The sequence below is a fragment of the Passer domesticus genome, chromosome 9, assembly GCF_036417665.1.
Source record: "Passer domesticus isolate bPasDom1 chromosome 9, bPasDom1.hap1, whole genome shotgun sequence".
NCBI lineage: Eukaryota > Metazoa > Chordata > Aves > Passeriformes > Passeridae > Passer > Passer domesticus.
This window is the reverse complement of record NC_087482.1, coordinates 36,159,875-36,304,053: the sequence shown is the minus strand read 5'-3', so window position 1 is coordinate 36,304,053 and position 144,179 is coordinate 36,159,875. Positions and strand designations below refer to the sequence as shown.

The following is a 144,179-nucleotide window of genomic DNA, read 5'->3' as shown; positions in this document are numbered from 1 at the left end:
TGAAGCAGGCTGACCTTGGGAAAAGAGAAAAATGAACAAAGATATCAGTATGGAATGACATTTTCAAAGAAACCTGTGTGATTTAGGTAGTGTCCTCACTGACTATGTCTAGTTGAGGTTTTAGGTTTTAGGTTCCTAAACCCCTTTAGTACTGCTGATACATTCCCTCATGACTAAAAACAGATCTTGTTTACTGAAGGAGGTGCAGTTAAAATAATCATTATCATCAACTAAATACCATTAGTGAATACATACTGCCACAAAGTCAAACTCAGGTTTGTTACTGCAATTTTAAGCATAGAGAAGTAATTGCATATGTCTGAACATGACAGGGCTGGTCAAATCCAACTCAAACAGCTTCTATTTCATGGAAACCCTGGCTGAAAAGGTACATAAATATTCTTAGTCCGGCTCTTGTTCATGACACTCTGTGTTTTCACTATTCTAGGAAGCCTGAGATGCTATTTTTATTTAGACTAAAAATAATAAAGGCTTTTCTCCAATCCTCTGGGTGCCCTATTTGAATTACGTCTGCATTAGAAAATTCCAGCACTGCTAAAATCAGACAGCCACTGACCCATAATGTCTAGGAGGGCTATCAAGGAAGCATGGTGTCTGCCTCCACCAGAAACTATATCCAGAGGTGTCTTGTGCAAGAAGTTTAGTCCTGGAGAGGCACCAAATCATCTGAGTGTGGTGTGGAGAAAGCCCATTCCAAGTCTCTGAGCCTCTGCAAAGAAAACCAAGCCAGCTGGCTTCTCTCTTTCCTAAAGAAATCTTCCAAAAAAGCACCTCATCCCAGTGTCCACAAACAGAAGGGAACGGGGATTTGCAGCTGGAGCTTTTATTACTGCCACAATCAATCCAGGAGAAGCAGCCCAAGGAGGCCTGCAGGCTGCAGGCCAAACCCCTCAGATCAAAGGTTTTCAGGGAGTGCCTTGGGCTCTTCTTGCAGATTGGCCATGGAAGGATGATTCATGAGCTTGTGTGTCATGGGCTTCCAGGAGCTCAAAGTGTGAGTCCCAGCTCTCAGTGCAGCCTGTGCCCCACTTTGAGCCCCCCTGGAGGAGGCTCCAGCATCCAACAGAGTGTGGCTGCCGGAGCTGCTGCTGCTCTGCACTGCCCAGGGCATGGCCAGAGCTCCTCCCAGAGCACCTGGCTTGTTGTGGTGGCACTGCTGGCAGTGTTGGACAGTCTGGCTGCTACCAAATCTATACATTGATGGCAGCTAAGTCAGGTATTTTTAAAGAAAATGCTGTATTTTCAGCTGGTTGTAGTGAGACAGGCTCTACAATAATCCACACAAACACCCATGAGCCTGACCTGCTCTGAAGTCTGCCATCAGTGAGAGGAGAAGAGAAAAAGCTACTTCATTTCTACAGATGTTCTCAGCAATAGAGTGATTTCAGCAAAGCCAGAGAGAATTCCAATTCCTCTCTCAGCTGAGGAAGACAGCACAGTCAGATGCCTTGCCCAAACTCTCTTTCCAATGAACAGTGCAACCAGTGTCATTGGAAAAAAAAAAAAAAAAAGAAGGAAAAAAGTGAAGTGAGTAGAGTGTTGGTTTTTTTTTTTTGGCTGGTATTTTGTGGTTACAGCTACAGCTAAAAGCAGCAGTAGCAGGTTACAGCAGAAACTGAATATGCTACTGTGCAGAGGTTCAGTTCAGTGAACTGGGCAGATATAAATGGGCTTTTAAACTTCAGAAATTATTTTAAACAAAACATGATTATCTCTTTCAATGAGGGCATGTGCAGAAAGCACCAGCTGGACACAGTACAAGGTAGCTTAGGCATATCTTGCAGTGTTTAAAACCTGAAGCAATGAGAACTGCACTGAAGCTTGCTCTATTTCCATTTGGCATCCTGTAGTTAATGGAGTGAAGGAGCTTGAACAAAGTGCCTCAGTCAGCCTCTCTGTGGCTTATGCCCTGAGATGCCCCTGGCTAACCATTCCATCCTGCAGTCCTCCAGAGGGCTCTCCCAAATGCAGGATGGGGGACTACAGCCACCCCCAACCTCCTGGTTTGATCAAAGCAAGACAAGGAATACCTAATAATTAGTAAGGGATTAAAAGCTCACTGCTCAAATTGCAGAGGTGGCAGAGAGGCACATGCTCTGAATGAACTATGAATCCACACTGTACTGCAACATGGATCTCATCCAGGCTTGCATGGAGTGTGCAGGCTGAGGCTCCCTGTGCAGAGCTCCTCGGTGCACCACGAGGCTGGGGAGAGCCAGGGGCTGCTGCTGTGCCTCAGCCTGCTGCTGAAGGGGGGCCAGATCCCTCTGGGCTGAAAGCACCAGGCTCATGTCACGTTTTAATGATGTCCACAGACCATGTGGAAAAGCTTCATGCTGCCCAGCAAAGCAGCTGAAACTGAGCTGTAAGATAATCAGCGAGAGGGAATCATGGTTAAACATTATCTAGAAATAGGGCTGGCCCAGACTATAAACTCTGGCTCTGTGCTAGGAAAAGATTAGGAATTAGGGGAAAAAATGTGGTAAAGGTCTGATGTTCTGACAGTTACCATCCACACTGCAGTGCAGTATATATATATGCACTATATATATATATGCACTATATATGTATATATATACTGCTGTCCTGTACTTTTTGTCCCCAGTTCTCTTCCCAGTCATCTGTGTGTGTGTCTCTGAGAGTCTGTCAGGCAGCTGTGTGGTGTTTCACTGCCTGCTGGGTTAAACCACGACCACTGTCTTCTATTCTGCTCCTGTAGCTGTACTTTCTCTGGTCTTTGGTTTGTAGCCAGCCAAACTATTCCTGCAGAGCCCAGCAGAGGCTCATGGTATTAAACCAGCCAAGCATGCAGTCAAGGGAAATGCTAACTTTCCAGAGTCTCCTCTCAGGGTGTCCAGAGCTGGACAAAGTGGGCATGACTCCATGGATCTCGTGAGCCCCTGTCTGGGCACACAGGAATTTATAGCTAAGTGCTTGCTACAGCTTCAGCTGAAGAAAAGATATATTTAACCAATTGTTTTCCAATGAAATCTTTGTTGAGCAATGCAGAAGATGAGCAAGGAAAGCCATTCTCAGCTGAAGTCTCTCAAATGTATTCTTCAGTCAGTCAGGACTGCAGAGGGAAACTTAATCCTAGATCCCATGCTTTGTGACCACTGTTAGGAGTAGCAGTGAATGACACAAAGCAAAATCTCCTCCTTTTTATTGCAGTGCCACAAACACCTGCCCTGGGTTCGAAGAAGTCTGATCTATGGCTGCATGTTGCTGTTTGTGAGTGTGGCAATGAAACTTAGAGAATTGCTGTGAGAAGATGATAAAGGAAAAGGTATCAATCAACAGCAGCATGGAACCTCTTCATGTCCTTCCTTAATATGTTAAATAATGATTGAATAAAGTAAAAAATCTGTAACAGCTGAATGAAATATTAGACTGCACAGAAACACATGGCATTGCTCAAAATATCAGCTTTTCCTGCATGGAGAATTAGTGCTAGCTCTATATGGACTTAGCCATCACAACTTTCCATCCACTCCAGCTTTTGAAACAATTAATCTCATGGAAGCCAGAGCAGGAAATCCTGCTGGGGAACCAAATGCCTTTGGTGAGTGATCCAACAGCAATGAAAACAAATGCACCTGACTTTCTGGGCTGTGCTCAGAGAAAGTCCCTGTTAGTTACAGTGGCAGATGTGACTGTTTCTGTTTTCTTGGAGCAAGTCTTTCTTGCCAACTTAAAATCATATTAAGTGATATTAAGTAATTATCATATTAACTAAGTGGGGGCAGGAGGGGGAGGAATCTTTTCTTAACTAGCTTCAGCTATCTGGTTTTCTCCTTGTCCAAAAAACCTCTCCAACCCACCTGCCCATAAGAATATTGGCTGTAAAATCAATCACCTATCAAAGAAACCAGAAGAAACTCACATAACACAAGCATTTCCCAGATGTTCAGTGTCCATACCCTCTCCAGACACAGAAAGTGCAGAGAGGTTTTATCAAGTGAGAAATGTTCACAATGTCCAGACTCATACAACCAGCTAAAACCAGCCTATTTGCTGACCTCAGGGAGGGCAAAAATGTACATCTGAGCACTGGGAGAGATTTGTGAGGAGTGAGGGGAAGGAGGCCTGAAACCCCAAGTGTATTTGATTGAAAGAGGGGGCAGCAGAAAGCTACTCAGCTTGGATGGTGGGATTGAGGACAGGAGCAGGGAAAGCAAGATTTCCAGGAGACAGACTGCAACAGGAGGCAGTGAAATGGGCTGTGATTTTACCATTTGTTCATAGAGGCTCTCAGGACAACTCTTGCCTAACACCACAAATCCCAATCAAGAAATGACAAGCTTAGAATACAACAAATGTGGGTGGTAGAATTTCTTTGATAGAAGGGATGAAAACCTCCACCATAACCAAATTAGTGAGAGCAACATCCACTATTTAATTTCTTTAACCTTGGCCAAAGAACAGCTGAACCATTTTTGCTGATATTTAAAGCAAATTAATCAGTATGAAGCAGACATTCTCTGCTTAGGAAGTTTCAGCCCAAATAGTTGCAATTTGGCAAAACTATGAGCAGCTGAAATGAATTATTGTTGCTGGAAGTGCTGGTCCATTTTAGCAATAGGTGGTGTACCTGCATCACCCATATGCACAAAATTCAGTGTTGCAAAGACAGAAATGAAGGCTGACACTGTTAATCACTAACACTTGAAACTTTGTAAGGAAATCAGGGAAATCAGCTTTTTCCTTGGAGTTAAGAGGTGATAATTTCACCCTCTCTTGCAGAGAAAACATTGGTTGCTGAATTTAAATTTTCACAGGTCAAAAAAAAATTTAAAAAGCCCTCCAGGTGGTTTCTAGTCCATGTAGTTAACTGAGCCTGTGAATTTGGACACCCCCTCAGATAGAGATCTTATTTTCCAAAGCCTTTTGGAAAGCTTAATAAAGATGAAATGAGAGGCATTTTATGATCCATTCTGACACAGAGGCCAGGAATGGGAACAACAGGGGACACTGCTGGACCCAGGGCCATAGGTGCTGTGTCTTCTCCACAGTAGAAGCCCAGGGGTGAAAATGGGGGCACAGTTTATATAAGATATGGACCAAGCTGTGTAGGAGAGTGAGGATGAAGAGGGAGGTGATGGTAAGAGGAGCAGAAGCAGCACACAGTGGGTGCACCAGTTGCATAAGAAAAGATCAGTATAATGACAGAATGCTGGGTCTTGAATATAAATCCTTCAACCAGGTCCTAGGGGAATATTTTTGCTATTAGCTGAGCAAGACAGGTGAATTGTCACAGTAAGTTCAAACACAAAGAACCCCAAAGACTCACTAGGATGAATGTTTGCTGGGCAACACCCTTTAGGATCAGAATTGTACTAAAGCACATAAAAAAATGTGCAAAAGAGCACCAGTGTGTCATTAAATCGTCCTCAAAAGCCACACCCAAAGACAAGCCCTGTTCCCAGTTTACCACCCTGCATGTGTCCTGTGTAAAAGCAATGGGAAGCAGCTGGGGAATGCAGAGCTGAGTTCTGTAGAACTTCCCAAAGCTGGCACAGGCAGAAGGAAAGTCCACAGGCCCAGGGTGTCAGCAGTTTCCCTCCCACATTTCTGCTCTGGAAAGGGGATGCTCAATGATTCACAGCAAGCTGCAGCACTGTTTGTGTGGTGCCACTATAGAAATACTTGGCCCAGAAGAGGCTGTGTTGCCAGACAAGTGGATGCCATGGGGAACATGACACTTTCATAGCTCTTTGTGGCAAAAAGCAGGCAGCCAAGAAGACAATGAATCTTGAATCTTTGTAGGAGCCCTATAATAGTTTTTGTGGGCTGATGGGGTGAGAACATGGAGCTCTATTGCCCTACCAACCACGGGTTCCTTTCCATTTAACTCACTCTTTAACCAGTTACACCTTCACTACAATTTAAAACCATCTGTTGCATGTTTGGCTCTTTAACAAGGACTTCTAATCCATACTGCCCTCTTCTAAACTTTACAGTCATATCTCCAGACCAACTGACCATGGACAAAGCAGAAAGTGATCACAGCCATTACCAGAAAAGCATGGAACAGACTTCCCCTGGACACATGTTCCCACAATCTTTGTATCAAGATGAAGTGACTTGCCTATGATGGAAGAACAAGTCAATAGCAGAGCAAAACAGAATGGAGGTAACTCAATTCATAGTATTTTAATCCAAAAAATTAATCCCTCCTAATGCACGTCTTAAGGAGTTTCTGTGAGGGACATCCAGGTTTGTTACACACCATCCTCCCTGTCCTGCCTCTGTGCAGGCTGGTGGTACAGCAAGCTCAGTGCTGAAGGTGTCTGAGGAAGAGCAGGTATCATTTGTTGAGAGAGTTAAGTGTTGTCAGGTGATACTTGCCTGTCCTGCACTGCTGGGGCACCAGTGGGCAGCTGCTGCAGGAGGTCAAAAGGTTTCAAACATGTGTACAAAAGCAGCCCATGTTGTGACAGAGGATCCTCCCAAAATGGAACCCAAAGGGAGATCCCCATGGCACAAGCTGGAATGCTGCCATCAAAAGGAAAGGGCTCTTGGCTTGCACTGAACACCCACACCGTGTGAGTATCAGGGACCTTGAGGGGTTTTCTGGCTGTTTTGCTGACCTTTCACTATTAATCCAATGTTTTCTTTGTTCAAGTTCTTTTACTTCCACAGTCAGAGTATAAGTTCACTTTCAGTTCACTTCCATGGTAAGGGGTAAACCTGTCACTTTGCTCCAGCTTGCCCCAGGAATTGTTATATTATCAGCCCAGCAGCTGTGCCCCTGGCACACGGAGCTGCCAGGGCTGCTCACATCCACAAAGGCCCCACTGCTGGGGGAGCAGCCCCTGCACGTGGCTCTGATTCTCTCGGAATCCACCCTTGAACCCTGGGGGCTCCCCCTGCCACCCCTCCACGGGGCTGTGCAGACAAACCCCTCTTCATTGCATTCAGGGCAGGGAATACAGAAATAAAAGCTGCAGTACAGAGGAGCACAGAGGCCTGGCTGTGCATGGAGAGCATCTACTGGAGAGGAGCCAAGTGGCTACTGGGCTTTTGAAGTAAAAACAACAACCAGTTTTCATAAAGAATTACAAATCAAGACTGGAAGAAATTTGAATGAAATGAAATTCCAAAAAGAAGCAGCACAGCTCAGCAAAGCCTCCAGTCCTTGGGAGGGAGAGGGCTTCTCCCCATCAGTGCTGCTCTGCCAGGAGCCTATCCCAGCCTCATGAGCAACCATCAGTGTCCTGGTGCCCTGTGCCAGGCTCAATGCCAGCCAGCTCAGAGGAGCCACATCCAGGGATGTGCAGCTGAAACCAGCCAGCAGTAAAAATCATCCATGGGGATTGTTCCCTGGGGCTCATCAGTCCCTGGGTTACAGAGCCTGTGACTATCAGCCCCGCTGGGCAGGCCGGCCTGGCTCTTGCAGGGAGCTTCCCCTCAGCTTTTGACCTGGCCGAGCATTCACACAACAAAAACAATTTTGGTATTTATTTCCCAATGCTCTCTTGGGTATTTGAAAGTGTCCACTGTGCCTGTTTGGGTAATCTCCTTGCTGGTGCTGCTGCAGAGGAAAGGCTGGCTCCCCTGGCAGTGGCCAACATGGTATCCAGATCCTCTTCCAGCTTGGGCAACCCTCAGGGGCAGCCCATGGATTTCTCAGCAATATCTGTTACTCACCAGGCCTTACACAGAAACTGGTGGCTCTTGGCTCATTCTGATTCCCATCCCCTGTGCATGTCATGGACATGAAGGGGTTTTCTTGCTCTTCTGCTGTCCTGCAAAAGAGCCTGGAGAGGGTGAGGAGTCCTCCTGCAGCACAATACAAGGATGGAAAGGGCTGCAAGCCTGCCTGGAGCAGCCAAGCAGGCTGCTCTTGTTGTCCCTGGTTGTTTTCAGAAGACAGCAGGTTTTGCTGTGAAGCAAAAGAAGAGAAAGAGGCACACAGAAGTCAGGTGTCTGACTGAACTTACACAGGTACACAGGCACGTAAGGGTAACACTGATCTCCACGTCTCTGAGGGAATGGAAAACATTCAGCCTTCTACTAAATTCTCTTTACTTGCAGATTTGTTTTATTTATTGAGGGTCTCTCACAGTTCAGGAGTATAAAGAAGAGTTTATTTAATTTACTGTCAAGTGCCACACTATGGTATGAAGTGTTTCATGCACAGGCAGGATTAAAAGGTTTCGCTGAACTGAAAAGCAGAGTTGCATTTGATCACCTTCAAAAAGGCCAAAAAATAAGAGAATGGGAGGAAAATAATTTTCCATAGGTTGAAAGGAGATGGAAGTTAATGATCCCTCAAGGTTAACTTACAGCCTCCTATTCGTTCTGGGTGTTAATGTTAAGTCAGCTTCACTCCTGCCAATTTATCTCCTGCAAGACACCTTTAACAACTAATCCAATGTTTTCTTTGTTCCTTTCAAGTTCTTTTACTTTCACAGTCAGAGTATAAGTTCACTTTCAGTTCACTTCCATGGTAAGGGGTAAACCTGTCACTTTGCTCCAGCTTGCCCCAGGAATTGTTATATTATCAGTGCAGCCAAACACCAGCTGGGGATATAGCCTGGGTTGTTATCATTTCAGCAGGTTCTCCCTTGTGCACATGCACAATTCAGTCCAAACAAGCTCTCACAGGGATTTAGTTCCCCACTGCAGCACACGGGCCAGCCTCTCTGGATGGGATTTGGGCATCCCAAATGCAATGTAGCTCAGAAACTGGCAGGATTTCAGCAGATAAGGCATTTCTCCCAGGGGGCTACACCTTCACCAGGAGAGCTGGAGCATTTTGAAGAGGTGCGCTGAGCTTTCTCCCCATCCTGGGAACACTCCAAGCCCAAAAGGCACCTTTTCTCCAGGGTGCCCTCTGCAGCAGGGGCCAAGGTGGTTGCAGATCAAGGCCAGGCTGTTCAGCCTGGGTGTTTATACCCAAACCTGCTCAGGATGCTGCAGAAGGACAGAGGGAATAATGCCACTCCCAGTGCAAAGGCAGCCTCTCTCTGCAGAGAGGTTTTGCTGCTGTTCCAAGGCAGCCAAGGGCAGAGAGTGCTGTGCAGTGCCCAGCCCAGGAGCAGCAGGAGCCTGTCCCAGGGAGTGCCTTGTGCCTGTGGAGGGGCTGAGCCCAGCAGCTGTGCCCCTGGCACACGGAGCTGCCAGGGCTGCTCACATCCACAAAGGCCCCACTGCTGGGGGAGCAGCCCCTGCACGTGGCTCTGATTCTCTCTGAATTCACCCTTGAACCCTGGGGGCTCCCCCTGCCACCCCTCCACGGGGCTGTGCAGACAAACCCCTCTTCATTGCATTCAGGGCAGGGAATACAGAAATAAAAGCTGCAGTACAGAGGAGCACAGAGGCCTGGCTGTGCATGGAGAGCATCTGCTGGAGAGGAGCCAAGTGGCTACTGGGCTTTTGAAGTAAAAACAACAACCAGTTTTCATGAAGAATTATAAATCAAGACTGGAAGAAATTTGAATGAAATAAAATTCCAAAGAGAAGCAGCATAGCTCAGCAAAGCCCCCAGTCCTTGGGAGGGAGAGGGCTTCTCCCCATCAGTGCTGCTCTGCCAGGAGCCTCTCTCATCTTCCCCTTGGCTTTTTGACCTGTCTGAGCATTCATACAACCTAAATATTTATAGTATTTATTTCCCAGTGCTCTCTTGGATCTCTGGAAATGTGCAGTGTCTCTTGTTTGGGTCATCTCCTCAGTGCTGCTTCTGGCTTTCCTCGGCAGAGATCAATATGGTATCCAGGTCCTCCCTTCCAGCTTGAGCAATCCTGGTGGGCAGCCTATGGATTTCTCAAGTCTATCCCTTGCACTTTCTGACAGAATTTTTGTTTTCAACTTTTTTCCCATCTCTGGACATGTTAGCAGAAGTCACTGCCAGAGCAGGCTATTGTACAGCCTTTGGACTGTCAGTGTCCCTGTAAGACCATCAGACCCTTTTGTTCTGAGCCCTGTAAGAGGAGGAATAATGGCACAGCCTTGACATAAAGGTGCTTTTTCTTTTGGGTTTTTTTTTTTTTTTTTTTTTTTTTTTTCATCTTGCGAACACCAAATCTTCTGGACCAGACAGGCCTTGCTCAGGGCAGTGTTCCTAGAAGCAAGACTGGTTTATCTTTAACCTCCAGCTGCACCCTGAGCAGGAGCAGGCTGTGGGTGCAGATGGACAGAAATTCCTCTGGCTCAGTTTTTTGCTGGCCAGATGCAGGTGGCTCCTGGCCAGGCGCCGTGGGGCTGCAGGAGCGACGCCCTGATCCTGGCACAGGGAGCAGAGCCCCCTACACTCAAACCCAGGGGTGGCACTGACTCCCCACTGTCCATCCCAGACTCTCTGGGCAGGGCAGGGCAGGGTGCCAACATCTGGCTGGGGTTTGTCTGCTTGGCACAGCTGCTTCTGACACAGGCAGGAGCCTCATGCCCGCCTGGGGATGCAGAGCTATGCATTTTTATACTTCTTTTTTTTCCTTTTAAGTTGAATCTCTTGCAATTTTACTTGCAAACCCTTGGTGACCAAGTGAATTGTGATTTACAGTGAGTTACTTGCAACACCATCCGATCAGGGGAAAACCCCTCCAAAAAAAGAAATCAGCAGAATTTGTGGCATCTCTTGTAGCATCTGCCACATGACCCCAGCTGGGGAGGAGGTGGCTCACTCCTTTATCACCCTGCCTGGATGCCAGGGAAGAACAGGGCAGCTGAGAAACTCCAAACACTCTGTGAAGCAGGGTTTCATTAAAATAAAATACACCCAGCACATTGCATTGTATTGATTTGTAATTCTCACCAGTGGTTGCTTTCACAAATTGCAGATGCTCACTCTTGTTGCTTGCAAAGAGAGCAGTCAAAATTTTTGTCTTGCTTAACAGTCTCTGCATCAAAGACCTCATGAGACGCTTGGACACTTTAAAAGGATCAGCAATTATTTGTGGTGCTGGCTTTGAATTTAGTTTCCTTGCATATTCATGCCAGTGATATTTTAACATGCACATAACAGGAGGAAGCAAAGACTGACAGTAGGGGATCCAGCTGAAGCGAAGCAGATGTCTTTTAAATTCAGAACACATACAGCACAGAAACACTGAGTGATCGAACACAAACTAGAAACGAAACCAGAAAAAACAGATTTTTTACTTAAAACTGAGCACTGCAGAAAGAACAAAGAGCCTGAGTGGTGCAAAACAAACTTATATTAAAAAACTCTTCACTCTGAACACTCTACTGCATTGCCAAGGAGCACAGGTTAGGAATTTCAATAAACTTAGTTTTATGTTGACTGTGTCCCTTTAATTATTACTTTTTGGCACAGCATGTAGGACACCTCCAGGCCAAAACACAAGTGATGTTGAAAGTGCAACTGTTCCTTCCCTTTGGGAATGAAAGTTTTCTGATTATTATATAAAAATATTTGGATGTATTTTTTAGGGATTCACCCTATTAGCAGCTATATTATTAGCAGTGAGTCAGAGAACGTTTTGCTGATGTTTTAAAACATGTAACTTAAGGTCAGAACTTAACTACACCAAGCAAGCAGGCCTGGTGTGAAACAGCCTTATTCTCTCCAGTGGGATTGCTCTAATGAGCAAGGGCTGGCAGCATGTGATCTTAGACTGTGAACTCTACAGAGCAACTTCGTTTTAATTGCAAGGCACTGGGCACATCCAGGCAGGAGCAAAACGAAAGGATAAAAGAGCAAGTGTAGAGAAAGAGCAGGTAATTATAAAATGAAAAAAGAACCAAGGGTGGAGGGTTTCTCTTTTTGCTGGTTAATCTGGGAAACTTATTCAACTGTGGCAACAACCAGTGGTCATTAGAGGAGCACTGTGACACCAGGCAGTAAAAAAAGCTCAAATCTAGGCTTTTCCAACAATCACAGGCCTGAAGACCAACATTCAGCTTCCCTCTTCTAAAAGCAGACCTGAAATGTAACCCACATGCCTGAGGCTATCTTTGGTGCAGAAGCCCTTCTGGATAAACCGATGTGATGAGCCCTTGGCAGTGGAGCAGGGTTACTTACAGCTCTGATTTGGCTTTTGCACAGCACAGGGAGGCCATGGGGAGACGCTGGCAGGCTGGGGAGGCTCAGCTGCTTTGTTTCGCTGATACTCACTTAAGATTTTATGAAATTTTGATCCATACAGTTTAGACAACTGCCTCCCCTCCCAACTTTAATTTCACTTGAGTTTCAGGGAAAGTTAAAATAAAAAGAAAAAATAAAACCCAGCTTAAAAGACAGCTTCTGTTTTGGGCATGTGCCCACTGGCTTAAGTCACACTAGAGGGTTGGCTTCCCCCAGTATGAAGAACATTCCAAAAGACTTTTCCCAAAAACCTTGTGTTTCCCTGGGCCCTTGCACAGCCACAGGCTGGCTGCGAGGCAGAACCACACAGCATTCACTGTTTTGCCTTTTGCCTGGGTATGTTTCTATTAAATCTTTCCTGCCAGAACCACAAAGGACGAGGTGAAGAGGAAAAAAACGCCAAGGCTGTCAGTGAAACCCTTCCCAAATAAGGTGACATAAGCCTTGCATACAGAAGATTAAGCTTAATTTCTGAAAGGGGACAGCAGAAAGGCTGGTAGACTTCAAAATGAGCTACAACAGCTGTGTTTTGGTTGGCCAACAACAGCTCCTGCATTGGCTGGTCTGGCTCGGCTCTGTGAACAAGTCAGATTATTAAAATACAGCGTTCAGCAATCCCATCCTTGGAGCACTTGACAGCGCTGCCTTCTCCTTTGTGTGTCGCTGCTTTGACTGAACGTGGTAACAAAGCAAAGTGGAGTAATAATGTGAGGTGCCCATGACAACAGAGTCAGTGATAATCCTATGGTGCTGTCCTTAGTTCAAAGCAAAAGATACAATTTACTGGCTAAAAGCGCTGTCTTTTTGTTTCAAAAGTACCTTTTGGGTAGGGAAATGCATGTCTTTGTCTGGCTTAACTGCTGGGCTTAATTGGCCTTATTTTAGAGCATAATAGATAAATCAGCAAGACATGGCAGAATTCAGAATAAATCAAGCTAAAAAGCTTTTCATAACTCACCACAGAAGGAGAGAAACTGCCCATTTTCTACAGTAATAAGCTATGCTACCAACCTGAACAGCAGTTTAAAATAATTAACAATACCAAAAAAGAAAGGGTGTGTATATGAGTGGTTCTGCAGAGCCACTCCACCCAGTACAATGGAAAAAAATTAACTGGGTAGACCTGCATTCCTGTGCCAGTTCAGAATGACTGCACTTTATATTTCTGTGCCTGGAGATATACATTTCTTGCACGTGATCACAAGCATTGAGGCAAAAGGAGAGCTTGAAAAGCAAAGCAGGACAAAAAAAGCACACTCAAGAAAAGAAATGGAAACAATTTCTACAACGAGATAAAAAACTCACGGTGAATTTTCAAGAGTGCTTGTTTCCTTCTTCACAGTAATTATGTCATTTATAAGGCAATGTTTCCTGTATGATATTTAGAATTATTGTGGGAGGATGTCATAACACCTATGTTTATTAGATAACTTTGGCGACCTTGCTGTGGGAGACAATAGGAGAAAAGAATGAGTGATAAATTGTCTAAGAAAGATCGAGTGCTCTGTTTGAATGCAAAGGGCACCACAGACTTAATGGAGATGGGAAACAACCGTGCAGTGCCCTTTCTCCTGCAGATGTAAAATGTCTGGTATTCAGCTTTAACCTGGTATTTAGGACATCTCTCATGTTGACAATAATCAGGGAAAAAAGGATGCAAGCCCTGCCAGTTCTGGCTGGGAAGGAAGGAGACCGAAGGAGAAGTGGATGTGCAGAAAGGCTGGGGGGTCTGGAACAGGAGAAGACTGAAGGAAGCATCCTTCAGTGACAAAAAAAGCCTGTGCCATGAACGAAAAAAGCCCAGAGAGCAGCTAAGTGTGCTTTTTACAGAGGAAGAGCTTCAGGATGGTTCTACTCTGAGGCCTGGACACTTGAGGTTGATCAATAACTCTGCTGTTGATGCAGCCTGGGGACCTCAGAGCTCTGTGCCACCACTTTGGGACAGGGCTGGACAGCAGGTCAGACAGAAAGGTGGGCTGGGCTCTGACATAGCTTCAAACAATGTTTGTTATGAGAGCTGTGTTGGTCTGGATCTGGTCACCATCACCTCTTTGTTGATAAGTTTGTTTCCTCAGGAGAGTCCAAGAATGAAAGCCAGCACCATTCACTCCACCTTTGTGACAAATATATTGGACTAACACTTTAAAAAAAGAAAAAAAGATGGAAGTATAGTTTTTGTTTGGAAAAATAAAAGTCATTGCATCAGTTGTACACAGAGAAATATTCAAAGTATTCAGGTTTTGTCTCTGGAGTCAAAACAGCTTGATTTCCTCTCCTTCAATAGGATGTCGCTTTGGTATTTGACATATTTTGTTTTTTGAAATTCCAATTTTATTGTTGTTAGTGAAATAGATTTCAAGGATCCTCCCAGAGTTCACTCATGAATAAATGTTGATTTATTAATATCCTAAAATCCATCATCTTGGCTGTTTAATCTTACTTGAGGTGACGCTACTGCAGGTTTGTGTGGGTGTCCCTCCAGGTGTGTTCTCAACCAGCACCTCTGTGGAGAACTGAAGATATTACTGCTGTCAGCTCTGCCAGCAGATCTCAAACATCAGCATCACTGATCACTTGGCAGAAGCAGAATCTGCTTGGCAAACCTCAGGGAGGAGGAGGAGGGGAGTTACATCTAAGCACCACAAGGAATTGAGGTGCCAATCTCATCTGATGCCAGGAGCCTGGGCATTTTCATCTCTTGCTCCACTCTGCTCTTTCTTGTCCCTGTTGTGTCAGACTCAAGCAGAGGGAGCTTGGTGAGAAGAGCACAGACCCCAGGCACTCCTGTCCTCTGGCAGCTGAGCAGGTCAGACAGTGGGAGCAGGGGGCAGGATGCATCAGAGCACTTGGGCTGCTCGGGAGCATAAAAGCTGCACACAACTGTGTCTTTTATGTGCAATTGCTCTTCTCAGCCATGTCCAGTTTATGGAGCTGGGAAGCTTTTTCCTTGTTTTAAAAGTAAGCTTTATGGATCAGCAGCAAAATGGTAAGGTGAGTCTTCACTGTAAAGTTTTTATTTACAATGATGGAGCACAGAAAGAAAAACTTGGGGTTTAGCTCTTCAGAGTTTGGAGTGACTGCAGTTAGAAATATCGCCCTTTGACTTGTAGAAAGAGCACATTTGATCGGGGAATTGCTCAGACAAAGAAAATCAATATGGACTGGTATAATTTGTTTTTGACAAAAAGTTGTTCTACTCTTGACTGCTAAAGGCTTTACATCATTTAGTAACAGACATTTTTCAAATAGATGGCACTGAAGACTCTAAAACCCACACAGAGCTCTTCTCTTGGCTGCTGGTTGAAGTTTTAGGCTCAAGTAGGACGTAAAGCAGCTGAGAAGATGAGGCAGAGCTCTGCAGAGGAAAGGCTGAGTATGGCCACTGTTGACATTAGCTCCTAGTTGGGAAAAGCTTTAAGCTCCACATGAAGGTCCGTGCATACTCTTCTGTCCGGGTGGGTTTCTCCATAGCAGCACCGTGTCCTGTCCCAGAGAGCAGCACACAGCAAAAGAGAATAGTGCCAGGCTCTGCTCTGCAGCAGCATTTTAAAGCTGAAGGGAACCAGCAAAACCATCCAGCTTTGTCCTTTCAGGGATAAGAAACTGCTCTTTTCAAATTCTGAATTTGTTCTGCACTGCTGCTAAGCTGGGAGTTCTGCCTTTTTTTAAATTTTGTCATCTGATGAAATCTATATCTAGAGGAAAATAGCAAATTCATCTCACAAGATGAGGGCAAATGTAAACAGACATCTAAGTAAGCTCTGCCTTAATGCACAATTTGATTATTTCCTTTTCTCCATCTGCTGTCTGCATGGAGCTACTCTGGCATTTCCATTGTGCCCAATTAACACTTTCTGCTGGAGTAATGCCTTCTGTCTTATCACCATGTTGTCCCCATCATCTGAGCTGCAGAGCAAGGGTGGCATCGCAGTAGTGCAGCCACATAACCACTGGCTCTTTCACTGGGGATCTTTGAAACTGCAGGAGTCATTTGGTTTCTGATGTTTCAATTTTCAGATGGAGAATTGCACATGTGGATCTGGAGTCTTTGGGAACAACACTTCTGTAATAAAAAAAAAAAAAACAAAACAGGTGGTGGCAGATGAGTTCTTAAAAATTCTTTTGTTAAAATTAAACTCTTCCCCTTGGCCTAAAAAAATACCATTTCTCTGTTTGTAGTGTACATCTGATATTTTGCTTTTTGGTTAAATATCTCTGCTTTCTTAGAGAGACTGCTGTTGTTACTCAATTTCATAAATGTGGCACACTGAGGTAGGGAGGGACTTGTTCACTTCTCTGTTCCCTCAGACTCTATTTAGGACCTGCAAAAATTGACCTATAAGTGAGTCTTATAGTGCAGCTGCTTTATATGTGCTGTGCCACCTCATCTGTAAATAATGTTTTTCATTAAAACAAGTCTGTTAATGTCCATCAGTTCAGTCACTTTCACGGCCTTGGCAAGTCAATGTCCTCCTTGATAACAACTTTCCTGTTTGTTTTCAGCTGCTTTCTCATGTACTCCTCTAAGTGACCCCAAACAGTGCAACATGGGAATGATCATCACTCAAACAAGCACACCAAGTTTCCTTTTGGGTAAGAAAGCCTGAGCAGCATCCTTTTTAGAAGAAACCTTACCTTGGTGGATGGATAGGACGCACTGTACTTGCACCAAAATTGTCTTCCCAAGTCACTTCCTTCACCACCCACCCCAGGGCACATTTCCCTGGGAGATTCCCCACAGCCCGGAGGTGATTCCATATGCAGCAGCCCACCCTCACCTTCTGACCTTACCCTGCACAATATTCAAGCAGCGTTGAGCAACCAACTGTGTCAGGGATGCCAGAGCTGGGAGCTGTGCAGAGTTACAGGGGAAACTGGAGATACAGCAGGGATGAGGGATTAGTTACAAAATTAAGATGGAAAGGAGTGATTTGGAAACTTTACTCCTTCCCATAAGTACTGATTCAGTGAAGCGTTCTTATTCTGCGCTGCAGTCATAGCCAGCAGCATATACAGAATAAGGATTGAAATATTTTGAAGTGCTGTCACAGTGTGAATGATTTTCTTTAGAGCATAAAATCAGACTGCAAAGTTATTTTCTCTCTGCAGCAACACAAGAAGAATATGAATGTCATCATCTCTGGCCCTGGGCACACAGGAATGCAGAACTGGCCTTAAACAGATGCTCTTTTTCGTTTTGAGTCCTTCTAAGAAATGTAAAATCCAAAACAAATTCTGAATCTGGCTAGATGTCTCATAAGAGGAACAGGATTTCTGCATAGCTGAAACAGCATGACTTTGATTATTTGAAAACGCATGATTTAATCATTTCATTATGCATACCTCTTCTCAGCAGGCACCACAGCCTAAAACAGACAGGGACAAGCATTAGATAAAACAACATGCTTTGCAGCTGAAGAGATTGGAATCAAAGAGCTTAATCTTGCAAGGTACTGGTATCCTCAGTGCCTTTGGACTTGGCTGCAGACAGCAGGAGTGCTGCACACAGCTGAATTGAGCCCTGGCAGAGTCCCCTGCTCAGAAGAAACATCCTGGAGCATGACTTTGATGTCTCCTTTCCCCAGTGCAATCTGCCTGTGTCCCACACTCCTCCCCTCACTGCTCACCCCGGGGTGAGGAGGTGCTTTCAGCATCCCAACACCCACCACCAGCTCAGGCTGCTCTGACCGCCCCCAGCTCCCTGCTCTGCACCCATGCAGGTCTGTCCTGCCTGGGAAATCATCACGGGAGAGACCTGGATCCCAAATCTGTCTCTGGAGGACCGTTTTGCACCATATAGTCACTGTGCTCAGTGTCCTTGTTGCACGTCACAGGGAGCTGCTCACTCAGAGTGCTCACACCACACTCCAGGTAGCTGATAAGTCCATCACGTGGGGCCAGAGTGCAGAGAGCCTATTTTCCCCACTCAGAATACCTGGTGTGCCCCTCACTACAGTGCCAGATCCTTTTTCTCTAAGAGAGTGGAAACAACAGGGCCAATGCTCTGCCCGATCCCAAAGGAAGGGCATTTCACACTGCCCTTCCCTGCCTCCCCAAACACCAAAGAGGAAAGACATGGATCGCACAAAATAAAGTTTCTGCACAAAAGCAGGTTTTAGCTCTTTAGAGCATCCCAGACAGAGAGCCACAACTGCTGAAAAAATCAAGCACAAGTCCCTGGGGCCTCCTAAATGGCATGGGATGGGACCAGAGGCCATTCCCCACGGCTGGGGCTGGCTGAGGTTCCCTGAGGGGCAGAACAAGTTGATTACGACTGGGGAAATCATAATCAACCATTAGGATTTCCACCCATCCATTATCACTGTCTGGGTCAGTGGGGGCTGCTGCCTTCAACAGGGGCTGGGCCAAGGGGTCATGGTGGGCAGAGGGAGCAGTGCTGGCCTCCCCCAGGCCCACACCTGGTCCCGGGGCTCTGACAACTGGCTTTGGGGTCCCCATCAGGGGATGGGACCATGCATGAGTAGGTGGGCTGAGCAGGGTGAGAGCAGGAGCCATCACCAAGTGCTGCCTCCCTGCCACACTCATCATTGCACCTTGGGCCTGCTGCCTCTGCTCCTCTCTGCTCCCCAGGGAATGGCGCTCTGAGGGGCTTGGGACGAGCCTTGTAAGCTCAGGAAGGCCAGCCAAACCTGCTGGAATCTCTGCAGAGGACACCAGGGGCGTCCCCACCCAGCAGTCCGTGCTGATGTGTCTCAGCCAAGGTGCAGAACCCCACCAGGGAGAGCAGGGCTGCAGGCTGGGCAGGGCAGGGAGCCCACGGCCCTGTCCCCGCTAGAAAGGAGGCTGGGAACACCAACCACTGTCCTCACTCCTAAACTGGATTCACCCAGTGACCCAAGGAGGCAAAGCTCAGTCCCAGGTCCTAGAATGTGGTCTCATGGCCAATTAAATGCTGTTCAAAGGGCAGCAGAGCATCAGGGAGCGCTTTGATCTCAGAGATGCCAGCCAGATGTGTAATATCTGCTCAGGTGTTTGCCAGGTATCAGTTTACAGTCCATGCACATCAGACAGACAGGTTTCTTCCTGGCTTTGCTAACAGAAGCAGCAGTTCTCAGAAATCACAGAGAACAGAAATAATCCCTACCTTTTTAAACATCAAAAACTGTAAAGCTTCACAGCTGCACAGCTCTGAAATTGAATGGAATGACTTGACTTGCCAAAACCAGAGATCAGAGTTCTAGGTCTTTCATGCCCCAGCTGAAAGCTTCAATAGCACTCAAAGGAGGGCACAGAGCTGCCTTTCAAATACCAGTTGTGACTTTAGAAGCATAATTTGGTCTCACCCTTCAAACACAGTAACCTCAGTTCAAAATGGATGTGGGAATGAAAAAACTGATTTTCAACATGAGCATTTTATTATTTGAAGAACAGGTTTTCATTTTTTTTTTCCTGAATTTATAGATAAATTAGCCAAGGAATCTAAATTTTGAATAGGTTTTGAATTTAAAGTAAAAATATTTGAATCCATGTTTACATAGGAGGGCAGCAATGTGTTTTCTCTGCAAGCAGTGCAACAATTCAAAAGCAATACTGATGGAAGCACAGACTTGATCCCACAGGGATCCAGAGAAAAAGACTTGTGGGATGAAGCATTCAATTCCCAGAAATTACTTTTCCCACTGATCCATAAGAATTCCAGGTCTGTTGACTTCTCCTCATGCTGTAGGACCTCATTGCTCAGCCTGAATATCTTTCTGCTTAGCTACAAATCCCTTGCCTTCATATATTGTCCTAGCACCTGAAATACCAGCACAGCTCAGTGTAAATAATGTATTTATCCTCCTAATGCCCCTTTGAGTTCTGGCACTGCTGCTACGTACATTTTGTAGCAGGGAATACCAAGGCAAAGGGAATCTAAATATCTGGTCACCAGCAGGGGTTTTGACTCATTGGTCACTGCATTATTCACTTAGGTTATTATAGAGAAAAAAATGTTATTAACAAATGAACAACCAATTCCAGCATTAAAACCAGAACTATTTTCCTTGCAAACACACAGAAGGGGATCAGCCATTGTTTTACTCACCACAATATCTCTTTTGATATTCTAAGGGAGGCATGAGGAGAAGAGTCATCATCATCTGGGGAAAACACCTGTGGGGGCTCGGGCAGACAAACACTAAGTTTATACATATACACGTGTACATATTTATATAAACCATACCTATATGGTTTATCATACTTTATATTTGCAAATCTTCTATGCATATATAAACTTATATTTAGATATGTAATTGGCAGAAAGATGTAAAAATGTAACATTCATAACTGCTGTAAAATTAATTATCTTCAAACAAAACGTCCTGAAACCCCTGAAAACCTATTCTCTCTGACAAATCCTTTCTCTTTTTTCTCTGTTTAGCACATCCCAAAGCTGCAAAACCCAGAACCACTTTCTGTCATGGCAGAGAAAAGAAAATAAGTCAGTAAAAGATTTAAAGTCAATGAGACATTTTAAAGCTACCTTTGCTAATGCTACCATCACTTTCTTGGTGAACATTGGTGTGCGTGCTCCACCTAAAGCTCACCTAAAAAGCAGTGCTGATAATGCAAAACTCAGGCCCTGCTTAAAATGCTGAGTGGGGCATCTACAGAAGGGCATGAGCTGGTTATGCTGACACTGAACAAGAAGAAGCATCCCAGAGCTCTGAGCTGTGAGCTTCTTGAACCAAAGGTTTGTATCAATTCTGCTGATGCCTGGACCTTGTGCTCATAATGCCCCAGGTGTGAAGCTGCATCTGAGGTTCCCTGCACCTTTGCAGTGTTTGAAGAGTAGGATCCAAATTTTGCATCTTTAGACCTTTTGTGGACAGTGAAAGGTTTAAAAATAAACAAAAAGAAACCCCCTAAACCTGCTGCATATTTTACATTCTCAAGCTTTGAATCCATACAAACGTTAGGAACAAGTCAGACAACAGATGCATCAGGAAATTAGCTCATCTCTTCCAAGAACACACATTAAAATGAAGAAAGAGATGAAGATGAGGGGACCTGATACCCTTCAGGACCTGCTGTTGGAAGCTTTGCCTCTAGGTGACAAAGGGGGAGATGGTTAATCCAAGGCAGACCGAGGAAGATAACATTTCTGTACTTGTACAATTCTGTACAACATTAGTCCAGACAGGAGTCTATTAACAGTGTCTGATGGAAGCAATTGTATTATTTATTAAACTGACAAGATCAATTGGCTGCTTTGTACCCATAAAAAGAGAACTATTGTACTTTCATGTCCTTTTAAACACAGAGAATAAAGCACTCCCCAGGGTGCTTTCATGGGCTGCCTTCGATTAAGAGTTCTGAGAACATCTGATATTGTCAGAGATGGCTCTCCAGATCCCAACTGGATTCACAGTCCTCACAAAGAAGGAAGATGGTAGCAATTATAATTATCAGTGCACTGAGAAGGAAGGACCTTACCTGACTTAGAGAAGTGTTTTTACTCAGTCTTCCCAAAGATTAGGTTCTCAAAGCTGAGGGAGACTGACCTGCTTTGATAGCACCTGCAGCAAAGTCAGGACTAGTGCCATGGCACAGATAACTGTACATGGGAGGTTCATTCTCTTCTTCACCAGAAAAATGAGAGGAGTGAAGGAAGATACAGTTTCTACGGCATGAATAATTTTTAATAGGACGTAATTATGGCAAGCAAAAGTGTTGTGTAAGTTATCAGCAGGTTATGAGCTGTGCAATATATTTATATTAACACCATGTAGCACTATTGGCTTGGGAAAGAGTGTCTGGAATGCTGCCTGGTGGCAAAGGACCTGGGGATGTTTGTTGACAGCAGCTGAACATGAGCCCCGGTGTGTCCAGGTGGCCAAGAAGGCCAGTGGCATCCTGGCTGTGTCAGCAATAGTGTGGCCAGCAGGACCAGGGCAGGGATTGTGCCCCTGTACTGGGCACTGTTGAGGCCACAGCTCCAATGCTGGGTTCAGTTTTGGGCCCCTCCCTACACAAAGACATTGGGGTGCTGGAGTGTGTCCAGAGAAGGGCAGGGGAGCTGGGGAAGGGCTGGAGCACAAGTACCTTGGGACTAGCTGGGGGTGTTCAGCCTGGAGAAAAGGAGGCTCAGAGGGGATGTTGTGGCTCCTACAAGTCCCTGGGAGGAGGTTGTAGCCAGGTGGGGGTCAAGTCCTTCCTCTGGGGAAGAGCCCAAGTCCATTGTTATTTAGGACATTGTACTAACAGCACGTGTTAACACACACTTTTACCTGCAGAGTGGTTTGAGGAGCACATACAGAGGATGCAACTCTATAAACTACAAGATAAATACTTTCAGTCCATCCAGAGTGGATAAATATGCTTGATAAATTAATAGCAATGCAGTCTCAGAGCAGCTGTTTCTGGGCAGTTATGGAATTTTCCAAACATGTGAATGCACCTTTTACTATGTGCTCCTAAACAGGGATGTGCACTGACTGCTCCAAAGCTGGAAGCAGCTTCGGGAAGGAAAAAACTCTTTGTGAGTATCAATGCAGTGTTGATCTGAGTTTAATTGAATCACAATTATGTGCTTATCAACCTAGAACTAAAAACTCCTGCATGCTGCCAAGTACTGCTGTGACTCCTGTATGTGATGAAGCTCAGGCTGAGTTTCTCACAGCTTGTCCAGAGACTGGAGATGTCTCTGCTCACAATTACAGCAGAATAAACTCCTAACAACCCTGCTAGAGAACTTCTGTGGGTTTGGTCTAAATTTACCTTCATGTAAATGAACAAGTTTTGCCTTATATTCAAACCCAGCTTCTATATTGGATTTTGCCTGGTCCTTGCTGCGAACATAGAAAATACATCTATTTTAAGCTGTACAGTCAGTGTTCTCAGTTAATTACTGCCCCAAAGAGTTTCAGAAACAGTGGCAAATAGAGTTACGTCATAGTTCCCTTAGTTCAATTCCCTACTCTTACATTTTTTCCTGTTCCCTACCTCTGCCACCTGGATTTGACAACATTTTCAGCAGTGCTAAGAGACCTCATGGCCAACCAGCTTCAGTTTTGAGAGTGGTATTAAAAATTCTCACTTTCTACTATTTCACTTATGCAATTTTAATCGGCAGTCTGTTGCTACTTTATCTCTTCTGAACCTCACAAGCCTCAAGATTGGTGTTCAGCCTCGGTCCTGTCACCATCACCAGCAGGAAGCAGCAAAGCCCGTGCCCCACCTCCCGGCTGCTGGGCAGCACTGCGGGGATCCAGCTGCCAGAGCCCCTGCAAAAATCGGGATCTCAGCTACAGAGTCCCAGATGCCCTGACTTTGCACAGTACTGACATTTCTTGGGTGAGGAAGTACAAAGTGGCTGAAGAGAATATATGTTTATGCAACTAAATATAAAAAATACATAATATATTTATTTATATAATCTATAACATACAAATAAAATAGTATGTACATAAAATATAGAAATCAATATAAATAATAACAATAATATAAGCAAAATGTAATAATTATATTATACAATTATTATATTATATATTATATCTATGATATATTTATGTTATCGTTAATATAATTATATCATATTATTAAATATAATTATCAAGAATTAGTATAAATAATATTAATATAAGATATTAAAATATATATGTACATGCACACACTGAGATATATATCTATATCTGTATCTATATCTATATATATAGAGATATATATAGATATATATACACATATATACACAACAGCATCTTCTGCAAAGGTCAGTATTGCAGGAATTTTTTTTCTTGTTCCAAAATTTAACAAACCTGCAGCACTATTTATTTCTTCATTTTATTTGTAAGCTGGTTTTCAAGGTACCTCAGCCCTCAAAATGATGCTGTCATCAGAAAGTGTCACAAGTGGAGATGAATCTCAAATTCTCCTGGTGTGGGGTACCTGCTCCTCTCAGCACGAGGTGACATTGGGAAAGAGCTCAGTACAGAAACTGGCAGAGAGTGGAAGGAGATGGCAAAGAACCACCCATGGAAAGGAAAGGAAGGAAGGATAAGGTATTCATGGTAGGGAAGGAGGACAAGGAACACGAGTGATGTAACACACAAGCAAATATTCAGGCTTGCCCATCACACAACACCAGCCAGTGCCCATCTTCCCAGGTCTAAAACTTTCCTAGATTTTAGGACCTTTAGTGTAGACAGGCTCATAGCGAGTTAATTGCAAAAGTTTTCTTGTTCACATTTAAAACATCTAACAAGAGATGATTCATTAATTTTCTCCCAAATTGCAATGAGAAAATGAATCCTTAACTCTACTAATTTGTGTGTAAATTTGACAAAGACAGCTGACCTTGCCTGCAGGAACAGCTAAATGTGCTCACAAGAGAGCCTTGGTGCCTCAAACCATCCTGTGATCCCAGCCTGTACTCACAGAAAAATAAACATATTTCAAGGAAACAATTGTGTGAGCACACAGCATAATTTATCCTGCTATGGGTCATTAGAGTCCCAGCACAGTGACTAATGTGTCATTCCCTGTAAGTTATACTGAGTGAGTAACAATTGTGGAAAGTACCTGTTCTAGGATAGAATAGTCCGTCTGGATCACAGGAACTTTCTTCTTATCCAAGCATTTCTCAGGAATTTCCTATTTTCTGTAATCTCTCAGTATGGATAATTTCCGGATGTCTGTAGAACTTGTTTTTAACATTAAAAAACCAAGCCCACAACACACAAAAACTCCCAAAACATACACAAACACCATTTTTTTCAAGAGCTATAAAATCAAAGCTCTCAAAGTCCTTTCCAGTGTGACTTCATTCCGAGAGACACTTCCTAGGAAGGGAGCAGCTTAAGATGAGTTTCTGTTTCATCATCATTCAGGAGTTTTCTTCAGCAATAACATTCTTTCATTGTCCAGCTGTGGCCTGAGGGCATCAGGGGCTTTTTCACATCCTACACAAGAGCAAACAGAGAGCACTGCTGTAGAAAACACCTTCAGCCACAGCAGTGAGTGCCTGGTGTCTGCCATTTGTGTTTTTCTGGAATCTGGTTTAGCAAACTTCCCTGAAATAATCTTCTAAGCCATAATTAAAAGACAAGTGTAAGTATTTATTGTATAATGAAGTGACATAGTGAGCACAGCAACATCTGGCTTAACATCCAGGAATACAGCTCTAGAGTACACATTTACAGAATCATATCTGACTTACTCACTGTTATAAAAGAGGCCAAGCAAAATCTGAGAGGTTTTTACATCCTGTGGGGTCTCAATAATCCAAATCTGTGCTGATTTTTATGTCTGCTCATTGCAAAGTCTTCAGTCAAGTACTTTGATGTCAGCAGTAAAATGCTTCCCCTTCCTCAAGGATCTCTAAACCACTGACTGAGCCATTCAGTAACCTGAGGAAGTTTACATGGGAAAGAGGAGAAATAGACAAGCAGAGCACTTAACCCTGGTAAAGCCAAATCAGTTGCAGGAAAATGAAGGGAATTCAACCCCCCCAAAGAGAAACCACTGCAGTTACAGTTCATTTTGCTTCTGAATTCATAGGCCAAAGTAAACATATTTACACTAATAATGTGGACAGGGATATCACTTTAAATCCCAATTTCTATTTTTTTATGAACTCTGTGCCTTTTCCAAATGGAATTTTCTGTCTGCCAAAAGTGCTTTAAAAACCCCCAAAAATCTGTTTTGGCTCTTTCTTCACTTCTAATTTCTTGTTCTTTCCTCAATGTATTCTGAAGGAGTCTCTAACAGGGGATTAATTTTCAGTGTCAGTACGCTAAAGAAAAAAACCATATAAGACAAGCCACCAGCAGAAAGAAAAGCCTGCTTTACACTTGTTTCCTAAACCAACAGCCTGTGACATGCCAGGGCCAGCAAGCATTGATTATAAACAAAAAGGTGCCATCTCAGATTCCCAAAGTGAACCTGGCTTTCAGAATCCTCTGACAGTGTGATACTTCATACCAACAGCTCCTTTGTGTAGGGAGAGCAGAACAAGCAAACTAAACAAAACCACAGAAAAGCCTTGGAGGCAGCGACAGCATAATCCCATTTATTCATAGCTCAGCTGAAGTGCTGCCTGTAAAACCCTCTGCAGTGATTTATTTTGCTCTCATTTCAATATTGCCAAGAACCCTGCCTTCCTGCCGCAAATCTGCCTCCCTTTGCCCGCAGAATAACCCAAACAAACACAGGAACGTTTACACTAATAAATCCTGCGTTGGATTTAGGTGCCTGTGTTAAACTTGGTGTATATTTCCAAGCTCCCTCCTGCAAACACAGAGCTCATTCTGCCAGTAGATGTCACCCGGAGCAGGGAAATGTCTGTGGCAGTCCTGGAGAATCCCGGTTATTCCACCTGGGTGCGAAAAGTCTCCCCGCTCCCACCTAGGGTTTGGGAAGGAACCCCAGGAGGAGGTGGCCAAAGCACGCAGGGTCCATCAGCATTTCTGCCTTCTGCCCCAGTGGCACAGGGCTGGGGGGACACGGTGACACAGGGTGACACTCAGTGACACGCAGTGACACTCAGTGACACATGGTGGCAGTGACACACAGTGACACAGGGTGACACTCAGTGACACTCATGGTGGCAGTGACACAGGGGGACACTCAGTGACACAGGGTGACAGTGACACACAGTGACGCTTAGTGACACATGGCGGCAGTGACACACAGTGACACATGGTGACACTCAGTGACACTCATGGTGGCAGTGACACAGGGGGACACTCAGTGACACTCAGTGACACACAGTGACACACAGTGACACTCAGTGACACACATGGTGGCAGTGACACACGGTGACACAGGGTGACACTCAGTGACACACAGTGACACACAGTGACACTCAGTGACACTCATGGTGGCAGTGACTCACGGTGACACTCAGTGACACTCATGGTGGCAGTGACACACAGGGCACTCTGTGCAGCCATCTCGATGGTTTCATGCAAACCTGTTCCTCAGGCTGCGGCTCCAAGCTGAGCCTGCCAGGGAAGAGCGCAGGGAGATTCCAAAGGAAGGAGTTCCCTGCAGCCCTTGGGTGATTATTCAAATTGCCTGTCACAATCACTCCTTTGGATAAGGAAGGGTAATCCCCGAGCTGATTTCCCTGTGAGCTGAGCCCAGGATCACCATGGTGGTGGTTTCTGACAAGGCACTGATCTGGCTGTGCAGTGGCAATATGGAGTTTCAGGATGATTAAAAATCAACATTCCTACAAGAATGGTGGCTATAAAACAATTTCTAAATGCCTCTGAAACCCACCCCCACCTGCACCCAGAAAGATGAGAATCCAGCCCACACACCTTCACCTCTGTGGTGCACATACCAAAAACCAGTTAATGGCAGCAGAAATCCCACTGGAAAAATATATTTGCTCCACCAGTGAATAAAATGCAAATATGAAGTTCAGGTGAAATATAAATGCTACACAAGAAAGATCATCAGCTGTACCAAATAGTCTAATGAATATGTTATGTTATGCCTCTACATCAGAACAAGGAAAAAAAATCAAACTAAAAATGCAAAGGTAAATCTCCAGGCTTTCAAGCTCCCTACCTAGAAGGAGAGATGCATATTTCATCTTGAGTACTGCTTTCACCCAAAGCATCCTTCTGAAAAAGTATTCTGAGTCATTTACTTTGCTATATCTTGGTTATTTGTATTTGGTACTATGTAAGGTTTTCCTCCTGTAATTCTTGGAGGCAAAAACAAACAGAGGCCATGATAAGTAAGTGAAACCTCAAAGATATAATTGATCAAAGGTATTTGCTTCCACAAAAATGTCTCTTTAATATCTTCATCAAAATTTAAGCTTCAATTAACAACTTCAAATATGGATTCCTTTTTAAAAATGGAAGAGCTACAATAAATACAGAAACAAGCAGAGAACTTTCACAAAAACACCAACAAATTTAGTTCTGTGTGTTTAGTGAGTGGAACGTAGAAGGAGCAGAGTACCAGGGAAATAGCTGGAAGGAGAATGGGGGAGAAATAGGTAAGTGCTAGTGTGTCTAGTCTTTGTAACAAAATTCTTTTCAGAAACCCAGCCTGTATCACATAAAGAAGCCCCCTATTCAAAAGCCAGTTTGTTTGCACAGTCTAATTTGATGGAAAAATTTTGTGTGCCTTTTTATTATGAAAGGTTTGCTTTTTTCAATGGGCAGCAATCTCTGCTTTGGTAGCAACGCCTGACTAAAGCAGGATGGGAAATCTTCCAGGTTTTGGCTAGAAAAATAGCAGTTTTGCAGGACTTGTGCCCTGGCTCTGGATTTCACAAAAGGTTCCTTTCTTCCTTCCTTTCACTCCCAACAATGCACCTCCAGAGATCTGCCACAAAGGGTTGTTCTGAAGTATATTTAGCACATGGTGGCAGGCTTGGCTGCTGGGATCAGTTCTTCTTCACTCTGAACTGATTCTTACATTTCTGAATGCAGCAGCTCATTCAGAATTCAATTCCTCGTTTTTCACAGCAGTGCAAGTTCAACTAAATTTTTTACAGGTTCAAAAATCAATCAGGCAAACCCAAGACAGAAAAATCCATGAGGTGTCCCAGTTAAAGCTCAAGTAGCAGCAATTCTACAGTGATGCTGTGAAGATGTACTGGAGGGCTGCCATGGGATGTTTTCCTGGTCTTTTAATTTCCTTTATACTGGGCTCTGTAGACCTCTGGTCTGGCTCATTATGGCTGCTCATACTTCACATTCTCATCAAGAAACTTTCCAGGTGGGAATCGATGGCAGTGACCCCAGGAACAGCAGCTTTTTCTCCCTTCCGGTGTTTAAAGATGGATTTTCAAAGATGGATGAATGTGGTAAGGATATAAAAAGAACAATATTTTATGAACATAATAAAACTGGACATCATTAAGTTTAAAACCTCATTTATCTATATATGAATATGCTTGCAGAGTTCCAAATCAAGGTTCCCCACTAGGAACCCTATCCCATTCCTGCTTAGTTTTTCCTCCAAATGATGCTGTTATTTTCTTTTTTCAGCAGCTCATTCAATGCAGAGGTCACAGGAGTGTGATTTATTCTGGGTTCTCTGCACTAAATAGCCCAGTGCTATTGTGTATGGACAGCGAGCACTTCAGAGAAGTAAAACCTTTTTTTTTTTTTTTTCCTAAATAAAACATATATATATATATATATATGTATATATATATAAGAATTAGAAGACCTTCTTTCCAGCACAGGTTTGGATGTAAATTATAAGCCCTACTTTTTTGCCTTTTACACAGAATTGACCATGCATATTTATACTTTTTGGGGGGCACTTATTCCAATTCACAGGACAGTGTGAAATGGCCAAAATTAATGGATTCAAAAATCCAAAAAGCAAACATTTTGGATCTTGTTGAAATTGAGGTTGTCCAAATTTCCTTCAAGCAGTACATTTTGTTCCAGATCTGCTTTCTGATGGAAAAGTGGAGCTTATTTTGCAGGTGATGGAAATAGAAAAAAAAATAGCTGAAGAAAAGGGAAGATCCATGAGGTTAAGCATTTTTTTTACACATTCCCCCTTTCTAGCAGTTACCAATATCCAATAAACATCTGTACATACCCGTGAGAAACTTAGAGCATTAACTGCACAGCAAGATATAAAGATCATTTTTAAAAGCTTCTAAGATACCTTCAAAAGCAGTGAGGAGGCAGCACTGGAGTGTTATCAAGAAGGCTCTCAGACAGCAAATTCTGCTAAATATCCTGGAGCTTTATTGAACAGCTTGCACTGGAAGATAAAGGAATCAAGACCATCTATGAAACAATCTTAAAACTGATTTAGTAATTGCCTGTGAATACAACTCAGCCCAGGCTAGATGAGGCTCAGGGGACCTGAGACCCATCAGCTCCCCAAAACAGGCCATGAGCAGAGCTTTAAGTGATGCAGACCCTGCGTGGGGATTCCTCTCTGGGGAATAATTTTTTGCCACGTTGCCACAAGAAGAATCCATCACCTGCTAATTTTGTTCCATTTGTGAGGCACTGAGCAACTTCAGCAGGCAAAAATGAAATTAACGTTAGAAAAGCAAAGCCCATCTCAGTTGAGATGAGGCAGGATTTCACCATGGGGACCTAAACACGTGCACAGCCAGCTGAGCCTACTGACAAACACCAGTGAGGGCATCCTGAGCCAGCACAAGCCTGTCTGAAACATCACAGCCTGGGCTCTGACTCTCTGGAAACACTGAACTTGAGCTGATTTCTTACCATTTCCAGCAGAAGGTGTGGTCATCTTAACACTTAGAATCCTGTATCAACACCTCCCAGACTGCTGCTTTCTGGGCCAAAGCCAGAAGTGTACAAATGGACTTTTTACCTCCTTACTCAGTGGCCTTGTCCCAGAAAGGCTCCAGTTTCCCCATTTGCTATTGCAGATATTTCTGAATTCTTCTGTTTCTTTTGATCTGCTCCTCTCTGGGTTTCCATTGCCAAGTATTTTCTCTTCATCTCTATGTTCAAAGCCCAGAGCTGCAAATGCAGAAATTAATCACTTTGAGGTTTCTCTGTGTGGATGAGCACAGCCTGTGAGGACAAGCAGTCTGTGGTTCATTTCAGCACCATGGGCAGGCTAATCTGCTGAGCTGTGAGCAGGGAAACTGGGAGCCAGCCCTCCACAAAGTGCCTGGAGCACCTGCCAGAGGCACAGAGCATTCCCTGGTGCCAGGGGTGCATCTCCAGCTGCAGCACAGTCCCAAACCTGTGACCAAGGGGCAGGAAAAAAGAATGCACTGCACAGAAATCTAACCAGCACATTCACAGATCTCACTGCTTTGACTGCCTGGCAGAGCTGACAGAATCCAGCTGATGTGGAGCCTTACTCCCAGCCTCCTGACAGACATTTTTAGAACTGTGCTTGCTGATTAGGGACAAAAAATGTTGTGAGTCCAAAATCACCTGCCGTTTGCATGGGCTGAACACCTTCTGGTGAGGTCATGAAGCAAGAGGCTTGAAGGACAAACTGGCATCTACATGGCACAGTCCAACCCTAGTAACAGCACCCCAAAGTACTAGATCTGCAGAAAAAAAAAAAGCAGAAAATAAAACTTTTCTCAATTCTGTGAATGTCTTATAATGAATTTTATCAAATATCATTTTTAAGTAGATTTTAACACTCTTAAAGTCAAGATTCTCACCTTCTTGTCTACCAGCTGCACTGCTGTGAATCTGCCAGCACAGCCAGGCCAGGGAGGCAAGGGACACACATCATTGTTTTGGGAGTATTCCCCAAATCCCCAAATCTGTGACGTAGCATTACTCCTCTAAAAACCCACAATACGCTTGAGATTGGATAAAGATTGAACAAACCAGCATGTTAGAACGTATTTTGGAGGTAAGAGAGGAAGGGAAATGAGCATTGTTTAAGGAGTTGCCTTCCATCCCCTTTCCAGATAAAGCTGGAACGCTGACTGGCCCAGCCCACGTAATTGTGTCTAAACCACGACCTGCACACTCCCTTCACACATTTCTCAGGAAAACACAAAACAAACAGAAACCCCAACCTTCCAAAACAGAAAGGGAAACCTGGGGTTTTACCAAACACTAAACACCAGAACATTGTTATGATTTCAACTGAATTATTCATCAGAATATTCATTCACTTTTAAATGCAAGAGAACCAACCAAGAAGACCTCAGCAAAGGTCAAATATTTGCTGATACACCTTATATGTAACACAGCTCTGACCATGGAAAATTGAATCTAATCAGTGATATTGGTTAAACTACATGTGGGTGGATTTTAGGTGGGATGTAAGCAACTACAGAAATCAGATTAAGCCTGGGAGAAATTGCAGCATGTGATTATCATGTAATAATTACTCAACATTTTGACAGAGCTCAGGACTGGGCTCAGCCCAGCCCTTGACAACGAGAAGGCAGCATAAACATCAGGGTATGAAACTCCATCACTTCTGTTAGTCTGCCAGCATTTCCTCTGTGGGAAGTCCATGAGCTTCTGATGAAAGCCCAGGGCTGCAAATCCAAGAGAACCCCTGGGGTTCAGAGACAAGGTCCAGACCCCTGGAGAAGTCAGCTGCAGTAGAAATCTGTGAGGGTAACCTTTTGGAATTGGGTCACCACCAACTGTCCGTGTGCGTGGAGCTCTTAGAGAAACCCATCTGGTCCTGGCATCCATCTGATCTGCTCTTCATGCTGTTACCACAGCAACTGACACTTAAACGAAAAATCTTTGAGCAAGCTGGATCTATAGACAGCCCCACCAAATCACAAGGCAGCAAAAGTGGATGTTTGAGGCGGGTCTGGGAGGCATTTAGCTGTGTATTCACCAAAAGGGGTTTCAGCCTTGTTTTCTGTTTGTGCTTTATCATTTGACAGAATAAGCGTCAGCACACCAATTTTTCTTTATCAACAAGTCCTCTGTAGGTCAGTCACAGCAGTGATATCTTTCCATTTGGCCTGCTTTGCAGTCTAAATAGATCTAAAATATTTTGATTTCTTCATTGTTTCCATGTCACACACAAATGGAACATTTTTTTTTGCTGTAAACACAACTGTCGAGAGAAGTAATAATAGCCATGTGCTTTTTCAGAATTAAAAGATGCCTTACAAAAGTATAAATTCTAACTAGATCTTCCGAATAGCATTTATATTTATCATGTTGGATTTGACCCAAATTTCTTTACTACTTTAGGGACATGGACCTGACATTCAAGTTCTTTGCAGGATATTTTAGTGTTTGGCAATACAGATGTTAAAACTCATTTTCAGGGAGGGAAAGTCTGTGTTTGTAGTAGAGGATATTACATGGATTGAACTAACCAGTCTTAATATTCTGCCAGCTAACTCTGAAATATGCTTTATTTCTGTCTCTGGCATAACAGAAATCTGAGAACTGAACTTAAGCTCTGAGTCTTCTCAGCAGGACAAACGAGGGAAGGTTTTGCCCTGCTCCATGAGCCAGATTTAGGCTCCAAAAGCAACGCCCACACAGGTGACATTGACACAGAGCACGAAGGGAAGTGGGAGCTGGTGACTGAGGACAGGGGAGGTGACACTGGGACTGGCACTGCCTCACACAACCCACACCCTGAGCCTTTCAAACCAGCGCTGAACATTGCCAGTGGAAGGCGAACAGAGGAAAGTAACACCATTCAAATTCTTTTTCTTTGAATGCATCTTTGAAATTTCTTCTCTTATTACTCAAAGTCTACAAGTGAGTGGAACTATTTTACATGTAAAACGTTCTGGTTTAGAGGTATTATGTCTTTCAAAGACCAGGAGGGAGGAAAGAAAGAGGCAAGGAAAGAAACTGAAGGACACCACTGAGAGGAGTGACAAGCATCTAAGATCCCTGAACCTGAAATGAAGAAGCATATTTCCATAAAGCTTCACTATTACACATGTTGCTCCCTAATTTCTTTCAATTAAAAGAAATGAAAAAAACTTCCTTGCACAAAAACCCTCTCAAATGCTGTTTTGCCACTGCAACATTTTTCTAAAAAAAATCCCAAATTACTTGCATATTAATAACCCATGAGTCAAATCTCTTTCAGCTGGCTATTTAAAATTGTCAACAAAATTCATGTTATGCAGAGTTCTTGTTGGGGAAAATAATTGTCTGAATGTTTCCAACCTTTCTCTCACCTGGCCCTTTCCTGCTCTGTCATTGGTATCAAATTTGAAAAGAGGAAGAAAGTCAGAGCAGCCACCATGATTTACTCAATCAGGAGCAGAACAGCGACCCATAAAAATTTCTGGCACAAACCTTCCTGTGAACACATTTGCATGTTTATTAGTTAAACTTTGCCGTCTGCGACCACTCTTGTGAAAAAACAACAAACCATTAGTACAAGAAATGGTAGAAAACACATTTTTAAAGGCCAAAAAATCTAAAGTAAACTGAACATTTATTGCTGGAAATGTTTGAGAATTGCCCTGTCCTTCAGAAAGTCTAAAGAGTCCCAAGGTACAAATTCCATCAAAAAACAAGTCTGAGTCTGTCTTCTGAATTTGGACTAAATTTTGAAAATCCCAATTTGCAAATATAATATAGATTTTCCCTGTCAAGTGTGGAAATATTCCAAGTAGGAGAAACAACCCAGCAGAAAGATATGGTGTACAGAATATTGAAATAAGCACAAATTCTTAAATAAAGTTGAGACATTTCATGATTTTGGATGAAACAACCCTAGGAAGACAAACTTTTTACTGTCCTCAGCAAGGTAAAAGCTATTGACATAACTAGGAAGGAAACTAAGTAATTAGGGAAGAAAACACCAAACCTTAATTTGACCCTTTACTTTCAGTGATTAATTTAAAAATACATATACAATAATATTGAAAATCTGGTTTGGAGAAGCAGTATTCCATGCCATGCCCAGACTGCCTCTCTTCCTCTGCAGTAAATCACTACCCACCACTTTCAGGCTGTGAGGGCAGAGGACGATTATTCATATTCAACACCCTGTTAACAAGTGTTTGTTCTTGTCCCTCCGCAGTGACTTCACAGAGCTTTAATTGACAGCACAGATGTCACAGCTCCTGTCTCCAGCCCAAGCAATTGTTTGAAAAGCTTCTGAGTTATTTAACTGCTGGTGTTGACAGGAAGCCGGACATTTCTGCTCTGATGAGGGCTTTGTTTTAAGGTCTCTCAGTGCATCTTACTTTCTGTTTCTTCCTATCTTACATGCCTAAAATACTGCTAATGGCCGTGCACAAAAGGCTTCCCATTTCAACATCACATGTGCATTTTGCAGGAAGACTCTCAGGAATTTTTGAGATTGTCCCAGATTAGAGAGAGACCAAATCCATCACATGGCAATCAATTTTAATAGAGGCAAGATCACAGTCTCGACTTCTCCCTGTGTGTTCCCACTAAGATCACAGTGCCTTCTGTTCTCCCAAAGTCAGCTATTAATGCAAATTATATGCAGAAAAAAAAGGGATCCCACCAGCAATGTGCTGGACATTTGTATTCCCAACAAGATCCTGTTAAAGGCTGTTAACAAACCTGGTGGATACCAGCTTTACTTCACATATTGATCTGGTGGAGCAAGTACAAGGCACGTAGACTTCTGGTCTGTATTAATTTGTACTATAACTCTTGGCACAGGATCAGCTGGCAGTGGTCTCCCCCACGTTTTAAATAAATTACCTGAAGTAGTAATTGTTTGTTATCAGTAGGGGGGATTTAATAAATAAATATACTTGATAAATCAATGTACAGACAAACCCAGACATCCACATATAAATTAGTTTACTTTAACTTACTAAAATGAGGCTGCTGGAATGATGATGTTTCAATACACCAAAATAACATTACCAGTTTGTGTAAGCTGACATGTTAAATACATCTCTGTCCATTCTTTGATCTTTAGAGCTTTGCTTCTAGTGACAATAGTCAGTATCATAAGGAGGGGCTAGGCTGGAAAGCCCAGATTATTGTGATTTTTTCCTATTGTCTTAACAGAATCAGTGAAATAAAATGATGAATTATGTTGTTATATCAACTGAGCAGCTTATATAATGTACCTCTGTTCCCACAAAATTGAAATTTAGTGCTTTAACAATGGGCTTTACTCTTCCACTCACCTGTAAATGAGCACTACTGGAGCAGCACTGAGCCCAGTTCTGCCCTTCTCACCAGCTAAATCTGTTTCCTCTTCTGTGAAATCACTGCTGCTTTACATCATTATGAATTAGGTCAGAAACAAACCCAGTGACTGCTCATTCCAGCTAGTGAAACATATGAAGAGTGGCTGCAATGACAGATCTGTAATAATGCTTCTCATCTGCAGTCAATTAAATTTAGACCACGCAGAACTATAAGAGGTACACAGTGGAAATTTTTGGCAGGGTGACTGGCAAGCTGTAGCACATCTAACAAACTTGAAGACTTTTAAATTCATCTTCCCTCTGAACTTCAATCAAAGGCTATAAAAAAAAAATCCAGCTGAATACAATAAAAATTTAAACAGCGAAAATCATTAAAGCAGACACTTCTCGTTACCTCACGGTGACTTGCAGAAAAACCTTGTCAACGTCAGCTGCTCATCCCTGGTGTTATAATCATAATTCACCTTGCTGGAACAAACAGCACGGGAATGTCTGCATCTGCTAAGCTTGTGTACCACAGGCAGATGTGAGAGGAGGCCAAACATGTTTTTAGAAGTTACAAAAGAGAATGATTACTTCTACTGGAGGGGTAGGAGCTTTTGGAATGTGCTTTTGGACATAGGAGTGTCTTTTGAGAACTACTGAATATATCTTCAAATGAAAACTATAAATTAAGTGTAATTATTTCTGACGGCTTGCATGAGAAAAATAAAGCATTTATCCTGTCATTGAGATCCCTGTCTCAGTGCACTCTCAGGACTTTGGAATCATCCTTGTGGCATGTCCACACTGCCCGTAGCAAGACTTCCTTTGGCTTTTTCTCCACCACAATTGTGGCTTTTTAACAAAAGTACATGATCTTCCTTCAAAAATTTGTGGCTAAAATATTTGTCTGTCCTTTGGCTGTTTTGATTTTTGACAACTTTTCCAGCAATCCTCATCCCACAGCTGCAGTGCTCCCCCTCAGTCCGTACCCAGCAGCAATCACACCCACATCGCTCTCCCCTCCTCACAAACCCCAGGCCTTTGTGCCTCTGCCCTCCCTGTGTATCTTTTATTTCATTTATCCTCATGCTCTGCCCCAGAATTTCTCAGAATTCATCTGTTCCCCCCTTTGCACTTGTCAGCCCAGCCTTAGCTCTGGTTTTGCCTTTATTAAGTGCATCCCCATCCCCCTGCCTTTTATTCAATCAGCCCCACAAGGCAGATCCTTTCCATATAGGGCAGGAACGATTCCTCTGCAAGATCTGCCTCACTAATTATACACTTAACATACATTTATCTGTTCCTACAGCAGGTTCCAGAGGGCAGGGGCTTTTCTTCTGTGCCTTGTCATTTAGAGCAGTGCCACTATCAGCCACTTCACAGCGACAGGGGCAGCACTGTGCTGCAATTGGAAGGGAGATTTGCCAGCAGATGGGGTTTAAACTCTTCTTGACAAAGAAAACAGCATTAAAACAATCGAAACAATTGGCTGGGTCCCTGTTTACAGAACCCTAAGGGGTATCTGGGAACCCCAGGTGAAACGTGGATTGTCTGTAGACGTGGAATGGATGGTTTAGTTTGGACAACAACCGGTGACAGGGAAATGGGCTCGTGTAGGCTGCAAATTGTTCTCCTTGTGGAACAAAGTGCATGGCCTGAATTTAGAGGCAGGTTGTTTTTAGAGAGATGGCACTTAAAAAAAAAATAAATTCTTGAAAATGTTCTTAAATATTACATCTGAAACATAGTGACATATATTACCCTATTTTGCTCCAAAAATAAATAAAAAATTCTAAGGATGATATAAAAAGCTGACAATACAAAATCTTTACTATCCCACATTCCTGCAGTGTTGTTGCTATGAGATCAGTCTGTCAGATTGCACTAAATCTAATATAACACGTTTATAATCCAGTAAATACATTTTTCAGGAGCAGGTTTCCACAAAACAGCCATTTTCCAAGACAGAATGGACTCACTCTCACCCAGCTCAGCCCAGCAGGAAAGAACCAAGGAGGAGAGAGAGTTGTCCAAGGAGTAGCTGGAGTTGTTCAGTGTAAAGGAATTTCTGTGTTGTCCCTTGTCAGTGGAATAACTGAAATAAATAGGAAGTAGAGCCCAAAACCTGAGTCTATAAGAGGCCAGAGCACTTTCTTCCGGTGCAATATTTCTGTCTTGGAAGGGAGATCAGCAGACCAAAACAGGGCAAGAATATTCTGATTAGAGAAAAGCAGATGCATTTAATATTTTTATATTGGACTTACTAGATAACAGAACAGAAAAAAAAAGTTGATATCATTTATGCTGATATTTTGCACAATTTCTGACAGAATTTCAGAGGTTTTGATCAGCATTTGCCCCTCAGGGTTTCTACAAACAGGTTCCATGCAGTATTTCTGGTGGAGTAGCATGCACAAAGGCTCTGGAAATTTTCAGCAGGCATCAGCAAATGCATCTTAAGTTTGCATTTGAGAAGCTAAATACAGAAATCCTGTTTTTCAGATCACCAGAAGATTGGGCTGATAAGAAGATAATTTTCTCTGTGTGTGGCTTTGGGCTTAGAGTTTTCAGTAGAGCCTGTGATGGAATTCTGGTTACCATCTCTCCTTTGTGTGACCCTCCTTCCACGCATTGCACTGAGTTTCTGAGTATTCTCTATAAGGAGGAGAACAGGTGGATAAGAGACTCCAGCGGGGCTAATGAAACAGAATTAAACTCAATAATATTATCTGAGCTCTTTATCAATGTTTTGAGAGGAGATAGCTTATTAAGAGATCAAAACCTACAGCTTTAGGACAGGGTAATCTGACCTGAAAGAAGACAGACAAATTCAAACTTTTGAATCAAGAAGTTTACCTATATTAAGTTTCAGAGTGGGTTCTGCAAAGGGTTTGTATAAATTTTTCTCCAGAAGACAATCTGATGAAATAGTTTATGCAATACATGGAAATGGCAACTGTTATTGTTTCAGGAAAGCATCAAATCAATTTTTATACAGGTATTTTTCAGATGAACAATCTTAGAATGTATTCAGTTTCCCTTACCTTCAGGAACACCATTTGCAGAGGTGAACTTTCACCTTATGTGTTAATTACTTCCTCAGCACAAGCTGAAACTATCTTACTTACATGAATATTGGTTATGTGCTTAATTAAAAAAAAATCCCCTCTAATTTAAGTGTCATTCTGGTGTTTTAAAGAAAGTTTCACCATTTCATTGATCGCTTTCAGATCAATTTTATGAGCAAGCACAGGAGAAAAGTTGCCATTATCTCGGCATGGATTGAAACTCTTCAACACTGCAGAACATTTTGTAAAATAAGCATCAATGATAATACTGGGGATTGAAATCATAAATCGACCAGCATTGGACTTAATTCAGCAAAAAAAGATTAAATACCTGAACAATCCTTAAAGCTGGAAGCCATGCTCCAAGGAGACTCTTGGCAGTTTATTTCACATAAGTTGTGTCCAACTGGATGGAAAAGATGCATTAGTGTACAAGGAATTACCACTGCCAGTATTGGTGAGGAAATAATGAAAATGTGATTGGCATAAATCATTCAGAAATCTTCCTACACAATCCTGATCCATATATTAGATTGCCTGGCATTCCAGAGCTGGGAAGTACTAAGGTCAGACTTACTCTGGAGTACTGTATTTCTTAACACATTTTATTGTAAATAGAAAGTGGAATTCTGATCCCACGGGAAATTCCAACATTTTGACATTTATTTTCAGTGCAAATAACAAACATACAGGGTTTGAATCACTGAAACTCTTATATGCAATAGTATAAGAATATCAAAATAATGTAAATATCATAGAAGTTGAAATTAAATGAATGAAATGCCAATATAAAATATTTCAACATTGCCAAAAAAGAAATAAGGTAAAATTATTCATTTTGATATTTTCCCATCAAATTTAATCTAAATCAATGTATTCACTTAAGATGATTCATTTCTGATGAAATTGCATTGTCTGAGTAGAAAATTGGGTTGGTTTTTTTTTTTCAGCTCAGTCTCATTATTAAAGATTGATCAGATTGTATAAGTGTTGGGGAAAAAACATTAGGAATTCAGCTTTTACAAACTTACTATATTGAGGTAATTTTGATTAAAATTTCACCATCCCCAAGAAGGAAAAGCAAATAGTCACAGTAATTGTCAATCATATTCAAAGGACTTACAGGTGCCTCTGAAGTGACTTCATGAGAGATAAGTAACTGAATTGCTGACATGAATGTGACCATTTGAGCACAGTTCTGTCTTTTCCTCTGCAGGTCCTGTGGTTTTCCACCCTCAGCAGCAGCCCCTGCTTGGTCACTGCTCCAGTGTAATCCTGCCTGTGAGAATTTAGAGCTGCTCTGTTGTGCCAACATCACAATGGCCAATTTACTGCCCTGGCAGGGAGGTAAATTTGCATATCCGACTTTTTACCTGTTCAGTTCTAGCTCCTACACCTTGTTTCTGTGGCTTCTTGTATCACCTTGCTCCCCCTTTCTCTTCTAATTGTGATTCCTTCATTCATACCTTTCTAATCATCCCTCACCTCCTTCTTCAGCTTTTCTGCTTTCTTACAAAATACTTTAGAGAATTTGTGCTGTCACAGCCTAGAAAAGTCCTTCCCTCTCCCCAGGAATAGTCTCCTAACTCATTGACCTGTCTCTCATCCTGCATTAAGCTTAAACACTTCAAGATTCTTTGGGGAAAGAAACTCCACATCTATATAAATGGCAAGATTTCAGCAGTATTCAGAAAACAAAGAATAAATGAGCAGAAACTTTCATTCTGTAGGGAAGGCAATTTAACTCTACACCAAGCTAATTAAGGCAGCTCATGAAGATAAGGGATGCCTTCTGTTCAGATGTTGCTGTATTTTATCTACAGCCTGTGCAGTTTCTGTACAGACACGACACATCCACTCCCCAGGTGCAAATGGAGATCAGACCTCAAGTGTTTCAGTGTCCTTAGCTGATTGTTACAATGGTTCCTGCACTAATCCTGCAAAACAGGAGTAAAATTAGTCTGAAACAACAGATTACCCTGGAATTGCTAATAAAGGAATAAGGAGGACAAATAAAAGAACTTAGTGTAACATTCTGGCTGTTGCCCAAATTTTGGTGCCGCTGTGCTTGGAAAAAAATTGTCTTGGAAGCACAGTTGGACCTATTCATAAATACTGAACCTTTCCTCTTCTCATGCACCACTAAACCTCTTGCAGATGCTTAAGTGACTTAAGCAAAGTACTGCAGAGAGCAAAAGCGTCAGTGGAAGTGGCTTTAGTTTCCAGTCAGAAGCAGCACAGCTGGCCCTCAGATGCAGTGGCTCTGTGAATGACCCAGCACACTTTCCAAGCTGGAACTGGGAAGTTTATCCTCCTGCAGGCTGTATGAAAGTATTTCTCACCACACAGTCAGCACTCCTCTAGTCAAATGTGTCTGTTTCAAAACTTCTCTCTCAAGGAAGTTTCTCCTCTCCTTGAGTCCATGTAATTAGCCCAGGGTGGCCCTGCCTTGTTCCACCCAAAATTCCTGATGGTATTTCTATACCATAATTGTGAACATTTATCACCAGCAGTTCTCTAGGCAGTCTTGTGACTTGGACAGCAGAATGGAACTGGTGTTTAGCATTGGCTTTGTACACTTCCCAAGTGCTAAACAACCTTTCATTACCTGCACTTGGCAGCTGCCCAGGAAACTTGGGCTTCTCAAGCCCATGTGAGTCTGGGAACATTACTAAAATAGTCTCCTCAGATTCCTGGATTTTCATTTACTTCTGCTGCAACAAAAGTATTTCTTTATTTTTTCAGACTGCTAAAATCTCAGAAAGCTGGTGGTACAATTTCTCCCCCTTTATACATGGCTGCTGATCACCTGGTGAGCTGGACCTGTGCAGCAAAACCTTCCAGAGAGTCCTTCAGGTCAGTTCCAGCAGATGAGGTTGCCTAAAACTCAGAGCTTTCCATTTTGTATGTAATCTAAGTGTATTTTTTGTGGTTGTTTTTGAGTGAAATAGCTGAATGTCATCTCAGGAAAAGAGATTCTCGTGCTTTACTCACTAGGGAAGGCCACAGTCTGTACCTTTCCAGAGGTACAAGAAAAGCCACAAATGGAGGGATTCAGTGATCTATCATTATGTTAGGTATTTTTCCCAACATAAATCACCACCCAGTCCATTGGGTGCTGTATCAGGAATGGGCTCAGCAGACAAACTGTGCTGACAAACCAAAACCAAAACACAACAGCACACAGGAATACACAGAACAACAACAAAGGGCTGGGGAAATACCTGAAACACTTCCTGGCTTGATGTGTTTTTCTGGTTTCACACTGCTGTCTTCTCATGCTATGTGTGAAGTGCTGTTATATATTATTGCCATTAATAGCACTACATAACAACAATGACAGGAGCAGCACACCAGAGAGAGGAAAGAAAATCTAAAAGACAATTGTCTCATAAAAAAGAGCAAGCCTAATAAATTGGGCATGACTTATTTATTCTTAATTATAGATGGCTTTTAACCTTCAAAACATAAGCATTTTTCTCCTAGTAAAAGCAGCACACACAATTCAACTCATCCATTTATGTACTTACAGGATTTAAAATTTTAAAGTAGGGTTTTTCACACTTTTAAACTCTAATGACTCCAATGATGCTTCCATGTCCATTTAATAAGGAATGCTAATGAAGCTAGTGCCTGGAAACAGTGAAAGGTCAAAATTCCCAGTTGTTTGGGATGAGAGAAACACACATTGAAGCACCCAGACCAAATGGGAAAAATCAAAAACGTGAACTTGCACTCTGCAGCTCTAGATTAAATCTTGGCCATTGGGACAGTTTCTTGCTCAGGAAAAAATAACAAAAAATTAATTCTGGTCTTTAGGATCTTTTCTAACACTAATTTTAACATAGCTGTTGTGCTTCTAGGAAACACTGAAGTTTTGGCAAGTCCACATGTTTTACAGCTAACGAGACTGCTAACTTAGTGCAAAATGCTCATCTTGCTCTAGTGAAAGTCTCCTTAGTTCTACTTCAGTGTTTTAATTTTTTTGCTCTGCCCCCTCTATACCTTTAGGGCAGTCACTTCATATCTTGCATCCCATAGTGTTTGCACAATGCTGTGATTTTCCCTCTCCATAAACTTTTCCAGGAAATAGAGTTCTGTAACCGTGACTGTAGCTCCTTTCTTATCTTCACATCTCAGACTGGAGCTGCAATAAAGCTCAGAAGTTCTCAGGGCAGGAAAGCTGCCTGGAGAGATCAGCTCTGCTCACTCGGTGTTCTTGGACCGAGTGCTGCAAAAGCTTTTCCAGGTGCAACCATCTCACAGGTTGCACAACACAAGGTGACTCCCAGTACCTTTAACATCCCAGCAGGGACACACCCATGCATCCAGAGCCACGGATAAGTCAGCAGAATAAAAACCTTCCCCACATTCTGCTCCTCATGAAGATGGAGAAAACCCCTGTAACGTTCAGCAGTGCCCAAACCCAGGCCAGTGAGAGCAAGTGTGAGAGTCTGATCAGCCCTGAATCATGAGCTGCTGCCCTTCAATGGCTCCACCGTGCTGCAAAACTGCTGCATTATTCATTCAAAGCCATGGTGCAACTTCCTTTTATTGATTGGGGATTTAAATCCGGCTCCAGCGAAGGGAAGGGTCAGAAAACAATTACTTAGGGCTCCACAGAGCCCCCACCAACTGTGTTAGATAACACCAGGAGTCACTCCCTGTACTTGCCCCATAACCTCTGCCTGGGGCCACCACTGCTCTCCCAGCAGCTCTGGCAGCTAAATAGGGATTATTGCACCTCTGGCTGTATGAGTGCTGTGTGTATGTGTATAAGAAGGAAGGAGGGTTGTTTGGTTTTTTTCCCTCTTGCTACATAGGTAGATCTCTCAGCATTTTCTGAGAGAAAATATTGAAATCAATGGTGTGTCTGAAGATTAAATCCACAGGCAGAGGCTTGTGCAGTGCATTTTGAAATTAACCACTGCTTAAGAGCAATGACAAGCAATCATATAGATTTGCACTTGTAATCCACTTCTACATGCTCACTTTAGTGAAAACAGATACTTTAGTAACATTCTCTTATAAATAGCATTGCAGCTCCTAGAGAATCCAGTTTGTATTTTGTAATTTCTCACATCCTGTCGATACAACCCTTAAGCAGCTTTCAGACACAGAGCTGATCTCCACTGCCCTCTGATACACCTGCACACGCCCTCTGAGACTTCAGGTGTTGCCAAATTCTTACTGAGGGCAGAGTGCAAATTGCAGTGAGAACTGCCCTGGAATTTGTCTAGCAGATTTCCCCTAGTGCCCAATGCACCCTAAGCTGTGCTGGTCAGATTTAACAATCTCTAAAATGCTATTCTAAACCAGATTTCACTTACTATGTTCCCAGGCAAAGCTATGAGTTTTCACCTTGGATTTATTCTATTTGAGAAGCTGCATTATTTTTTCTTCCTCAGCTTTCCCTAGAGCCACATTAGATTTTAATATCTTAACCACAGAAGAACAGTAGCTTACTAATATTTGTGAAGGACACACAGGCCACCAGAACTCCATGGGACTCATCCTCTCCTGCCTACACTTCACTGAAATCACCACAGAATCACAGAGGGGTTTTGGTTAGTCAGGAATTAAAGACCATTCAGTTCCAGCACACCTGCCATGGGCAGAGACATCTTCCACTAAACCAGGTTGCCCAGAGCCTTGTCCAGCATGGCCTGGAACACTTCCAGGGAAGGGACATCCACAGCTTCTCTGAGAAGTGTGTTCCAGAGCCTCATAACCCTCACAAGGAAGAATTTATTCATGACATCTAACTAAACCAACTCTCTTTCAGTTTAAATCCTTTGTATCCCTTAGTCACAGACCCCACATGCAGCAAGGATTTGGGATAGCCACCTAAATAGGATTTAATATGACATTTGCCCTGAGACAACAAATTTACATTTTGTTAGGGGTTTTTTTTCAGTTTTGTTTTTAAATACAAGTGGAAAGACTAACATAAACCTAGCCAAGAATGGAGTCAGGCTTCCTGATTCCTAATGTCTATCATAAAAGCCATTTTACTAATTCTGGTGTGATAGCTATGTGAGTATTCTGCAATGAAGTAGAAAATGGAAGTAACAGAAAAGTAGAAAAGAGAGATAATTCTACCTAGAGACAGAGCAATCCGTGCCCCACATTACTGTGAAATGCTGTGATGAAGGTTTTCTTTTTCAAATTCCCGGTTCCAATTTCTGCTTTGAATCAATGGAAAATGGATTTGGCTGATTTCATCACCCAGAGATCTGTACCAGAACCATGAGAACAGAACTATCAGAACCAGAGAGAGCAGAGCAACCCAGCCCTGGTTTCACTTGACAACTCAGCTCCTGGGGAGGAGGTGGAGACTTCTTTACCTCTGATGGTTAATTAAAAGAAGTTTCTGTACTTGTGGAATGACTTTTGTTCCTTGGGAATGAAGGATGCAGCTGAAGGTGTCAGATAATCCATAACACATTAGTTTCTTTTCCACCTGCTCCACAACGCTCCTGAATAAGCCTCACCAAAGGAGCAGAATAACAACAGCTCAGTGAAATAAAAATTGGTCCGTGAGCCTCATTCCCAGTGCTCCAGCTCCTGATCTATAAGTCTGAAACTGTAAAAAAAGAGCAGACCCCACACAGGGGTGCAGGGACGAGCACCAGAGCAGGTCACTTCACCATCCCCAGCCTTCCTGTCTGCTTAAACCCTTGGCACCTGGCTGTCCAGAGAGAAACTCAGTGGAGCACTAATCCAAGGTAATCCTGGGCATTATGGGTGAACGACACCTATGAACAGTTGTGCTGATGCTTTAACTGAAATTCTGCATCTCACTGAGCACAGCAGCAATCCTCTCCTGGCCTGAAGGAGAGCAGGAGTGCAGCAGCTTTGCTGCTGAAAAGGGACATGAGAATGTTTTGTGACAGAGAGAGACAGCAGAGGCAGTGGTTGTGAATTTTTTAACAATTTGGTCTACAGTCTGTATCTTAAATGTGTTCCTTTTTGTATTTTTCCTGTTTGAGATACACAGGAAGTAATAGAATTTTTGCTCTGGGTCACTTGGTGATTCCCTAGGAACACATTAGAGCAGCCTTTGGTAATCAGCTCCACTGCAAAGCCAATGAAAGTACCCCAGAGTCACCATTATATTACACAGGAAACAATTCAGCAAGATTGGAATTATTTTATTAGACAGTAAAACAGAGCCTGTTTGGAGATGCTACCTATTTAAAAATTCAGTGATTGTCTGAGTTGGTATTTTCTTTGTTACTTAGGAGAGACAATATTTGAAAGGGGCTGAAGAGAAAAAAGAATTGCTTTTCTTTTTGTTTCTTTTTTTTTTTTTTTAGAAAGAAAAAGAGAGCTTGAGGTTTTCTTATGACCTCATTGTGGAAGAAATTATAAATAGAGTCTGGAGATAAAATGAAATAAAACTAATAAGTTTGCTTGATTATTTACAGCAGATAAGACCACTGTATGGCTGTGGCTACAGCTCATGTAAATTCAGCTCCCTGATTAGCAGCATCCTCACAGGTTCTTTTAGTTTTCATAATATAATGTGCCTTCACATAACCCCAAACAAACTCTCTACAATACAAATGGACTCTGAACATATTGTGATGTTTCTAAATCCCACAGACACCCATGTAAATAAACAATTACACACTCAATTCTCTCTGCATGCACCACAGTGGGTGCTTCAGGAGACAACACACATATTCCTTCACTGAAAATACAACCCATTTGTAATATGAGCTTTATAAGTGCTGGATTTAAACTTGAAGAATATTCAGAACACAACTAAAATCCCATTAAAATGGAAATGAATTTTCTGACTCCTATTCCTCTATCAAAATTTTTTTCTCAGTTTCCCTCATCTTCAGTGAGGTTCCAATTCAGCATTTGTAGCTTCCTATTCAGTCTAGGAGAATAAGCAGTATTAGCAAGGTGAAAGCTTATATTAAAGGATAAAAGCCTGGGTATTTTTAATGGTACTGGGAAAGGAAACATCAGGTTACATCAGCACAGCTTTCTCTATAATCATGTCACAGCTTTTGCAGAATAACAATTTCTATGATGTGAGGTTCATAGGAAAGGGAAGTGAAAGCATTCAGTTAATTTGAGGCTCTGAACTCATCACCTGCCATAGACAGGTTCAGGTAACCAGGGCTTACAGAGAAAGCAAACAGAAGCAGAGAACCAACAGCTCTTGCCTGCTGAAGCACTCATTCCCTCTCTTTACACTCCCCTGGCCCAGGTGAGGTGAAGTGGTTTTTGTGTGTCTAATCCAGACTTTACAGGCTGCCATCAAACAGCAAGGCCAGGGCAATCCTGTCTGCAGCTTCCCCACGTGCTGCTTGTATGGGTTCAAACTCCCCAATCCCTTCTCCTTAGCAACACTTTCTACCCTCTTTCCCACAAAACACATGCAAACACAAACAACTGAAGCAGGGGCATTTCAAGGCTTACCATAGCTAAAGCAAGATCATTTTCAGGAGACTTACATCTCCTTCAAGTGAACCAAATGCATTGAATGAACTTCAGTCTCTGTTTTGTTTTCTGTGGCTCCTCTAATGTTTATTCCTGTAGAAGGAAGAAAGCCAATATTGACATTGCAACCAGAAGCCACTGAAATATGTAATGCACCAATATAGACATATCTTGTTATCTATATTCATACATACACACCCCCTCACCACCATCTCATCTGACTGCAGCTAGAAAACTGCATTTGTCATTTCTCCTCTGCCAAGAAAGTGAGAGAGATGGGACAAGACTCCTCAGCAGCCAAGGGCAGAAATTGGGTCAAGAAGCATTTCAGGCAAGAGAAAGGGCAAAATAAAGCAGGACCTTGCTGTGCAGGGTCTGAGGCTGAGGTCCCCCAGAGGGGAATTGTTCCTCTGGGGTGTTTGGACAGCAGGTTGATGGCTGGCTGCAGCAAGGACACAGACAGAGATATCCCATCTTGTCTGGGTGCAGAGGAAGCACTGCAATCTTAGCCAAGGAAAAGAGAGAAATAAAAATAAGGAGGGAAAATGATAAATTAAAGCTAAATTTTCATTAAAGGAAAAGGATTACCTATCTCAATGCTGAAGAGCTCATTCACCTAGTCCTCTGCCAAGGAGCAGCAAAGGACCAGAGGAGCAGCAAAGGACCAGTTGCTGTTTCCAAGTGTTTCCACAGAGTGGAAACAGAGTGTTTTCCAGAGTGCTTCCACAGTTTCATTTTATGCTAAAAGTTGTCCCCCACTGATACAATGAAATAGGTGGCACCATATACTTCATATATTTTTAAATGCTAAAAAGGTATTGGAAACTTTCAGATTTGGTTAGAAGTGTTGCAAATGATGAAAGACCAACTCTAGCTGGAGATGTCCAGCTCCAACTTTGATGGAAGATGAGCTTCTACCCCAAAGTGCTGAGGGGTTACTTTGTTGGTCGGGACCTTTCTCATGCATTTCAATTCTTTGGAATACACTGTTTCAGTGTTCTGCTACTCCCACTAAACCCACAAACCTGCTGCCAGCCACCAGCACCGCTGCTCTGCTGGGTTTCTCACTGTATTTTGTGGATTACTCACACACTCAGAAATGGGTAAAGCCATTCAAATGCTCCGAGGCTGCAGCCAGAACAGCACAGCAGCTTCTCCTTTGTCAGGCATCAGCTCCTTTCAGCATGCAGGGCCAGAGCACAGGCACAGAGGAGAAAATCATGAAAAAACTGTCAAAGGCAGCCAACATCAATTACAATACACTGCAGGTTAAATTGCACACGACACTTTCTCAAAGCAAATCACCTTCTCCCGTAAAGAGGTTTTATGTCATTTTTAAATTCTAATGATTTGCTGAGAACTCAATATCAAGAGAAAAAAAGAAAAAAATCAATTATTTTCCACAGATGGCCACTGGACTCAGACGCTGCTGTGGCACGGATGGGGCAATCACAATGACATGGCTTTTTCCCTCCTGTTAGCAGAGATTATGCTGCATTAGATGGCATTGAGAGGGTGGAGAAAACTGGGATGCTTCTAAGACAGTGATGTATTGTAAAGCTGGATGAGCTAATTTTAGACCATTTAAACTCAGATATTGGCAGCAGTTTTTCTGAGAGCTCAGTTAAGGCTAATTTACCACAAATCATCCACTGAACTCATCCTGCAGATCACAAAAATGTAAAACTATCATGCACTTAGAGGATAAAGAAAATACTGTGCTGGTTCCTGCAGGTTACATAAAAATGCTTTTAGAGGCAGTTATGCCAAGAGGACATGACTTGCATTTTTACACTTATGAATGCTCTTCCACAGTAATTAAAAATGACATACCCCATTAAATCACTTAGTACATACCTTAAAGCATATGATGCAGAGGTTTCTTGAAAAAGCCAATTACACAGTGTAGCTCTGTACAAGGCCAGTGCTTCAAAGCAATTTTCTGATTTTATGAGTTACATATGCTTCAGAAAGGGACTTTTTTTTTTTTTTATTACTGGCAGGAAGATGCACTGCAAATAAGATACAAGCTCCCACTTTATTTTTTTCGTTGCTGCTGTGAATTAAAAAGTTCATTGCATATCTGAGCTTCAGCACAAACAGTAACACTTCACTGGAGAGATCTTTTAATGCGAGAGGATCCTTTTCATGCTGAACCTTGGTGTAAATAAAGCCGTAGTAATGATTAAATGAGGGAGAGGAGTTTTGGCATTGTTGCCTTCTCCCACCAAAGAACATTTCTGCCAGAATCCATGGGTGGGAGAAGCCTTGAGTCCTTGCCATGTAGCAGGATACTGTATTAGCCTTGCAAGGCTGCAGAGTCTAACTGTGCATGTCACAGGAAATATTCAGATTTCTTTCCGTCATCTCTGTTTAGCCAACACTGTTTTGCTCTGATGACACTTCAAGAAAATGAGCTCTATTTGTCTACATAAAGATATTTTTCTTACTCAGATTTGAAAGAGGAGCACTTTTACTGAGAAATTCAGTTTTATTTACTCAAGGGAGGGTTTTTTTCATTCTGTTTCAGAAGTAAGACTCCCATACCAGAGCACACTGAGAGCATGAGCCCCAAAGCTTCAAAAGCACAAGAGTTGGGAGAAAGGCTCAAGTTCAGTAAAATCCTTCATGAAGGGCAGCAGACACTGGGCAGCACAACACCCAGCACTGAGGGGGTCTGAGTCCAATAAAAACCCACCTGAAAATTAAAAGCAGAAGAAATGTCAGGATGATGTTTACCTTGTGAGCTGAGGACACTGCAGAGGCCGTGCCAAGCCTGGCTGGAGGAGCTGAGCAGGGAATCTCCTGTTGGCATTTTAACCTGTAGCGAGCAGAGAGTATATGACACCTCAAAAATCTGCCTTTAATGATGGAATTCACAAGTTTTTATATAAATCTTCTTCCTTCAGGGATGACCTCCTGACACTTGAAATTCAACCAAATGTCTTGTCACTCACCAATACTTGCAAAACCTCTGCTTTGTGTCCACTGATATAATCTCATTGCTCCAGCCAAAAATTCAAATATAAAAAAAAAAAAAAAAAAAAAATAAATTTGAGTGGACAAGGAGATTTGTGACAGCCTAGATATGTCTGTGACTTGTGCAAACAGCCCTTTTACTCCAGCATTCTGCTGTTTTTAATAAAAAAGCTATCAGATCACACAAGATTAATTCCCAGAAAGATAAAAAAAAATTTCATCCAAGTGTTTTCCTGAGACTACTACTAGAAAACAGAATAAAGGAAAAATTAATATTTTTAATGACAAAAAAAAAAAGAAGCTGAAGTTGGCTCTTAGCCAGAGGGCTTTTTAAACCTCTAAAGAAGCTTTGAAAGTGCCCAAGACCCTTTTTCCTGATAAACTTCACTACAAACTTGTATAGTCTTGACATTTTTCCAGTGTTTAGCATTGGCTTTGACAGCAACAACCAGATGTTCCTGTTTATTAGCAACTGCAAAGTCAGGGCCAGCCTAAGAACAAGTTTATCACAAGCACTTCCCTCAGAAGTTTAAGGGCACGAGTTTAAGGGCAATTAAAAACACTGACACCTCTTTTACGAGCAGCTGAAAAGATAATTGAGAAATACAAACATATCTGAGTTAGAGTTCAGTTTGGTGAGCAGGCACTGCCTGAGCTTTTTCCCTGCTGCTGTCCCAGAAAAGGAATCCTGGATGTCCTTTGGACACAGCACTTGCAAGCTGGCTACTTGAGCTCACCCAGAAAACAACCACCTAAGAAGCAAAGCAGCAACTGAGGCTATAAAAGGGACCATACAACATATTATTTCTTTGCTCCAGCTACTGGGATCCTAATTTTAATGTAATACAAATTAGTGATAAAGAGTATTAGACTACCACTCAGTTTCCTTCACTGCAGGTAAGTACTCCTCAAACTCCTCAGAGGCTAAAATCTTTCACATTGTAACAATTATTAAATACATTTGAAGTACCATCACTCTAGTAAAGGATGAGTTAGGAAACCACAAACTAAAAAAAAACTCCAAAAATTTAGTGTAACAATTACCCTGATTTTTTTTTATATTTCACTATGAAAATCATTAAGTCTTTAAATGCATACTACTATTTTTAACACTAGGTGGAAAATTCTTTTGATCTTCCAGGAATTAACCATTTCAGCATAGAAGCAATGAAAAGGCAGCAAGGTGAGTTCTCTGTGGTGCAGCCCACCAAGCCACCTCTGCCAGAGGCAGCACTGATGTCTCCTGTAAGACATGGAAAAAGGCCACAGAGTTGGCCAAAGTCAGAGATGAACAAATCCCATCCCTACTGCAAACTGTGCTGTCCCTTCCTGACACAAATCAAAAAACTTTGGGGGACAGCTACATTTAGATCCATTCCCATGCTTTCCCCTCCCTTTTTTTTTTTTTTTTTTGGTTTTTGGTTTTTTGTTTTTTTTTTTTTGGTTCCTTGAGCTATTAAATCTAAAAAAATCGAAACAACCCCAAAAACCACCCCAAAGACCCCAAGTGAAAAAATGTAGCAGATACGTCCAAAGGGATCCAAAATTGTGGGTAGCTAATCTCATTTGTTTATGTTAGGTTTAGAGATAATAAAATGTTTTTAAAAATATTTTATTCTGTTATACATAAAAAAACACTAAAAATTAAAATATTAGTGATGACTTGTGCTGAAACCAATTTTTTTTTTTCCTTTAGAACAGAAGAAAATATCCATGTAAGGAAAGTGTGCCCAAACTACTCAGGAACTCACCTTATCTTTAGAACTTTCTGAATTTTGAAATGAATTTCTCGATGTGTGACAAATACATCTGTCTTTGTCACCATGCTGGAACAAAGTAACTCAAGGCTCAACAATCTTCTGCAATATTTAGATGCAATCTATGCTTGCTATCATATGCCACAAGGATGAATTGCAAAGATAGTTTAATCCTTGATTACAAGTACAGACTCTTGGAATACTGGAGCAATGCACAGATGGTGTGATACTAATCACAACAGCTCTGCCCTGTTCATGGTATTTTGTGAACAGCAGAAGGACCACAGGAGAAGTGCCAAGCCAGAAATTCCCATCCCAAAAGCATCAACTACTTATTTGTGCTTGAGCATTTAAAAGGGGTTGAAGGCAGTAACGTAAACCTGTGTCTGTGGGGTGTGCATGGGACACGTGGGGAACTTTGGGGATGGTTCTCCCCAGGAATGACCCCAGACTGGAGCAGGGGCAGGGTGTGGGGAAGAAGCACTGCAGATGAAGTGTTATGGCCTGACCACAACCCTCCACCCCCATCCCCCTGTGCTCCTGGGGAGGAGGTGGAAGAATTGGGAGTGCAGCTGAGCTGGGCAAGAAGGTTGGTTTAGTTTTTATTTCTCACTGTCTTGCTCCAGTACTGATTTACAGTAAGTTAAGGGGTTTTTTTCTCAAGTTGACTTTGTTTTTCCCACAACAGTGACTGGTGAGTGGTCTCTTCCTAGAAGAAGAAGCTTTCTCTTTGTGTTTTCTTTCCCTGTGCAGAGAAGGCAGCATGAGAGCAGCTAGGGGGGCAGCTGATGCCATCCCAGGCTAACCCACCTCACCTTGCTTAGAGAATTTGCATGGGGAAATCCAGGAATTCAGCTTCTCAGGGCCCCCTGACACAGCTGCAGGCCCTGAGCCAGAATCAGTTCCGTGTCAAATGGATCCTGTTGGTGACACTGCCCTTAACACATCTGGAGTGCTCTGCAAACACCAACTAATCCTCTCACTCATGCAATATTAGCTTATCCTCAGAGATGTTAAGTAACCAACTCAGTCACACCACAAATGCAAGACAAAGCAAAGCTGTAACCTCTGCTGTCACAGCCCACATTAGCAAACCTGAGTACAAGGCACAATCACATCTAAAAAGTCTGCACTCCCTGCTGATTGAGGTCAGGATCAGCAAGATGAACTTCATCTCCTGTAGAGTGCAAAATAAATTAAATGTGAACATCTCAACAGCAGAATCTTAGGCTTCTTAATTTAGAAACTCAGCTCCTTTAATAAGAGGGAGAGACAAACAGGAGCTTGAAGGGAAGGGGCTGTTTAGTGATGCTTCATCCAACGTGGGAAGCAGCTGGCTTGGTTCCCAAGCTTTTTTCCTCCACCTCCCTGGCCCAGCAGAGACCTTGAATGTTATGGAGATGCCAATCTGGAAATCAAGGAGCACTTTTCATCACCTTTGAAAAGAATAATCCTTTTCAAGCTTGTCCCTCAGCTGGGAGAAGGGCAGGGATTGGCAAAGGTCAATAAAATTAACATTCAAGAGCAATACAAATGCAATTGGGCTGTAATTGAAAGCCTAGAAAGTGACAGAGGAAGGGGAGGAAAATTAAAGCAGGGGGTGTTTGCTCCAGGGAAAGTGTGGGGCCTCTTTTTTTGGGAAAAGAGAGTAGGAAGATCTCTTCCACAGGAGAGGCAATAATCTTGTCAACAGGGACAGATGAGTAGAGGAACAGAATTAATCAAGCTGAGGGAAGTTCTTCCTGCAAAGAAATGGAACTGTGCATAGTGAAGTCTGCCTCCCAGTCTGCTCACTGGACTCGACGTACACCCAGAAAACAGACACATGCAGGAAACAAACAGGAACGTGCAGACACATCACCTGGCAACAAACCTGGCTGATACAGTCCCAGCAAAGCATTTTTACCACAGGCTGGCATAGGCTTTATCACGATTTTTCATCCTGCTTGAGGCAAGGAAGAGGTGAGTGAAACCAATCCTTCCCTTTCCACCATTTTTTTTCCCCCTCTACTGCCCAGCCTGTGCCAGTCTGGGCTCCCTGCCCTCCCTGCTGCCCAATGCCAGCCCCACAACTCCCACTCCATCAGAGCTGCACAGCCCAGACCCCATCCCTGCTCTGGGCTGCCCTCGCCCACACACCACGGCAGCCCCAAGTCAGAGCACGTCCAAGGGAAGGTTACACAAGAGAGTCCGTGCCAGGTTTCCAGGAGTGACATTTTTACAAGACACAGCAGTGGTGAGCCCTGCCAGCGTCTACCCACAGCCATCAGCCCCTGTGAGAAGCACACAGCAGAGCAAGTGCTGCTCAGAGGGAGTTTCTTGCCCAGGCTCTTGGGTTCACTGCGTGCTCAGCCCACACTCAGTCACAGCTGAGGTGCAGCACCTGCAGAGAGACACGGAGCAGCACAAACAGCAATTTCACCCAGCAGGGTGGAGTGGCAAAGGGAGACAAAAAATTCCTTACACACCACATTATACACAGAACCCCCCAACTCTGGTATTTCAGAAAACAGTAGTAATTTGTAACCAAGTTAACTTGGTTAACACTTCTGTCCTCTCAGTGGCCAAAACCACAAAGCTGTTAAATGGTTGCAAACCCCACAAATAAACTTTCCTAGAAGTCTATTAAGACAAATTCTTCTATGTAGAAACTAGAAGTCTTCAGATTTTCACCACTATTACATTTGAATTCTACACATTGTAAGAGCAGCAAATTATTTCAAGAAAAACTAGTAAAAAATATTACAGGTCAAAAGGCCTCCAAACTTGGCTATCTCTACTTGAACCTCTAGATAAGTCACTTTTTTCTTTTCTATTCATATCCATCCACAATTTTACAGATGATTTTGGTAATTTGAACATCTCTCCCCTTGCAGAGCAAAAATCACAAAGCACATGACATTCAACAGATCTGCTACTATTTTTAGTTAAAATGCTTGATCCTTCCTTCCTCTGTTGTTCCCAACTCTTCTAAGGCACATCCAGGAATTTTTCCCTTGCCAATATTCCAGGGAGGCTTGACAAGCACAGGATTTTAACATGTACTTTTAACTTCAGTTTAGAGCTCAGGAAAAAAAAAAACAACCCTATTTTCCAATTTTCTGCCAGTATGAGATATGCTGAAAAAGGGTAAACACTTCAAGTCTTTGTCAAAAGCAGCTCCAAGGGGAATTGTGAGAATCAGAAGCTTTAAACAGTTCAGTTACCCAGGAAAAGTATTTTGTGTCTAATTTTGGCATTTCATGGCTTATTACAGAATATTCAGCTCCCCTTTTGTCTCTTACTTGCCCCCACAGTTCTTGCACAGGCCAACTTTAGCTGGTTGTTACTCAAGACAAATTACAGTGCTCAAGATATAATTAAAACTTATTCTATGCGGAAAGCCATCTACTAATTTGATGATTGTCTTCAATGTTTACAATAACTATAATCATAACCACTTCTGCACCTGAAATGGATAAATTTCACCAATAAGTTAAAAAAACACAGAGCTTTGCTGTTCATCCACTGTTTCAAGAGCTCCAGTTGAGATACAGTGCCATAATTATCAGTGATCTAGACAACCAGCTAAGCACAAATCCAGTCACAACTGAGCATTTTCAACTACAGCTTATAAAAGCTTCCTGGTATTAGAGCATAAATAAATACCAGTGTTTTAAGAACACAGAACAGCTCTTCAGAATTTGTTCAACAACATTTATGACAACAGGAATGTAAACACCAATTTGCAGTTAATGCCACTGCTGGAGTGTCCTTACTACCAAAATTCAGGGTATTTATTTTGTTGTTTCAAGTCCCACTTCTCAGATCTGATCATCTTCTCTAACACCTACTGTCCACCTGCAAATTTTAGCTTTGATCTATGACTTGCTGTCACAGCACATTTTATTTTACACGTGAGCCTACTGCAACAAGTGACATGTTCACTTCCTCCAGCTATAAGCTACTTACTGTGTATTTTAACTGGAGAGTTGAAAGCTTTAAATAATAACTCTGTAGAAGTTCTTGATGCCACCAGCTCTGTATCATCCAGAGCTGGCAGCTGGGGCAAGCGTGACAAAAGGAACATCTGCAATTAGGACACTGTTACAGACCTGCAAGTGCTAATTATCGATCAATTAACACGAACCTGCAAATCAAATCTCAATTTGAAATAAAACTCAATTAGTGCTTACTAATAGCAAATTCAGGAATTAGCACTCATTGACTTGGCTTCCTCCTTCCCTCCCCCTGCAACAGGGCTACAGCAGGTAAACTTGGCTATTCCCAGTCAGTTTGTCATCATTTCTACTGGACCAGAAGTAACTGCAGAAATAACTCCTCTGCAGCACAGCAGCCCCTGCAGCTCAGCAAGCATCTCCCCTGTCAAGTGAAGGTTTTGCAGTGCTACTGAGCAAACCCCCAAGTCTCCAAGAGTTACTAAACTTGAACACCAGCACAATTTGCTGCTAACATTGCCTAGATTCTACTGAGCACCTTTGAGCTGTGTTGCAGTTAAACAACACAAGGTATTCAGAATCTTCTGGAATATACAGAAATGGCTTCAAGTTTGAACTCGCCTAAGTTCAATTCTGTGTACCCAAACAGAAGCACATCTGATATCTTGAGCAAGCCCCCAGGGGTGACAAGACAACTTGTTTCTCCATTTAAAAGATTAGAATATGCACAAATCCACAGGGGTTTTAGTACTGTATGGGATACACAACGTAACTGAAGCCCAATAAAATCTCAGGCAACAGAAATCATGAGGTCAGACACCACAGAGTGTTGTATGCATTGTTTATTGAACTTCAAATTCCACGTAGGTAGGTCACAGATTAAATAGTTAAAAACTGGTTACTATCATACAATGTTCAGAACAGTCTTTCAAAACAGCTCTTGTGACAAAACTAAGAGCCAGATTCAAGCACAAATCCCCCAGGACAGAATGCTAGGGGTTGAAGAGAGCTTCAAAGTACTGACAGTACACAACACTACACAAAATTGCCCTGGGCTGCCACATGAATCAGAGCAGCTCTGTACACCCCCTTCTGCCTGCATGGGCAGGCACCTACTGTGTTAGTGGGACAGAGTCTGCTTCTCCAGGACTTCAGCACAGCACAGATATAATTCTGGGTTCTGTGAGGTTTTAAATTACAGAGCTGAAACCAGATTTAAGCAAACTGACATGGTCTTGCACTTAACACTCTTTAGCCTTGACACACAAGACACCTACAAATCAAATTTTTATTTTGAAGACATGATGTCACCTGAGGTCAAAAAACTGTCAATGTGAGCAACAGAGGTGTCTTCAGTTACTTACTCTAAAGTTTTAGACTGGTTGGGATGGGAGACTAGTGCTTGAACTGCACTGCTCAACACTGCATCCTATTTATGCCATCTTGCCTCAACTGAACATACAATTAAGTATAACAAAATGCATCAAAAAGATAAATCAGTCAACTGTAAACTGTTGGCAAGAATCACTCAATTATATATTGGTCTTCTATTTCAAGCATTTGTACAAGACACTGGAACTAGAAGCATTAGCTTTAATTTGTGCAATTTAAGAATTTCCTTCAGGAGGAGTTCAGTCATCTGACTAGACAGGAGCCTCCCAGCCTTGCCTGGCAGCATCAGTCGCAGCTCACCTCACAAGAAGATTTTGAGCAACAACGTCAAGAAAGCACCGCAGTGCTAATCCAAGCAAGGTCAGGATTCACAGTCTGAGATTTCCCTGCTGCATTACTGCCCCATGTGCAACACAACTCGTGCTGAGGAAGCCTCTCGAAGGCACCACTCCCAGCTGCAGCACCTACAGTGGCACTGATGCAAACCTTCACACTGCTGCAAAGCAGTTGGATGTCTTAGAGCTTCCACAGGACCGAGAGTGCACAACATGGAAACATGTAAAGCAGCAGGTTTAACCTCAGCAGCCCTTCTGAGTGATGTCCTGCCCAGAAGATTTGGTAATATCCATTGTAGTGAACACCTGTAAGAGACCAAAAGAAGAGCTTATTTACTGTTGCCTGCACCATCATCCACATGGCTACTGATCTCCTCTTGGTAAAACCGCCTTCAAGAGCAGGTTTTGAATCAGGCTGTGCCTTCCCCCTTTCCTACCTCTGCACAAGTAGGGTGGATACCAATGGTTTCATCAAGTAATTCTTTGGTGAGACCACATTTGATTGCAGCAGCAAAACCTTGGGTAATTTCACCAGCATTGGGTCCAAGAACATGCAGTCCTATCACACGGTTCTGACAACAGGTGAGAGAAAAATATGAGTCAGTACCAGGCAAAGTCTGACAAAAGCTCTAGTGTGTAACTCCCACTACACAAAAGATGTTACACAAGCAGGTCAACAGCACAGTCTTTAAGAAAAAAAGGAACCACTTCAAACAAAGTAGTTCTGCAGTTCTTTCCACTTCAAGAATACCCTCAGCATAGTCATCTTGCTACTTACATTGTCCTGTTTATTGCAGATAATCTTTGCATAACAGGTATTGTTATCTCTGCCAGGCACTGTCCATTCAAGTGGCCAGAACAAGGTGTGATAAACCTGGGAGAAAAACAAGAAAAAGAGCATAAGAATTTCATTGATTCAGTCAGGCACAATTCTACTTTTTAGTATCTTTATAAATAGGTGGTTTGACATTTAACCCACTATATTCTTGTCTATAACAAATGAGACAAGAGTGATTTTTTTTTTCCACTCAGTCCACAGAGTCCATCCTCCAAAACTCAGCAGAGGAAGACTTGACTCAAACCATGTAGCTCTGATTTAAATACTTGATAAAAACAACAAAAGCTACAATATACAGTAGTCACAAATCAAACTTTCAGAAAGTGAAGTATGAAACTAATATCCAGTTACAATAAGTTTAAACCTATTATGCAAAACAGGTAACAGCAGAAACTCAATGTCAAGTGATTTTGAAAGATGTAAGGAATTAAACATAAGGCATGCAAGCAGCTTCCACGTAAACTCCTCAGGGATGTGCAGAAGCCAGAAATTACCATACAATGGGGAAGTTATCCCCAGTACTCCTACAGATATATGTTAAGGTCAGCAAAAAATAAATTCACAATTCAAGTACAGCAAACCAGCAGAAAATAGTTCATCCCAGGAGTTTGGTACACTTCAGCAATAAAAGCCTTTAATTCATGACAATAAAAAACACTCCTACAGCTCTGCAACCTAAGTCTGGCCTCCTGAGGGCAAATGCTTCTCTCAGCCACCTGCAAATGGTTATGCACAATTCTAATAGGATCAAGTCCAGTCCTGGGTTTCTGTGAGTCCAGTACCTTGCTGGCCAGATGAAAACACAGCCACAACAGTTCTACCTGTCCAAACTTCTAATCTTGTTAAGACTATTCTTTGAGACTAAAGCAGCAAAGCCCAAGAAAAACACCCTCAAGCTACAAGTTAATTAACTCTTGGGTGTTCTTACCTCCAAGTTTTGCTCTCCATATTCATCTATGGCTTTTTCTTCAGGATACCCACAGCTGCCATACTCTAAAGGGGTAAACACTGTTGTTGGTACATTGATATAGTCACACTAAAAATAAGAAAAAAATCATATTTAGACTATGCAAGTTCTATACAGTACATAACAGAAAAAGTTATACAAGAACTTTTCTTCTTTTTTACAAAATACTCGCAGAGCCAACAGATAAGTGGATAAATTAACTCATGTTACTGCAGTTTTGAGGCAAAAAGCATCTTATTGAGATACTTCAACTTATTGAGAAATAAGTTGAAGGTGTCTGCTTATAGCTTTACCTTTTTGGAACTACCCCCATACAGCCTTTGGGCCAGCAGTCTCCCTGCCTGAATGGCAACTGGAGTAAGTTCAAGCTTTCCCTCCAAGATATCCCCAATCGCATAAACATAAGGCACATTGGTTTGTTCTTCATCATTTACTGGGACTTTCCCATTCCTGTAAAACAAACAGAAGACCACAAAATTCAGCATCACGACTTTCCTCAGATCTCTGCAAAAAAACAGGGGAGAAACTCTATTCTAACTACTCAGCACATTTCATTAAATACGTTTATGCCTTTTTTAGTTCAACTGCAAACTCTGCAGAGCATCAATCACCTCCAACTCTGACACACTGCTGAAGTCTGTATTCAGTGGGCCAGTTCAGACATGAACAGTGCCTGGCTGATGGCAGTCAAGCTACTCAGACATCTTTGCACTCACAATCTTTCACCTGATTATTATACAACTCTGTGCTTTTAGTACATATTCACTCAGAACAGTTGTTTTACGAAGTACATACTGAAGAAATTAAGTTAATGAACAATTCTACTCAAATTCAGAACCAAAAAGTTTTCAAAGATTCAAATAATTGCCATATATAAGAGTGGAAATTAAAAGACCATCAGTATTGTGAGCTATTTTTACAGAGGTTAAAAATATCCTTGCATTCAGTGGTTTGAGGGAGTTCAGCAATACTCACTTCTCATTGATTTTGACACCAATTGTCTGTAAACCAATATTCCTGGTACATGCATCACGACCAATGGCTATCAAAACCTAAAAAAATCCCAAAATTAAATGCAATAACTTTACACAAGAGAAATGCAACATAAGATTCCCCTTAGTTTTTCAGTGAAAAAACTGAAGCATATGAAGAAAATTACTTCCAATTTGTTTTTTTCCAAAATTTGAAAGAGGCACCACAACTCTCATCCAGGTACAACTTATTTTAGAGATGGAACAAACAGAAAAGCCAAAACAAAAACAGAAACAACAACACTGTTTATATGAACTAAAGTCCAGGCTGACAGGGTTCAACTAAGGACAAATACTGAATTTCCCCTTTTTTCTGCCAGTAAATCACATGAACAGCTTTTTAAGGAGGAGTTCCCTTCAATATGTTCAAAACAAAGTATTTCAATACTACCCATGTGCCTCAATAGCCATTTATTTCAAATCCAAACATGCTTACAGTGTTATATTCTTCTTCAAGGATTTCCGGTCCCTCAGTAGACTTTGCTGTCACTTTGAGTCTTCCTGGCATTCCTTGCTCCAGCTGCTCAACCTGCGCAAATTTTTGTAAGCTTAGAATGACCTGAAGCAGAGAGCTCACTTCTATTGTCATTCAAGCCTTGACCTACTAATCTATCATTAAGCAGTTAAAAAAGCTCAGTCTCATAAATAATTTATTTCTGCACAGAGCCAAAGCCTTCCCAGACAACACCTGCATTTTACACGTGCTGTTTAAAGTAATGATGTGTTAAGAGAAGAAAGCCTTGCCTGAACAGGTACAAACTTCCTGATGAACTTCACGCCGTGTGTTTCCATGTAGGCGCCGACTTTTTCTGCCATTTCTTGGTCAAAACCCCGCAGAAGGATGGAACGCACCATCACGGTGACATCCAGACCCAGGCCAGCCAGAAACCCTGCACACTCCAGAGCCACGTAGGAAGCACCCACAACCAGAGTCTTGCCAGGGCAGTAAGGCAGGGAGAAGAGGTCATCACTGAAAAGAGAAGACCTCTAAGTAAGTTACGAGGTCCTTCCAACACAAGCTTGTTTGTCTTGGCAAACACTAGAGCAGACAAGTTCAGTCTTTTGTGCATTTTCATCTCACCTGGTAATGCAGAATTCTTTATCTCCAGGGATACCTGGGTATCTTGGCCTTTCTCCTGTAGCCAGCACAAAAGTCTCTGCTGTGTGATAGGTTACTTGTCCTTTTCTGTTAGTTGCCTGTTGATGAAGACACAGTTAAGACAGACATTTTCATATGCTTTAAGATAAAAATTATGTAATGCTTTCCTTAATTATTGTAGATATGTTTAAAAATCAAGAATAAGCAGTTGGAAACAAGAACAAATGCATTTAGAGATGCCACAGAGGCCACTGAAGAACAACAGGTTTAAACAAGTGACTACCAGGCTTTTCTTCCATTAGAGCATTTAAAATCACTTACTCTTTGAATCCTGCCCATTTTAACTACTAAGTTAGATTGGATTATTCATAACAACTTGACTTCTGAGTTATAAAAAGCCACAACAAATTAGGACAACCCCTTTATCCCCACAATAAAAGGCCAATGTAATGCGAGGGACAGCATAACATGAATTAGTTCTTCAGCTAATGTAAAAAAAAAAGTAATTAAAAAAAGGTAAAAAGGTAACTAGTTACATGATTTCAGTTCAGAGGGCCTAAGACCCAACCTTGCATGAATTCTAACTAATTTGACCTCGAGAAACCCTTGGTCTTTGGAAATTTCATCTTGCCAATGCATCTCTCCCAGAATCTGACCTTCATTCTTGCTCTTTGTTAGTTTTCCATCACAAATGAAGGGAAACATTTTCCCCATTGAGTCAACAGGTAATTCAGGTTGGAAAGGATCTCAGGAGGTCATCTAGTCCAGCCTGCTGCTGAGGAGTCTCTCTGTTCTACTTCATTTATTGATTAAGGACACTTCAGTGGCTTGGACACTTGAACAGGTGGTACACAAGGTAAATTGAATTTACTATTATCTTTCAGTGCCGAGCTCTTGGTTTAAAACACAAGGACTTCAGCCTGGATATTGCAAACAGACAATTGCACTCACTGAGTGCAACTGCTGCCTTCAATATGCACTTCTAGGTTAACCTTGCTTCAGTATGCTCACTTATAAAGATTGGCAGAACAAGCTTTGTCTTGCAAAACTGACACTTTAATTTGTATGCTGATACAGCACAAGGTTCTAGCAGAGCTCTTATGCAAGTCCTTAAACTAAATTTAATTTCAATAGTTTTTTACGCTTTAGTATGAGGATTTTCCAAGTTGTAAAATCACACAGCTAGAGTTTCCTTTCTTTTCCCCCCTCCTCACTCAGGCTGCTGAAATCAGTCATGAAGGTAGAAACTGAGACCACCTTCCTCTATTCTTACAAGACAGGTTTACACATATCCACATCACTCTTACAGAAGCCGGTTTGCAAACACTGTGGCAGATACTAAAGTGCAATAATTATTTTAATCAGTAACTTCACAAATGAGTTCTTAACTTCAGCTGACCTAACTTGGCAATGTTAAGATGAAGCCTTTTTGGTGCTGAATTTTATAAGCCAGAAACTCATGTTTCTAGAACATGAGTTTTCCATCCCAACTAAGTATTTTAAATGCAGGGTATACCTTGATTTTGTGTGGTTCCACGAATTCTCCATAAGAATTGAGGTATGTCACAGACTTCTCTCTCAAAGACACTCGATAGCCCCAGTTTAGAGAACCAATGTAGTTCTGAATTGCTTCTACCATGGTCTCCCAGTTGTGTTTAACTGAAACAAGACAGTAATTTCATATTTAAGGAAATGAAAGTGCAATGTGGCCCTTAAGAAAAACTTATTCATTGTACATCATGCTAAAAAAACATCATTATCAGTAATGAGGATACATATTAAGGTCTTGGTCTACCATGTTAATATTTACGTGACTTGTTCCTATCTGAACTAAGCCCATTCCAGAAGTTCTGTCATTTATTTCAGTTCGTACAGTGAACAAAACACAATTAACTTTCAACCCCAAAGGTTTCTATGACTCAAGGAGGACACCTTCTGATTCACCCAAGATAAGTACAGAACTCTGCCTCTAATTTATTAAGTCTAAAGACAAGAAAAGTCTTGAGTTCAGCATCTCATCTGTACAGTCTTGGTCTTCCCTCTGTGTTCATACCAACCTTGTTCTTCATACTGCCACCCATACTTCCTTGAATCTTGGAGTGCCTGACCCAGAAGTGCTGCTTGATGCATCAGCTTCTTGGGAATGCAACCTACATTTACACACGTGCCACCAAGTCCTAAGATGGAAAGAATCACATTATTGCTTCCATGAATGGGATTTACACTTTTCCTGTCACATACTTTGTATAATCACTCATATCACTCAGGGAGCTTTGCTACAGTCACACCAGTAACATGAAATGTCTGTTGCAAGGGAAATTATAAAATACAATGAACACACTAAGCTTGTATTTGGTTTAAGGTGTTATTAGATTCACTGACCCAAAGACAGGCACAGCATGTCAAACACAGAACCTGGTTACTTACTCCACAAGGTTTCAGATTTTAGTCAGTTTGTCAAGTAAGCCAGGCAAAAAGCCCAGAGTTTCTACAATTTAGTATGATCTATTATGTAGTGTTTTAAATATGCCTGTGTTTGAAATACTATCTACAAGAGCACATTCATTTCTTGACTCAACAGAAGTTTCATTGAAATCTTTTACTCATTCTCAGCTGCCAGTCACTAATGAGGTCAGCCAGTAGCTGTCCCTAATTAGGAAAAGGTGAGACATACACAGCAAAGGAGTCACTGTTCTAAAGGGATCCTATCAGTTGTCTACAATATAGAATTGGATGAAGTAAAAGGCAAAATATCCCCACAAACATTAGAATGTGAACATGCAGGCACACACTACCCACACATGGTTTGAAAGTGATCAAAGCTAGAAGAACTTTTGACAGAGAACAGAGTTAGCAATGCTCAAAACAGAAATAACCATCCAGAAAAACAGCAGGCATGCCAGGCAAATAACTCTTGTTATCTGTGTACTAGAATTACTGGAATTTAGCCTCAATTCCTAAGAACACAAATCTGTAATATGTAACAACTCAGTATGTATCACTGGTACTCAAACATCATCAAATACAAGTTTAAAAAAGCTCACCCCATGAGGTTCCAAGAGGTGTTGGAACAACATAATCTAAAACCATTACTTTCTTTCCCAAGGCAGCAGCTTCCTAAAAAGAGTGGAGAAGACCAGTCAGCATTACTGAACCAAGCAAGCCTGTGCACTCATTTATGGTCATGATACATTTAGCACTAATAGAAGGCTTCTTTACTACCTTCACCAGTTAGTCATTAACATACATGGCTCTTCTATCTCCTTCCCAAGACAAAAACTGAAATCCCTCAAGAACTGACTTTTTTCCAAACTTTGAATAGTTCCTTGCATGTTCAATGCTGCATCCAGATCATCCTATGCTGTCAAAAGCCATGATCTGAAAATGGTATGAGATGGGCTCAGCAGCCTATGATTCTCTCCTACCTCACCTAAAGAACTATTTTATGCTGTTAGCTCTGCTTTTCTTTCAGAAGGACAGAACTGACTTGGCATGTTCACGCATGGAAAAGAAGGTGACACACTGGAGACATTTCAGTGGAGCATCACCATGATGTTCAAGGGGCTGGAGCACACCCCCCATGAGAAGGCCAAGGGAATTTGACACATTCAGCCTGGAGAACAACTGAATTTGGAGGGGACACAGGAGCAACTTTCCAGTACCTATGAGAAGTACATCAAGATGACTGTGCCAGGCTCTTCACAGTGGCCAAGTAGCAAAGGGACAAAAGACAATGGCTTTAAGTTGAAACAAAAGACTCACACTGGATATAAAGAACTTTCACACCATGAGGACAACCAAAAAGGTTTCCCAGAAAGGCTGTGCCATCTCCACCCCTGGCTTATTTCAAATGAATGAGATCCTGCACAATCCTGTGTGACTTCACAGTTGACCTTGCTTGGAGCAAGGAGCTTACATTAGATATTCTTCTCATAAGCCTATTCCTCTATCCAAGAAATTACCAGGTACACATTGTTTGATTTTTCAAGCACTTAAATCAAATCTCTAGGTGCCTCAAATCTATTCAAGAACTTCTGCACATCAACTGCAATCCTGGCTAAAACAAGGTTTAGCTGGCTGTCTTATATTTCATGAATACTACTCTGAACAATTTGGCAATTAGCACCAAGTTTACAACTGATGTCCCGGAAGGTACTGTGAGGAAAGATCTGAACATTCTGAAAATAAACAACTGGCCAACTGAAGAATTTCACTGTCAGCTCCTCCTGCCTGCTTTGTATTTTCCAATGAAGGTTGCATGCTTGGCTGTATAGTTCAGCAGTTGTCAAGGCTGTGAGAAGAGCCTCACCCTGCCCAAGACAAACTGACAGTTAAGGATCCCTGGCTGAGAAATGGGACTGTGCATCCAAATCCCTTGGGAAGCAGATAAAACTGAATCTGGACCTTAGGTCCTGAGGCACTCTGAACAACAGCTAATTGTGTAAGGGCTACACAATCTCAGTTTTCCTTTCTGAGAAAGCACCTAAAAAGGGAACTCAAGAGTGAAGCAGCTCCTTGAAGGGAACTGCTGGAACCTCTTAATTTTACATGACTGGTGATACTGAATCCTGAACTGTCAAAAGGCTTCAAGAGCAGCCCTTAAGTTTTCTAGATGACTGTTTGGAAGCACCTGCGTATTACACATGCAGAAAAGATTGTTAAAAAGCATTTGGTTCCACCCTCAGCCAGAAAACTAAAACCTATTATTAGGATCAAGAACTGAATAGACAATGGCTAGAAACTGGTCCCTTTATCCCCTGAGTAAGCACATTACTAGACCACTATTGGTTCATTAATTAACAAGATGAGCAGTAATACTCATCAAAATATAGACTCTTACACCAACATAATTAATAGAGAGATTAACTTTTGAATAAGTTTTCCATTCCACCCGTTCTTTAATGTCATTTTCACATCCTACCTTAGAACATGCAAGTCCACCTGAGCCACCACCAATAATAATGAGATCATATTCATAGGGTTCTGTAATTTGATTATCCCCAAGGAGTTTCTGCAGTGATCCATCCTTATAAGCCTGGGAGAGCAAAAGAAATAAGTAATCAAATTAGCACACACGTTTCTGAGTAAACAACTGATAACATTGGCTCATGTGACCAATGTCACCCAGTCTGCTGTGTCACACAAAATGTAACTACAATCAAACAGCAAAATCCCTCAGTCTTGTCTACTTCCAGCTGATTTTTAAAGCCAAGTTACCTGAAATGTTGCATCACAGCCACCAATGTGAGTTCCATTCACAAATACATTAGGCACTGTCCTCTGGTTGGTCAGCTCTGCCAATACTTGCTGAATACTGGCTCCATCATCTAAGAATAAAAGAAATGTGTACATTTTAAACAGATTCCAGGAGGAGATTTTAGAACAATCTGAAGTATTAAAGGTTTGGACGGTGATACACTGTAGGCCTGCCAAGACAACAATTTTATTATAAACATTCCATTTGCAGGTTTCCTGGACATAAGCAAGTCTTCAGAAACTACTTCTCAAAGGAGTATTTAATTCTTAAATACAGAAATTAAATTGGTATTTCAAGCCACAATTCTACAGAATGGAGTAATGCTGAAGTAGTAAGAGTTTAGTAAGGATTCTTATCTCTTACAGTGTCACATTTGTTGTTACACAGTACAGTGTTCACTACACAAAAATTCTTTTCCAGCTATCACAGAAGATCACACAGACACCTTTTCTTCCATGAGAACTGTCTTATTTTGGAGTATGTTCTGTGCACAGGAACATAATTTTGCCCAGCAGCTTTGTATTATGAGACAATGGTAAGGGAAGTATGAACATGCTTTTCTACTTACCCTAAAGCTACCTTCCTCCTTTTTCTACCCACCACATTGTCAGAAACTTTATAGTTTTAAAATTATCATTGCTTGACCTCATCTGCCATCTGAATCATCAGCACCTACACACAGGCTCAATTTGGATCTCTCAGCAGTATATGTGGGAATGGGGATTTACAGTAATCACTTGGACTAAAATCTTTTTATTTCAAGATTGTATCTACTAAGTATCCGAAATCAGAGCAACTGCAAGGGAAATATATTATTAATTAGAAGTAATTCCAGGGAAAAAAAAAAGGCTGTGCATTGTATTTTACATATCTTGGGCTATAATTAATTCACAGTACGACAGCTTGAATAAGAAGCAAAAGTAACTAAGAAGAGATGAATAAATAGCTACATTTCTCCCAAACAATGCTTAGGCAAAAACAGAAACTTCAAAAAGGCATTATAACTTTGAAAAAAAATTGGAAATTTAACTTTTGTGCAGAAAAAAATAACAGACACTCAACAGTTTACCAAAAGTACACTTAAGACCTCAGTAAGAACCATATAAGGAACGATTTGTTCCTAAAGCTACATTAAAAGCTACATGCATTATGTCCATATACACATAAGGCACTGCAAATGTCCTAAAACTAAAGCAGCTTGGGCTTTAAGGAAAAAAAACAACTTGAAGCCAGCAGCAGCCAAGTTACTGGAATTTACCCTTCCTTCCAGTGACTCAGCACTTTCCCCAAAGAAGGTCACCAATACACCAAGTCAAACATTAACAATTCATCTGAAGCCACAAGAGAACCAGGAGTAGGAAAAAAAATTACAGACTTATTCCCCAGAAGTCATAGTTCCTTGTACAGAAATCAGATCTCACATTCTCCATCACCGGATGGTTTTTATAATCAAAGCCTTCAATTACATTAAAAACACATCCTGTAAAAAAAACACATTGAAACCTAACTGCCTTTATCTCTACATATAATAAAATGTATTTTAATTGTTTCACATTTAATTCATAATTAATTCAAGACAGCTTAAGGAATCATGCAGCTTAAGGAACCACTCATTTTTAGTTACATTAAGCAGCAGCATGTGATACATTTTTTTTCTCCTACTCACCAGTTACATCCAGTTCCAGAGCATAGTACTCCACACGCAGGGAGCGGAAGAGTTCCTTCACCTGCAACAGGAACAGACACCATGGCAGTGCAAAGGTTTCTCAGCTCAGGGTACAGCTTCCCTGCTGGACACACACAGGACACCTCTAGGGCTCAGCTCCTGTCTCTGAGGCACAGGCTCCACACACCTTTGGCAGTTTGGTTCTGTTTTGTGTGTTCCTCACTTAAAGCCAGAGCATTTAACCTTCCAGTACAAGTCCTGTTACCTTAAGAAAAAGCTTCTAGATACAATTTGCTTAGCTGCTGACTTCTCCACCCATGACATAACAAAAGCCATGGAAGACCAAAACAAAACACCAAAGGAAAAATGGGAGTAGAGAATAATAAGCAAAACAAAATCCTGTCAAGGAAATAAATAAAAAAAAAAGCTACAGAAGGAAAGAGCACATTCCAAATGTATTCAGCACTCAGCTGGGTGTTTTTTTAACCCCAGTTCTGGATGGACAAAGTGTACTATTACCTGATTCAAATCAGACACCTTTTAGAAACAACATTTTTACAGTAACATTTTTTTGTGAAGCTGGCCTGTGTAAACAGCTCGAGCAAGAATCACTGATAGTCAGTGGGATGGATCCACATGCCAGCATGGAGTCTGAACAGCTTTCTGATGAACATCAAATTTACTGACAGAGCTTCATTAAGAGCATGTTGAGTCCCATCTAGTAAGTTTAAAGATGAGGAATAAAATGTTTTTAATATTGCTGTGATTCACACTGTTACTATACTGAATACTGAGTATCCCAGTGTTTTCTGATAGTTTCAGCTTTATGCAGACAAACAAGATTTTGTATTCTGTACCAGCTAGAAATTAAGTTTCTTAGCACATCATATATGAACCGTAACATTCAGAAAAAAAAGCTTTGCCTCTGTAACTGATTATATCAGTTCTACAGTTTTAGAATAGTGGCAGTTCGAAGGGACCTTTTCAGGCCATCTGCATGAACTCCCTGCTCAAAGCAGAGCCAAATGTGAAGGCTGATAACATTGCTCAAGCACCGTCCTTTCACTTGGAACACCCAAGAGGGGCAGAGACACCAGAACTTCCCTGGGCTGGCTCAACATTTGACCATCCTCACAGTAAAGAACTTCCATTTTATCCCATTGGTAATTGCAACTGTCATTGCAACTCATGTTTGCTGGTTCTTCTCCTTTCACTCTACAACTTCAACAACAGTCTGCTTGTCTTCCCACTTGTCAGCTGAAGGCAGCAACTAAAACCCCTGGTCAGCCTTATCAAGGTTCAACAAACTGAGCTCCTCCTTCACACATTCACTGTGTGTGATACTCCAGCCCTCTAAGCAGCTATAGATGATCCTTGAAATTTTTTTGTCCTAAGCTCACCATTACCTCCAGGCTGGCTCCCTGGAATGATTACAGCTACAAGTAGAATGAAAGGGAAACAGCAGTGGGACCACTCCAGACCTCCTGCTCTGCATCTGCTGCTACGAATGTCAAAGTAAATGCCATGCACGATCCAAAATGCAAAGCTTAAAGTGACTGCTACTAGGAAGTGTTAAGAATGCAAAGGCAAATCAGAAAATTAGCTGCTTGGCTGCTGGTTTAGTTTGCAGCAAAGCAGGTAACAGGCAAGCGTTCATTAGTTTTTGTTTTCTTTTTAAAAAAAAAAAACTGCCAAAACATTGCAACAGCAGCTGGCAGGAAGGACAGGACACAACACTACTAAACCAAGAAAGACTACACTCAAGAAAGGACAGATTTAAGGCATTTAGACCACCTTTATTCTCTACTGAAGGTACTCAGTAGAAAGAACAAAAATCAGACAAATGCCAGCATCGTAATTAGACGTAACTATTGCACTTTGCACTTATGAACAAATCATACTTGTGTTGTGCTAATGAAACTGGAGGAAGGATCACAGCAAGCACATGAGCAGTTACAAAATCTTCAATGCAGGCAAGAGATAATAGATGACTTTGGTTTGGAGAAGGAAATGATTAGGAGGAGTAGAAAGATAACACACTAATCATGACTAATATCAAGATAAGCTGAACAGGAAATGATTTCTCAGAAATACTCACTGGGGCACTCAGCAATAACTGCATTTACCATAAAACAACTTTGAAATGAAAAGGAAGTAAAACTCCCTAGGGAACACCACCAGAAAACTTACTGCTATCTGGCACTGTAAAAGCCAAAATTAAAATGAGATCAAATGAGTTATTAGACCAACTAATGAAAAAGAAAATCCACTGAAAACTTTGAACTCAATAAAACTAATACCGACTCAGGTCACAAAATTCCTGTATCACACACACCCCCCACTGGAAACTTCAGCAGTGCACTGGAAGATTTTCTTACTTCTAGCCCAAAGACAAAACTATCATTTCTCCAAATGTCTGGGATGGGACACAAGGCACAGTCACTGCTAAACCATTTACTTCCCTTTTCACCAACGCAATGGCCTCAGTTACCTACTAAACCCTTTCAGTTTTCACAAAAAATGATGGACTGGAAACACTTCCAAACGTTATTAAACAATAGATAATTCCTCTGAAACCAAGAAATTAGTCTAACTTTAGGAAATGCTTCCCAGAGATGCTTTCTGTCACTAAGGAAGCTAAGCAGGTTTGAGATAAGCTTCATATCATAAAATAATAATGGTCTGTCCTAGGTCTGCTTTCTCAAGTATTAGCTAACACTTCATAATAGTACAGCTGAATTGGCCAGAACCCCCTGAGGACAGAGAATGTAATCTGTAATAGCATAAAATATAACTAAAATAACCAGTAACTTTATGCAATCACAGCTGTTGCTCTTAAAGTATCAACATATCACAGTGTTCAGCCTTGCCATTTTTTCCATGCTAAAAAACTATGTTTTCTTTATGCATTTCTATCTTATTATCTTTTCTGATGGCTAAGAAATTGAAGAAACAGCCAAGTTAAATTATGACAAGGAAGTAATTCCACCACCACCCCCTCTCCACCACTGCCCTGTTAAAGCAGTTGAACAACAAATTGCATTTGCAGAAGAACAACAGCACAATTGCCAAGTCATGCTATTAGCTAACCTGAATAAATTCCCTAAGTGAATTAGGTAGGTGATTGTATTTGCAGTTGTGTTTCCAAAGAAAAGTGCAATCTCAATTTTCTTCTAGCATGGCTACCTCCACTTGAAATAGAGAATTCTTTCCACCCCCAAATTAGGTACTTTCAGAGCATGAGCACTAAACATATTTTTAAATTAATCCTAAAAAAGCACACTGCTAACAACCATCCACAGTGAAAGACAATACAATGCACACTGTTCATATCTAAGAACTCAGACCTATGTGATTACAGTCTAAGTACCCAAGCTGTAACTACACTTCCAAATTATATTCACTTCATTAATTCTATAGACTTGATCAGCTAACAAGAATCCTGCATTACCCATTGTTTTCCCATTCTTTTCACTAATTTCTAAGTCTTTGGTAAGAGGGATTGTTAATACCCTTAGTGCTACAGATATTCCTCTGTTTTATCACTTGATGTCTGACGTGAGGCTTCCTTCCTCCATAAACTTTCTTCTTTTAATTCTCTGTCTGCAATCTATACCCCTTCTCCACATTTTCTTTGTTGTATTACCTTTCTGTTCTGTTCCAAGCAGGAAAATGAGCCAAGGAAATTTGCCTACCAGGCCAGTCACCTCTTCTTTCCCCAGCCCTACTTATTACCTGTTTCTTCATAAAAATTCACACAGCATTTTTCAACTCCCCCTCCTAGAAAGGGCCATGACAGAGGGTCCTCCTACGCCCTGTGTTCATTCTTCCCCTTTGCAAGACAAGAAGTATAATATTACTAATATTCCTCATATCTGATTGCTTCCCTGAAGCAAGCAATCTGCCTAATGGAGAAGCTATGAACAAATGCATGAAAGAAAAACCTGGAATTTAATACTGAACTACAATCTCTTTTCTCCCCTTCTTGTCTTAGTCTAGAGCCGCTGCAACACCACAAACAGATGAAGGAAAAAGGCAGAAGTTTTAAAGTTACAGTGCCATCATGTGATCTCAAACCCACTGAACTGAGTGCCATGAGCATCAGCATTTACAATCACAAGCACTAAAAGCACACAGGGCAACACTGACAGGCATGATTAGTATTTCTCAAAGGGCAACTCTGGAGTCCTCAAGAAATTATTTCTCCTCAGCAGAAGATAACACTTTTGTCAACTGGACTAGACAGGAGAAAGACTCCAACTCTTCATTTACCAAAACTTCGAGTAAGTTGTTAAGAAAGATTTGAGCTGTGTATTCTGCGTTACTATCTGCCAAAAGGTTTTTAGACAGGAGGCACTGGTTTGGTTGATCTTTCCAAACACAAAAGCTTCCTTTCTCAAAACCTCATTAAAGTTGCAAGTGAGATAGGATATACTCAGTTAAGTTTTGTGCAAGGGGGTCATAATATCTCTTCCCTCCCCAGAATTTCCAAAATTAAACCTAACCCAGAAATGTGAGAGTTCTGAGTATTTTCCTGGTTATCACTTCTATTGAAGAGCACCAAGACTTGATCCAACAGTTCCAATTATCTTCTTCCACCATGGCCCTATCAAATATGGAAGTGCAAGGTTTAAATAAAATTTCATAACATACTTTTGTAACTAGCCACGAAACCCAAGGTCCACAAACCCTCAGGTCCTGTGTGGACTATGACCCGTTTGCTGGTATCATAAAATTCTAATGAAGGCCCTGAGTTTTTTAATGAGTTTGGCTTACTAGTTATAGCCAGCCTGTAACACTGATGTACAGGCTTTAGGGCTAAAAAGAGTGGAGCTAAAACCATATTTTTTTCTAAACATCACAATTAACCAAGAGCGCTTTTCTCTTCTTTTAAACACACGCTGCGACCAAGATGTAAAATTTACACACTTTTTATAGAGTCGAACTTCCTCCAATTTAGAGAGGGCAGAAAACTTAACTCATCCCTTTGTCCAAGCTGAACACCAGTGTGGTACCCAAATTTCCAGCGAGAAAGGAACACAACTTCGAGCAGCTGTAGAGCTGAAGGAACAAGCACACTGTGCAGAACTCGCCCACTATCCATCTCCCACCGTGGCAAAGCGAAAGAACTACCACCAACACCGTGGATTCAAGTGGAAAGTGGTTTTCCAGGGCTGGCACGTGCTGCTGGAGCGGGATGGACACTTCGGCACGCTCCGAAGCCCGCAGGTGCCTCTGCCGCTCCCTCAGCCCCGCTGCCCCGCGCCCTGCCCGGGCCCGGCGGGCGCCCTCGGGGCACGGGCTGCCCGTGCATCCCCCGAGGGGAGGGCCCGCGGGGCACCGCGCCGAGCGGGCTCCCACCGCCGCCGCCGCCTCACCTTGTTGCAGTAGGGGCAGTAGCTCTTGCTGAAGATCATGACGCGGTGCGAGGCGATGAGGGTCCGCACGCGGAGCTTCAGCCCGTCCCAGTCCGGGAGCCGGGTCTGTCCCGGCGGCGGCGGCGCCATGGCGGTAGCGGCACCGACGCCTTCCCCGCGGCGGCCGCGCTGACCCTCAGCCGCGCCCGCCCCTTCCGCAGCGGGCAGCATGACGAGCCGGGCCGGCCTACTCGGAGGGAGCGAGGGGGGACAGCTTGCCAAGGAGGGCTCTTCACCCTGCATTTCAGCCACAAGCGCTATGAATCATTATAAAATAATAAACAGTAGTTTATACCAGAGGCGGAAGTGTCACTATCAGCCTAAAAGCTACGTAGAGAAGGATAAACTTGCGTTGTTTATGCCTCTCTCCCCTCTGAGACGGGGCGTGAAGTGAGCCAAGAGGAGGCCGGCGAGGGCGCGCATGAGCGGCTGGCGGGCGGGCAGGGCGCGGGGCGGTGCCGGGTGGCGCCGCCTCAGCACCGCCTCAGCGCCCGGGGCTGGGAGGGCGGATAGTGCCGGGCAGGGCGGGCGGAGCAGGGGCTGGTGTGGGGGTTGTTCTTTCCCCCCCCGCGATTGCCCCGGCCTGGAGCGGTCGGCCGAAGTCCCGGGTTCGACCTGACTCGGTGCCCTTTAAGTTAGGGCGAAGGATGAGGGAAAAGCTGCGTCCCTGTGTGCCTCCACCTGCCCCTTGGATCTCCTGCGCAGGAAGGAGAACGGGTGCACGTGGAGCATTTCCTATAATAAAATGGATTATTAGTCAAGAGAGCAGATAAAGTTTCATTTTTTTACACACTGCGGAGTTAAAGGAGGGCGTGCTGAAGCATCTGGTACTGCTTATTTACATACATCTGTGATGAGCTGGACTGCTCTTCCTTGGGAAGCCTGGTGATTGCCCGGGCTGGAGGGGCCGTTGTCAGAGGCATGGCAGGAGCCCGTGTGAGGGCAGGGGCAGGAGCAGCCCTGCCGGGTCTCTGCCCTCCCTGTGCCCCGGGCTTTGGGCAGTGCCGGTGCCGAGCCAAGGCCCCCAGAGCTCGGGCATCTCCCCTCACAGCGACCCGCTGTGTGCCCGTGGAGCAGCAGCTCCTGCCAGCCGTCCTACTGCGCTGTCCTGGTCTAAGAACTTCGCTAAATCAAACCCTGCCAGCTTCTGAGTGACAGGAGTTATTTTCTGTAGGTGAGGGAAGCACGGAGCGATTTCATAAGATTCAATAAGGAGTTTTTAACAGCGTAGGTAATGAAGTCCATTGCTGCCTCCCACACCTGCCACAGACCAGTCCTACTGCTATTTACTAATGCTAAAAATAGCCACATATAATAGCTGTAATGCCACCAGTGATGAAAATGGGACTGGTGGGAGACAACTGAATTAACTTGCTTAATTCCTTTTTGGATCATGTGTGCTTACGATGTTCACTGCCCAGTGAGCTTGAAAAATGTATATTGCATTTATTTCAATGTTGGCAAAGAAGGAGTCCTACACTAAGACTTTCTACACTCCCCACAGAGAGAAACAAATCTAAGTTTTGCAGCCTTTTATTTCAGTATCATCATATAGGAAAGTGGGTACATTACCTGCAGCTGCTGAGGTTTGACATAACATGCATGGACCAGAACTACCCACTGTACTTTGTTCATAGTCCAAACAAAACTGCTTGTTTGATTCCTAGCTTTGGCTGATTGTTCTCTCTCCTCCTGAGACTCCTTTTACCTTGTGAGAAACAGTGCTGCCTTTACTATTGTTATAGGAATTAATATACCAAGCTCAAAGGTTTGTGCCACTGTCTGGTAGGTTTTCATATTAAGCTTGGTTTGTTTCCTCCAATGTAAACATCCATCAGCTCTAGAAAGGTCTGAGAAAGGAATAAATATTCAAAAGATCTTTTTCCGTTGGCATGCTCAACACTGATGGCAGTGTGCCAAGTCCCATGAGGAATAAATGTCCAAGGCAAATTAAGTCACTTGAGGGTTTATTTTCTGCTCTGCACACTCTGCTGTTGGTTGTTATTACCACTGTTGCCTTAGAGCGAGAATGGGATAATGGTTTTAAACTAAAGGAGGGTAGATTCAGATTAGATACAAGGAAGAATTTATTTAGAGTGAGGGTGGTGAAAGATTGGACCAGGTTGCCCAGAGAAGTGGTAGATGCCCCATTCCTGAAGACATTCCAGTCCAGGTTGGATGGATCTCTGATCAGCCTGACCTACTTAAAGATATCCCTGCTCATTGCAGGGGGTTGGAGTAGGTGGTCTTTAAAGCTCTCTTCCAACCTAAACCATTTTGTAATTATATGATTCTGTGGAGAATGGAGGAGAGGGACAATGTTGACTTGAAAAACAAAGGGGTAGTCTGGAAGCACTATGATGGCAGTTTTTTGCTTAGCTTTATTTTCAGTCACTGTAGCTGGTTGACAGAAAAGGAAAGGATTGAACTCTGGAGAAAAATAAAGAAATTATTGCTCAGTTCTAGACATGAATGGACTATCACATTAGAGTCCTGTCACTGCACCCCAATAATGGCTCTGATTATTGTTAACAGATGACACCCTGAATCTGTTTTCTGTTTTGAGTTTTTTTTTTCTCCCACATAATATCAGATCATACTCAGCTCTCAGGATCTTACTCTTCAGATGTGCTGGGGAGAGATGTAAGAAGTTCTACAGCTTTTTGGGCAACCATTCCACTCACTAAGAGATTATGTCAAAATATTTGAAACAGCAGAAGTATTTGCAAACCATGAAGTGGTATGCAAGAAGAGATTTTGAAGAAGGGGCAAGTGACTTGTGGAAAGGATCAGGAAACTGTTTTAAGGATAGGAATGCAAAAGTCTTGTTTAATAAAGGTTTAAACATGCTTGCTTGAACTGTGGCTCCCTGCAGGCCAGTGAGCAGCTGTAAAAAGTGCTTACAGGATGATGAGAAGCTTCCCCACCTTCCACATGAAAGGCCTTGGTCTGCTTTCTGTAATATAAACTGTCTCATTATGACAGTTCTCTCCTAGGCATTATTCAGCTTAGTTTGAGGATTAGTAATAAACCAACCACATAAAATAATTCTTAATAATGTAGCATTGTGTGCTATGGGAAGGCATTGAGGTAGAAACTGGTAGGGGAGGTTTATGAACAGAATAGAATAGAATAGAATAGAATAGAATAGAATAGAATAGAATAGAATAGAACAGAATATGCATAATTTACTCAGCTCTTGCATAGGACTAGAGGGCTCTTGGCATTATAAAGGTCTGATCTCCTATTTGAAAGAGTAAAGCTACTTACCATTCTGAAAAACATGAGTAAGACAATTTTTGCCATAAAGGAAGTGCTCCAAAAGACAAGTCCATGCAGACAACAGGTGCTGGAAGCATTTCTAAATTAAGTTGTTTGCAAGAAGATATTTGGAAGAAAGAGCAAATGACTCGTAGAAAAGAACCAAGGAAGTGTGTTAAACATAACTGTGAAAATCTTTAGCCATTCTTTCATCTAAAACCAAATTAATTTGTCACCTGGGCTTGCTCCCATTTCTCGTGTACAGTCAGATAGCCATGAGCCTTATGCTGCTGAAGGCATTCAGTTTAACAGCAAAGAATAATCAGAGGGTTCCCTCCAGCCATATCCCTTTGTTCCCTGACACAGCCTCATGTCACAGGACAGGAAAAGAAAGAGCATGACCTATCTCCAGCTTTCTATTCTATTGAGGGTCTGTCTATGAAATGGTATTCTCTAAGGTTGCTCCCTCCCTCTTTTATATATCCGGAATTCGTAACACAGATAAGTGTAGGGAATGTACCTTAAAGACCAAGAAGGTGACAAAAGGCCTAAACTGTGGCCCCAGTCTTGCCCACATTATTCCAGTGCCTTCACTGGTCTTCTGGGAACTTCACCTTTCTGCATCAGGAGATGAATAAGGGTGCTGCATTTAGTGCATGTCCTCTTTTTGGAGAAGGAGCTCCAGATCTCCCCAAAGCCCTAAGTATTTCATGGGTAGAAGAAAGAAAAGACAGGCTGGTTATTTATTGAGAAAAAAAAATAACAAGTGTCTCTCATTGGATTACTGTAGATTTTGGTTATAAGCCAGGAGACAGCCAAAGTCTTTAGCCACAAGCATGGCTACGCCCTTTGTCAACACCAACAATGGAGAGTCAGTGGAGCCTGAGCCATGCTGGAGGCTGTTGACAACCTGATTTGTTTGCCAGCCTTTTGGGTGACATGTGGATGGCCTGAAGCTCAGACTTTATGGATTAGCATTCATGGCAAATGATATCAAAAGTCTTCTGGCTCATTCAGAAATTCTGGCACCATTAAGTACGTTAAGTCAGCTCATTGAAGTGCTGATGGTGAACATAATCCAGAGCGTGTAATAACCCTGGGCTCCACGCTGAGATGAGGAGAGTGTGTCAGATCACACAAGACTTTGGCCGGGGAGCAAGGGGGAAGAGCTTAGGGAGAAATTGAAAGAAAAAGGAAAATAAACTCTTCAGCTGAGTAGCAGCACTCTCCAGGAAGGGCCAGGCAGAGCAATAACTTCTGTTAGCAGTGGTACAACTAAAATGCAGCGAGCATACACACAGCAGAGGGCAATCATCTTCATTGCTGTAAAAAATTCAACATCCCACCCAGAAAATCTTGTCTGGACAGTGGCAGTGCTGGAATGAGGCCTGAATGTTAGCAGCTAGTGAGAAGTCAATGGGGGGAGCTCAAGACCCACCAGGAATAATTTTTCCTCAAGATTTTGAATAAATAGTGAGAAACTGTTGTGCTCCTTTTTAAAAGGCAGAAACAAGGCAGTTAAAAGGAAATAATCAAAGTGGTAGAGTTAGGACCTGCATTTGCTAATGATGTACACATGTAATTTTTCCATGCACAACTCATGCTTGTGAAGTTGTAAAAGACAGAATGGGTGCTTCAAGTTCACTTTCCTGGTTTTGCAAACCATCTGCTAGTTTATGCCTGCAAGTGAGATAGGACTGTGTATTTGCTTTCCTGAAAATGTGATGTTGGTAGTCCTCTGTTTCAAAATTTGGCTCTGGTGGTCTGCTGAATGTGTCTCATCTGATCTTACCTGTCATACTTTCAGTCTAAAATGTATGGTTAATGTCCCTTGAACAGTGTTTTAATTTTTATGTAGTATCATTATTATGAAGGCAAGCATGAGATTTTCTGAACATGCCTTAATTAGAACATATCCTCCTATAGGGCACAGAGTTTGCTGATGATGTTCCATCATCAACAAGATGTTATTTAAAAATAAATAATACTTTAGAGAGTTCCAGGCCTTCTTCCTCAGGTGGCTGCAGTGTGAGGGAAAGCAGTGAGGGGTCTCCAAGGATTTGTGCAGACCAGGGTCTCCCTTTGCCCAGCTGAAATATTAATGAAGTGCGAGAGACTGAGGCTGGATCTAAACCTGTGGAATAATGGCCTCCACAGTTCAGTTGTATTAAGTGCTGCAAGCTAGAAGCTTTCTACAGCTGACAGGAAAAGTGCTGGTGCTCAGCTGCTTTACAGGATAAGCCCTTTATTTATCTGCTTTAATGAACAGCATGGTGTCCATCTGCCGTGCACTAAAGTCACCTTTCCTTTCTGGGATTCTTATGAAGGCTTTTTAAAGGAGAAAGGAAAAGAAAATAAATGCAGACATAAAGGATGAAAAAATGTCCTTAATCTTTCAGAAACATGGAAACTTGGCTGTATTTCTAAGCAAAACCAGTTCCTTTAAGTAGTCATATGCTGCACATTGCCCAGAAGAGTATTTTAATGAAGGTTGTTTTGTGGTTTGGGTTTTTAAATTCTAATCCATTTTAGCAAGACAACTCCTGCACTTCCAGTGCAGGGGTCTCGGGTGGGGCCTACTCCCTTTTCCAATCCTCTCTTCCAGGGAAATTCCTAATGCCTTCCTCTGTCCACAGTGCTAGTCTCCACTTGAGAGAGAGATTGTCAGAACTACCACAGGTTAATATTTCAGAACAGGGAATATTCAAACGTGTCCTACAGTTTCTTTAGCTAGTGCAATTTATTTTATCCTGCAGCTGGTTGGGAATGCTCAGCAGGAAGGTCAGATGATAAATTCAAAAGCACAGATTTCTACATTGCCTTTTGTCATAGATTTATTATCAAGTGTGTCTCTTAAAGTCTATTTACATGTTTTTTCCTTTAGGTAATTAAATACTGTGCTGAACAGAGATTCTCCCAGCTTTTCACCCTTGGGGTAGCTATGTCAGAGAGATCTTTCTCTGTATGTAGATTTGCACACAGTTTTTAGTCTCCCCCTCAGTTTTGTCTTCCATTCTGTGGACAAGCAGGCTGGACATCTTTGAATCTATGGAGTTGAGAACTCTGCCCTTGGTGCACTTTGTTTCACACATGCTCTGCTCCCTGCTGATCAGAATAATATTGCTGACTCCATGTGTCAAAAGAAGTCATTCTTTTAGGATTTTTGCTGTTTCAGTGGAATTAGTTGATTTTCAAAGTTACTGGGGCTGATAAGCTGTTGGCTGAATTTCTGGCTCCATTCAAGGTTCCACATCTGCTCTGTAAGGTGGTTCCTTTAGTAAAAACAGGCCCGCCCAAGCAGCTCATGATATTTTTCTGCTCCTGGGTGGTGATCTCAAGGAACAATCTTCCTTGTGGTTATTTGGTGCTTCCAGGCCTGGCTGGGACCCAGGAAGATGCAGAAAGCACAGGAGAAGGTATTGTGAAAAGGAGAAGACTTAACAGACTGGTGTTTTCTAAAGGTTTAGAGATTTATGAAGCTCAAATTTCAGGGAAGGTTCAAATAAACATGTATTTTTTCTCAAATAGATTTCTTGACCTTGCTAAACAACAGCACATCTCAGGCACAAACCCAGACTGATCTCAAATCTCATGATTTTAAAAGTCTCTCAATTTTTATATTTTGCTAAAGAAGATGATGAGGAGAGAAACTTTATCATATTTTTAAGCTCTTTGTGCAAACAGTAGTTTGGGAACATGGGTCTGACAATCTTGAGTATCAGGCCAACTGTGTAATAAACTCAACATTTCTTAATAGTACAGTTTTAGAGCCAATTGATTTTTGTAGGCTTTGGTGGCAAGACTCAACCCTCAGGTCTTTAGAGATTGACACTGAGATTAATCAATGACAATCTCATTGACTCTTGATACAGTTTTTAGGTGGACCCTATTCTTCTACCAGGTTAACCCAGAAATCAGAATGAAATGTTCCCAAACACTGGTGTTTGGGTCTGAACATAGGAGTATCTGAAATGTTTCTGTTCTTCATCTGCTGCACTAGCAGGGTACTCTTTTAAAATCCTAATGCCTGTGCATTCCCTGAATCCCTGTGTTCAGAGGTGCCTTACATTGCCAAGACAATATTCACAGTATGTCTAGCTAATTTAATATTATTGACTTTATAATTGGTGAATCTGTGAACGAAAGCCTTAGTACTGTTCAGTGAAGGCCTAAACTCCAAACCAAGACAAATGCAGTTATTGATTTTAATTAACTGAGCCTGAAGTGATAGTAGCTCAAAGTAAGAATTGCTGAAGTACCTTGTTTGCCTTGAGTTTCCCAAGGCTGTTTTGTGTTTGTCCTTCTTTTCTGTGGTATTCCACGAAGATCCCTGTTCCCTGGAATGTCAACTGCTGGCACTGCTGTCAAAAATGAAGAGTAAGGTGACAGAAATTACTTATCCCAGCCCATCCTTCTCTCCTGAGAGGGTGCTCAGCAGGAGTTGAGGTGGCTCCATGTGGTGTGGGTTACTCAGCATCAGGACTGAGGGCAGCGAGGGTCTGGTCTGGATTGTTCACACAGCCCTTGTGAGTTTGGAGGGTGTGCTGGATGGGGTTGGGGGTGGTGGGAAGAACAAAGTAATGAGAGCCTAGGAACTAGTTATTTAGCTTAAATCACGGGGTTTGGAGTTCTGCTTGGAAAGTAGGGCCAGCCAGGCTAAGGCAGGGAGCTGCATTCCCTGCCTGATTTTTCAATTGCTTTCACTGTCCCTTGCATGGAATTCATTTTGTTATTTTGACTTTTCTCTGGCTAAAGTGTTCTATGTAGTACTTTGGATGTTACTGAGTCATTGATAAGTACTAACAAACCATCTGCTTATCTCAGTTTGAGCCAGAGGATAGGCTGCAAAGCATGGCTGGGTTGTTTTGGGGTTTTTTTGTTGTTGTTTTTTTTTTTTTGTTTGTTTGTTTTTTTTTCTCATTTCATTCTTTTTTTTTTTCTTCTTTTAATATGTTGGAGAAAACTGCAGCAGAGGGCACTGTGTGGTTAGGTTTCAGGGGAGCACTTATTGAATTGCATTGGGTGGCTGAGAGCAACCTCCTCCTGAATGCTTGTACAACTAAATAACAGAATATTACAAGCAATTCCTCTGAACATGAGGGTTTTAGGGTTTAGAAAGCAGGCTTTTTTTATATTGTAAGGACTTGGGTGTTTTAATTTTATAGTACCTGGGAACTGCTGGTATCAGGATCTTTTTCTATTCTGTTCAGGATTTGAAAGACAGCCTCATTAAAGGTGCAGCATAGAACACAGATGACATTGAGTAGGCAGGCTACCTATAATAATGTCATGTTTTGTCATTTATAATAGATAGTTCTTCCAAACCTTTGGGATTCCCACAGCACTTGGCAAATTAAATATTTGAACATTGTTAAAGGGAAGCCTGTTCAAAGAGACCAGGCAGCTGTGAAGTGGGACACCAATGCCACTGCAGGAAGAGGTGGAGTGCTGAAACTCCATTTAAGGGAAGTCCCCATTCACACAAAGCATGCCATGGGACATTTTTAAGTGTCTTTTCAGTACATATGGCCTCGTTTGAGTCATGATTGGAGAGAACTGGGTGCAGTAAATAACGTGCAGTGTTTTCAGAGTGCTGCCGCAGGGCTCATCACACAGCAAGCTGTGTGCAACCCCCCTTACCTTCAGCTGACAGTAGGGAGGTGGATCTAACATGTCTGGAAATGAAATCCTTGCCTTAAAGAGTCTGTGTTTGTTCAGACTGGAGCCTGGCAGTGCAAAGCCATCCCCCCATGCCAGCCTTTGCTGTCAAGATAATATTGAAGATAGTGTTAAGTTAATTATTTCTGGGTCGTCAGGTCAGTGGTGAAGGGTTTCTCTGGCAGACAGGGACACTGCTGGGATAAATACTGTACATCCCTGAGCTCCCTCTGGAGCAGGGCTTTGGTGCCATGGACTGTACCAATTCACAATGAAGCATAAACTCACAAAAAAAGCTCATGATTGTTCTGGTGCTTGAAGTTAAGCATGTGTTTAGAAACATAATAATGGGTTATATTTATTTAATTTGTAAGGCTGGATTTCTGGAAGAGGGAAATGTATCAAGGAGAAGGATGGACTACTCTGACACCATACAGTGTGGCAGGACATGTTAAGGGTGAGGAGCAGATGGAGCCCTAGAGAATGCAGCATGATCCCATGGGAGCAGGAGGTGCAGTCTGTCTTGTTTTGGGTCAAAATCAGAATGTCTTACTTCACCATGAGTTTATGACTTCCCTGTGGGTTATTGAGGAAAGTGGAAAGTGAAGAGGCAGCTATAAAAATGAACAGCATTAAAGTCTCCAGAAATTAGAAGAGAAATAAAAGGAATGAGCAGAAAGCCTTCCTCTCTCTCCATCACAAAAATGATGTTCTTATTCTAGTAATGGTGACAAGAGGTGGTCAGGTGGCATTATTTAGCTGAATGGCCTGCGTCTCCATGTGTGCTCAGATAAAGTTCAAAATGACCTTTAAAAAAATCCATTTTTAAAGATTCCTTTTACTTCAGAAAGGTCCAACTTTAGTAGCTTAAATTTAATTTTGTTCTTGAGGGAATCGGTTGTGGGGAGGGAAGGCAGCGCCAGATACTCACAGTAAACTAATAGCAGGTAAAATGTCATTTTAAAAGAGTGAGTGGAAAGAATTTGCCATTGAGAAGAGGTAATTAATGAATGCTTTTCCCCTAACTCCTTTCCTCAGGTTTGATTTCTGATGTCTTTTCTGACTGCCACTGCCTCTGTTTATGTTAACACGAACTGATTACCTGGCTCATTGGTTACACTGAACCCAGGGTCACAACACAGGGACTCTGCAGTGGCCAGCTGCACACGCAGGCACAGGCATGGGGACACAAGTGTCTGCAGCTCTAGGAACACACAGCTCACAGGACAACCCCCCTGCTCCTTGGTAAGCACAGACGTTGCTTTTTTCCCCTGTAAATCTCCAGCAACAGAAGGATAAATTGAGTGCAAGCACTTTCACAGCTGTACCCTGTAAGGAACAGCAGTGACATGTTGTACATGGCCAGGGACTTCATCACTTCTGAAGAAGCAGTTGCACTCCTTAGTTCCTACACTACAGAAATCTGTTTTCAGGTTAGTAGTGATGCCAGGCTGGGAAACTCCTGTCAGGACTGACTGGATGAGGCATTCTGGCACTGGCCTGTTACACAGGAGTGGAGCCACCTGTCTCATCCTGAGGTGGCCTTTGCTTCAATGGAAATTTGATTTTGAGCTCCTTTTAATGTTTACTGTTCTTATGTAGAAAATAAAAGTTGTGCCAATTTTCCTCAGTAAGAATTTTAAAATGCACCATTGCAGCAGCTGGTAAGCAAGGAAAGGAGTGGCCAAATGTGCTTTACAATCAGCAGGGAAAAAAAGTGCCATCTCAGTCATTGGCGTGAACAGCAAAATCCTCTACACTTATCACTGTTGTCCACAGAAAAACATCCTTTCTTCACCTCATACTTCCTCTTGCTGCCTGGAAGACCCTGTCTGGATGCTGGGGACAGCTCAAAACTTTCATCCTGTGATTTTGAGCTGCAAAACATGTGGACCTCCTGGCTGAGAATTCCTCATGTCAAGCAAAGAGCTGTTGCAGAGCTGCCCAGGACACTTATGTTCTTGCACCTAAAGTGTCCAGCTGCCTCTTGAAGTGAAGCTGGATTTAGCTGTGCTGATAGCATTGCTTTGTCTTGTCCTTTGGTTAAGCCTCTGACAAGCTAATTCCCACCACTTCATCTTCCCTGGAGATCCCAGCCCTCTCCTGGGCTTGTGTAGAAGCACAGACGAGGTTGGGCTGGGGATGGACAGTCCAGAGTGCCCATGTGTAAAACCAGCATGGACTGGCCAGTATGGGAGGGTTGAGCAGGGCTGGCTGGGTCTGGTGCTGCCCTGGGATGGAAGGATAAGCAGCTCCTTGTGGGCTGGGGACTCTGTGGTGCATTGGCTGAGTTTTTGCAGGCAGTCCCTGTGCCTGGCTCTCACTGCAGGGTGCTGCCAGGGCTCGGCTGTGCTGGCAAAGCAGCAGCCTGGCCCTCTGCTCCCACCCTGGTGTGTCCCACTGATAATGTCCAACAGGAGATCCAATTAGAAGCTTGACTGGCTAACCACAAACAGCAGCTGGAAGCTGAAGTTGGTGTGCCTGCTGTGGATAAAATAGAAAACTCTACCTCCAAATCCATCTATTGGAAATTGCTGTGTCTCGGTTCTTTATTGCTAAGGAATAGCCTATCTGCTTCCCGGCCTCTGATGCAATGACTCATTCACAGGAGTCCAGTAACTCTTTGTTTTTTCTCTTCCTGCCACCAAACACAGTAGAGCACCCTCCAACAGCAGGTTGTGTTGGATCTAATTCTCTGCTGAGCCATTGTTATAGAAAACAAAAAATTCAAATCTAATCCCATTGGTCTCTCCCTGCAGGAAGAGCTTGGACCTCGATGTACTGCCTTCCTGGGAACATCTGCAGGCTCAACTTTTTTTTGGTATTAGGTAGCTGAGAATCTGGGCTGTCTGGATGACCCCAGGCAGATAGTCAAAGATGACTTTAAAGGCTGGATAATGTATTTCACAACAGTATAATCCTGCAGTAGCCTGAGGGTTTAGAGTTGTTTTGTACTGTTTTTGATGTAGGGCTTATTTTAAGTTTTATGAAGAGATGTTGCTTTCTTAACTAACACTGCAGTGGCTTAGGAGCTGTCCTGCTTAGCATCCACTTGTTTTAGGCTCTCTGCATAAACCCCAGTACTTTTGGGGGGGCTTTGTTCAGACATGTGCATGACAGGCACTGCCACTGCTACATGGAAAATGATCTTTATCTTCCAATGTCAGATTTATGTATATGTGCAAACACATGCTGGCACATGCAGAGAGGGAACTGTATGTCCTCACAGGCATGTGTCTATACAGAGATGTGCAGAAACAAACTCACACATGCAGTTCAGTTGAGGCCTCTTTATAATATTTGTTAATGTAGTAGTTCTGCATGTATTATTGTTTGTGTCCTGACTCTCCTCAGATCCATCACAACTGCTGGTTTCACCTTTGCCACAGAATGCATGAACTAGTGATGAAATCTAGAGAAAAAATACGGGGTCATAATGCAATAGAACATTGTAGGAGTCAATTTTGAGGCATTTTCCTCACCCTTTCCCCCCACCCCCTCCTAGACTAGTTATAAAATGTGCTCCTGCTGGTTTTCTCCTCCAACATCTTTCCTTACAAACTTTCATAAGTAATCAGGCGTGATCAATTCCAGCTACTGCCCTCCTGCTCCTCCCCTTGCTCTTCTAGTGCAGAGCGATTGTGTAGAAAAGACCTCCTGGGGATCCTGCATTGATTTATTCTCAGCTGATTTGAAACTTCAGTCATTTTCCTTCCAACATTGTCCCTGGTAGAGCCTGTTCTGGGAAAAGAAGGATGCTCTGCAGGCAACTTCTGGTATGGATCTGAAGCCTCAGACCTCTCTCTGGTGCCAAAGGTGCAACAGGGCAGATGTGGGTCAGCTTCAGGCAGGGAAATGAGAGGGAGGCTCTCAAGGTTCTCTTTTTTTGCTTCTATTTGGAAGCCACTAGTAAAAAGGAACCATATGTTTTCCTGACATGAGGGCTCACAAGGGAAGTGGTATGAAATAAGGAGGGAGTTAGGAAAGTGAAGCTCTCTTCGCTCATCTTCAGCACTGGAGTTTCACCAGTGCAGTATGAGAGACAGAGCCCAAGAGGTATCAAATAACCATCTAATCCAGATCCCTGGTGTTGACCAGTAATGGGGGATGGTAGTGGAGTCTGGAAAAAGAAAATACGAAAGAGGCCAAATGGATAGAATGGTCTCTTCTGCAGCTCCTCCCCAGCAGCTGGCAAGCCATGTTCTAGGGATAGTCTTGGAACCCAGGGTGTGTTCTACTGAAGGAATTTTGCAAACAAGCTGGGTTTGCTGCCCCAGGGTGAAGGTGGAGCTCAACAAAGAGGTCTCAGGGCAGAAGCACACACAACTCTAGAGGGACCAGAGCAGCAGTTCAGACTTTGGTCCTCCTGGACCTGCAAGCACAGATGCAAATAATCTGCAGTTAAGTCTGCCAGCCACTCAGACAGAATTAGCTCAGATGCACCATCCTTGCTCTTTCTGCATTTAGAGAAATGAAACTCAGGGGCTGTACATCTATGCTCATGGGGCCAGTGTTGACCTTCTTTCTAGCTGAGAAAGATGAAAGAAGGCAGGGTTTGGATGCAATCAAAACCACCAGAACTCTGGCAACTCTAACAACAGTGACAACACTCCCCCTGCCATATCAAAGGGGTTTGGGTTAAAGCCTTGACATCAGTGCTCTGTAAAACACACAGGATCACAAGGTATGTAAGGTTAACAGAAAGTTAAAGCCCCAAGTACCAGAATGCCTGTGTTTTCAGCACATCTGTGTTTTCAGTTTGGATTAAGTGCTATGGCACCCTTTGATACAGGAGTTGCGTTGCAGCCTGCCTGTAGCTGCAACCAACAGAGGCTGCTTCTTTTTGCTCCCTCTTCCCTTTTTGTGCACAGCCCATTGCATCACTGGAGCAGGATGAGGATAGGGAAACCCTTTGACCCCAGTGTGCACCCTTGGTTCATCTGCGAGAATAAAATCTGCTCCCCTCAAGCAATTATAAGTGATAACTATTTTGTTATTCGAGGACTGTGATTTCAACACTCAGGGGGTTAATGCACAGGGGAGGCAGCTGAGGCTTTCGTGCTGGTGCTGTATCAAACAGCACAGTTTCCAGGAAGATGAATATCCGTAACCAAGTAGCACAGCAGAGCCCAAAGCCTGTTCAAAAGAATTCTTTTTGATGATCTGGTTTTATTACTTTCAATGAACTGGAGTCTCCAAGGTACCAGTGAATAAGGGATGCTGTAAAGCTGCATCTTGTATACATGTTTCAAGCTATGTCTGCTGGTGCTGAAAAGGATGAAAGAGAAACTGCTTAGCAATGACCCAAGGGCCCAAACCCAGCTCAAGCTTCCATGGGGCATTTGCTAAGATAAAAAGAAGATCTTAACCATTTGCACTGGGACATGACAACTGGGACACAGCCTACATCATTTGCTGGCCCCACTGGGAAAATGAATCCATTTCCAGGACAGAGCATGTGGCACGTGTTATGTGTTTCATAAAAGCTCTTTGCCAGCTGGAAATGAAAAATATGAAATGTCAGATCAGGAGCAGGTAGATGTGAATTACGAGGCTCTGTGCTATCTGGAAAATCGAGGGGATTTATTGTGAGACACTGCAGTGGTCAGAGGCCCTCTAGGGAAATGCAGTGCTTAACTTCACTGGTCTTGTTTTGTCCATACAGAATATGTGGATTTGGGTATGAAACACAGCTTGGGCCGTGAGTATATGGACCCAGCTGGGAATGTGGTTCAAGATAACCCCTGCCAGACATGTGAAGGGAGGCAAAAATGAGGGAAACTTGATCAGAATCAGAAGAAGGAGCACCCAGACATGGTTTCTTCGAGCACCACCTTGCCATTTTTGTAACAACACCAAGGACAAGTTTTATAGCTGTGGTCTAGAGCTCAGCTTCTAAATGGACAGACTCTGAACTGTGCAGAAACATGGAGTGTTTGGAAGTACTCTTATCAGTAAAGGAGGTCAGCTAGTGCCCATTCTTCCTAAGCTCTGCATACACCAGTATGACAATATTAGCCCATGCACTGCCTCTCAGTGCTTTTGCTTTGGAATTCAAATCATGTGTGTGTTTTATAAAAGGCTCTCTAGTGTGAGCCTCAGAAATACATATTCACACTCCAGTGGTGTGGGTTTTCTCCTTCCTGCCTAGTGCACAAATTACTCATTGTAACATGATAAATGAACGGGGCTGTGTAACCCTCTTTGTAGTTTACAGTTTTTATAGTGCTTTGCCACCATATGTTATAAATTCATGAAGCAGTTGTAGTGTGTAACAGGTTTTTCTGTTTGTTTATTTAGTTATTTGCTAATTCTTACCGCTGTATATAGATGTGTGGATGTGTGTAATGTATATAGATATTTGTCTGGTGAACTGAAGCTTAGGAGAAAAGATCAGCTGTATCTGGAGAGCACTTGAGGAGCAGAAAACAAGAAGGATAAAAGTATTGCCTTGATATCTGGTGAGAAGTGAGGAGATTGAATAGACAGTCACTTCACAGGGAAATTCACATTTCACGGTCTGCAACATTTTGGGGCAATTTCTGCTAAAGTCAGCTACATTGTACAGTCAAGGAAATACAGAATATAAAATTGTGTTATGAAAAGCCTGGGGAATCTTCATGTGATCTGCAGCTTGCAGACAGAGAACGGAAGTGGTGAGCCAAGGAATGAGGAAAAATAGAGCTTTGAATAAACTTCTGGGATTTCTGATAGGCATTGTTATAGGATCCTATAGGAATGGAAGTTGGGGGAAGGAGCTAAAAGAAGTGTCTGATGAGGAGAGCGTCTGGATTCCCATGTATGAATTGAAATCTTTTGCTTCAAGCTGCAGTGCAATAATCTTCTCTAAAACCCCCATATAACTCAGTGAACTTCTGTGTGGTGCAATCACAGGAGGAACAAACCCAGCTGGTCCTTCAGGGGGGGTTATGCTGGGAAGGAACTATTTGTGGACTGGGCTTTCTTCTTGCCAATTATTCTGTTCCTCTTCCAGATCTCATGTGACTTCCCAGCAGGTACTGTTTGCTTAGGCCTATCTGTTGGATTCATCAGTTGTGAACAGGGAATTATATTCATTGAGTACCCAGACAGATTGATTAATTTCCTCCATGTTTCCTGGTGGGAAATCAAGCTGGTATTTTAGTGGCAATCCCCAGACATTAAGACAACTTGCAGTCAAGGCCAGGCAGAAGGAGTACATATAGCTGCCTATCCATCTATATCAGTGAAAGGTGCATTGTTTGCACATGCACAAACACATGCATAGGTGTGTATAAGTGTGATCATGTGCATTTACTCTGTGCCTGGCCAGTCTCAGTATCTTTCTTAGCAATTCCACTAGCATTCCCATGTGTCTCACTCTTTAATGAAGTTGGACAGGATGTGTTTGCACTTTATTTAAGAAACGCTGTAAAAACAAAGGGATCTTAATCATCACTAAGCATGGTAGCTGCAAATTAAATATCCGAGGTCTTGGAAGCTCGTTCATCATAAATATCCTAAGTGTCTCTAGGAGGGGACTTGAAGAATCATTGTTAGTCCACCTGAGGGAGACTATTTACTTACACATATATAGTGTAAGTAAAACAGAATAGCATCTGTAATGATGGATCTGGTGCTTATAATAAAAGTAGTTCCTAATTTTTTAATGTTTTATTTTACTTATATATCTTTCCCATTTATAAAACAGCTTTAAGATAGTACCCATGCCATGACTTCCAAGCTTAGGAATGCAGGAGGGAATCAGAGAAACTACACAGGAAGGGGTCAAACAGCATGCGGGAGAGAGATTGTCATAAAATAACAACAATAATTTTCAATATCCTTTCTCTGGCCTCACCAGATGAACCATGGGGCCCTTTTGTCTGGTAGAAATTACAATGTAGCTGATGATTCAGAAAAAAACCACTAGCTTAATTAGTAGTTCCATTAAGCCAATTTTCTAATAGCTCAGCAAGAAGAAAAATTCTTTGTTCTCCTAGAAGGGTAAAATGATGAGTATTTTCCCATCAGGATGGTTTATTTACCTACTGATGTTACATTTGTGCGTGTATTCTGGAATAAAGCTAAACCTGAGCTCTGGATCCAATACTACTGAATTTTGGCAGATGGAAGATTTATACAGTGCCTTGGAGTACAGACTTGGCTTCCCCATGTGCTGACAGGCTGAAGAGACCTCTCTGTAGGTCTAATACAAACCACGCTTCAGCAGAATTCTGTAATTCCCAGCCCTTGATACTACATCAGACTTGCCAGGTACTCAGCCCCTCCAGGAAGTCTGACCACTTCATGAGGCTCCTGAACAAGACTTTGAGGGCTTGCTTCACCTTCTGCTTTTGAAATGGAGAGATGCAGAATTTCTTATTTGCCTGCATAAGGATTTAATTGAGGAGAATGTTCCCAGTAAGCTGCAGACACCCAAGCTGTGGATATTAACTTCATTAGGACGATGCAAGTGTGTGTAAACTGCACCCAACACAGAGCAAAACTTTTATCTTCAGAGGGGCTGAGGTTTACATGCCGCTCTGCAGCATGGTGTTAGGAAATGGACAGCAACAGTTGGGAACTTTTAAAAAGAAACACGCAGGACTGCTTTAGCCATCTGGAGAAGCAACCTTGATATTGCGCAAATGCTTGCAAGGTTTTTTTGGCTGGCAGTTGGGGAAGATACGGAGGAACTTGAGCTCCTAAAGTTAACATAGCAGCTCATTGGCTTGCACTTAACCCAAAATGAAAGCAAATAATTTGTCACCATCTCCCACAAGTTTTTGTTCAGAGATGTTATCCACCAGCAGTGATACAGAACCCAGTCTGTACCAGGGGAAGCTGGTGCTGGGGTCCAGGGTGAGTGTGTGCATGTGAGTGCAGCTGAGTGCTGGAAGTGGGGAGAGAGGAGGGAACTCACTCTTAAAGAAGCTTAGAGAAAAAGGAGATTAAAAAAAAATTGCTCTCTCCATCCTTTCCTCTGTGAATCGATTGAGAAAGATTAAACAATTCATTGAATCACTGCCAATCCAATGAAGCATTTACCAGCACAACCCCAAAGAGATACTCAGAATAACAGTGGAGATTCCTCAGCTCAGATAGGACTTGAAAGGTTCAGGGCTATGCTGCAAAGTGGTCTTGAAGGCAAGATCTGAACTGTGCTTTTGCCTGAGGAGTGCTGATGTGCACACCTTGTCCTTCATCACTAGTTAAATAAGTGTTTGCAGAGCTGCAGAATTTCACAATTGCCTTCTGCTTGGGATGTAATCTGATGGGGAGACCTGGGGGGCCACAGTTGTTCTGTGGTTGGTGAGGTAATGCCTGTGATGTTGGTCTGTACTGTTATGTACAGCAGAGACAGATCTGGAACCAGCCCCACTGGTGGTTGTGTTGGGTCTCTGGGCTGTGCTAAGGAATTTAGCAAGACTGAATCTGTTTATGCAGGTACCTCTGGGCTTGTTTACACCCAGGCAGGCTTTGTGGGGCCATCTCACCAGCCTGCTTGGCTCTGTCTCCATTTATTCACTGAAGGCAAGCAGAACTTTGCCCTCACCCATCTGCTCCAAAGGTATTCACACAGCCTGTCTCCAGACAGATTTTCTTCTAAAAACATCACGTGGCACTGCTCCTTCTCATTGTCTTGTTCCCCATTTTGCTTCAGTCTGATCTGGATTTCAAGACAAAATCTTGGGAGCAAGAACAAAATCGAAATGGACATTACTTGTGAGTAGATTTTAGCTCTACAGGCACCAATTGTAATTAATCTAGCCTAAGGTCCTCTTTGAGCCACAGAATTTCATTCAGTAATTCCTGAAGAATTCCTTTGATTGCTTTGATGTTATTTGACTTCCCCTTCGGCAAGTCATGGTCCCCTGTAAGGTTCAATCTCTCAATTACCTGCACTCCCACTGTTAAGTACGGAATAGTCCTGACCCCCATGGAGTCTGTTGAAATCAGCTCTGGGCAAGATCAAGCCACAAGTCTATTCTGCCTCCTCCCCTCCTCTTCCCCTGCACATCCAGTTTTGTTGCTTGTTATCTTGTCAAATCCTGCCTTTGAGAGGCCCTGGGTCCTGCATTTTTGCTGCTGCCTCCCTCCTTCCAAGCCCTCTGAGGTGAGCCTGTGTTAAAATGGCAGATCCTGTACCACAAGATGCCTCATGCCAAGGACACCAAATGCCATTGTCAGGTGAGGTGAAGCTGACACTGGTAGTACATGCAAATTCAGCCAGAGACCCACATCCCAGGCTGCCATGTAAATCCACATGTTGACATCTGCAGGCACATGCCCTTGGTTCAGGATTTCAGCAGTGTCAGAGGAGGTGGCTGCCAGGCATTGACTTCTGAATCTGATTTACAAGGAAAATTTGCACCGCAGTGGCATAACCTTTTCACTGCCTTTGCTCTGAGCAGAAAAATGAATTGTTTCAGACAACTCAGGACATGTTTCCAGGACCACAAGTGATAAACTGAGACACGAGTGGCCATCAGCAGAACCAGTTTCTGCTCGTGCAGCTGCTCTTAAACCCTCCCCAGCGGCAAGAGAAAATGGTGTTGCTTCAGCTCTCGGGTTTGTATAGTCAACAGAAAGAATCAGGTTGGGCCAGAAGAGTGATGTGGGACTTAGGAAATCCTTGTTTCCCATCAGGCTGCTGATTCCATGTGTGGCTATGGGCATTTGCACCTTGATAGCCAAACTGCTGCAAAACACGTGGGCTTTGGGTCTGGTAGGGCATAGCCATGGGGGAGGTTTATGCAGACAGACATGGTCAGGGTGTGGCCACATCTACCCCTGGATCCATGAGTCCATGGAAGGTTTCTCAAGCCTCCTGCTTCCTTCTCTGTGCCAGGGTAGAGTAGCTCCTATCCTAATAAAGATTAGGAAGGCAAGCAGCCTCATGCTGTACCAGGCAGCATCAGTGGGCTCAGACCTTCTTCCTGCCCCTGGAGAGATCTGTGCTATTTATCTTGTTCTGAATCTCTGTCTTAATATCTGCAGCTTCTTGTTTCAAATGATTAGTGATCTGATGACTGGCATTAACAGTGATTAACAGGAACTCTGCAGAGAAAGAAACACTGCCTGTGTGTACACCATCTGAACTGGGGCTGTCAGTAAGTAGACTCAAGAGAGATTTATTCTGCATCACACCCAGCCCTAAAAGAATGATTCTAAACTCTATCCCTGCTTTATGAAGCCTCTTATGGCACCCCACTGCTAGATTCAACAAACCATTTTGCATATATTTACAGTCTTCCTAGCCCATAAAAGCTGGCTTTCCTTTATTAACTACGGTTTACTGCCACTCTCAGCAGAAGCAAATAATGCAAATAAAACTGTACTCATTCTGAAGACCCCAGTACACTTCCAGATGTTGTTCACATTGGCAGTGTCTTGTCAAACTGTAATTGCATGTATTGTGATTATAAAATGGTTAATAAACAAGAGTCTGACAGATATTATCACTTCCTCCACCCTGTATTACCACTGCAATGCATGAATGCTTTGGAGGCTCCTATAGTATCTATATCCCTGACTAATCTAAAGCCTCAGTGGCAGTAAGTGCTGAGCACCCAACAGTGATCCTCTCCTCCCTATAGGAACTAAGAATGCGTGGAGGAAAAACTGGGAACAATTAAGAGTATGGTTAGAGTAGAGGAGAAGGAATGAGCATCAGAGCAGGCTTGTCATGCCAATGCCATGACCATCACTGTGGCTGTTTACATGACTCTCTTCACCTTGGGCTTTTGCAGGCTGGGCTGTAATGAACATCCCTTGAGTTAAAGTGGTCACACTAAAGGTATTTTCAGGCTTTACCTCTCCACAGATCCAAACATTAATTCAGATAATTCAGATCATAATAATGTGCTTAACTGACTGTAGAAAGAACGTCAGGAAGATGATTTGCTTAATCCTTTGGTGGCCACTTGACCTCATACATTATTATTTGGGGGTGGTAGATCAGGGCTGCAAACATTTGTGACTGCACCTTTCCATAGCAGCCAAAATTACTTTGGATGGCTGAGACTCAGGACGCAATTCTGAAGACTTGCAAGTGGCACCTCTTACCCAGCCTGCTGGAGGAGACCTCATGAAAAATCATGTTTGGAAGGTAGAACAGAGCCAGCTTACCCAGAGTCTCAAAGAAGCTAAAATGGCCTCACTGAGCTCTTCCATCACAGAGCAGAGTGAGGATTCAGTTCAGTCTCCTGTGCTGAATAAAACAACAATATTCACCTCCACCCAATATTGTTGTGATGGGTCATGGGAGGTGGCTTTCAGTGCGCTCGTGGCCCCAAAGAACTACTAAAGAGTTTTCTGTTTCCTCAAACAGCCTTCTAAACTTGATGAAGTTTGCTGGTTGCTCTTGTTCCAAACAGCCCTTGAGGGCACAAATGTCGTGTCTGTCCCTTTGGTTGGAAGTGTGTTTTGCTCTGCTTGAAAGCATAGCACACAGTTGTTGGCAGCACTCTGAGTAAATCCAGCTGCACTGCTTAGCAGTTTAATTATAATCTCTGTGCCTATGGCACCTTCCAAGAATCACAGAGCTCTTTACAAGCATTAATTCATTTTCAAAGGTAATCTGGTGAAGTAGCTAAGTATCCTGTCCATTTTCTAAATATCTGTAGGGAGAAGGAGATAGAAAAGAACATGAAGACTCAGGGGGATAAAAGGTATAAGATTCATCCATTCATGTGATCATTTATGACTCTAAATGTAGAGGTGTAATTTTTTAGCTAGGTTGCACACCCCAGTGCAGGTGTAGGCTTGATAGGGATCCCCCACCTCATTATGCTCCACCACTGCAATTTTTGGCCGAGCTGAGGATCCAGTTGTGTGGGCATTTTCACACATAAAACTGCACTATTGGAAAAATCATGACCCAGCCTGCCTGACAGTTATCAAAAGCTGTTAGCAGAGCTGGGGCCAGAATCTGTGCATCTCACCTCTTACCAGCCTGTCTTTGCACCTCTCCTTGCTGTTCTGAGTGAAGGCTCCTGAGGGGAGTCCTGCCGTGGTGTTGCGTGACTTGTCTTGGTGCCAGTGGCTCTAATGCATATTTGAAACTAGTTTGGCACCTCAGAGGAGAAAATCAAAGCATGTCTTTGCACTGCATCTACTGTACTATGTGTGTGGTCACTCTGATGATGAGTTCTGACAGCACAATCTTATTAAAGTTCATTCCTGACAAACGATATAGATATGGGTATAGGGGGAAAATCACATGGTGTTAGCAGTGACAAGGTAACCTTTATCAGGGTACAGTCCCTATTAATTGCTGGAAAATTCCTGCTTTAGAGAGGTTCATTGGACTCACAGTTGGCTCTGCCTCCACTTACTTTTGTTCCAGTTTAACTTCAACATTATAATTAATTTGCTCTCCTTGCCTTCCCTTGAGGCCATTGCCTCTGTCAGTCCACAAAGCATTTCTCAGCAATATTTCAGGAGAAGCTCATAGGCTTGATAAACCTATCGAGCTCTGGATTCCAAAAACTGGGCCAGTTTCCTCTCCTTCTGTGCTCTTGGCCTCAAGAAATAAAATGGGTTTTATGATTTAGTGTCTGATTTCTGTGCTGAGGCAAGAATGATGCAATCACCACCATTTGTTTGTGGTAGCATCGTTTGTACAAGCGCATCCCTGATGATTCATAGGCAATTGTGGTTGGTAGGTACCAGGATGTATGCACTGAATGGGTTTTTAGTTATGTATTCACTAGAAATGAAGCTGAAACTTAGCAGCTCATTTTCCAGATGCCACTGATGCAACTGTCAGACAGGAACAACTCCCAGTGCCTGCTTGCCTGAGCCAGAATTGAACAGGAGATTTGCAAGTAAAAAGCTTTGGCTTACAATTTCAATCACCAGCTGAAATTTTTTTGGCATTCAGCTTTACCAAAGTGCTGAAAATCTACTGTCCCTAAATCAGATCACCTTAATTTTCTCACATTGGACACCCATGAGCACAGCCACTGGAAACCACCAGCAGGTTGGGGAAATACTTATTTTTGTTTCCAGCTATGAAACACTTGAGGATGCAATTTCTCCTTCTTTTATGAAACGCAAAGCCCAGAGCACACTCACACAGTCTCAGGATTAGAGGGGAAAGCACAGAGAGATAAAAGGTAAAGACTTCTAAACCAGCCATCTGCATTTAGGAGCCAGTGCCCAAAGTGAGGAGTGTGGCCCACTGAAAATCAGAGACATTTGAGCTGTCCTGATGGTTTGATGAATTTGCTCGAGGTTGCCCAGGGCATATGGAGCAGAGGTAGGAGCCATGTCCAGAACTCAGAACTTCTTGGCCAAAACCTAAACCATTCTCTTCCAGCTCCACAACTTGCCTATCCCCACAAGCTCAAATGGAGAGACTTGGTAAATGTGCTCAGGCAACACAGCTTCTTTTTTCCTTTCTTTTTTTTTTCCTGTCTGCAGAGAAGATAATATTAATTACTCTGTATTCTGGAAAGTGATAAATAAATAAATAGATGGAAATCCAGAGGAAAAAATTCTGTAAATAGGAAACTGATGATTTATGAGGCACCACCTGAGGAAAATTCTCCATCTCTTTTATGCTTGGCTATTTCAGTGCTGCATTCTCAGGCTGGGAGAATGAATCCTAATATGCAGATGAGGCTGTGATAATGATTTTCTGCTGCCGGGATTACAGAATCATATTTTTGATGCAGATGTATTTAAGACATCTAAGCAGAGCTCTGAGTTCCCTGCATAATTTGATGAACAATAAGTAAGACACAGGTATGCCACGCAAGCAGCAAAATGTTAAAAGGTTATAGAAGTGTATTACATCCAGTCATGTGAGAGAGCAAATTAACAGCACTGTTCTTCCAAGGAGATATGGGCTGTAGAGGGAAGATCATCAAGTTGATCTCACTGGGAGAGTTAAAAAAAAAAGAAAAGAAAAGAAATAGAATAAAAAAGACACTTACTTATTTTATTACTTGGCAGCTCTGGCTGGTGGGCTGCAGCAACTCAGCTGTTCTTCCAGCTGAATTTGAGTTTACTTTAAATTTTTTTCAAAGTACATATATTTATTTAAATAACTTGAGAAAAATGTGTTTATTCATGCAATGGCATTTCCTGCGCTACTTTGAGATATCAGTAAAAGAGTCTTGGCACAAAAATCAGTCACTTTGGAATATTCTCCCATTAGTTTGCTCTGTCAGTAAAATGGGAAGCATGACTCTCCAGCATACAATTCCTACTGACATTCAATCAAAACATCTGACCTAACATTTTAGTACTGACACCCAAATTACAGGGCATTTTCTGAACAGCTAACAATTCCTTCTTTTTTTTTTTCTTTTTCTCCCTTTCCCTACCTCTTTCCCTCTCCCCTCCCTGTCCCCTTTTTCCCTTTAATGGGATGTGTGGCTGTTCCTTGTCAGGCTGGAGCACGTTCCCATCCTGCTGAGTGTCAGCGTGCTGCTATCGGCTTGCAGCAAATTGTGCTTTCCCTGGGCTCTGCCTGATGGGATGAATGGCAGCCCAGAGATAGTCCTGTCCTTCACAAAGCAGAAAGGCCCAGAGTTCCCACAATTGCTTTTCCCTGTAAGCCCATTATGGCAGCAGGTCAACGGAGTCAGAGAGTTGCAGGGGAGAGAGAATTAAAAATAGTGGTCTGGAAAACTTGGCAATATCCTGGCTGTAATCAGATGGAAGCAGAAGAGTAAGGGCATAACAAAAATCACTCAGAAAAAAACTCTTCCTCTCTCTCCAAAGAGACATTTGTCTCACCTGAACATAATGCGGTTTTGCAAGTTCAAGGCTTTATGCTGAGGATGAAGCCACAGCTTCATCTTCCCCAGCCAACATGGACAGAAAGGTGATGTTCAGTGGCAGCTTTTGCATCCTCATGTGCTTGTCACTGAAGAGAAACCCAAACTGTACTAAAAATGGACCTAGATTTCACACAGCCTGCTGTATTAAAGCATATTAAAGGTGGGTGGTAATTGCATTACATGCTGCATTACACAGAGCTGTTGGTGAAATCTGAACACAGACCCAAGTTTTCCTTCCAGATGTCTGTCTTGGCTGATGCACTGAGGGGGGAAAGTGGCATTTTGGATGGGTGTTCTATCACCTGCCCCACTGAATATAAAAAAGCCATCAATGTCTGCTTCAGGAACTGCCTGAAGACCTGTTTCACCCTCAGTGTTCCCAGGTCAGGATGGGGCAGAGCTGCACATCATTGCCCTGTTACTTACAGGGAATATGTCAGGACTGTGTGTCCAGGGGCTGCTCCCAGCTGCTCCTTTGCTGCTCCAGGTGCCTCATCCCATCCCTGAGCTCTGCCCTGCCCCAGCCTTGTGTGGAGGAAAGAGGGATGCTGCTAGAGCACGAAAGAGCCTACCTGGGAGCATTGCTGGCCATTGCTCCAGAGAGTGCCTGGCCTCTGTTAAACCCTGCCAAGGAGGCTACAAGGCTTTCCTGAAGAGCTCTGAAGCAATAAGCACTTCTTTGCCCTCCTGCCACCTCAAACAGCAGCAGCAGCTGTTACCAAGCCAACAGTAAGGCAAACGAAGCTCTAGTACAGGGGCTGGGAGGTGCTGCTAATGATATTCACTTGCTGCAGTTCAGAAGTGCTGGCAGGGAGATCATGGAGCAGGCAGGTGTCCGGACTCGGAAACACCGGATGTGTATGCAGGGGTGAGCGTCCCCTGTCTACTCACAAATTCTTTGCCTGCACACGCTGGAGGTTTTATGAGGAGAGCCTGAAGGTAATAACAAAGTAAGGAAGAAGAGGTGCTTTCCAGGGGCCCCATCCAGCTCTGTCTCCGTTGCCATGCGTGGGAGTTGCACGAGGCTCTGAGCAAACAGACGGTTCCTCCTCACTGCCTGGGCTGGCAGCATATGGCTTTCCAAATGTGTTTGGTTTAAAGGTTTGAGCTGGTATCCAGCTTCTACCTTCCAGCAGGTCCCCATCACGGTGCTTCATCTGCCTGCCTGAGTGATGGGCCAAATGCAGTTCCTGTGTGCTCTGAGTGTGTGTTCCTGCAGCACGAGCAATATTGTGAAGCTGGACCCGGAGTTACCCACATCTCCCAGAACTTACATGCTGTCACGGAAATATGGTGGGATTTCTGCCCTGCTGGGTTCCAGATTTGCTTCAGTGAATCAGTCCTTGTACTGTTGCTTCTTCTGGGAACCAAGCGTTGCCAAGACACAGGCTGTAACTGTCCAGAAAAGGAGGTTGTTGTACACCCCTGTTAAGGAGTTTGTTTTTTTACTGATTTTTGGTAACACCTCCAGCCTTCTCAATGCAAATGACTGGCAATAAAACAGAGCTAAGAAGATGCTTTTGCAATGCCAATCACATTCCTTGCTTTTCCCTTGTTTGACTGTTTTTTCCCTTTTAGGCTATGGTGTCTCTGCATTTATCCTATAGACTAACATGCATTCTTTCAATTCCTTTCTTATCTCAAGCAGTGATCTTCCACTCTCCAATGTTTCTGCAGCAAATTTCTGTCTGCTAAAGGGCTCCTCTGTCCAGGACAGAAAGGTAGAGCTGGGAACTAATGGCCAGGAGTTGAAGCCAGATAAATTCAAAGGAGACATAAGGAAATAAGGTTCGCATTTTAAGCAGTGAAGTTGATTAGGCACTAGTCCAAAGAAAGTGGTAGATTCCTTATATCCACCTGGCCTTAAAGTGAGCCTGGGAGCACTTTCTGGAAGATCTGTTTCAGCAGACACAGGTTGTTACACTCACACAGGGACATTGGGTAAAATATAATGGCCTGAAATAAACAGGAGGTCGTCCAAGCTGTGCTAATGGCCTTTTCTGGCCCTGAGCTCTATGACTCAGTGAATAGCACGCATATAAAAATATACTCTCTAAAGCAAGCTACTTAAATACGTGCCTGACTCTAAGTGTGGAAGTATTCCAGCTCTCTTCTGGGGGACTTGCCTACTAAATCAAGACTCATGTCCTGCAGGCTTGATCTGATACACCTTGAAGTCAGCAGGGGTCTTATCTCTGACCACTTCAGGCTGCAGATCAGGCTGTCAGAAAGACACAAATAGGTTAGTACAACTCCTGGAAATGTGTTTCATGCTGAAAGCACCGTGCACTTGTACGTGCTCTGTCTGATGAGGGATCTCAAAGCATTTTGCAAACATTAATTCGCTACTTAATTAAACTTAAAACACAAAGCAGATGAGCTTTGTGTCTTTCTTCAAGCACCATTTATCAAAGGAACAGGTTGCTCTTGTCATGCTGATAACAGTGAGCAACCTTCCCGTTTGCATTGTGTTTCTAAATCCAGTTTAGGTTGTTTTCCTTCAATATGAATAATTTTTGAACCATTTTTGAAAGAAAAATGCAATCCAAGCACACTTACTTATTTTGTTGGTGATGCTGGAAATTAGAGTACAAATGCTTTATCTGCATTACAAATACTATTACAAAGTGCTGTAGTGCTTTAATCTATCTTCTAGATTTTTTTTTATTATTATTCATGCTTGAAGTGCTTCATCTTAATGCTCACAGTAGTTACCATAGGTACACACAGCAGCACCAACCCCACTAGAGGGTTTTCTGTGTTTTGTTTTCTTTTTCCTGATGCTCTTATTATTTGGATGACATTAAAGTATAAACAAGCAAACAGATGTGCCCAAAACCTGGTAGCTCTCTTGGTGGAAGGAAATACTTGATTGCAGGAAGAGGGGTTTTGTGTGTGTTAATATTGGGATAATGTCCTGAGTGCTACTTGACGATGGTGTTATCAAAAAGTAGATTGGAAAATGTTGCCTAAAAATCACATGGGAGACAGTACATAGCTGCAGGGAAAGACCTGATGCTGCTGGATTTATATTTGGGTTGGCTTGACTAATGTTCCAGCCCCTGTTCTGAAACACAGTTATGCCTGTCTCCCTCTGGCTGTTAAAAGCTGAAGGATGATGGATCTGAGGCTGCAGCATGAGGGGAATCATTGGAGCTTCAGTTCCTTCAAAATGCACCATCTGTTTAGCAGCCAGGGTGACTCTAAGACAGGAGACCTCTCATATCTAAGGCTGAACTCTTCTATTTGGTCCTTCCTACAAATAGAAGGAAACCTGACAGATGTGGTATGTTTTTATCTAAGGACAGTGATTCTCTGTGAAGAATAACACCTTGCGTGGATGTCCCACCTGCTCTGCTCATTACTCATTGTAGGCTCAACCTGAGACCTGGTGCTCTCAGTGGCAGAGCTGCTGGAGGAGTGACCACACCACTCAGGACAAAGCAGAGTGGTTTTCCTGTATTTCTGCATTTTCGGGAAGAAAGGTCACCTGCTGCAAAGCAGTGGTTTCATTCAAGCAGCAGCAATTACTGCACTTTGCAGCAGGTGGGGGAGCACAGCAACCAATTTTATTCCTTGATTACTCAAAAGGGGCACAATTTTTTCCTGGATCACTTGATAGTTGGGGGTATCATTACAAATATTCCTATCAAAATCCCCCAAGCCAGCTTCTTTTATCTGATTTCCCTCTCCTCCTCTTTTTAAAGCAAAATCTCACCAATCAAGCTATTACAAGGAAATGTTAGTATTTTAAGTGCATTTGCTATGTATGGACAGAGTCAGCACACATATCCAAGCACATAAAAATTTGATAATCCACATTTCAAAAAGAGATATCAAAAAGCATAATTTAACATGTTCTCACTGAAAAAAAATAATGAACTACACATTCCTTAGTACTGTATATTCAACAATCCTGATTAATGAAGCTGTTTACATCAGGGACATGATTTGCACAATCTGAAGGGTTAGAGGATGGTGGTGTGGGTGGGCTGTTTTTTTTGTTGCATTTTGATTTCTAGATTCCTGGGAATGCACCAACATGCAGGACCACCACTGAACTACAGACTGAGCCATGGAAATGGTTCATTATAATCTCTTTCAAGATGGAGAATGATTGAATTGAGTTATTGTATTGGAAAATTACCTGGCAGAACCAAAGCCTCTGGGATTTCTAGGCTGGTGGTGCATATATGTGGCTGCTGGAGCCTACAAGCCTGGCAGGTTTTTTTTCCCCATGTTTTCACACCTGTGGAAGGAGGAGTAGAGTTGTGGTAGTTTGGTGAACACCCCACAAATTTCAGATGGGTTTGTGGACAGACATCCTGCAGAGGCAGAATTGTGAGTGCTCGTGTGGGACGACCCACAGCAGGGCTTTGCCTTTGGTATGTGTTTTGGGACAGACAGGAGCAAAGAGATATGAAATTATTTCGTAACCTGTGTTCTAGGCTGGTCTGCTCCATCACTGAGATACTGAGCTGTGAAAATGGAGTGTTTAACCCATAAGTATTTGTGACTTTCCCATCTTGCCTCTGTTCATGGATGAACACAGGAAGGTAGTAGCACTTTTACATTAGAGCTTGGTGGACAATCACTTCCTAGAGGGAGGGCATGTACCTCTGAGGAAATGTGCTGAAATTTATGCAAATGTATGCAAATGTACACAAATTTGCAATCTACTTTCCCCCCACCTTCTTTTGCAGAGGATATTAGCAGGTAGGCAAAGATCTAAAATTATCCAATTGAGAGGAATGCTGTGAAAGAGTCAGGAGGGGTGGGTCCCCCAAAGTTTGGAGATTCAGGAGATGTGGATGTTTACTGAACTCTCTCCTCCCATCCACCCCTAATAAAGAGATTAATAATTTCTTCCTCCTACTGCAGGAAAACCTAAAATATAAACACGTAATTGTGCTGGGGGCAGTGAACTCACATGAAAACTTGGTCTGTTGCTGAATTGAAAGGAGTTGCCAAACCTAAAGACAGAGTTCCTTTCACTCATTTTTTTTTTTCCCCTGTAATCTGGAAATTCAGTGACAGAAGGATGATTTTCAAGCTAACTACTATCTGGATTGCTGAAACACAGACATCCAGAATTTGACATTTTGAACAAAACAATATTTGATCCAGACAAGTAATACACAGCTATGGGATTGCAGTGTTAGGCTTTTCTTCCTCCTGTAAGAGACACTTTCCCCCTCTTCTCTCAACAGCAAACCAGAATGTTCTGCACCCTCATAATTGCCCCGTGGTGGATTGGGTGATTCCATATTTGTGTTGGGAATAAGTTGTCTTAATTTCTTTGTGCCATGTAAAAAATGGAAAACCCCAACAATCCAAATATGCACCTATCCATGAAAAGAAACATTTGCAGAGGTGGGGCTTGGGTCTGAGCTGAGCAAACCCCAAACCTTGAATAAATCCAGGTCTGGCTGTTGGTGAGCCTGGGAGCCCTTTCTATTTATGGTCCTGCATCCCCATCATGCTGCTTTCACGGTGTGTGCCTGAACAGCTCTGAGAGCCTGGATCTGGATCAAAGATGAGTGATTCTCCGCTGCACTTTACATTTGCTTAGGTGGTTCTCCGGCTTTTGCCCAAACTATTCAACTCTCCACAGCTTTCTTTGCACAACTAGCAGTCTGATGGGCAAAGATATCCTTAGAATCTCGGGATCGTTTAGGTTGCAAGAGACCTGTCAGATGTTCATGCCCAGCTCTGACCCCGGCTCACATCACTGCTGGGCTCTGCCGTGCCAGGCAGACACACGGGAAGGACAGCAGCAGTTCTGTCCTTTAAAGGGGACACAACACCTCTGGTTCCCCTCCAAGCCTCAGATGTGGCCGGAGCTCCGGGCGGCTCAGAGAGCCATTTGCCTTTCTGGCCAAACCGTGGCTCCTCTTCCTCCTCCCGGCTGGAAGAATCGCCGCTCTGTGGATCCCGAGGGGACGGGAATGCCCTGGCAGGGGGCTGGAAGCATCCCGCTCCCAGCCGTGCTCCCCGCCGGCCCGGGGACAGGTGACCACAGGGTGTCACTCGCACCCCACGAGTGAAGCATCCTCGGGGCCCCTCCCGGGACACGGCGGGGAAAGGGCGAGCGAAAGGCTCCGAGTCACACTCCGGAACGGGAAAACACAAACCTCGGGGCTGCTCGTCGGGAGCCGCCATCCGTTTGCGCATCGCCTTTGATAGCCGGGATGCAGCAGAAGTTTCCAATCTGCTCGTTCCTTCTCTTTCCAGAAAAAATCTCCCAGGGAATGAATTATCATGGTCCAGTGCAGACACAAGCAGGTCTAGAGAGGAATGTGTGGGAGGATGTAGGAGAGGGGGATAAAATAAATAGAGATTTGCAATAACCTGCACAATTAATGTTTGCCTATTTCAAACTGTCTTTCAGGGTTTTTCCAAATTTCTTTTAATGGGATTTATTTTTCATAGACTCACAGGATTTTTCTCTTTTGGACCAGGTTTTTGGAACATTTGGTTTTAAGAACAATTCTTATTAAGATCTATCTAGCAGTCTATCTGTCACAGACATATTCTGCATATACAATCGCCCTGACAAGTGTCTAAGATTTTCCAGGCTAGGAAGCCTTCCATTTGGAGTTGGCAGCTTGGGGCATGTGAGCCAGGTGGCCTCAGGAAAGCTGATTCAGCTGATTCTGCCACTGCCTGCAGGACTTGGCCAGCAGCAGGATTTGTGTCCTGCTGTGGCAACAACGATTTCCAACAAGCTTTGCTTCTTGACCTGGGAAAAGGGACTGGGCAAGCAATGGAGGCACTGAGCTTTCCCCTTCTTGATGCTTTTGCTGCATGAATCTCATCTTGTCTGCCTCAGGCATAATCCCTCCTGCTGGGTCTGTAATTTGCCCATTTGTGTCAATTTACAGGTTAAAAAGAAGGGTCCCAGTCCTGCTGCTGATGGGTCTCCAGACAGCTTGGGTGGAAGTTTCCACCTGGATATTCACAGTGTTTGGGGATATGGGTAAAGGACATTTTCTTCTTGGTATGCAGATCAGCAGGGTTCATTGTAAGAGTGCTTGGCCTAGTTACCTCTTGTTCCCCCTTTTCTCCTGTGAGTTCTCTAAGTGTAAAGAGCCTTCTTTTCATCTGGAAAGACTCAGCATGATACACTGAAAAGAAAAAGAAGGAGGTGTACAGAGCTCCTCTCCCTCCCCCTCTAATATCTTAGCTGGCTCATCAGCAAATTTGCAATGAATTTCTTTTCCTGGTTTTATGCAAATCCCTGTTGGGGGGAAAAAACCCCATAGATTTGAAGAAAAGGAAAGTATCTGCTCTTTAAAAGTAATAGTTTTCCAGCAATTCAAAGATATTCAAAGATACAACCTTTGAATTAATATTTTTGTAGGTTCCTCTTCACAGCCCTTCACGAATGCACAGACAAGAAGCTTAGTCTGTGCAAAACACTGAAGTGACACAAATAATTCCTTTGTACCCTGCACACCCCACAGCTGTAACACTGTGATCTGTTGGCTAGCTTGGCATCTCGGGAGTGAGGCAGAGGAAACCAAGAGCTGCACTGGCTTTGTATGAGTCTGTTCTGTGCCATGCCCCCTGCAGCTCCTCTGGATGATTTGTCTCTAGGGATAGAGGTGACAGTCACTTTTTTCACTTGGAGAGAGTCCCACGTGTGCATCCAGCACTGAGGTATCCTCAACCTCGGGAGCAGAGAGTCCTGTCCTTGGTGACTCTGCCCTTTTCCCTTGCATCTTTAGGTACTCCTCACCTATCAGAGGGGGAGTTCAGATCTGCTTGGAGCATGTGGAGTCATTCCACATCACTAAGTTAGCCTGGAAATGAGAATTGGCAGTGACTGTTATCTATTACCACTCGACAGAGGGTTGGCTTCCTGTCAGATTTGTCTCTGGAGTCTTCTTCCACAGGCATGTGTGTCCCTGTTGCAAACTTCACCATCCCAAATGACATCAACTGTGCCTTCCCCGCAGGAGCTGAATTAGCCCTGGAGACTCACTCATCCGTCAAAAGCTGGAGCCAAGTCATGCTAGGAAAACAGCAGGATGAGGAAATTGTGCTTTCTAAGTCCCACTTGTTTTATGGATAGGTCAAGACCTCCAATCACCAGGGTCATCAATCCAATTAGAGAGCGTACTTAACGAAACCCTGTGAATGCTTATTATCAGCCAGTGCTGCAATGTGTGCCACAGGAGAAGGGCAGCAGCACAGACACAGAGGCAGCCCAGAGATGCTGACCCGTTCAAAGGACTTTTCCATGGCCATGATTTCTGTGGCTGCCCCTGCAGCTTCCCAGCCATTGCCAGTAAATCAGAGGAAGGTGAAATTTGTGAGTTTAATTGTGCCTGCAGTTAATGCAGAGAAAATGGGAGCTGTGGGCTGCTGCAAGGCTATTTCTTTTTGGTGAGATTCATTTCAGTGAACTTCACCTGGTCACTGAAACTCCAGACATTCTTCTAAAATGTCTGAGTCTCTTACTTCTCCTGAGATCAGCTTTCAGCTCTCATTGAAGCTGGTTTCTCCTTCAGCACAGGTGACTTTGTGGACATTCTGCTGATCTCCATCCTTGACTGAGGGGCTCCAACTTCCCATTCGCAGACACCATCAATCTAGAAGTGTCCACTGAGTCCTTCAGACTTCCAGTGCAACCATCCTGGCTGTCCTGAAGTGTGGTTTGCCTCAGCTGCACTACAACTTCCCAAGTGGGCACCTGCTTTTGAAAGACTTCATCTCTCCTTGATATTTCTAAATGTAATGCTTTGCCCTGCTAAGCAAACAGCTAGAAACCAAAATGGAAACAAGGGAAAATATGACACCCTCTGTTAATAAATGCAAAGCGAAGGAAAACAATTTTGCCAACTAGGCAACTCAAATTAGACTTCTCTCTCAGAGGAATATGGTCGATTTGTAGCTCTTATTACAGTGTAATGCTATTTCCCTAAAAGTTTGTGTGTGCATTTTAATGAATTCATAAAACCCGGACTGTAAAAGCCCCATGGGGGAAACCTGGCAGCTCTTTAATTCAGCATTAAAGCTCAACTGATGTCAATTGAATTGATTTCTGTGCATAGAAATTGCATTCGTTGAATGAAAACTTTAGCCCTTGCCATTCCCCCTTTTAGAGCTCACTGTAACACAATTGGCTCCTTGAGTCAGCTTCAATTACATGTTGAAAGTTTATAATCTGGTGGGCTGAAAGGAGGCTGTGAAATCAAGAGAGAAAACCCAGCTAACCTGATTAAACCTTATACCACGGCCATCCTGGGGCAGAGGATCCTTGCTGGAGCACAGGGGCCCAGCTCTTCTCAGAGTAAGCAGTGATGGCAGCTCAGGACTTGATTCTGATGACAACCACAGCAACCTCAGTGCCTCTAATGGGAGTTCAGAGCTCTGACCTAATTTTAAATTTCTCCTCTTTTAGCCTCATGAGAGACTTGACTCAAAACAGGAATTGTGAAGGGAATGGAAAGATTCAGTGGTTTTGCTGGGTTTGGATTCTCTTCTAGTGTCAGACACATCTGTGTTAGAGTATGACCCTATTTGCAGTTGTGTTTCATATGAGTTTTACATCCCTTGATTTTTGCTCTTAGCCTGGGGAAACTCCAGTAATTCCCCAAATTTTGACCTAAACAGAGTCAAAGCCAGGAAAGTTTTACTTGTTGGAAAGTTTGAGTTGTTTCCACAAACTCCAGTCTGCAGGAGGAGTTGCTGACTCCTGCAGGTATTTCAGCAGATGCAATCTGCAACAGATCCCATATTTTGGATTTTATTTCTAGAATTGCTCCCAGTTCTCCTATGAACATAGTACAAATCTGATGAAAGCAGCCTTAGTTTGCACTGTTCTACTGAGGGTCAGATTAATGTTAGTTGTTCTCTTTGCTTTTCCAGGGTTTTGAGTACTTCTAATGCTTTTTCACTGCTCCCAGAGCCAAAAGCATATGAAGAAAAAAATTGCGGATCTTCCCACTATTAAAAACCAATCAAATGGGTATTTTCTGTGTTTCAGCCTTCAGTGGAGGATAGACTTGTTCAAACCATTTGCTTATCTGGAGCCAGCATCACTGTAATTTCTATGGCACAGAGCCACCTTCTAAAATGCCTTTCAGTTTGTTTGGGTCATATGCAAAGAATTATTCCCTAGTAACAACAGTGAGTGTTGGTATGGTGTATTCCAGCCAACAGCCACAAGGTTTACTGCAGCCACAGATCCTCACACACCCATCTGAGACAAGTGTTATAATCCTGTTTTATGGATGGAGAGAGTGAGCAATTGAGATGTTCAGTGGCTTGGGACAGCCTGGCTGACTTTCTGACTGCCAGCCCTGAGCTGTGGTTCCACCTCAGTCCCTCCATGGGGTGTGAGAGACATGCCTGAGCTCCAGAGTCCAAAGTTTTAGATGGAACCCCTTTCTTTATCCCAACATCTCAACCTGTTTAAACCTCTGTCCCCACTGGCAGCCCCTTATCCAGCCCAGGGCTGCCTGGATATAGTAATAATGTAATAATGTCAGACGAGAGAAACTTCAGCCCTTTAGAGAAAGAAAACTGCAGGTCTCTGCTTTTATTTGGTCTGCAGATCTAAAGGAAAAAACTCATCCCTGTCATGGCTGCTGGAGGTAGGTCAAGGACAAGATGCTTCACCACATCTGGGTTACAAAGATCTTTTAAGTGCCATTTGCACTTTGTGGTGCACAAGGAAGGCCTTTGGGGTGTTAGGCTGTGTGCCAAATGGCCAGGTAGTCACAGGGCAAGCTCAAAACACCCAGCACAGTGGGAGTCTCCACTGGTCTGGGCCTGGATGGGATCTTTTTCCATCATTCACAAGCTGCCCTCCTATTTGCAGTCCACAAAGTCTTTTCAAATCCTTCTTTGGAAAAAAAAAATACCCCAAGCCTGTCTTGTTTAGTGATGCCATAAGAGCTGAGCTAATTGCAGAGGAACATGTAATTTTATTAGAGCATTTCAATGTACACTGTGTCTTTCACAGTGGGACAGAGGCTGTCAAACACATGGAAGGTGCCCAAGAAATGGTCACAGATGATAATTAGCATAAATGATACAGAACCAAAAAAAACCTCCCGACTCTAGGAGCTTTGAAAAGCAACCAATAATTTTGGGCACAGCATCACACATGGGCATAATATCTCAGAGTCCTGAGCAGCCTCTCTGGAAACACAACAGAATAAAACAGCAGAAAACTTTCCTTGAAGTTCTGTTTCTGTTTTACTTTTCTTATTTTTAGTTTTCTCAGTCTGGTGCCATGTCCTGCAGACTCACCAAGCAGCACTTAGCAGGATTGCCCCTGCCTATTATTGACTTTTCCTTTGCATGCTTTCTTATACCATGAAAACTGTTGATCCTGGTAGATCTCTGCAGGCTGGGATAAGTAAGCAGAGTGTTGGGAGTGATGGTTATCCAGACACACAGAGGGTTCATATCTCTGTTGCCATAAGTTTAAGAGGAAGCACACATTGAAAAATCAATGTTCCTGCATCCCTCTGACCTTGTTTTCCTAAAAAACACAACTGCCTTTATAAGTTTTTGGAGGAAAAAAAAAAAAAAAGGGAGCAGCAAAGCAAAGCAAAGAGTCAAATATTAAACTTCAAAATGAATCCCCATTTTCCTAACCAAATGCAGTGGAGAAATCATCCTCAGCCTAGCCCATGTGCTTATCATTTTACAGCCACAACATACTTTGCTTTGTTGGCTTTGCCAAGCAGCATGGCTGAGATGCAAATTGTGGGAAAGAAAGGAACAGCAGAAGGACTTCGTTCCCTTTTCCCTTCATTCAAATTTTTTTTGCTGTATCATCAACTTCAGGCATCCAGCAAAAATAGCCGTGAAATATGGAAATGTCTTGTTCATAGCACAGCGATTTTTAAAGGCTTCTGCTGTGCAAATGCAGCTGAGATAGGCTTCTATAGTCTCCTGTCATCTCCCAGTGTAACAGCTCTTCCTCGCTGTTTCACTGAATAAGCAGATACAACGGGAAACTATTCACCAACTAAAACAACATCAAAAGCCCATTAAAGTTCTGATTTAAACTCTCCAAAAAGCATGGAAATTCTTAGCAAAATAACAGGCACCCAGAATCTGTTTGCAGCTAGCCATCACCCTTAACATTATCCAACTGTGCCTGCATATTGGATGGCTGGCACTTGGCTGCAAGTGTTTTCAGTGGGTTTAAACCATACTCTTCACAGCCTTTTCTGTGCTGCTGCTTCCCAAACATTGCCCTGTTCCCCCTTTCTTTTCCTGTCTGCTTGGCAGTCGTGGACAGAGCAGGAAGCTCAGACCAGTCCCTTTCAGGAGCACAGATCTGCTCAGTTTGCAGTTCCAGGAGGGGCTTTGTGCAGCTCCCCTCTCTGTATTGCTCTGCCCTGTGCAGACCCAGGATGAGACCCTTCTTTGTGACTTATTTACTGCTTGCTCTGTCAATTTAGTGCTAGTTCTAATGGCTGCTGTGATGGGCCCTCGCTGTATAATCCCTCCCCCTCATCCCAACCCCAGTTGTCCTGAGACTCTTATTTATCACTTCAAAGTACCTTTTGACCCTTCAAGCTGAAGGAGAGACTAAGGAAAACACATGCATCTGCAGGCAAGTTAACACCAGGGCAGTAAGGTGTGGCTATAAATTAATTAAACCTCATTAAGCCCCAAGTAGATGTGGCCATTCACAATTCAAGTGGCAATATCAAGTGATGGTAAAACAGCTGAAGACACTTTTAATGTTTAATGGGGAAAGCCAAATAGATAGATAGTGCAGCATTGTCGTTTTCCTGGAGGAACTTTCTCTGCTGGTAGAGTACTGTAGCTGGTTCTCTGCATCCTCCCAGCTTTGATGCTGCTGTGCCCCTGGAACCAGCATGCCTGGTGCTCTCTTTGGTGACCTAAACTGGCACAAAGGCATTTCTTTTGACTTTTGTTTCTGGTGACTTGCTTTTCTCAACCAGTTCACTGAGTGTCTGCACAAGGACAGGCTCCTGAACTCGGAAAGGGCAGGACTGGGACAGGGTAAAAAGCAGCTCCTGTTCTCCCCAGGTGCTCAGCTGGGCAGAGAGCAGGGCAGTTTTAGATCAGCCTCTACCTGAAGAGCTGTTCCTGGGGTCCTAGCAGACCCTAATGGGCCTCTGGGTAATTTGCAGATTCTATCAAGGCACTTAACCAACTCAAACTAAAAATCAAGAAACTGTATTACCAAAGCTAACGTGCTATTGATCATTGTAGACTACCAAATGCAGCTGTCAAATCAAAGTCAAATCAGAAAGTGAGTCTCAGTGTGAGACTGGAGCTATATTAGGCAAATTATCAACTATGCAGCAGAAATAACCTGTCCTTATAAACCCCTGAAAGAATCTGAGAAACTACTTCTACATGGAGTTTAAAAATGGGAAACTGGACTTTATGCCTGGCTGTTTCCATTGGTATTCCCCTGTCCCTTGCTAGGACTGAAAATATGTGGGCTTTAAATCCAGGCAATTTTGAATCCAAACCAAGGACAGATAACGAAGACCAAATAAGCTTTATTTCCCTCTGCTATCCCAAAGCAGAAAGAAAGCTACATTTTTGATTGAGCAGGAATGCAAGAAAAGCTTGCATGATTTCAGGATCTCCCACTTGGAACAAGAAATAAGAAGCCTGGGAGGTAGTTAGCTGTGTCTCCATTCCTCTTGTGCATCCTCTGTACTACAGTTTGACATCTCCAAATATCCTTGCTGTCTGCAGAGACAGCAGGCTATTTTGTGCTTCATTCACTGTAGGCTGTCAAAAAGGAGAAATCCCTGCCCTGCAGGCTCTGTCCTGGAGGATTTTATTTTGCAAATCCAGTATCTGTCTCCTCTCTGCAGATCTCCTGCAGGGTTCAGTGCCTCTCTCCTCTTCCTTTGCTATCGCTGTTCACCTGCTGGCAGGGGATTTCTGCCTGTATCCCCATCTCACAAGGACAGGAGAGCCCCAAGTACTCAGCTCTTTTAATGGGCCTGCATCCATCATCACTCATCCCTGCAGAAAATGCTTGGGAAGGGCATTAGTGTTTTCACAGCCTTTGTTGTACTGACCTGCCTCTGCAAAGCCTAGGAAAGGTGGGAGAGGAAAGAGAAGGAAAAATTGCTCTGAGGACATCCTATCCCTCTGCCAGTGTTTGTTCTGTGAGAAATCCTGTGCTGCATGAGGAGTGCACTGGCATTGTAAATCCTTATAAATGCCTGATAAAAGAATCAACCTGTCACAGAAATGAAAGTCTCCATATGCTAGATAGGGAAATGCAATCTGAAATCCTTTTAAAGAGAAGCTGATAAATAGTGGGAATTCAGAGTGTCAGCAGAGATAGGACTGGGCTCACCTTGCTCCCTTGAATCTGATCACCAGGAGAGTCACAGTAAGGAAGGTCACAGGGCATGGAGACACGCTGTCTCTGGGGTGAGAGGGCACTGGTGACACAGGCATTCTGTCCTGCTGACACCAGCGCTGGCTTGGTGTGGGCACTGAGAGCACCACAGTGCAGACACAGGACATTTCATCTGCCTGAAATCATCTTGCAAGCACCCAGCGACCTTTATACTAAAGGAGACCCTTGTTACACACCTGTGGCCACAGCATTTGCCTGCAATGTTTGATAAAACATTACTGAGGTGCCTGAGCACACAGAGGAAGGCTGGGACAGAGGAGCCGCACCTTTTCCACCTCTCAGGAAACATTTTGGGTTCCTTGCAATCAAGGATAAAATGGAATGCTTGCTATTAAAACATTTGGCAGGTGGAATCACAAAAGATGAGGCCTAATTTGCAGCTTGGCCCTCGTCCCCCTGGCCTGAGCTCTGCTGGATCCGTGGTGAAGGTCCCTGTGCCCTGCCTGGGGGAGCTCCCATGCCAGGGACCCAGCACAGCCCTGCTTTGCTCCTGCCTGGGAGCGCTCAGGGCAGCTCTGCTGCTGCAACGGCAGGGGAAGCAAATGAGCACAGAAGGGGGGCCAAATTAAAGCTATGCTCAGGATATGAATGAGTAAGGATTGGGGTGTTTTAGCTTGGGTAGAAAGCAAAGGACTTGAGAGCAAACTTTCATTGTGAGAAGCATAACTCTTGATTTCTTTTAGAGTTTATTACATGTGCAATGTGCAAGGGCCATTACAGACAAATGTTTCAACAGAATTTAGTTTTGCTTTTAGTATCTGTTGTGTTTGGACCCCTCAGGAGTCATGTCCTTTCTTCCTTGGCTGGTGTGCCTCGTGAGTTCAGCCAGCTCCCCTTCTGCTTCTCTTTCATTTTCGTATGTGCCATTTTGAAGCTGTTTCCCCTCTCTCTTCCTGCCTTTCTCCTTACCCTGGTCCCTCTGCCTTCCCAGGGACCTCCTGCTGTCAGCACCACATTGCCCAAGCAAGTTTTGGCATCAGCCTGCAGAGCTGGAGGAGAACTTGTGTTGTTCATCTCTGCTGACCCTGTTAATGCAGGGTCAGTTTTACTTATGCTTTTCCTACAAACATCTGACAGAATTTTAAATTTTCCCACAACAGACACTCAGCAGGAATTGAAGGTCACCTGCTCCAGTGCTTAAACACCTGCAGGTTTATGGAAATGGTGTGCACTGGGCACAGCTACAAATGACTGGACATCTTTGGACCATGTATTTTATCTTCTTCCCCAGGCCTTGCACCTCTCTGATTTGATATTTTCGCTTTAGCAGAAGAGTTCCTTAGGACAGCAGCCCCATGTGACATTGGGAGCAGTGTCACAGACTTCATGCCCTCATGTGTTCTGAGGAGGACAAAAATCCCATTTCCTGGTGGATTTTGAAATTGTGCCAGACAGAGCAAATCCAGGAGATGTCAGAGTTCTCTGCAGTGGAAATTAAAAAAGTAATACCCTTTCAGGTAGTTCAAAGCAGTTCCCTTTTAACAAACAGAGATGTCATGCCTCAATTTTCCTTGATTTTGTGTCATATTTATAGCACATAATATAATGAAAAAAATAAATGGAAAGTAATTTCAAAATGAAAACCAAAAATGTTTCACTTTCAAAATGCTGAAACAGGGCATTTCATCCATTTCAAAACTATGCTTTAAATCTTTTTTTTTTTTTCCCAAGCTAAGAAATGCATTGAAAACAATCCTCATCTGCAGAACTTTTCAGTTTCAACAAATTGACAATTTTCACTGGAATTTTCTTTAAAAAGATCTAAGGATCTTAAACATTAATTTGTTGTTAGGCCTCAGAGCACTTCTGAGAGGTAGTTAAGTGTTATGATCCTCATTTTGCAGAGAGAGAATCTGACTCATAAAGAAACGTAAAATGCAATTGAGTTCCCACTTACTTCAGTGGAAGAATTGATGTGCCCAAGGTCAGAGAGAAAGTCAATAGTAGAGCTGGAGGAAAAAAACCTGGAGTTTTGAAACCAGTGCCTCTTCTGCACCCACCAGACAGCCCTCCCTTGCAGAGTGATCAAAGCCCAAAGTCAGTAATGCCTGCCCTACTAAAACCTATCCTTGAGCTGGAAGGTGAAGTGCAAACCACCCCAAACTAGGCAAGAACCTTCCTTCTCAGAGGTGTTTGGAGCCACAATTCAGCTGCTGTGGGCTGGATCCCATTGGTGCCCAGCTTCCACAGGAGCTGGGCTGAGCCCTTGGATCTCTGGTGGTTTAACTCGTGGTTATTGGTTTCTGCACCAGACCAGTTTCTCTTCCCTGCTCATGCTTCAGGAAGAAAGAAAAGAAAAGAACAATGCTGTCACATTTTATTGCAAATTGAATAACTCCTTTCTGAATTAACTTTAAAATTTATAGAGCTAAAGTATAAGAATGTACCTGGAATTGAAAACCAATATATTAGTGTGCACAGCTGCTGCACACAAGCTTTTAAGATATCATCAGTCCCTACATGCTGCTGTGCCTTACAGACACAGCTGTTAAATGTCTTCCCACCCTGGACTGATGCACCTTGTGTGTGGTGACACAAATTCACCCACCTTTCCTGTTCCTCCACCTTCTCCTCCCCAGGGACCCCACCCCACACACCCCTAGTGCTGCTTTTCCTGCCAAAGGAAAACACACCAGGGTCCTGCAGAGGCAGTGAGAGACACTCCTTGCAGGAGACAGACACAGGGAGGAAGGCATTGTGTTTGCCCTGCCTGTATGTGTTTTTTTGTTTGATTCTGTGTTTCCCTGACAGCCCTGCACCATCTCCTCTGCAGGCAGTGCTGTGCAGACAGGATGGCAGCTCACATACCTGCTCCTGCTCTGAAACTGGTCACGGGTTGCTGCAACGAAGACACATTCTGTGCTCTCCCTCCCCCCACCCACATCATTTGGATTCACATAATCAAGCGTCTTGAAGCTGAGCTGAAATTGCTCATAGAAAAATAATTTTAAATTGGTTCATTAATGCTCATTTGTGCAGAATTCTTAAATATGTTAAGAACATGAGAGCGAAAGAGAAAGGATCTGAGAGAGAGTAGGAGGATGTTGAAAGCAACTTTCCTGTAATTGTAAAATCTTGTGTCTAAATATGTTTAGACAATGTGAAAAGTCAATTTAAGAAGCTAGGATACATAGAACCACAGCAAGGGAGGAGATATCTGAGAGAGTGCAGACATCCCATACTTAAGCTTTTGAGTTTCCCTGGACAGTAGAGGATTCTGATTTGGTGCAAAACAGAAGTATCACCACAACAGTCAGAAGTTGCAGTTTGCAGTTGGAGAAATGGGATGAGAATTGTGCTTTTCATAAATAAGCTCATATTCACACCCTCATCTCTGTTTGGCACAAGAGAGGGCAAAATACCAGCTAGTCACCCCCCAAATTGTGCTGAATTGCACAAGCTGAGGATCTTTGTATCACCTAAGGTCAGTGGATCTGTGCTGTTGCATATCAGCAGAGGATCTGGCCCTGGAAGTGCATCAGCAGAGAGGTGTTAACCACTGTGGCAGCTGAGAGATGAGCTGCTATGGCTACAGTCCATCCCATCCAGTTTTTATCTCATCTGATATCAAAATTTACCAGCAATTCTGTAGTGCAGAATACTATCCCTTATGGAGGCTATATACTCCTTGGAAAGAATGAAACTGCTGAAACACATCTAATTGTCCAGTATCCTAACAAAGAGGTGCTCTGGCAATTACTTCCTGAGTTAGCCACTGATCAACTTACACCGTGAAGCATGAGGATTGATAGCTCCTGTAATTTTATTTAATAAAGATCAATTTAAATAGTCTGCCTTAAAAACAAAAGGAAGGTTAATGAAGGCAGAGTCTTAAATTATATAGATCACAGCTCTGATTTTCATGCTAACAGAAAACAGATCAATGGCAACTGTGCAGTATAATTGGAAATGTAAGAAAACTGAAAACAGCCATACTGTGGAAAAGGTAATAAATACTGCTGGCAGACTGGAACAGGGGCTATCAGAGGAGGCTAATAGTGAACACAAAAAGATGAACAAAAGTCTTGCTGGGAAAGAAGCAGGAGAGGTCAGACTGCAATTCAATCAATGGGCAGCACGGGCTCTTCTGTATTACTTCTCCGAGTCCTGTCAGGAGCTGTAGTGCACCAGAGTCTGGATCAGACCTGATTTGCCATTCAAGTAGTGAACCTCTGGAAATAAGCACACATACATCTTCCCAGAGCGTCAGAGGCAGGCTGAGGAGCCCTCTCTCTCCCAAGACAGAAAGCCCTGGTGCTGAGCGGGTCTGGGGAGCAGAGGCAGAGCAGCCCCAGGGGTGAGGAGCTGCACAGGGCTGGGCTCCCACCCGTGAAGAGGGTGAGCTGGCAGTGCAGGAGGCAGCACTGCGGGTTAATGCCCATCCCTGGTGGCTGCTCAGACGTGGAAGCTGCTCTGGCACTAAGGGGACACGTCCTGTCAGGACGGAGCAGAGCTCAGCAGCAGCTGCCTGGCTTTGGCACACCACGAGCACCACCAGGGCTGCTGCCTGAGGGGAAATGTTCCTGCCTGCAGCTGATGGGGAGCCTTGCTAGCAGTGTGCAGAGCCACTGATGTGACCTGCACGCTCAAGCACAGGAATCACACTCGTGTTTGGTCCTGTGCTACGTTTCTCCCTCTTCAAGGACGTGCCTGTAGTAGTTTAAGCCATCCTGCCCTGAAAAGCAGAGGAACAGTGCTGGCTAATTACTAATCAAATGAGCTTTCTGTCTGTCTGATGAACTGGGCAAAGTATATATTTTCTGGCTTGTGGAGAAATCTCATAGTGAATTGGACTGTAATATTCATTACAATTGGTCTTTGGAGAGCTTGGAGAAGTCCTTTAAAGTCTCATCAAAGCAATCCACAATATAGAGATGATTGTCCCATTTTGTATTAGCAGACACCTAAATAAATGGCTTCATAAAATGAGAAATTGTCTTTATCAAGGGGATCACTGGAGTGCCAGGTACTAGGGTGTTTCTAGCTTTTTTTTTGTGATGGAGAGATAAATCAGCATGGGCAAACTTCAAAAAGGTTAATGGCTTAGAAGAGCATAGCATGTGGTATGGCTATCTCCCTGGCCTCAAGGCAGGAAATAGCATGGGATCAAACCTTCCTATTAGTATTTAATCATAGACAACCCACACCTGACTGTTTGAAAATCAAGCAGACTCTTAATGCTCAATCATGTATTTTCTGATCACAGCAATCAGTCATAGATCAAGTTTAGACACAGTATTTGGGTTTGTTCTAATTTTATCTGCAATAGATGCTCAAGAGTTCCTCTGTTCCACACATACACCAACAGCCTTGTTTTTTACTGTTTGCCACTGAACCTCAGGGCTGGGTTCCCACTGCAGATGGGTACCCACATGAAGGACTTTCTTTTTCTCAGTCTCTTTACTGCCTCTGACATGTGTAATATGAAAAACTCAGTAGTCACCACTCCACAAACCCTGAGTATCTTTTGTGTGTTAGCCATCCACAATATCCCCCCCTGCCCTTGCAGGAGAGGTAGTCAAAACTTGAAATAAAACTCAATGTATGCTGGTTACACCACTCTACTGCAGCTGCAGAAATACTGCTTCATCTTTTTACTGGTTATGGATGTTGATAAAGAATGCAGATGTTTCCAAAGTACTGAGACAAGCTCAAAACACAGCTGCCTTTGGAGCTTGACTCTGCCATCACTTGCTGTTCAAGGACTGTCCAGACTTCAGTTCTGGGATGTAAACTTCCTCAGAACATCCTGCTCTTTTATTTCAAGGAAAAAGAAATTCACATCTGAGGTAAGAAAGATTGTGTCTTCCTCCTCCCTGCTTGCTCTGATTAAATCTCATTAAGTGCTTTTCTGCCTCTTGTTTTAATTTTAAAAGTCATAATCCCCCAAATTGTATGCAAGCAGCCTAGAAATGCCTCCTCAGCCTGGCTGCCTTTACTGTCAGGGGAGAGAAATGAGCATCTGCAGAGGAGAGCCAACACCTCGAATTACAGAAAACGAGGGGGAAAGCCAGGAAGTGGGGAATTCTCTTCTGCTTGCTTTAGTCAGTTACAAAGGGCTCTGCATTGTATCACCTTCACTTAGAATAGTCCTGTTCTTATCTGTTGGCTGTTTTCCCACTGCTATGCAGCTGGGTACATTTTTCAGGAAACAAAATGTAAGCGTGCAACCACAGGAGGACTTTGCCTTGTTCTACAGGATTCAGCTAAAAGTTATCAGTCTGTACCAAATCTTGACACAATTGCACTCCTTCAGTCCACAGAAACACCTCAGAGTGCTGCTCTTCTCTAAAAGGGTGCCTGAGAAGGACAATATGGATATCCTTAAACAAAAAAATTAAATGCACATCAACAGGTGTCACACACACACATTGATATAGATACTGATATAGATATTCCTTTAGATCTGTAGATATGAGAGATTCTACCATTTTTTTCTGGCAGAACCATACAGTCTAAAAGATCTGCTTCAGCTTGGTTGGCTCAACACCTCTCAAGCCTGAATAAATCAATGGCAATAAGTACATTAAAGTGAAAAGAGTTATTCCAGTGCTAAGCAGTGCAAAAGCAGTGCAAGCCAACTCATTCTAATACATCTCTGTCTGCTGTCCAAGCATTATATCTTATATGGGTGAATCCTAATGGCTTTAATGCATTCTGACTTCCAGCACTGCACACTTCAGCAGTTGGGGAATGGGGTATGGGGAATTCAGGATTTGGGCTACCAGCCAGAAGCATGTCCCACTCCCCAGCCAGTGTGTACCTCCATTTACTCTGGCATGCTGCTGCCACTTGCGCCCTCTCAGAGCTTCTAAAAATGTTCCTATTATATCTACTCAGTGTTTATTCTTTCCCAATACCAGCAGATGGTCAAGTGTCACTCTCTAGCCCTCTCTTTTCTGCTTCTGTATGCTTCTGATTGTTGGCACAACTTCTCCAGAATATGTTCTGGAAACTTTCAGCATTTAACTTTCTCAGCCTGTCACCTGGTTTTGTCCCTTCAGAGCCATAAAAGGAAATGATTGCTTGAGGGGCAGAGCTACATATATCATCCAGAGTGTATCATGGTTAGGTGGATGAAGTGAAAAAAAAATGTATCTGTGTGGAGGAGGGCTGTCTTTCAACACATCCATTTGCCAGGGAAAAAAATATGGCAGTTTGGCTTCTGAAAACAGAGAAGGAGGAAAAGAAGCTAATTAGCTGTGTAAGTCAGCTCTGAAAAAAGTAAATAAAGAAATAAAGCAGTTAATGCTCGGATGCACTTTAAATCCCAAGGCTGCTTCCTCGCTCTTACATGTATGTCTTTAATAATGCAAAAGTTCCTCACTTGCTGTGTTCTTGTGCTACACTCCAAACTCCAGGGGAGTCAGAGGACACAGCATCTCACCTGAGACCACGCAGTGGCCCTGGAAAACTCTGCAGGAGCAACCCTGAACCTTGTTAGAAAAGCCCAGCAGAACAGAGAAACACCAAGCTTCCAAATTAGGGCATCTATGTCCCTCTCTGATCCACATGCCCCTCTCTGCACTGACAAATGTTTGATTACCTAACTAATTTGCAGGGATAGTCCATGCTGCAATATGCTTTTCCATCACATTTCCCTCTATTAATAATCAGCTGGCCTGGGAGATCACTCGCTGTTTGCAATGCAGCGATAAGTGCATATTCTGGACAAACAGCTTGTTAAGGAAGGCTTTTAGGTCTGGCCTCGTTGCTAGGAAACTGGAAAAGCTCCTGGAAAGCTGCTTGAATGTGATGGAGTGTATTGCTGGCAATCAGTGTCACTTGCCCTCGGTGATAGCCTGCAGCCTTTAAAAATACTGAAACATTGTCCAATGCCATCACATTCATACAAGATGTTGGGGGGACGTACAGTTAATTAAGTGGCCCATGTTTTAATATTTGGAGCCCAGGAAATACCATCATTTAAAAGGCACTGAAGGAATGTTTAAGACAAAGTAGGTTATATGTGTTGCTGGCCTGGCTCATTAAAAGCCAAGGCTGATCAAGGTGTGAGTTTGCAGCAGGGTGGTAGAAACCTCTCATGCACTTTTGCAATGCTGGCCACAGCCCCTCAGTGTCACATCCCGTTTGGATTTGGTTCCTAGTTGGGAAGTGGTTTTGACAGCTCTCCTCACCTGGAGTCACCGTATTCCCCACTTACACATCTCCAGGTCCTTCTCTATAGCATGTATATATACCTTAATCTTCTTACTGTTTGTTCTTAAGCCAGATAAATCCCCAGAGTAATTCCAATTGTCAAGAGACACATTCTGGTGTGGCACTGGGACTATGAGGGAAGATGGGAATGAAAGCTTCAATGCGCCTTGAGAGGGCACTGGGGGAAACTGGGAGCACCCCAGCCACAAGCCCTCAGGACAGCCTGGAGGATGTGCTCCCATGGATCCCAGCCCTGAGCCCAGCACAGCCCCTGGGGCAGGAGCTGCTGCAGCAGAGGCGACAAAGCCCAGTGACACCGTGTGAGCCATCAGGTGTCACTGGGGTTTTGTGCAAGAGCCCTTTTTGTCCTCTACACCAGGCTGCTTCCCTGCAAAGTGAGCAAAGGAACTTTTCATTGCGATTTTTCCACGTCTCTGGAAACCTTCCTTGCCCAGAATTTAGGTTATGGCTATTTTTTCTTGCCTTTCTTTAGTACCTCATACTCTCCAGGAATTTCTTTTCACAGGAGCTGCCAGGTGGCTCTGAAGTGCTGCTCCTTTCTTTGCTAACCAAGAGAGAAGTACAACTGAAAATAAAAGCCCACAGTTTTCACATGGAGGATCAGCATTTTTTCAGTTACAGTGCTTCAGATTGTTAACCAATAACACTATTTTAGACATTCAAATGCTTTATGATAGGGACTGGCATGACCAAAGGATTTCTTTCCAGTGACAGGACCATAATTTGTGATTTAATTAGACTGTGATTTTTCAGCCATTCTTACTTTGGGGATCCTGACAACTTCTCAAGCAGAGTTCTTTGGACTCTTCCCCCCCACCTCAAGATACATAAACTGCAGCTCAACACCCCAGAACTAAAGGATCACTCCATAACAGCCACCCAAAACTGACGACAACCTTTCTGAGGGTGGAAAACACACATCAGCAGATAAAACTTCATCTGGATTCTTCCTCCACCTGCATGGGGTGAAGGCACTGCACCCACCCAGGCTGCCTCTGCCCCCTCTGTGGCTTCTGCCAGAAAACTTGGAGCTCAGTGTTATGAGCTCCCCTCCCTTGAATGGAGTTAAGGCTTTATTGCTTATTCTGAGGAAATGAAAACAAAACACAGGTGCCATGCAGTAAAAGGAGATATGAGGAGGGAAAATGTGGGATTCAAGGGTGCAATAAAAGTGTTTATAGTTGTGCTGTCTGCTCTTAGGACTGAACATCAACAAAGGCATAGTGCAAGGGGAGGCAGGAGGGACTGAGATGATAACGAATACTTGAGGTGATCCAGCATCACCACTGAAAAGTAATCAGCTGTGGTTAAGCAGAACAAGGGATGTAAATCCATGTGGTTTTTTAATTCAGAATCAAGCTCGTGCAAATGTAATAGACCTCTCCGTCACCTTCCAAGCTTTGCCTAGAAAAACTCTCTCTCAAGGTCAAATTTATCCTTTCAGAAGCTGTGAATGAAGACTTGCATGAAGGAAAACTGCAGATGCCCTGAAGGACTTCAGTCATTTGTTTCGGTGGTCATCTGGAAAATTCATGTAAAAAGATGTCATCACTTCAGGGCATGAAGTGCCCCCTGTGCACAGCTCCTGCTCCCAGTGGTTTGTCATCTGAGAGCCACTGCCTCCCTAACCCTGTGCTGGTACTGTGGAAGGACAATACCAAATGTGGAATTTCGTCAGGGGTCTCACCTCACCCCTGTAAACAACCTACTCAAAACGTGTTCCTGACTGTGTTGCCCATGTGCCTCCAGCCATCCTCCTGTTTAACACAGTGTGTTTGAACTGAAATAAAACTGTCAGGACTCACTCTGCTGCCTTATCTCTGCCTTGTAGTGGCCAAGCTTTACTTTGCCATGGAATCTGGGAACTCAGTGGTCATTAACAGACCCTGTCACTACAATGGCCCTGAAGGGAGGTGAGGCAATACCAAGCCATTTCATGGATTGGGCACACAGACACAGATTTATCCCCTTCCCAGGCTCAGGCAGAAAGCTGACTTCTGTCTGAAGGATGGTATTCAAAATACTTGAGTATCATCTTCTTTTCAAAAGGTCATATCCTACAGAGACCTTGCATGGCCAGGAGGGGAAGGGTGGGAGCAGAGACCATGGAAGAGCCAAAAAGATGATTCTCACCATGCACTTTTCTGCTGGAAGCAGTGGCTTTAAAATCTGTCCTCTTTCCACCTCCAAGACTCCAAACTGTGGAAAATGAAGGATTCTCTAGGTAACAGGGACACTGTGGGGATGTGCCTGCCCTTGTAATTGTCCATTTCCTTCTCCCAGTCACAGCAGGAGACAGCTGGTGGTCCCACAGCAGAGCTGGCACCACCATGGTTCACGTTTCCCCACACATCCTGTCCTGCTCAGCAGTTTTTCCATGAACTTATCTGAGCAGCTCTTCATGCTTTGTGCTGTGAAGATCAAAGGTGAGGTGTCCATAATAAAAAGCTCACAGTTACCATGAGGCCTCTCTCAACATGCTGGGAATAGAAATGTGGCAATCAGACTTGGGGATGAAATCATATTGGACATGCTGGCTTAATCTCTAAAATATGAAATCGTATGGAAAGAATTACAGCTAAAAAGCATTTTACATTTTAGAAAGCTGCTCTGACCCATGCTGGATCAGGAAAGAGGAGGAGAAGAGGGGGAAAAAAACCCTGTGGGGTGCAAAAGATTATAGCCAGTTGGGTTAGAAAAACACATCTATCATCAAATTAATAGTCTCCTGCTCCTATACTATGGAACATTATTCTGTTTGAAAAAGAAAGGTCTGAGATGGCTTATTTCAATTCTCAGGATCAGATTATTTGCTATTTGCAAATATCTGGATGTTACTTGCAAATCCTCCCCAAAGCTTCATGTATTTTAGCCCAATGCATGCATTCATTTCATAATCAGGTTTAGGTGGGATACAGAGCAGACTGAGTTGGCTGCTGTCCCAATACACCTTTATTTAACCAGGCCACCAGGGAGCAGAAGCAACAGATAGCCAGCTGCAAGAGATAATTTACAAGTAGATAAATGAAGAAGCATGCAATTTGTGAGTTCCTTGTTGAAAAACATCTGCAATTCAATGAATATTTTCCACTGTACATCCAAGAACAGATTCTTACCCTCCTGTACTCTGGGTTGCAGAGCAACACAAAAAGTTTGAGAAGTTTTATGTAGTTTCCATGTCATCATGAAGAGAAGACTGATGTGATAAGGGCAGTGATGTTGAACAATGCCATACTTAGTGGCACACCTTGAATTTCTTCATTAATAAAAAAGCAGGGCAGATTGCTATAACAATGTTTTAACTGCATCTTCACTATATGGCAAAATTTTCAAACCCAGAGATTAGAGAGCCCTTACACTCAGCAGCAGAACTTTGTTCACTTCATAGCTCACTGCTGTGTCAAGCAGTAAAAATAAACAGGTATTAGTGCTTCTTGGCTTTCAGGGTAAGGGGCTGGTTTTGGATGTGGCATCCAGAAAGATTTTTCCTGAAATACTTGCAAACTGTGTAAACACCACCATATGGCAGGTGTGTTTGGTGCATGCCCAGCCCTGGCCCAGGAGGGCTGGATGGAGCCTTTGGGCAGGAGGTCCCTGGGAGCAGCACAGGAGAAGAGCTGGGCTTTGTACCTTTGGTGTCTCACTTTATCCCCAGTGCTGATTTCTGATCACTGAGTGATTTCCCATCCCATCCCCACTGTCCTGCAGCAAACACCCACCACCCTGTGGGCCCTTTCCCAGCCACGTCCATCCCTGCTACTGCATTAGCACAGCTTCTGTCCCCTTCCCACTTAAAATCCTGCTTGGCCAGCTGGGAGCCCACCTGCCCTTGGAGCCTGCAGCCTCAGCCTGCCTGATTTTCCAGGAAAACAGCCCCATTAAACTCCTGGCTGAGGGGAGGCTGGCTCAGAGACACTCACCAGGCTCAGCAGGAAGCCAACTTTATTAACAGGGAGCAGGAAGCACCGAGTGTCAGAATATCTCTGCACTTGCAGGACCTGGAGGGAACATTATCACTTATCAGCCTAATATTTCACTGCACTCTTCCTTTCACAGGCTCTTGATCCCTTCTCCTCGCACAACAGCCTAAACACACTAACAAGGCAATTGGCAAAATATGCCAAAAAATGTTTATAATTTGGACGAATTTTCAGGGTTTTTCTGACAAGCCTGGTGAGAAGGGAAGAAAGAAAACAAAGGTAAACAGCAAGTGAAACACATTTGGGCTAAAACCCGTGTATTAGGTCAAAAAAGAACAAATCTCTGCAGGATCCCAGGGGGAGATTATATTTTATTGGTGTTTTTATGTACAAAGGGAAAGGTTAATCGAAGGTCTGAGCAGAAAGGTTCATAGAAAATTGTCATCTGTTTGTGTTTTCTTTTTGAAGTAATAGTTTGCAGGAGCCAAGGGAGGAGGTAAAGCAGTAAAGGCCAGAGGTAAATTGAAGGTGGAACAGTTTGGAAGAACTTTGACAAAACCACATAAAACTGAGAATGCAGATTTGTCAAGACTGAAATGCATTCCTGAATTATGCAAATGTTTGCCTAATTTTAGTTGTAGAACAAAGAATACAGGAAGGGATGAGTGCTGACATGGAGAATAACAGATTTTTATTTTTCTTCTCTAAATGAATTTTCAGTTAGATCAGTTTTTTTAAGTGAGGCGACCTAATAGGTTGTCCATAAAATATCAATGAATTTCAGAACAAACAGTGCTGGTCTAGTAAGTTTAAGTTAATCCTGAAGGGATCCCTGTGGAATGCTTTCTTTTGCAAAGAATGATGTAGTTTTCCATGTTTGGTTTTAAGCTAGACTGGAAATACAGCTAAAAAAAAAAAAATACGATGCTGGGCAAAGCTCAATTTCCATCATTTGTCCAGTGATGGTTTCTGTGTGCAGCAAGACAGGAGGAGGCAGCTGCTGGGTCTGAGCTCCCCTCAGTCTGGTCTCAAGAGCAAATGACTCATGTCAAAGGGCTTGTTTTAATTTTGATTCATGTTTTGTTTAACATAAAGTTTGTTGTACTGATCAGACCAGAGGTCCTCGTAGCATAACATTCAGTCCCAGCAGTGGCTAATAGAATGGATTTTTTCAGGGTAGGGAGATAAAAACCAATTTCTGGATAGAATGATTTTTCCTATCATGTCAGCTCAGTCTGGCAATCAGCCCTTTAGGAGTTTCAAGGACAGGTTGGACAGGGCTCCAAAAAACCTGGTCTGGTGGAAACTGTCCTTGCACATGGCAGGGAGATTGGAGTGGGATGGTTTTTAAGGTGTCTTCCAGACCAAACCATTTTATGGTTCTCTGATTCTGTGATTCTTGTTTCATTGTTTTGCTCATTATTTAAAAATTGGGACATAATGGAAAGCCATCAGCTAATGTAGACATTCTGCTGGGCTCTGAGGATCTCTGTGCTGAGGAGGAGCACTTTGGGCAGCCTGAGCACACTGCTGCTGGGTGTGCAGAGCATTCCCAAGACTGACAACAGATCCCTTGGGCTGAACATGAAGGCAGGAGCAGAGCAAGCTGCAGAGCATCTCCTTTCCTGGGGCAGAGGCAGAGCAGGGCAGGGAGGCTGTGCCACAGCCCACGAGGCTGCTGCCCTCTCCAAGCCCAGCAGATCATGCTCCCTCCCAGGCCTCAAATGTGAGGAACATAATGAACACAAAAACTATTTCTGAAGTACCAGAATTCCTCAGTGATCCTTAGTGCTGAACCACATCTCTCTCTCAGAGTTTAGGAAGGAGATTTCATTGTAGGCTGGGGAAACTAGTGCTAGCATTTTTCTTTTTGGGATGTGTTTGATTCTTAACCTGCCTTAAATCAATAGTCAAGCTCTAAACTCTTCTTGCTGTACAGTTTCCTCCTCACACAAATATCTTAAGCCAAAAATTGCAGCAAGATGCTCAGGAAAATGTATTCCCTGGTCAGGCAGCATTTCCTGAGGGTCTGCAGGCAGGGCTGTTTGTGCTCATGTTTGACAAAGGCATGTGCATGGGGCAAGTTAACAATGAATCTTAGAAATTAGAGAGAAGCCTTAAGAAGATCTGCTTTCAGTGAACTGAAGGGTATGACTTGCCAATTCATCATGATGGTGTTCCCTGTGAATGGAAGCTGTACTCTGTGTTTCTAAGATGTTTTATGCAATTTTCCAGGGTATTGTGTCATATCAGCAGAAATTCAACATTATGCAGCTCTTAAGCAGCACATTTTGACACTTGCTTTCAGCTTTAAAGAAAGTAGCATTGGTTCTTCTAATCCTGACACTTGCCAATAAATCAGGACAAGGCGGTTTAACCAAACTGTAGATACAGCAGCCTGCTCCTGGCTGTGTTACTCACTGAAATGTGCAATATATACTCACATGGATACAGGATGCTCTTCAATTAGTTGGCAAGCTGCATCAAGAGGAATGGTGAGATGTTGAGCATAGATATTTATCTGATCATTATCAGGAGTACAGGGAGCTGGAAAACTTGTGAGAAATAATGACAGGTTTGCAATTGAGTTCGAACAGGGAACACATTTGAACGTGAGAACATAACCACTTTGGTCTTGGAAAGATGGAGAGAATTGCCATGGAGAGATTAGACAGTCTCAACAGGTGGGTAGGTGAGTAGGTAGAAAGAAAGGAATAGAAAGAAACCTGAACAGAAGAAGGAGAGAAATTAGGCTAGTGAAATAAAAGGTGGGTGTAAATCCCATTTCAGGGCTTTTCTCTGTTAGAGCTCAGAGCACTTTAAAAAAAAAAAAATCAAAAAAATCTGGGTTTTCTCTTCAAGAAGAGCTGCAAAGGCAGGAGGAGAAAAATGTTTGCCCAAAAGGGCAGTGCTAGAATGAGGAGCAGGATCAGGGCGTGCTGGCTGTGTTGCTCAGCCCCACAGTGCTCTGTGAGGACAAAGTCGAGGACATTTTGGGGAAGGAAGCGCTCCACAGGCAAACAGGCAAAATATTTCTGTGTGAAACTGCTCTCTGAGAGCCCAGCACAGCCAAGTAACTCATGTGGAGGGACAGCAGTGGGGAAGTGCCACGGCAGGCTCAGTTTGGGAAGATAAGTTGTTGTGCTCCAAGACGGATCATCCCCCAGCTGTCCATTGCACTTTCTGCCTGAACTGCTGCTGTCTGTGGAGAATGTCAAGTCCTTGGGGCCTCGTCTCCCTGCATCTCCCACATGAGATTGAGGGCCTGGCAAACACCTTCCCAATAAATTATTGTTATTGCAAGGAAGGGAACAGGCAGGGAAAAGACTTTTCAGTGATCCTAGCAACATTCTGCCTCCAAAAAGCGCATGTCGTGGGAGAATTTCAAAATGCTTCCAGGAGCCGAGAAGGCAGATGCACGTTGGAAACCTTTGAAGGAGATGAATAGCAGGAAGCATCTCTAAAAGACCCACAAAGGCATTACTGCAGAAAAACCAGCTGCAAAATGAGGTAATGACTCTTCAATACTCTCCAATATGCTGGCACAAGTCCTCTGCGTTTCATCTCGCTATCTATCAATGTAGCATTAGACGATCTTAAAGTGTGTACAAGTGGATGCAGGGTTGGTCTGCTGGCCCCGTGGGGATGCTGACCCCTCTTTCCAGAGGAGGCATGACAAGGCAAAGGTCATCCTTCTCTGTGCACTCAATTACAAAGGAACCAGACCCCCCTGTGGTTTTGTCCCTGAGAGTCCTCTCCTGGGTACTCACTCTAAAATTGTCTCCTGCCACATATTTCTTTCTCCTCGGATATTAAAAAATAATTAAAGTCAAAAGAAAGGAGCGGAGAAAGGCTGGGGAGGAGGAGAGATGATGGGGAAGCCCTGTCCCTCAAGAGCTGAACAGCAAGCACAGAATCATCGTGGCTCAGTGCACAGGTGACATCCTGATTTGTGCAGGACCTGAGCTGGCTCTCCCAGTGCAGCACAGCCAGGCACTGCTGTCACATCCTGCTCCTTCCCTGCCCCACTGCACAAGGGGAAAGCATGCTGGCACCCAAGGCAGGATATGGCCCTCTGGAAAGGAAACTTCAGGAAAAGAAGCTCCAGAGGGGATCCAAGTGCCTCTTCTTTGTCTGGAAGGGAGCTTTCTGCATGCAGGCAGCAGCAGAATAGATGGAGACCTGTCAGAAAGTGATGCATAGGCAGCTAAGTGAAGCTCAAGCATTCATAAAGAAACAATGTTATCAAAGATGAATAGCTTGAAAACTGCTTTTAGGAACATTTACACAGGGTTTCACCTCCTGGCAACACAGAAACGTCAATGCTGCTGGGGCTGACTCACAGCAGAGCAGGAGAGCTCTACAGAAGGCTCCTGCTCTCCTTTTTCTTCCACACCAAGGTCTGTGCAGAGGTGTGTGTGTGCAGGGTGGGGGTGCTGCACTGAGGAATCACCCGGAATTGGCTCAGAGAGGAGTTGTTTTCAGAGTCCTTGCCATGCTTTATTAGTGTGGAAATTCAATAATCTCATTAATTACAGAAAAATAATGTAAGGTGGATCTGCTGGGCCCCTGCACAATTTGAGCTCTCCTTCTGTGGGTAATTGCCAATGACATGTCTGAGAGAAATATCACAATGATACATAACAAAGGGCAGCGCAGCTTTACAGCATAGATCTTGTTGCTATGGGAACTTGTCTTTGCTCCTATCCCAGAGCTAGATGATTTATGTATGTGCAAGAGTTCCTTTATTTTAGGGCTTTGCAAGAGAGAAAAAACCCTATCAGATCTCTCTCCACATCTATCCATCCGGTTATCTATCCAGTTATCTAATAATTCTTTCTTTATTATAATTACCTGTCTATTATAATCTTTATCCATGGCCTCATTCTTCCAAATATTCTACTCTCTATCTACTTTTGGGGACCGAGATACAAGACAAGCTGAGGGAGGGAAGAAAGAGCCGTGGCCATCAGTTACTGGCTGTGCGTGCTGCCTGGACGTGACTGCCGCTCGGAAGCAGAGACAAAGCAGCCAAGCCACGAGCCACCAGCCCCTCCTGCCCCAGCGATGCTCTCTGTGCCCACGTGCAGCAGCAGGACAAAAGCATCTCCCTCATCCCTGGGGCATAAAGGGAATGGTGGAGCAAGGAAAAGCCTCAGATCTCACTCCTTGTGAATGGTGAGAGAGCACAAGGGTCACCCGCAGCTGTGCTGGGTATTGAAGGTGGAGCTCTGTGAGGAAATGCTGAAAGCCCTTAAATAACTCCTCAAAAGACTGAAGCTGGAGCATAACTCCCATTAACTTTGATCTGTTCATCCCAGGTGGTGAGAAGATTGGCTAAAAGGTGAAAATGCAATATTTTAATTCAGAAACAGGCACCTTTGGCTGCAGTTCTTTGCTGTCTTTGCATTTCATAATTTGTTGGGCATTTCCTAACAAGCTCTTGGGTCCAGATATGCCTGAGATTAATGGGAGATCTTTTTTTCTCTGGTAGGATTCTGTTAGGGTCATTGGTTGCTCCAGAGGGACCATGTAAATTACCTGTGTGTCAATAAGAAACTACTGAAAGGTTCACACTCAAAAATTAGTATCTTGCAGTCTCAGGAGACCCACCAAAGAAAATGTTCAAATTCTGGTGTGCACACAGGTTTAAAAAATTTTGGGACACAAAGCTGATCCTGGCAGCTTCGACCTCTGAATTTATTTAATTCTACATTGTCTCCAATTATATGAGGCTGCTTTAAACATGTGCATATGTTTTTGTAGGGTATTTAATGTAACAATTTGCAAGTTCAAGATATGATACAGGCAATCTGGCCAGCAGCCATGTTCAGGTCCAGGTTCATCTTTAAATCAATCCAAACAAGAGCCTGAGAAACCACCTGACACTTCTGTTAAATCACAACAGAATGTAAAATGCAAGCTTGCTCTGATTTTGCCACATGCAGTAGCATTTCTCAAGGCTATTATTTTACTGGGAGAGTGAACATGATGCCCATGACTTTGTTCACTCAATGGCTGGAAACAATCTCCTTCTTCTATAATGTATCGGAAAGTCAGGGTTTTAACTTTGCAAGGGAAAAAATAATCACACGAACCACTTGATCTTGAAAAGAAAGAAAGTGAAATTCCATATTTATGAGAGTTCTCTTTCAGCCTGGAAATTCACTGATCAGTGAAACCTCACTTTGCAAGTTCAGGGAGCTGATTACACTCCTGATCTAATCAGTTCCTTGCTGCATGGAAGCCTCCTCCATGCAGACCTCCTGCTTGACTTTCCGTGCCCCCAGCCCCGTGGTCGCTGAGCCGTGGCTCTGCTGAAGTGCTGGATCACGAGATGGAAATTGCCTGTGAGGGTCCCACTAATAAGACAACGCCTCGTGGCGTTGGAAGCACCCTTGCTCTGTAATTTCTCAGGTCCTCGTGATGTGGGTGGCACACTTGCGGGATCTCTGTCCTAATTCATGTCAAAGATAAAAGCTAATCCTTTGGCACAGCTGATCAGCTCTTCATACCAGGGCTCCTGATCCACCACGAGTCTGTGGCCAACAGCAGCAGCTCCTTCCTCCCCAGCTCCCTCCCTCACCCTGAGTTTCAATTCCTTAAAGCTAATCAATATCCTTATTAATGTTCCAAAATCAATTATCCTAATAAAGCCTGGAGGGAGCTGAAGGGTTGCTATTCAGCACTCACCTTTTATTATCCCGACTGTTTATTTCCCCATTGATAGAACTGTCTGATTTTATGACAGATTACGGGTGAAACTGCAGCACTCAACACACTTGTCAGCCCTAGAGATATGTTGTGTTATTATTACTATTTCGAGAGCCTTTTGCTTACATTTCCTGCTTGTATGGATGCTTTAGAGAGAGTCCCTGGCCTCACTCTGCTGGAACAGGATAGGGAGTGCTGCAGCTCCATGCTGCACATCAAATGGATAATAATCTGTTATATCTATTCAATTATAATATTGCCCCAGACCATGGCACTTTGTTTCTGCAGCAGGCAATGCTCTGTATTCTGCAGCAAGACTGCAAGACACAAGCAGGGTAGATCCCCTCGTGGTCATCCACAGCAAATCAGGTGAAAATGCAGTCAGAGGCATCATCCCAAAACACCAGGGGAGAATGACATTTCTCCTGCAACTGAACCCCTCTATTCCATGCAGAAATTGTGTCCAGAGCCTGGAAGAAAGACTGCAGTTCTCTGCAGCATCCCAGGGGCAGGGGGGGAGGCAGTGCCATGGGAGGGAAGCAGCTGGAAATGCTGCTCAGTCTCCTGAGCCCTGAATTCAATCCCTGCCTGCCGAGCATGGCTGCATGTATATTTTAAGGAAATTCAACCACATGTTTTCTATTTCCTTCCTGGGCTTACTGATCAACCATTTAAGAGTAGAAGAAGAGACTCCAGGTCAGGTTATCCTCCAAGATCGTTCCAGTAAGGTGCTGAAGCAGGAAGTGATGTGACAGTCTGTGAATGAAATCAGCCCTTCCTAAGAGCCATCCTTCACCCTTCATGCAGTGTCCACCCTGGCCATCAGCCTGTTCTGCCCACCAGCACCCAGGGAGCCTCTGGCCAGCAGAGCTGGGGTGGGAGCACTGGGAATGTGGTCTTTGGTTGTGCAGCCTCCCCAGGAATGCATCTATTCCCTACCTCCATCTTTAGACTATTGGTTCCCAGAGAAACTCCTCTACTTGTCTTTGGAAAAAGGTGTCTGAAATGCTTCCCTTTCAGTGTTAGAACAGTTTCTGTATTCTGTATAGTAAATCTTTTATCCATAGGATGGCACATGAATGGGAAGGTTGACCCTGGAAGGACTGACAGCACAGCAGAGAGAGGCTTTTCTTTCTTACTGGGGCTAATAAAGAATATGTATCACTTACTTCTTTTCAGTTAACCAGTATTAGATCACACCATCCACACCAGTTGTTAAACTGGTAATGAGACAGGCTCCATTTCAGAGAGATTATCGCTTTATTATGAAGTGAACATTTGGCAGATGTTTTAATTTTACAGAATTCATTTCACATTATCAAGTTTTCTCTCTATTTTATTTGATTTAATGTTTCTTAAGAGTGATTTGTCTCTCTCTAATGCTTAAGACCAGTGCAGCCCAATCAGGCAAATTGTCTGTATTAAAGAGTTCCTATGGGATTCATAACAGCAATAGGACCTTTTGGGTTTTCTTCTGAAAAAGGTTTCTTCCGAAAAACCCCAGAAAATACATCCTGTACTAATGATTTCTCTCATCCTAGTCCCCTTTTATCCCAGCCTTTCCTGCCAATATGCCCGTATAGCACAATTCCAGATAAAGCAGAAATGCAGTGAAAAGTGGCATGAAAGCAGCGTCACAAAAAGAAAAAAACTTGATTGAAGTTGTGAGCTAGCGAGAGAAATGTGAGCCCATCCGAATCTGAATTAATTAAAGATTTTATTAGCATCTGATGGCACCCCAGGGAAAAGCACTTTTTTTTTTTAATCCTCTCTCTGTTTTAAAGGCAAAATACCAAGCAAAAGCATTCAAGGGTCATGCCAAAAAATTTGTTTTGAGGGTGACACAGCCATCCTCCAGCTGTGCCAAACATGTATGATGGTGTAAACAGGGCCAAGCCAGCTGGGTATTTTTCTGTAACAAGGAACTGGCAGCCGATGCTGATTGTGAGCTCAGCTGAGTGAGAAAATCAAATGCATTATCAAATTTTACTGTGCTTTTTTTAGTTTTAGCAGTGGAAGGGAGAAGTCTGGATAGGTAAACAGCCCTACGTCTGGGTCACCAAGATCTCCTGCCCCTCTCAGTCTCACCGTGTTTGACTCGCTAAGGCAGCCAAGAGGATGAGTCCCCTGCTCTGTCCCATGCTTAGGTGCATTGCCTCAATGGCATGGGCTGAAGGTTCTGCAGAAAGAACCTCGGTGGTGGAAAAGGCTGTCAGGGAGCACTGAGGTGGGGGAATTCACAGGTCAGCAGCCCCAGGGAGCTCACCTGGGTGCGCCGGGAGCAGCCGGACTGCGCGGTGCTTGCCGTGAGCTGTGACAGCCCAGCTCCAATCCCTGGACATGCTCTGCCGAGCTCAGCCAGCAGGAAGGAAGCAGATAACTCCCCCTTCCACCCTCCTCTCCCTCCCCTCCCCATCCCTCTCAGAGCCTGCCCTTTACAACAAGGCATTTTCTTCCCAGGTAGGGAATCGATCCCCCTGACTCCAAGGGCCACGTGCAGCACACAGACTCCTGCTCACACATCTGTAATGCTGCTCCTTGCTAGGGCACGGATGCATTAAGGACTACAACAAAAGCAGATCTCATATTTTAAGAAAACCAACCTATTCATAATTTATTTTTTCAAATCAGCAAGCTGGCTTTGTGCTGCAGCACTTAGCTGAGTCATTGCATGTCATGTTCAAAGGTGAGTGCCAGTAGATGTGTAATCTTGCTTAAAATTCTAGCATAGTTATGAGCAATCAGGAGGAGCAAAAGACCCGAAACTGCAGAGGACACTGACTAAAGGTATGGCCTGGTACAAGTCACAGCTGACTGAGACATTTGTTGGGAGATCAACTGAGCTTGCAGAGCCTTGTTGAGGGACTTGACAGTGGGGCCTGTTAGGCAGAATACCAAAAAGTGAGTGGATGCCATGTGGGGTGTGAAAGAGCAAAGTTTTTTTCAGGCAATGGACTTTCTGTAAAAGGCAGTTTGGGGAAGTGTAAGTTAGGAAGCTCCTCAATGCTGGCCACGTTCTGGGAACCATGTTTTCAACCAGGCTTTATAAAGAAATGTTTCTTTGCTTGTCATAGAAACACCTGGCTCCATTGTCAAAACCTCCAAAAGAAACTGTTCCCAAGAGATGGATTACTGGCTCACTTTTTGGTCTAAAGCACAGCAATAATAGTACCAAGTCATGCCAGCTATTGCCTGTCCCTCAAATTCACCAATTTTAAGCCCAAACAATGATTCATCCAGAAATTTAGACCTCAGCCTTCCTGCTTTGAACACACATTCCAACAGCAGAGAAGAGGGGACTGTGCTATTTCTGAAAGCTCTCCTTTAAAGGTTTTTCCTCAAAATCCCACTTCTGCACTGTGTCTGAGAGCCTTGATCCTTCACATCTGCCATGAGCAATCCTGGCTGTGTGCAAGGCCCCAGCACCCCACGAGAGAGATGCTGATAGCAAGTCCCTGTGAAATGTGTTTCCCAGTTGGCCCTGGTGGGTAGGACTTGTGGCAGACACAAAGGGGAGGATTAAACAGGCTGGTCTATTTGAAATGAATAATCTTTATAAGAAAAGCACTCCTCTTCTTCTGGTCAGGAACAAAGCTGTACCAAACCCATCCTCTTCCCTGGTATCAAAGAAAAAGAAGTAGAGACCTGGGAATTACTGTGCTGCATTGCATGAACGAAAGGGTCATATTTCAAAATATAGATTTTTTCAACAAGCCTTTGTGAAGAAAATGGAGGGAAAGAAGGATCCCCATAGAGCCTTGTCCTCAGCCAAACTAAGCACCCATTCATGAAATCCACAGCCCAGGCCTTGAAACTGCTGAGAATAAAAACAACGTGATAAAACTTGCTTTTTTGTCAAAGAATCCTGTGAGATTCTGTAGGTGGGAGCAAAGGGTGGAAGAATAAGGAAGAGCCTTGAAGTTAATTATTTTTATTATCATTTGAAAACCACACTTCTGGTTTAAAAACTGTGATCTGTTCAGCACCAATACTGTTGAAATATCATTTTCATTCTTGTTTTTATTATTACTATTTTTTCCACTTTCCATCTTACTTGATTCCTGATTGTTCCCCACTTCAGTAGCCTGGCTTGTTATTCTATTATCTTCCTCAAGAGGCTTTTATGTGGAGTCTGTAGGAGGAAATGGAGGCTTCAAGGGGGAACTCCTGCAACAAACCCTTTTCCATTATATCTTTACTCAATTTCATGCACTTATTTATTTTACATAATAATGCACATGATATCAGGAGAAGCAGTAGAAAATAATACAGAAAGAAAGGCCAGAAAAATTAGTTATAGTTCAAGAAGGCTTAAAGTGAATGCCAAGAAATGAACCTTGTTTTTTTTTTTTAACATGCAAGTAGTCAGGGTGGTAAATTACTTGTCATGCTTTTGCTGGACATCTTGATTGCTTCAGTTTCAGCAGGTCTGTGGACTGCATGGAAAAGCAGTTTACAAACAACAGAGACACATCGTAGCACGTGTCTCAGCAGACACTGAGTGAGGTGACCTTGGCAGAAGTGCCTCTCCTCATGCCAGGATGGCTGGGCACGTTTAGCAGCATTTATTTGGGAGCACCAGGAAAGCAGCTCCTGTGCTGGCTGCAGGAAAGTATTCCTGGGGGACAGAGGACTGTTATTCCCATTTTACAGGTTAATAGCTGAGACAAAAAATAGTTTATTTCTTTAATTTGAGGCAAAGCAAGAAAGCTGTGGGAGGACTGGGGAGCACCCTCAGTTCCCAGCCCCAGACAGATGGCCAAGCCAGCAGCACCACTGCTCTTTCGCTCTGAGCTTTCAGCAACAGAAAAGCATAAAGTGAATTTCCTTCTGCATATGAGCAGATGCTGGAGGGGAGATTTGTTTTCCTCTTCTTTTTTTGCAGTCCTTGCCTAGCTCCGCTGGAGGCTGAGTAAATGAGATAAAATGCTGAACCAAAGCTGCAACACCCACTGATGCAAATTGTTCTTGGCCAGTGCTCATGGCCACCTTCATTTTCTGCAGAGAAAGGAGTGTCTGGTGTTCAGACACAAGAGACCCATGAGTTTCCTTCAGATCCTGATAATTTCTCCCAGCCCAGCTTTTGTGTAACAAGGGAGCAGCCAACCAACAAGTGATTTTCTAAACTTTGAATACAGCCAGCCTCACAGGAGAGCGTGGGGTACTGTCCTGGCTTCACCCAGAGCTTGGGGGCCTGGTGAGGCTCAGTTGTTCTGAACAGCAAAACTCCTTCTTGCAGAACCAGCTACTAGGCCATCCCTGTGGCATAATGCAACTCACTTTTATATTCTCAGCTTTGTATTAAATTGCAACACAAGACCCCATTGACAGACAAATTAGCCAAGTCAACATTTGAAGGATTCTTACTGCTAATGATCTCTGGTCCATGAAGGCAAGCCTAAAGACTTCAGGCTATACAAAACACTGCAGATGAGGAACCCATCTGTTGATACAGCTGGCATCAATAAGCATTTCTAATGCAGAGTCCAAAAGGATCTGTGTATAAAGTGCACTGCTGCAGAGAGATCATGCAGAAGTCAAGGGCTGTGCTGTTTACCTAAGTCTGGCACTGAAATCTCCCCCAGTCCTCCTCTCAGTACACACAGCCCAGCCTACTGGGACTGAAGAGTCTGCAAATGCACACTTGTTAACACACAAGATTCCCTCCAGCAGGGACCACGCTGTGGGACTGCAGCCACATGGAGGGGAGCAGCCACATGGGGGGAGAGACAATGATGGTAAAAGCAGACCTACCACAGCAGGAACACAGGAGCAGATCCAGGGCACTGACTTAAGGATATGTGAATCTTCAGTGCAAAAGGTAAAAAAAGGGGTTTGGGCTTTCTCAGAAAACACGTCTCAAACATGTTCAGGGCAATGAGTGTAGTGGATGAGGAGGGGGGCTCTAAGTCCATTCCTCCCCAGCTGAGCCTGGGGCATCACCACAGCCGTCAGACACCTCCTGAGAAGGGGTCACAGGGTCCCAGGAGCCTGTCCAAATACTTCAGCCTCAGGTCATGGCTGAGGTGCTAAAGAAATACAGGGAAATGCCTTGCAAAAATGAGCTTGGCTAGGCTGGACTGAATTATAGACCCAAGGAGTAGAGTGAGGCAGACTAAGACAGGAATCAGTTCCTTTGGGTATAATCCAAGGAAATACAGAGATGTACCAATCCAAGGTAAGGGCACAGTCAAAATCCAGAAAAGTAAGGGAGATAGCTGGAATCCAAAGAACCAGCTTGTAAAGCCAGGTGGTGGCTGTGGCAAAGTTAAGAGAGGAAAGAGTCAGGTCTCTAACAAATCTGGAAAAGGCAGACCTTGGATGCTGGATTCCATGGTAATTTGCCTGGGGTAAAACAGTCTTAGGCACATAAGTCAAAAGCAGCACTGTGCCAACAGCTATTTTAGGCAGTGGAAGTGGCTGGGTAGATGCTGGAAAGCCTTTCTTCTCTAGCTGGTGCTTCTGTGTGTTTGCTCCTGTTTGGCCAGCTCCTGTCTGGGACCAGTGAGGCTGTGATACACTCTAAGGCTGAGCCAGGCCCAGCAACATTTACTTGTTCAGTACAGACAAGGGATTTTTGAGGACTGATTAGCAAATATTTGTACAGAGCTTTAAACACCTCAAGGGCTTGGTTTAACTGGCTTTACACTGCTGTACAGGGATGTGCAAGTAAAAAAGGAAGAGTCAGAACATGTTGTCAAACAGGGTCTTAGCTGGCTGGATGACAGAGCTGGACCTGGCCTCTAATCCAGCCTCGTAGGAAGTGTTTGCAGTTAAGCTGAAGGCCTCACTGTCCAGGTCACAAAGCAGGTTTGCTACACCTTTGGAAACAACCAAAGCTTTTTGGAGGCTGCAGAACTTGCATACAGTGATTCTGGCTCAGAAGTGATGCTGGAGGAGCTGCACCAGGACTTTCTGGTCTCTGTGATGTGAACACCAAGCCCACACGAGCTGTTGCAAACTGGTACCCAGCAGTGGCCCATGGGTGTGAAGGAGCTGTAATTGCTCATGGTTATATGAGCTGTAGGAGCTGAAGGAGCTGTTCATAGTTATATGATATTTAAGATATGCAGAAACAGCCACAAGAAAGTTCCAGGGCTGTTCACCACTCTTGTTCTGGCCAGACTGGACCTTCTCAGCTCTCACTGGAAGCCTGGTTTCTCCTGCCTTTTTTTGTTCCCTGATTCCACAGCCTCATTCAGCATTGATCTGAGGAGATCCCCTTTCCTCCTAGGGCAAAAGCCTCTTGATGCCTTGCTCAGCCCCCACAGGAGTGCCCATCAGAGACTCATTGCCTTCCCTGGGCACTTCCCTCAGCTGCCCAGGTCTGAGCTACACCTCATCCTCCTACTCCACAGTGATCAAACCAACAATGGATGATGCTGAACAGGATGGGAATCCCTCAGGCAGCAACCATCCCAGTTAATTAGGGAATTATTTATCCCTTACCTTCCATAACAATGAGGAACCCCTCACTGCCCACTGGTAATTGGGAAAGTGGGATAGGTTTGATGATAAACAGTAATGCCTGTATCTTAAAGAAGAAATTATCACAATAAAAGAGGCAGTGGTTGGCTCTTTTGGTATGCATTGGTATTGCAAATGGTACATGCATTTCCCTTGCCCTCCTGCACTGGTCCCCTACCCTCCCATGGCATGGCTCTGCATGGAGGTAGCTCCAGCTGTGGGAAGCAGACAGTGCTGGGACACAGCACAGCATTTTGGGGCTTTTAATAGCTTCTTGCCTTGTTTTTTCCATGGCAAAGTCAAGTACCTGAACCAGAGCCCCTGCTGTTTGTCTCCATGCTGACAAACCTTCCTGAACAACCTGAACTTCAGAGTTTGGTGGGAGCCAAATTACTCCCCCAGTGCTTCCCAGAGGGACCAGGCTAGTTAAGAGCAGAGATATCAGCACTGCCATCAAAGGGCACAGAGTGCCTCACAGGGGACCCCTTAGCAGGGAGAGAGAGAGGGAAATGTGGGCATTTCTGTCTGGGCTGAGCATCCACTTCAACCCCTGTCATCAGAGGGAAGAGGGGGCAAGGGAGAGAGAAACAAAGCTGGTAATTAGCTCGCTTGGGTATCCCAAGATGATTGCAGCTCAAAACGTTTGGTCAAGACCTTGGTACACACCTTCTCACTGCAGCAGACAGCAGGAAAGAGGACAAACGAGAGAGAGACAGCAAAGAAACTGGAGAGTTCACCTCATTGTTCATTAAGTGTCTGGTGCTTAGAGGAACAATTTCTCCAGCTGCTTCTGGATGGAAGAGGCACTTGTGAGCATTAGGAGAGAATCCTGTAGGTAGCATCTTAATGAACACAGCACACTGCATCAAAGAAAAAGGAGGAGAAAATTAAAAGAAGGAATGAAGCCTAGTGTCTCACTTGCAAGGCTAGAAACTGAAACAAAAACCCCAGTACAGCTGGCTGGGCTGGGGCTCCATTTCCATGGGAGACATCTGACAGGAGATGTCTGGTGAGTAATGAAACCAGTTTCCTTAGGAATCAGAGGAAAACTGTTCTACCTCTCCCCCATCCCTGAAAAAAAGAAAATAAAAAAGAATCTGACCGTGTTCTTGGCCTTGCTGTTGGAGGTAGATGTTCTCAGTAGAGTATAAGGGGATCATCCTGCATTTCCTCTCCAGTGACAGCTCTGTGTCCTGCCCATCTTTGTGAATCCAGGGCTCAGAGAGAACCTCCCCACAGCTCTGTGTGGATGTCAGGGGCCTGGGAGCTGGTGTCAATCCCTCAAGGAAAGCCATGTGCCATCATAGGCTGAGTCCTGGCTGCTCTGCTCTGAATCACATCATTGTTTTTATACTCTTGGTGACAGCTAGCAGAAGGTACAGTGCCCTACCCAGGGATGGCAAAAGCCATCCCCACTCCTCCACTTGCTTAATGAGCCATTGCATTAAGGTTTTAGAGGCAGAGACACAAAGGCATTGACCTGCCTGCCTCCCACACAGGTGCTGAGCATGTGTGCAAATCCACAGAAATTCAGAACATCACCATTCTCACAAGGCACTGCCCTGACTGCTTGTGCCAGTTCACAGCCCCGTCTGCCCCACGGTGCATTGGGAGGGGGCACAGCTCCCTGCTCCTCTTCAGTCCCCCCACCACGGGGCAGGATTTAATGTACATGTGGAGATATTGTTACCCTGTTCCTCCCAGACCTGATCTGGGTAGGAAATCTGAGTGCTGAGCCAGTTGTGAACTCTCTCCTACGCTGCCTGGCAGAGAGCAGGAGCTGGTGTCAAGTAAACAGAGAGAGGATGTCTGTAAATTAAGGGAATTCTGAGAAATGTTTTAATACAGAATAGCAGAAATTGCCTTCTCCTTCATAAGCCATCCTAAGATGTGTAGCTCACAATGTGTGATAGAGACAGGTACAAATGCCTCCGTGCACTCTGGTTTATAAGTGGCTCTGTAACAGGTGTTATCGTTTTGTCTGCTCAGTATTTTAACATCATTCATTTGTGCCATTGCAACGTGGCACAACAACGCATCTTAGAATAATTTACTGTGAAGAAGCAATTGCTATGAATCACATCATATTGTCATTATGAATAAAGTACATCCACTCGCTGTGCCTTCAAGGAAAGTGTGGAGGAGACGTGCTCACCATTCAGCTTCTCACAGGCCTGCATTTACTTCACTCCTTTCATTTCAGTTGTTCTCAATCTGCCCCTGCACAAATAATCACATCCCAAGGCTCAAAGAGTTTTTTCGCCTCCCTTTTATTCTTTTTTTCCCTTTGTTTACCAGTCACAGAGTCTGCCTGACCATGACTTGTGGGTTTTCTGGAACAAAGAATACAGCTGCTGGTGCTTGTAGATGGATGCTTTCGTGGCTGGCTTAAACAGAATCACAGAAAAAGTCAGGTTAGGTGGGATTCCTGGAGGTCACCTTTACCACCTTTCCTCAAAGCAGAGCTAACCTGTTTGCTACCAACTCTCTAGTACATCAGCCTGAGAAATTGAAACCTGCAGGGACTTGGGAAAGATGAGAAGTGGAAGGAAAATCAGAAGAGCCCTTCACACTCAGACATGTGAAGGTCAAGGCACAGTCTGCAGGTTTGGGTATGCTGATCCTGTCTCTGCTTGCTTCACAGCAACAGAGAATATGTATTTACTGACTGATTAATTAATGAATTAATTAATTTATAGAATGCCAAGCCAAGGAAAGCTGATCTCATCCAGAGTAAGAATATGACCTTGAGACTGCCAGAGGCTCAACTTTCAAGATATAGTCTTCTCTTCCTTCAGAGTACACTCAGATTTCTCAGTGCTTGACTTTTAGTCAGAAAACAAATGTTTTGTCCCAGTTCCATTTCTGAAACACGTCCCCATACTTTGACTTTTCTCTGTCACAACTGGAGAAAAAAAACACCAAACAGAAAGCAAAAGACAATTTTAAAACCTCAGAAGCTGACACAAAACAAAATTGCTATTTTCTCCTCCAGTTTCACTTTCTTAAGTCATTGTTCTGAGAGATCATCCTGATATTTTTTATTTCTCTTCCCCCTTTCTATTTCATTTTCAATCTGGTCTCTCTTTCTCTGACAATTCTGCCTGGCTGCCATCCAACAGGCCTGTCCAGTTTCTTCTTGTACAAGCATATAACACAAAAGAATACAAAGAAGACTGGAAATGCAATTATAAAACTGTCTCTTCCACCCAGGCACAGATTTTTTAGACAGCAACCTCCCTTTCAGCACAGTTGGAAGGAAAAAAAATGTAACTAAAGCCCTTCTGAGCAATGTCATTATTTATTCTGGATGAAATGTCCTGCAGGAAACTTTAATTAGACCACATGTATGATAAACTAACAGAGCAGGCTGAAGGAAAAAAAACCAAAACAAAAAAAAAACACCAAAAAAACAAAACAAAAAAAACCCAAAAAAAACCACAAAAAAACCCACCCACAAATAAAAAGGGTAATGGTGCAATTACCTATATTCCTTAAATCCATAGCTCTTGAAGGTGAGCACAGTTTATTCAGAGTTCAGGTGCTGAAAATGGGACGTGCACATTGAGGTTGAAAGTGACACAAGCACACATATACAGTTGTCATTGAAACAGCTTTTTACTGGATATTGGGCTTTTGAACTAAAAGAAAAAACTGTAAAATATCTTATTAAGGACAAGAATTGTCTGGGAAAGCAAAATTCTGAGTTCTTCAGATAGCACAAGAAAAGATTTAGAATTATGGGAAAGGAAATGTCCCTGTCAGAACTGCTGTGAAGTAGAGTTTCATGTCTCTGTGCATGTGCACACACTCGTGTGCATATCAACATCTGTACAGGCATATGTGTTCATGTACAATGGAGTATTTATTTAGTGAAAAAACTTTTTCAACTATCAGCTAAATTGCTTAATTGCAGAAAAGTAGCCAAAAAGATTTGTCATAAGATCAGCACTGTCTGAAAATACAGTATCAGCAATTAAAAGAAATAGCCAGCCCACCAACTGCTGAGCAGCAATCTATAACCCATGCTGCAACATTCTGCTGATGCCTTGTGCATCCTTCTCCAATACTCATAATAAAAAAAATATCATTTCAGACCTCAGGTGGATATTCCTCAATTGTTCCCTTCTTAAATGGCAATATTTATAAGCAAATATATGGCAAAAATACTGAAAATATAGGAAAGAAATGAAAACTCAGGAGGGGACTATGAAGGGAGCTGGAATTTGCTGGACCTTGTTATTGATGGAGAGAGGACTGTGGAGTGCAGTTTTAATTACATACAACATTTCCTATATTTATCTGGGAAAATCTTTTCATTTGGCTCCTGCACTGCAAACAGAAGACAGGTGGAGGGCCACAGCTCCTCTTCAGGAATTCAGCCACCTTTAAACACGAGGAGGGGCTGGGGAGCTCTGCAGAGAGTGATGCTCTATCAGGCTGCAGCTCCCACCAGCACTGTGTGTGCCCTGCCAGGGGCCAAGAAATCCAGCAGCAAAAGCAGAGCTGAGTCTCCTGGTCCTGGTCCCTTGGGGGTCTGTTGTGGTGAGACTGCCATCAGGCATCTTCCTAGCTAGTTATCTTTTGGATGGAAAGAGGTAGGACAATTGTCACTGGATTTTAAGCCATTGTTTGGGAGCAGAAGGCTTTTGAGATCTCCATCGAAGTACAAGTGAGCTAACACAGGTGGATGCCCAAGATGGTTGAGACAATTGGATTTATAGAGAGAGAAATGTAAGCTATTATTAAACACAAACTTCCACCATTGCTAATTTGGCAGTTTTCCATGAGTTACCTCTGGTTTTGACTGCTTTTTAGGCATTTAGGGACCAGCAGGTAAAAAATACAGCTGTTATTTCTTTGTTACTTGGCTCCTGAAGTTTAAATGGGACCAGCATTGTCCAAAGCATGTAGAGGGGTTCAAATTTCAAGTGCTTTCAAAGAAGTATCTGTGCTTTGGATTCTGACTTCTGACCATCTGTCACATTTAATGTACTGATAAAAAT

At 43.3% G+C, this 144,179-nt stretch overlaps 1 protein-coding gene and 5 long non-coding RNA genes across 9 annotated transcripts; 3 read left to right on the top strand and 3 right to left on the bottom strand.

Annotated features, from left to right (window-relative positions):
• Nucleotides 1-24,757: 24,757 nt before the first annotated feature.
• On the bottom strand, nt 24,758-39,999 carry LOC135308032 (uncharacterized). Of its 3 annotated transcripts, XR_010368594.1 has the most exons (10): nt 39,786-39,999; nt 38,994-39,068; nt 35,586-38,249; nt 35,005-35,148; nt 33,639-33,763; nt 30,931-31,049; nt 30,353-30,504; nt 29,666-29,764; nt 25,234-25,419; nt 24,758-24,972 (listed from the first exon to the last, which is right to left on the bottom strand). It is a non-coding gene; the product is annotated as an uncharacterized LOC135308032 (long non-coding RNA). The 3 variants fall into 3 exon arrangements; XR_010368593.1 differs by lacking the exon at nt 25,234-25,419; XR_010368592.1 differs by lacking the exons at nt 24,758-24,972; nt 25,234-25,419 and adding an exon at nt 27,070-28,801.
• Nucleotides 33,923-45,046, top strand: LOC135308034 (uncharacterized). Its single transcript, XR_010368595.1, has 4 exons — nt 33,923-34,639; nt 39,879-40,009; nt 41,408-41,518; nt 44,895-45,046. It is a non-coding gene; the product is annotated as an uncharacterized LOC135308034 (long non-coding RNA).
• A 68-nt stretch (nt 45,047-45,114) lies between these two features.
• Nucleotides 45,115-49,445, bottom strand: LOC135308035 (uncharacterized). Its single transcript, XR_010368596.1, has 4 exons — nt 48,980-49,445; nt 48,212-48,298; nt 47,102-47,215; nt 45,115-45,248 (listed from the first exon to the last, which is right to left on the bottom strand). It is a non-coding gene; the product is annotated as an uncharacterized LOC135308035 (long non-coding RNA).
• Nucleotides 49,446-56,623: 7,178 nt separating this feature from the next.
• TXNRD3 (thioredoxin reductase 3) lies at nt 56,624-74,170 on the bottom strand. The gene is made up of 16 exons (XM_064432730.1): nt 73,760-74,170; nt 68,382-68,442; nt 66,676-66,785; nt 66,380-66,493; nt 64,503-64,575; nt 63,516-63,635; nt 62,975-63,117; nt 61,441-61,556; nt 61,104-61,329; nt 60,796-60,888; nt 60,304-60,380; nt 59,622-59,778; nt 59,290-59,397; nt 58,302-58,397; nt 57,961-58,095; nt 56,624-57,829 (listed from the first exon to the last, which is right to left on the bottom strand). The coding sequence occupies exons 1-16, from the start codon at nt 74,039-74,041 to the stop codon at nt 57,767-57,769; spliced, it is 1,974 nt and encodes a 657-aa protein (XP_064288800.1). The 5' UTR covers nt 74,042-74,170; the 3' UTR covers nt 56,624-57,766.
• LOC135308031 (uncharacterized) lies at nt 61,259-65,647 on the top strand. The gene is made up of 3 exons (XR_010368591.1): nt 61,259-61,350; nt 62,184-62,314; nt 64,931-65,647. It is a non-coding gene; the product is annotated as an uncharacterized LOC135308031 (long non-coding RNA).
• Nucleotides 74,171-92,064: 17,894 nt separating the features above from the next.
• On the top strand, nt 92,065-94,946 carry LOC135307372 (uncharacterized). 2 transcript variants are annotated; one of them, XR_010368076.1, is made up of 3 exons: nt 92,065-92,270; nt 92,364-92,425; nt 94,702-94,946. It is a non-coding gene; the product is annotated as an uncharacterized LOC135307372 (long non-coding RNA). The 2 variants fall into 2 exon arrangements; XR_010368075.1 differs by having other exon boundaries at nt 94,699-94,946.
• The last annotated feature ends 49,233 nt before the right edge of the window (nt 94,947-144,179 follow it).

Coding starts and splice junctions, on each gene's coding strand:
- TXNRD3 (XM_064432730.1), bottom strand. CDS start 74,041: ATGCAGGGTGAAGAGCCCTCCTTGGCAAGCTGTCCCCCCTCGCTCCCT. Junction 59,398..59,621: donor ATGGGGGTAGTTCCAAAAAG/GTAAAGCTATAA, acceptor TCTTATTTTTAG/TGTGACTATATCAATGTACC. Junction 57,830..57,960: donor TCCACCCTACTTGTGCAGAG/GTAGGAAAGGGG, acceptor GGTCTCTTACAG/GTGTTCACTACAATGGATAT.